Source organism: Leucoraja erinacea, chromosome 2 (assembly GCF_028641065.1).
Source record: "Leucoraja erinacea ecotype New England chromosome 2, Leri_hhj_1, whole genome shotgun sequence".
NCBI classification, from domain to species: domain Eukaryota; kingdom Metazoa; phylum Chordata; class Chondrichthyes; order Rajiformes; family Rajidae; genus Leucoraja; species Leucoraja erinaceus.
The window spans coordinates 46,284,086-46,397,328 of NC_073378.1; the positions used below are offsets into that span (position 1 = coordinate 46,284,086).

At 42.2% G+C, this 113,243-nt stretch overlaps 2 pseudogenes; one reads left to right on the plus strand and one right to left on the minus strand.

Moving 5' to 3' along the window:
- Nucleotides 1-33,364: 33,364 nt before the first annotated feature.
- On the minus strand, nt 33,365-104,221 carry LOC129705795 (V-type proton ATPase 116 kDa subunit a 4-like; annotated as a pseudogene).
- On the plus strand, nt 91,382-91,487 carry LOC129693403 (U2 spliceosomal RNA; annotated as a pseudogene).
- Nucleotides 104,222-113,243: the final 9,022 nt, after the last annotated feature.

The following is a 113,243-nucleotide window of genomic DNA, read 5'->3' on the forward strand; positions in this document are numbered from 1 at the left end:
CCCGACCGGCCTACACAGCCATGGTTCCCAGTTCATCACGACACGGTGGGCGAGTCACCTATGGATTTCCCTAGTGGACCATGGTTGCTGACTCAACCCAGTATCAGGCACAAGCCACCCATGCCAGAAAAACATCAAACTCCTGGGTGCAGGTTTTGAATAGACCTTACCAGGGACTGGGATTATCCAAAGGAACCATTACCACCATGTCGGCATCCCTGCGAACAGTCACCAAAAGCTAACATGGGTAAAATACTGCCACGACGCAGGGACAACATACCAAACTATTCAACCACTGACGTATTGGAGTTCCTGGAACATCTACACCATAACTAAAAGGTGAGTTACAGTGCCGTAAATACAGCATGGAGCGCCTTATCTGCTTATCTAAAACAGCATGACAGCAGAGCATGGGATCCCATCCACTGAAGGTAAACTTATGAAGGGCAACTATAATAATAAGCCCCAAAAACCCAGGTATACCCATGTATGGGATATTGGTGTGATATTGACATATCTCAGAGAATGGCACCAGCCAGATCCCTCAGCTTGCTCAATCTATGTTAAAAACGCTCATGCTTATGGCTCTCGTACACGCTCACAGAGTCCAGTCACTCCATAAAACTAGACTGGATAACATGGTGATTACCCCAGACGCATCACGTTCATATTCTAGGTCTGGTAAAAATCTAACTCGCCGGTATATGGGACTAGGCGAGATTATGAGTTCGGCACGGACTAGTAGGGTCGAGATCGCCTGTGTTTTCCGTGCTGTAATCGTTATATGGCTATATGGACCAGGAACGCCCAATTCACTGGTGGGATTCCGGGCCTACCCACCAGAGTCCAGGTTGAGTGTGGTGACCCATCTACTACAATATATAGACACAACCCACAATCTTAGAGGGAGAGGAAAGCCTATGGGTCAACCACAGAAACCCCAAGACGGGGTACGAGCCAAACCACTCCAAGGTGGCTCAAACAGGTACTGAAAGCTGCCGGAATAGATAATAATACATTTTAATCCCATTCCACTAGGGCAGCATTGATATCAGCGGCTGAACGAATGGACATCCCGGTTGACCACATTCTCAATACGGCAGAACGGTCAAGGGAACGACGTTCAGAACATTTTTTATTGTAAACCGTTGATAAACCTGATTTAATTGCAGAAAGAATATTACAAACTGCAATATTAATTTAAGCTCAGGGGAGCTCTTTATGTTGTTATTGTTAACAAATACCTTTCTGTTTCTTGTGAAAGCAGATCCACTGGTTGATTACGATAACACTTCCTCCCTCAAAAACTTCGGCAGTGAGTGAAATAAAAACTGTTACACGGTTTGAAATCACAGACCTTTGAAGTCTTCACGGAATCACTCACGTGACTCCGAAGTAAAATAGTAAGATTAAACGAGTACTTACCAGTATGAAGTTTGATCTGTATTTTATGAGGAGTTACGGTGAGGTATTACGTGCCCTCCGCTCCCACCCTCAATATATAGATCAAACTAATAAACTGATGTCTCATGATCTTTACTATCTTACTTCAAATATTGTGTCTATCCTGTGATTTCACACCGCTGCTTCGAAGTATGCCGCACCTGCGCACTGGGCTGGGATCTTCACGTAATACCTCACCGTAACGCCTCATAAAATACAGATCAAACTTCATACTGGTAAGTACTCGTTTAATCTTACTATTAAATGTAGTTCTGGTTGTGGCATTACAAGAATGATGTGGAGACTTTGGAAAGGATGTAGATGAAGTTAGACTTAGGTTAGAATTAGCTCTATGGGCTAAAGTAATCAAAGGACATGAGAAAAAAGCTGGTATGGGGTACTGATTTTACATGATCAGCCATGACCATATTGAATGGCAGTGCTGGCTCGAAGGGTCGAATGGCCTACCCCTGCACTTATTTTTCAATGTTTCTATGTTTCTGATTGTGGACAAGCTTTTCCCTTTGAGAATAGGGAAGATTCAATCAAGAGGACATGACTTCAGAATTAAGGGACAGAAGTTTAGGGGTAACATGAGCGGAAACTTCTTTACTCAGAGAGTGGTAGCGGTGTGGAATGAGCTTCCAGTGGAAGTGGTGGAGGCAGGTTCGTTGGTATCATTTAAAAATAAATTGGATAGGCATATGGCTGAGAAGGGAATGGAGGGTTATGGTATGAGTGCAGGCAGGTGGGACTAAGGGAAAAAACGTTGTGTCGGCACGGACTTGTAGGGCCGAGATGGCCTGTTTCCCTGCTGTAATTGTTAATTGGTTATATGGTTATATGAATGGTGGCGTAGATTTGATGGGCTGAATGGCCTAATTCTGGTCCTATCACTTATGATCTAAACTGGGCCACCTGAAGGAAACCCCCATGGTCACACAGAGAATGTGCAAACTCCATACCAGCGAGGACAAGAATGAATCCTGTGCTCTGGCACTGTGCGGCAGCAGCTCTACCACGTGTGCCATTGTGTTGCCTGGTTCAATTTGTGTTTTACTGTCAATAGACAATAGTCAATAGACAATTGACAATAGGTGCAGGAGTAGGCCATTCGGACCTTCGAGCCAGCACCGCCATTCAATGTGATCATGGCTGATCATCCCAAATAAGTACCCCGTTCCTGCCTTCTCCCCATATCCCCATACTCTGCTATTTTTAAGAGTCCTATCTAGCTCTCTCTTGAAAGCATCCAGAGAACCTGCCTCTACTGCCCTCTGAGGCAGAGAATTCCACACTCATCACTCTCTGTGAGAATAAGTGTTTCCTCATCTCTGTTCTAAATGGCTTACTCCTTATTCTTAAACATCGGGAACATGTTTCCTGCCTCTAGCATGTCCAAGCCCCTAACACTCTTGTCCAAGCCTTTAACAATCCCTAAAAAAGCCCTTAACTGTCATTAAGAATGTACCTACATTGAGTGCCCAACCCAAAGAACGATCATTTATCACAGCTGATTTACATGAGTGTCTTCACTCATTCTTCTACATATAAGCCTACAAGAATAATCTTCTCATCTTTTCTGGTTAATATGTTTATTTAATTTCCCCTTAAATCATCCATTCTTAAACCTCAACAAATCTCGGTGGTGGCGAGCTCCACATTTTCAGCATTTTAAGTACCGACACGATTTGTTTGTTTTGATCTCCTCCCTCAAACACTTTCCTTGCAATAGCTTTCGCACAATCTTAAATGACTCTCTCAGATCCCTCCTTGACATTGTTTCATTTAACTTTTTCCAGCATTTCAGCAAATAAATGACGAGAGTTTCAGAAGAATAATCTGATCCCAGGCTTCTATAAAAGAAGACACTGCGGGGGGATTGGGTGCAGTTGTAGGCTCAACATGTTGATGTTCCATTACAGATTGTGGGTATGAATGTAGACAGATCAAAAGGGAGAGAGATACCTCTCAGTAGGGATAAACCCCAATTGTTTAGTCTTCATTCTGTTTCATATCGACATGGACAGACATTAGAATGACTACCATCCGTATAACCCAACAGTATGAACATTGAATTCTACAATTTAATGTAACTACAAAACCCTTCCCCTCTCCCTTCCCCAGAGGACCAGGCCAGAGGATCTGGGGTGACAGAGGAACTGAAGGAAATCCACATTAGGCAGGAAATGGATAGACTGATGGGACTGAAGGTTGATAAATCCCCAGGGCCTGATGGTCTGCATCCCAGGATACTTAAGGAAGTGGCTCTAGAAACTGCGGATGCATTTGTGATAATTTTCCAATGTTCTATAGACTCAGGATCAGTTCCTGTGGATTGGAGGGTAGCTAATGTTATCCCACTTTTTATGAAAGGCGGGAGAGAGAAAACGGAGAATTATGGACCAGTTAGCCTGACATCGGGGGTGGGGAAGATGCTGGTCAATTATAAAAGATGAAATAGCGGCACATTTGGATAGCAGTAACAGGATCGGTCCAAGTCAGCACGGATTTCCAAAGGGGAAATCATGCTTGACTAATCTTCTGGAATTTTTTGAAGATGTAACTCGGAAAATGGACAAGGGAGAGCCAGTGGATGTAGTGTACCTGGACTTTCAGAAAGCATTTGATAAGGTCCCACATAGGAGATTAGTGGGCAAAATTAGGGCACATAGTGTTGGGGGTAGAGTGCTGACATGGATAGAGAAGTGGTTGGCAGCCAGGAAACAAAGAGTAGGGATTAACGGGTCCCTTTCAGGATGGCAGGCAGTGACTAGTGGGGTACCGCAAGGCTCGGTGCTGGGACCGCAGCTGTTTACAATATACATCAATGATTTGGATGAATGGATTCAAAGTAACATTAGCAAATTTGCAGATGACACAAAGCTGGGTGGCAGTGTGAACTGAGAGGAGGATGCTATGAGAATGCAGGGTGACTTGGACTGGTTGGGGGAGTGGGCAGATGCATGGCAGATGAAGTTTAATGCGGATAAATGTGAGGTTATCCACTTTGATGGCAAAAGCAGGATGGCAGATTACTATCTAAATGGCGTCAAGTTGGGAAAAGGAGAAGTACAACGGGATCTGGTTATGAAAGTAAGCATGCAGGTACAGCACGCAGTGAAGAAAGCGAATGGCATGTTGACCTTTATAACAAGAGGAACTGAATATAGGAGCAAAGAGGTCCTTCTGCAGTTGTACAGAGCCCTAGTGAGACCACACCTGGTGTATTGTGTGCAGTTTTGGTCCCCTAATTTGAGGAAGGACATTCTTGCTATTGAGGGAGTGCAGTGCAGGTTTACAAGGTTAATTTTCGGGATGGTGGAACTGTCATATGCTGAGAGAATGGAGCAGCTGGGCTTCTACACTCTGGAGTTTAGAAGGATGAGAGGGTATCTTATTGAAACATATAAGATTGTTAAGGGCTTGAACACGCTAGAGGCAGGAAACATGTTCCCGATGTTGGGGGAGTCCAGAACCAGGGGTCGCAGTTTAAGAATAAGGAGTAAGCCATTTAGAACGGAGACAGGGAAACACTTTTTTTCACAGAGAGTGGTAAGTCTGTGGAATTCTCTGCATCAGAGGGCGGTGGAGGCAGGTTCTCTGGATGCTTTCAAGAGAGAGCTAGATAGGGCTCTTAAAAATAGCAGAGTCAGGGGATATGGGGAGAAGGCAGGAACGGGGTACTGATTGGGGATGATCAGCCATGATCACATTGAATGGCGGTGCTGGCTCGAAGGGCCAAATGGCCTACTCCTGCACCTATTGTCTATTGTCTATTGATTAAAAGTAACATTTTCTATTGTCTCTCCCATTCCTCCCCCACCACTAACCCCCGACTTCCCTGTGCCCCACGTGGACTTAAGATGTTTATTATTATTATTATTATTATTATTATTATTATTATTATTATTATTATTATTATTATTATTATTATTAAACTTTATTTCTGACAAGGGACAACATTACATAAAATACATTGCATATAAAAACACAATAAATACATATAAAATCTTAGTATATCACTTGTAAAAGCATCATCAATTATATACAAAACACAATACATGATTTAAAATCTAGAATAAAAAAGAAAGATCAGTGTCCTACAACAAAACAGCGATACCAGTGTCTCCACAACTGGGATTCGTAGCGTGTAGTGCTAAACCTTATGTTTGACAAGGCCACGATAATCACATTTTTAGAGTCATTTATCCTGCTAATGAATTTATATATATATGATTTCTTAGGATAGCTTCTAAAGTACTGACTCCTGCAGCTGATAATTGCTCATTTCTAAGCTTCACCCCAATCTAGTTTCAGTAAAAACACTGAATCAAATACTTGAAATAACTAAATGTTGTTTATAACTAAAAGCAGGTCACAAATCAAACACTGTACCAATCCCACCGCAGGTTCGATCCTCGCGTCTGCCTGTTCAAGCCCTCTAGGCCCAGCTCAGACAGAGGCACTCCAGACGTTCACGCAGTCCCATGCGCTCTTCCGGAAAATCGACGCTGAGCCTCGTGATCACGGACTTTTATATGTCCCGGTGACAGTTAGGAATGACACATAAAACATTAATAATAACAGTTTAAACATGTGAATTAAATAAAATACCAGAGCAAAAGGAGGCTACAGAATTTTGGTTATTGAGTAGAGCTACTACCCTTGGTAAAAAGCTGTTTTTATGTGGCAGCTTTGACAATCCGGAGTCGCCTTCCAGAGGGAAGTGATTCAAAGAGTTTGTGGCCAGGGTGAGAGGGGTCAGAGATGATCTTACTCGCACGCTTCCTGGCCCTTGCAGTGTACAGTTCATCAATGGAGGGAAGGTTGCAGCCAATAACCTTCTCAGCTGATTGGACGAATTGCTGCAGCCTCCGGATGTCGTGCTTGGTGGCTGAACCAAACCAGACCATGATGGAGAAGGTGAGAACAGACTCTACGATGACCGTGTAGAATTGGACCATCATTGCCTGTGGCAGATTGTGCTTCCTCAACTGCCGCAGGAAGTACATCCTTGTTGTGCCTTTTTGACTGTGGAGTTGATGGTAGCCCCACTTTAAGGAGATGATGGTTCCCAGGAACTTAAAAGACTCCACATATGTGACTGTGGTGTTGTTGATGGTGGGTGGGGGGAGGGGAGGGGGAGCTCTCCTAAAGTCTACAATCAATTCCAATGTCTTAAGAGCATTGAACTCCAGGTTGTTGCGATGGCACTAGGATGCCTGCTGTGTCACTTCCTGTCTGTAGGCAGATTCCTCCCATTCCTGGATCAGTCCAATCAGAGTTGTATCATCCACAAACTTGGGAAGGTTGACAGAGGAGTCAGTGGAGGTGCAGTCATTGGTATAGAGAGAGTACAGGGAATAGTACGCAGTTTTGTCGAGAGAACATTGGAAAATAATCACAAATGCATCCACGATTTCTAGGGCCTCCTCCTTGGGTACTCTGGGATGTCAGGCCCTGGGGATTTATCTGCCTTTAGTCCCAACAGTTTACCAAACACTATTTCCTGACTATTGTGGAATCCCTTCAGTTCCTCCCTCCCACTAGATCCTTGGTCCCCAAGTATTTCTGGGAGTTTGTTTGTGTCTTCCTTAGTGAAGACAGAACCAAAGTACTCGTTTAACTGTTCTGCCATTTCTTTGTTTCCCATTATAATTTCGGAGTCCGGAGTGAACAGAGATCATGATAGGATAGAGATTTACATAAGAGAAGTTGAATCTGAAATTATGTTATTAGATCTTGCATAAAGAAAACTATAAAACGTGCATCCTGAATTATTTAAAGAATTAATATTTTGTTTGTAAATATTGTATATACTTTGACGGCAAATTGAAATAGGCGGCGCGACTCTCGTCAGCAGCGGCCTCTGCAGCCCGTCCGCGTTTTTATTATTTTTTATTATTTTTTGTCTATGTTTCTGTGTAGTTTTTGTTATTTTTTGTTGGGGTGTGTGTGTGGGGGAGTGGGGGTGGGGTGGGAGGGAGGGGGTAACTTTTAAATCTCTCCCTGCACGGGAGACCCGACCTTTTCTTGTCGGGTCTCCATTGTCGTTGGGGCTGCAACGAGGAGCGGCCTCCAACAGGAGAAGACTGGGGACTCTGGTGCCGACGACTCACCTCACCGTCGCGGAGCTGGCCGAGTCCAGAGCGGGTGGAGCGGTGGTGGAGCGCTGCTGTTGCTGCGACCCGACCTCCGGAGATTCGGAGGCTGCAACTGCGGGTCTGACGGACGGCGGCACCGGGAGCCCGCGGGTCCCTGGAGGGAGACCGCTTTTCAGGGCTCTCGCAACGGCGACTTCTCCCGCCCGAGTTGCGGGGTCGAAGAGCTCCTGGAACGGTGCCTCACAGCACCGCCCCGCGAGGCTTGGAATGGCCGCGGGACTCTGCGAGCGCACGCCGGGGGCTCTAACACCAAGACCCAGTGTGCGACCTTGCACCACCCGGCGTGGCTTTAATGGCCGCAGGACAATCGCCATCGCCAGCCGGGGGCTTTGACTTTGACTCTGACATCGGGGGGGGGGGGGGGGGGGGGGAGTGCAGTGGAGAGATACGTTTTTTTTGGCCTTCCATCACAGCGATGTGATGAATGTTTATGTAAATTATGTTGTGTCTTGGGTCTATTTGTTTGTAATGTATGGCTGCAGAAACGGCATTTCGTTTGGACCTCAAGGGGTCCAAATGACAATTAAATTGAATCTTGAATCTTGAATCTTGAATCTTGAAATACAATAGGAATACTGATCCCACTGTGGCTATCAACAGAAGTTAAAATAAATTATTAGACTAATTGAAAAGGAGTAAAATGTTGCCAAAAAGGCATTAAGCCGGAGTACTGGGAATATCTCAGAAATTTACATACAGTAAATAAGGAAAGTGAAAATAGAATGTTAGAATGAGTTAATTTGAAACATGAAAACAGAATGCGAGATGTAAGATTGAATCAGGATAAATTATACTTGAGAATAACAAAATGACAGAGAAATTTTAAACAAATACCTGTGTCTGACCTTCATGATGTGGCCTTTTATGAATCATTTCATGAGGTAAAAGATCTGCCATGATTTTATATACAGTTACCAGTAGAAACTGCATGTCTTTTTAATTCCTTTAAGAGTAACTTTGACAAAATGTTTTTTGAGGTTGTAATTAGTAGACTAATTAAGGACAAACCATAAGAATGAGAAGCAGGCATATTGACTTTTAGGAGGCTTTCAATAAGGTTCCCCACACAAAAGATTATTAATTAAAATTGGTGCATTGATTGACATCTAGATTGATTGATTGACATCTAGAACAGAAAGTGGGAATAAATCGAACAATTTTAGTTTGGGATGTGAATAGTGTAGTGCCCGAGATCTGTGCTGGGCACCAGTTTTTCACCATCAATATCAATGAGTTGGATAAAGGAATCAAATCTAATATGTCCATGATTACTGATAAAGTAAAGCTAGATGGCAGTGTGAGCTGACAGAACGATGCAAAGAGGCTGCAAGGGGATTTAAGTGTTAAATGATTGGGCCAGGAATTGGCAGATGGAATATAAAACTGTCCCCTTTGTTCGAAAAAAATAGAATGGTTGGAGATTGAAAGATGCAACTGACTTTTATTGTGAGACGATATATCTTGCTCCAATGTTATTTTGTTCTGAAGAAATGTATCTAGAATTTTGTGCCAGATTAAATCTGTACTTGAGAACCCAATCGAAATTCATTAGATTGATTCCTGGGATGATAGGTTTATTGTACAAAGAGAAATTAAGCAAAATGGACATACTCATTAGATGTTTGAAAATAAGACATCATTGGAATATTAAACATACTTCGAGCTTGACAGGGCTAAGAATCTGGTTTGTTGTATAGAATCAGGCGATCGTTATCTCAAAACAAGGAGCAGCCTTTCAGAACAGGAAAGAACAGAAATTTTCCATCCATTAATGGCTGAAACTTTGAAATCTTCTGGCCATGAGGGGTGTTGAGGGCCAATGACTGATTATATTTAAGACCAAGATGGATAAACATAGAACATAGAACTGGTCCCTCGGCCCACAATGTCTGTGCGGAACTTGATGCTGTTATAAGCTATCTCATATGCCTGTACATGATTCATATCTCTCCATTTCCTGTCTATCCATGTTCCTATCTGAAAGCCTCTTAAGCCCAGGTCACTAACCAGGGACCGCGAGCACCACTAAGTTAACTCCGCTGGCTCTCGTGGTTGGAGCTCCGAGGTCCCGGCAAGAGGCCGCCAGCTCCACCATGTTAGGCCGCAGTGCGGACGGAGATACGACATGGAAAAAATCGCATTTCCGTCAAGGAAAGAGATAAAAAAAGTTGTGTCCCTCCCCCCCCCCCCCCATGAGACAGACGATTGGCGAGGCAGCCATCGTTCGGCTCCCCCTGGAGATATAAATCAAGGAGTATGGAATTGGTGTAGGAAACTAGCATTGAGGAAATAAATCAACCATGATCTTATTGAACTGGAGAGTAAGGATGAAGAGCAAAATGCCCTATTCCTGCTTCTATTTCTGATGTCCTTACACAGCATGCTGAAATTTAGTTTTAGTTTAGTTTAGAGATACAGCGTGGAAACAGGCCCTACAGCCCACTGACCAGCGATCACCCGTACACTAGTTCTATCCTACACACTAGGGACAATTTTACAGAAGCTAATTAACCTACAAACCTGCACATCTTTGGAATGTGGGAGGAAACCAGAGCCAAAACCCATGCTGTCACAGGGAGAACTTATAAACTCCATATAGACAGCACCCATAGTCAGGATCGAACCCGGGTCTCTGAAGCTGTAAGGCAGCAAATCGTCCGCTGCGTCACTGTACTGCCCAAATGACCCCATGATCATCAGCTATCTGAGAGCTTAACTTGGTCTGAGGAATGACAAACAGGGATGGGACATGTTGGATTAAGAAAATATGCAACACTTGTGCAGGTATACCTCAAATTACCTGTTACACTTTTTTGGATATTCTGAGCAAAAATGTCCTAATATCCGATGTAGTGGAAGCTGAATCCACAAAATATATTTCAATATAGAAGTAGATAACCACTGACACCATAAATTTCAAGGATGTTGAGAATAGCAAGAAAATGGGCTGAAACAAATAGGTAATTGTGGATCAAGCAGAGAAAAGAAGAATTTAATGACCTCCCATGTTATAAAAATCTATAATTCTACATAAATCAATTTGTTATATGTGTGGAGCATTATATGTCTAAGTTGTCATTGTGATTATTAAAGACCTGCTTCAGAGTAGCTGCTGTGACTGTCATATATATTCTGAAGAACAGAAAATAGTTCTCAAGAAGTCATAGAAACTTAGAAAATAGGTGCAGGAGGAGGCCATTCACCCCTTCGAGCCAGCACCACCATTCATTGTGATCATGGCTGATTGTCCCCAATCAATAACCCGTGCCTGCCTTCTCCCCATATCCCTTGATTCCAATAAGCATTTTCACAGAGGTACATTATCAGCAAATTTGACATTACACCGTTTTCTCAGAACTATTAGCATCAAATATTTTTGGGAATATGTATACTAGGGATGATACATCTTTAGACTTAAGGCATCAAGCATTTGGAAAATGGGTGGGAAAATGACCTGAAGTGTCAGATCAACTATGATCTTGCAGAATGCAGAGCAGATCTGAGTTGCAATATGGCTTACACTTGCATCAATTACTTGTCATATTCTGTATAGAAACATAGAAACAGGTGCAGGAGAAGGCCATTCAGCCCTTCGAGCCAGCACCGCCATTCATTGTGATCATGGCTGATCGTCCCCTATCAATAACCCTTGCTTGCCTTCTCCCCATATCCCTTGACTTCACTAGCCCCTAGAGCTCTATCTAACTCTCTTATATCCATCCAGTGACTTGGCCTCTATTGCCCTCCGTGGCAGGGAATTCCATAAGTTCACAACTCTCTGGGTGAATAATTTTTTTCTCAACTCAGTCTTAAATGACCTCCCCTTTATTCTAAGACTGTGGCCCCTGGTTCTGGACTCGCCCAACATTGGGAAAATTTTTCTTGCATCTAGCTTGTCCAGTCATTTAATAATTTAATATGTTTCTATAAGATCCCCCTCATCATTCTAAACTCCAGTGAATACAAGCCTAGTCTTTTCAATCTTTCCTCATATGACAGTCCCACCATCCCAGGGATCAATCTCGTGAACCTACGCTGCACTGCCTCAATCACAAGGATGTCCTTCCTCAAATTAGACCAAAACTGTACACAATACTCCAGATGTGGTCTCACCAGAGCCCTATACAACTGCAGAAGAACCTCTTTACTCCTATACTGAAATCCTCTTGTTATGAATGGTATGTCAGTGCTAAATATGTTGCTCGTTAAATTTCTGAATACCAGGCAAAGAAAATAAATAAATTATAGCATTTCAATGATGATACATTGAAGGAAATACTTGTCAAACAATGTTGCCCTTAATTGCTAATTTATCTTTCACTTACCTGTATGTCTGTAAATGAGAACGGAATAAATGTATAACCTGTTCCTTTATAACATTTGTTTTGAAATTCCACCCTGCAAGAAAAAAACTTGTTATAAGTCCAGCAAAGGGAACAACAACATAAAATATTTTCCACAGAATTGAATATTGACCAATAGTAGGATCTTCTCTGTAAACTGAAAATGTTTTCATGTGGCTGTTATTCTGTTATCAATATTTCGTACTATCTTATTTCTGATACTTTGCATATTGAGGTTGAAGGAGACGAAAATGTGAGGTGGAAATGTTTGCTCACATGTGAATGATTTAGATAAAAGTTTGAAAGAGCTATCTTCATTTTAGTGCTATATTTTTATTTTGCTCCTGTTGAGATCTGCCGCTCAATACACATTGTTGTGATGCCATGTGTATAAGGCCAGCATGTCTTGGTGCTGGAGCTGCTTCATATTTATCTGTGTCAATGGTTCACATATGTATACTGCGAACTCAGAGATGCAATGACCAAAATTATATTCACCTGGATACCATTATAGAAAACTTTTTCTTTCACAATGTTTTGACAATGCTGACTTAATGTGGGTTGAGGCAAGGGAATTTTGTAATTATTGCAGGGTTTCACAATTGAAATTTCAATCTATCTCCACAATGAAGCATGAATCCATGTGATTTGATTGTGCCTTTCTGCTTTTTTGATAATAATAATGCAGTATGAGAAAAAGAGACAAATCCAGCACGGTTGTAACACTCTTGCTGAAGGCAAGTCACATCTTTAGCGATTTGGGTAAATGGAGGCATTGCACTATTTTTAAAGATAGGGCATCTGTCATCTCCTCAGTACTATTATAAATTGTCAATTTTGTGCAATGCTGCCATATTCCCTTTGGAGTTCCTGAAAGAGCCTGTGGCAGAAATTAATTGAGACTGTCACCTTCACTATAACAAGTTATACTGCTGCAATTGAAGATAAAATTCCAAGTGATTAGGCAGAATCACTATACACATTGCTGTTTCTTGAAAGCTGAGAGATTTATCCTTGGCATGAAGCCAAGAGTTAACTCTTTTCCCTTGTAATCTCCCTCCACATTTGGTTCAACTGTGAGTTGCAGCTTCAGAGTGGAGACTTATTGATTTATCGTATTTTTGAGCTCACATAATATTGAAAGGGGGTGATATTTCCACTGGGTTTAGCTTCTGCTGCCAATATCCAAGGACAGTATAATTGCAGATACTATAGAATCACTGGAAAAAATTCAATACTATTCCAATTTGCTGATGGATATAAAATAGGTCTATAGTTATATCTATAAAGACATTTTGCTTGCTGCAGAAGGCTTATTCTTTCAGCGGATAATCCACTTCTCTGCTGGGAATGCTTTTCATACAACAGCAGTGGCTGTCTCTAAAGTGTCTTTAATGAAAGAAAATGTTCTGCTGCTTATATAAACTTCAGGTAAATAGTACAACAACTGAGCTAGAGAAGGGCTTGTTCGACGAACTGGCCAAATAGATTATTAAAATACTTAGTTGTTAAATATCTTAAAGATAAGGATAATATGGGGAAGCTGAAGATAGCTGAAGACAGCCCCCAAAATTGGATTAAAGGGGGGGTAAAACAGCACATGAGGCACAAGTTAGATACATGGGTAATTTGAGAAGGTCAAAGTGCTGGACTAAAGGTGCCAAAACAAGGAAAGATAAAACCATGAAAAGATATTTACAGGCGTAAAAGGCCACTGAGATGTTTTTAAGGGTCACGGTAAAATACACTGAATAGCAAAGTTTTGCATGCGACAGGACTTAGGGTGGATGGAAGATGGAAGCTCACAGGAAAAGTATGGGAATTGTTGTCCAGAGATAAAAGAGGCATGGCTGAGGATTTCAATGGCAGTTGCTGAGGAAGATAGAAAACTGTGCTAAGTGCATAGACAAAAATAAAATGTCTTTGTGATCAAGAGAATGTGAGATTAAAATCTCACATCATAGAGGGAAAACCAGTTTAGTTTGCATTTGACTTCAACATTTGACAAAAGCCTGAGAGGAGATGTATTTTTTGACAAGCTTTAGAGCTTAGATGAATGTAACTGCAGCTCATCTAAGTTTGTGCCATAGGAGTACCCTGACTAAAATATTACAACTCAGAAATTGAAGGAGGGGAAGTACTGAATGTGCAATGTATGTGAAAATTGACCCTTGGTGGAATTGAGAAACAACGTTGTGAGGTTTGGGAGAAAATAAACTGTCTGTTGGACTATTGAATAAATTCAAATAAGACCAATTCTGCCAAACAGGACAACAGAGATTTTGGAGAAGGATAACTGCCATAGGATGAAGAAAGAAAATAGTAAATTGTGCTCTAAGTTCCATAAAATGCCTTTCATAACTTTTTTCAGGGCTGTCTCTGAACTGTTAAAAGGATGTAAACTTGTTTGGAGAGAATCATATACTGTATGCACCTGGATTAATGAGGGCTAATTCAGAAGACAATTGGAACACATTCAAGAAAAGGAAGGGAGATTGGAACTGATGAAATAGTTTGCTGGGATGAAGAGGATTTGAGATTTTTGTGGAACAATAGATAGATAATGCCTTTGAAAAATGCTTGGAAAAATCTCTGAGTGGAGGAAACAATTGCAAGATAATTGAATCTATTGTGGGACATATGAAGACATGGCTTCTTGGAGTGTATAGGGCTGAGTCACTAGTGCTTATTAAAGTTAACTAAACTGCTCTAAACTGTTCCTCGGATCCTTTCCCTGTTCAAACATATGGGACAGTGAATAATAATACCATGATTGCAATAGTGCAGTGACTTCCTAAACAAGTTAGCATAAATTAGTAGACCACTTGAGCACTTAATAAGATTAATGGGCTTGTCCCAGAGAGGACATGGCTGTGCAGCTCGGCGGACATTTAACATTACCGGTTGGTTATCCTTGGTTCTGAAAACTACTGCTTACCTTTTCTTTTTCCAAATGAACCAAAGAAATTCACCGGTCAGCACTGGCTACAACCTACGAGAACCTCAGAGAACCTCCTGGCAACCCACCTAAGGGTCGAGAATTCTCGCTACTCCCCATGGCGGCTTCATTCCAGTCGCCGCTAATTTTTCAACATGTTGAAAAATTCACGGCGACCATAATGAGGCCGCGACTAGTTCCCAGAATGCAGGAACTACTCACGACCATGAAGGCAACTCCCCGGCAACCACCCGCGAACATGTGGCAGCCGTGTGGCGACTGCATAGTCTCCTGCAGTCATCTAAAAAGTCGCCTAAGTGGCACAGGCCCATAAAGGGTCGTGTTGACTAGCCGAAGTAAAAGACCTCCTACAACTATGTCTACGACTTCCTACGACGATGTCTACGACCTCCTACAACCCCCCTCGACCTCAGTCTTCCACACCTAAGACCAACTACGACTAGCTACGAGTGGAAATGATCATATTGTAGCGGCACCAAACGTGGTGAATAAGGCCAGACGTCAGGCAGGTTCAAACAGTCGTTTTATTCAGGTGTTACATGTTAAGTTGGTCCGCTAACGTAATTGTCATTGGTGCTGTAGCTGAGCGAGGTTGTTCTCTTGGGCTCAGCTACCTGTTGACTCTCTAGGTCTTTAGGTTAGATAAGCTTATGTAGCAGGACACCCCCCTAGGCCTTGATGTCATGTGCCAGCCCTTGCAGCTACTGACGAGGGTTCGACCATAAGTGGTCTGTGTATCAGCTGACGCCACAACATGATAAAATGATGTCATGTTTAAATCTTTTTTCTCGGGCCAGTTACCGACCTACGACAACCTACAACTATCTATGACCACCATCATGACCTACTGACCCACATACGAGTAAAAAGTCTCGATTTTTTCCAGGCCGACCTTTTTTTTACGCGGACATTTTCTATCAGGCTGGAAAAAACGCCGCGACCTACTTGAGGCCACGAGTATGCGAAGACCACTCACGAGCATGAGGAAGAGTTACGCAGACCTCCTACGACCTTGTGACGACCATGCTGTGAGTATGAATCAAGGGCAAACTCAGCAGAGGTCGCCAATTAGGTCGTGAAAGTGGGACAGGGGCTTAAGGCTAATCTGATTTTAATCTCAGATCAACATTCACATCTACTTACATTAATCTTTCACTGCCTCACATCAAGTATCTATCGTCCTTTGCTGTAATGATATACTCACAGCCATTCAGGAAAACAGTTCCAAAAATTATGATCTGCTGAGGGAAACAAAATTGCCTCTTCTCTGTCCTAAACTGATAATTCATTCTTTTTAAATAGTGATTCCTAATTCTAGATTCTTATAGAAATGGAAATATGACTTCTACATCCATTATGTCAAGACTCTTCCGTCTTCCCACCCTGCCCCCTGTAAAGACTCGATCCCCTGCTCCCAATTCCTCCGCCTACGCCGCATCTGTTCCCAGGATGAGACGTTCCACACCAGGGCATCGGAAATGTCCTCGCTCTTCAGGGAATGGGGATTCCCCTCCTCCACCATAGATGAGGCTCGCACCAGGGTCTCTTGCATACCCCGCAGCACTGCTCTCTCTCCCCATCCCCGCACTCGCAACAAGGGCAGAGTCCCATTAGTCCTCACCTTTCACCCCATCAGCCGGCAAATACAACAATTAATCCTCCGCCATTTCCGCCACCTCCAACGTGACCCCACCACTCGCCACATCTTCCCATCTCCCCCCATGTCTGCCTTCCGCAAAGACCGCTCCCTCCGCAACTCCCTTGTCAATTCTTCCCTTCCCTCCCGTACCACCCCCACCCCAGGCACTTTCCCTTGCAACCACAAGAAATGCAACACCTGTCCCTTCACCTCCCCCCTTGACTCCATTCAAGGACCCAAGCAGTCGTTCCAGGTGCGACAAAGGTTCACCTGTATCTCCTCCAACCTCATTTACTGCATCCGCTGCTCTAGGTGTCAGCTGATTTACATCGGTGAGACTAAGCGGAGGTTGGCCGATCGTTTCGCCGAACACCTCCGCTCAGTCCGCAATAACCTACCTGAACTCCCGGTGGCTCAGCACTTCAACTCCCCCTCCCATTCCCAATCCAACCTCTCTGTCCTGGCTCTCCTCCATTGCCAGAGTGAGCAACACCGGAAATTGGAGGAACAGCACCTCATATTCCGCCTGGGCAGCTTGCGTCCTGATGGCATGAACGTTGAATTCTCCCAATTTTGCTAGCCCTTGCTGTCTCCTCCCCTTCCTTAACCCTCGAGCTGTCTCCTCCCATCCCCCCGCCCTCGGGCTCCTCCTCCTCCCTTTTTCCTTCCTTCTCCCCCCCCCCATCAGTCTGAAGAAGGGTTTTCGGCCCAAAACGTCGCCTATTTCCTTCGCTCCATAGATGCTGCTGCACCCGCTGAGTTTCTCCAGAAATTTTGTGTACCTTCGATCTTCCAGCATCTGCAGTTCCTTCTTGAACAACATGTTCCCGATGTTGGGGAAGTCCAGAACCAGGGGCCACAGTTTAAGAATAAGGGGTAAGCCATTTAGAACGGAGATGAGGAAAAACGTTTTCACACAGAGAGATGTGTCTGTGGAATTCTCTGCCTCAGAGGGCGGTGGAGGCTGGTTCTCTGGATGCATTCAAGGGAGCTAGACAGAGCTCTTAAAGATAGCAGATATGGGGAGAAGGCAGGAACGGGGTACATTGTGGATGATCAGCCATGATCACATTGAATGACGGTGCTGGCTCAAAGGGCCAAATAGCTTACTCCTGCACCTATTGTCTATTGAAACATATCAGCATGGATAGAAGACATCTGGCTACCAGAATAAAATAGGCAGAAAAAATTGTTTTTGACAAAATGTAATGAATGATATGTCACAAGGGTTGGTACTGGGGCTCAACCTGTTACAATTTATATCAATGACTTTCACAAAGGCACCAAAGGTTTGGTTGCTAAATTTGCTGATGACACAAAGATGAGCAAGACAGTAAGCTCTGAAAAACACATAATGAGGTTACAAAGCATAGGGTTCAATTAAATGAGTGGACGAACATCTGGGAAATGGAAAGTAATGGGTGAGAATGTAATATTTGGCAGGAAAGATAGACAAGCATATTGTATAAACATTGAGATTTTGCAGAGCATTGAGATGCAAAGGGATCAAGTTGTCATATACCACAATTTGCAAAAGCCTATAATACAATTCCAGTAACTTATCAGAAAAGTTCACAGAATGTTGTGGTTTCTTGATGTGGAATTGAATGCAAAGGAAGGACATGATGCATTCAAAGCAGTACAGACAGTTTGTTAGAATAATATCAAACATGGGCTGATTGACTAATGAAGGGAGACTGAGCAGGTTGGACATATCAATTTCATTTTGAAGAATGAGATGGATGATTGCAACAGACATGTTTTGGAAGAGGGTACACAAAAATGCTGGAGAAACTCAGCGGGTGCAGCAGCATCTATGGAGCGAAGAAATAGGCGACGTTTCGGGCTGAAACCCTTCTTCAGACTGATGGGGGGGGGGGGGAGAAGGAAGGAAAAAAAAAGGGGAGAGGAGGAGCCCGAGGGCGGGGGGGGTGGGAGGAGACAGCTCGAGGGTTAAAGAAGGGGAGGAGACAGCAAGGGCTAGCAAAATTGGGAGAATTCAACATTCATGCCATCAGGACGCAAGCTGCCCAGGCGGAATATGAGGTGCTGTTCCTCCAATTTCCGGTGTTGCTCACTCTGGCAATGGAGGAGACCCAGGACAGAGAGGTCGGATTAAGAATGGGAGGGGGAGTTGAAGTGCTGAGCCACCGGGAGTTCAGGTAGGTTATTGCGGACTGAGCGGGGGTGTTACAAAGTCGGGGGGGGGGGGGGGGGGGGGGGGGGGTGTTATGAAGCCGCTGGTTTTATTGCCAGTGGCTCAGTTGCGACTTACCGCCATCCGCTCCTCGCATCCCCGGTCTACGGAGCGGGTTGTCCAGGTGCCTCCGGCTCCAATATAAAGCCGCTGGTTCCACTGCCAGCGGCTCAAAGGTAAATGCACCGCCACTCGCTACCCGCATTCCGCGGTCTTCCGAGCGCCTAGGTCTGTGGGTGGGATACCCCGTGACCGGGGTTCCCTGAAGTTCAAGACTGGGCTCTCCCCTCCGTGTGGACTTTGCCCCGGACTTTTAGGAGGACCTCCAAGTAGGGGTTCCTGCAAGAAGATTTAACCTGAAAAGTTAAAAAAAAACTTACCTCAGGTCTGTTGCTGGCAGGAGAATCACGTCCAACCTGCCAGTCGTCACACAATGCGATAGACGATATGACACGCATGCGTCCTGGCGGGTTCTTCACGTAGTCACTCACATGACTCTGAAGTAAAATTACATTCAATATTTGAATTGCTTTAAACACTATTGAATCAATATTGTGGCGAAATCCTTTCCAATTCTTTTCCACGTTTTACAATTACTTTTATATACCCACCAGTGTAGGCATATGGCATGCAGAAATGCAGAAAGACCCTCCATGACCAGTAGAATAGCCCCAGTGAGAGCGGCAAACAAACCAAAGGCGATTGCAAGCTCGATTGCGATTGAGCCTTTATTTGTATAGAATCCATTGTGTAGAACAGTGTGCCACAACACTTCAGAAAGTTCTGGAATAAGTAGATTGTAAAGGCCAGGTACCAGGTGTCAGCTTAGATTCAAAGATAGGAATGACATTATGAAGGTAAGACCACTGTAATGATGCCTGTTGAGGTTTGATGACACGAGGATAAAGTTGCATTGGTAGTTCTTCATAATTGTCCAGTGTACCACAACAGATATTTTGGTATTCAATGCATTTCTGCACCAGTGTGGACTGCATTAAGTGTGTAACAGACCACATTAGGACAGGGTGTAACATTTCAAGTCCATGAGTTGACAAAAAAATTTGCCTCTGTAATTTCAGTTACAGGCAATCATATAGCACTAGAGTTGAGTCTACATTTGGAATGAATACGTAACTTATCTCTTCACTGGAATATCAATGATTCCTTGCTGTTTCCATAGTAATTTACAGTGAGTGGGCATATCTTTGACAGCACTAGCATTTGATTTATGACAATGATTCACTATGTGGGTTGTATTTGCTAATGGCATTGAATAATGTCTATTTAATTGTCGTTCTTCTTTTTGTAACTGCATCTCTTAGATAATGGAGGCTATATTTGTGATTTTCCAATTAACACAAATTGTTATTGAATTTAGAAATTTTATACAAATGTAGATTAAATCTTCACTGGTTTAGGCCCCATTTGTTTTGAGAACTATTGGTGAAAGATTTCTCGACCATATGCTAACATTCATGAGCACAAAATCTCCAGCCATCATATTTATTATCATTTCTAGATAGATAGATCCTTTATTGTCATTCAGACCTTACGGTCTGAATGAAACTATGTTGCCTGCAGTCATACACAGAATCAATAATAACAAAACATACAATAAACACTAATTAAACATCCACCACAGTGAGTTCACCAAGCACATCCTCACTGTGATGGAGGCAAAGTCTTAGTTTCCATCTCTTCCCTCCTTGTTCTCCCTCTGCGCTGAAGTGTTACTCGTGATGTTTTGGCATTTGACTGCCCCTTTCTACTTGCAAACCATTGGACAAAGACATTTGAGTTTTCTTTAACATATGAAATTAAAAAAGAAAAATTATAATATTGATTGAAGAATTATAATATTGATTGAAGATTGATCTTCCAGTTCCTGTAGAAGATACAAGGCCCACACAATCTGGCACAGGAAGAACTTCTTTCCTATGTTATCAGGCTTCTGAGCAGACCTTCCATAAGCTATTCACCTCTACCTCATTGTGAATATTGGACTTCATTCCTGGAACTGTTGTGCTACAATGTTGAGAACTATATTCTGCAGCCTGTATCTTTTGCTTCATTCTACCTATTGCACTTGACTTTGGCTTGATTGTATTTATGTATAGTATTATCTGATTTCATTGGATAGCATGCAGAACAAAGCTTTTCATTGTACCTCCATACACATGACAAAAATAAACATACACCTAAATGTGAGAGTTTGAACAGTGAAATATTACATCTGTATTCAAATTCCACCGTATCTGAAAATATAATGACTCTGGTAATCTCACCATACATATCCATGAATTTATCAAAATGTCCACAAACGGATGTGGCTGAACTGGGACCAATATTTCCAGGATCGCTTCTCAGTAATGGAGCATTCAAGGGCCTCACATAGCTACAAATGTAAGTCTCGAGATGAGTCCATGTATGAGATGTCTCTACATTGTTATCTACACCTTCCATGCCCTCACATAGAATTCATGGGACATCTCGCATAAGTCTTGGGAGAAGATATAGGAGATGTTTTGGTTGAACTTTGGATTGGATCCAGCGGAATTAATGAAAGGCTCCATCTACTTTTTGGCAGTATGTCTAAAATGGCCTCCTTTTTAATGAAGCTATTCATTGAAGACATTGGGAGGAATACCTCAAGGCTAGGCCACCAGCAAAGGAATTTCCAAGACTTTTGGCTGAACCAGGAACAACATAAGGGCCATTTCTATCCCACTGTTGTTTTGATCACTACAACTTCAGCAGGGTAAATGAGAGTAGCTATTTGTAGCGCACTTACATCAAAATGTGTCTTTTGAGCGTGATCCTGACAATTTGTATGCATGAAACTAGTTTATTCTATTTGTAATAAAAACAAAAAATGCTGGAGATATCTTGTAGGTCAGGTAGAGGGAGACAGAGTCAATGTTTCGGGTTGCTGACATGTTATCAGAACCGGAAAATTGTGAAAGCAACTTTATTTTAAGTTGCAGAGAAATGTGTGTATGTGTGTGTGTGAGGGAGGGGATGGAGCATTTTGTTTGAGAGGGCAGAGACCAAGACAGTTCATGCCATCTAAGAAAGAGTGTTGAGTACATAGATACTGCCTTGTTCTCTCCATCCTGTGTCTCCCTTACAAATGAAAACATGTCCAATTCCTCACTTTTCCAGCTAATAATAGGTAATCAACCTGAAATTGTGTTTCTCTGTGCAAAGATATTGTCCGAGTATCTCTGGTAACTTCTTATTTATCGATCGAATTTCCAGCATCTGCTATTTTTTACTTCTTCAAAATTTTAAAATATCTTTCTTATTTGTGCAAATTCATAAGAAAGGTTGAAATAATTGATAGATAGTTCTTCTCTGCGGAGAAGAGCTGCCTTTCAAAGCTAGAATAGCAAGCAAGTTCACACTGCTCACACATGACTGTGCTGCCAGATTCAGGGACAACAGGATTATTAAATTCGCAGATGACACCACAGTGGTGGGATGAAACAATGTACAGGGAGGAAGTGAAACAACTAGTGGACTGGTGCGGCAGCAACAACTTGGAATTAAACGTCGATAAAACAAAGGAGATGATTGTCGACTTCAGGAGGTCGCAGCCCAAACACACACCCCGCAACATCAGTGGCACCACAGTGGAGAGAGTGGAGAACATAAAGTTCCTCGGAGTGCAGATCACAGACAGTCTCACCTGGTTCAGGAACAACACTGGGATTGTCAAACGACTGCACTACCCGAGGAAACTCAAACAGGCCTCACTCCCCACCAACATCCTCAGGACCTTTTTACAGGGGCACAGTGGAGTCTGTACTCACGCACTGCATGAACACGTGGTACTCCGACTGTAACTGCTCATACAGGAAGTCTCTGCAGAAGGTAGTGAGGGGAACAGAGAGGATCATTGGTGTATCCCTATCCTCGGTACAAGAACTGTTCCAGAACTGAAAAAAGCACTGAGCATAGCAAAGGACAAACTGCACCCCCTCCACACACATCTGGATCTCCTGTCATCAGGCAAGAGATACCGTAGCATCAAAGCCCGGACAACCAGACTGCTAAACAGCTTCCTGCCACAGGCTGTGAGGCTGCTAAACAGTCACTCCACCTGATTCTGCTGCTTTTTGCACCGACAATTTAATAACTCTGGTACTGGCCACTTAAATCAGCTACCCTGGACAATTTATGACTGTTTTTACTTGTATTTTAATGTTGCTGTTTTTACCTGCACTTTTTAACTATTTGTGCTGTTTCATCAGGGACTGGATTGTTTTTATTTATGTGTGAAATGTTTACGTTTCATGTGCGATACTCCGTTATTCTCTGGGAAACGTCTTCTCATTTTGCACTGTACAACTGTTGCTTTGCAAGATGACAATAAAGGTTGATTGATTGATTGAGTACTGGGCAACATTTCTTTTCATGATAGTATCCTACATCATTAGTGAATTCATGGTATTTGCACATACATCCCTTTGCTATATCTCATCCATAAGGTCAATAAGGGTTAAACATTACAAAAATAAAAACAAGTCCTTTTTATGCAAAACTTCAGCAACAATACTTTTGGAATAACTTCATGTTTTCTTGCCCCTCAATCAGTGGCAGTTTGCGAGGAAGAGCTTTCTGGTATTTTTTCCAAATATGACATACCAGGTGCTTGCAATGAATCTACAAGATAAAATTTCCTTTTTTATCCAGCATCCTTCATGAGTACCAAATTGCTTGCGTTCTCAGAGGTTGCCAGTAAGGTTAATATCAGTGATGCTACTTGGTAATGGAAGGTTCATGCTATCAATACTCACCGGTATGAGTCAAACTCAAGACCCATAAACATAGGTAAGAGGCAGCGTTTGACAAAACCTAGGCAGAACAACCTGGTTGTACAAAGGTATCACCAAAGCTAAATTATTAAATTAAATATAACAGAATGAATCTTATAGTCATGTGAGATTTGCAGGTCATTAATAAATATGGAAGCCATGCACATTTTTGATTCACCTATCTGGAAGGTAATTATGCAGTTAACTAATTAAAAAATTATGCTTTTAAAGATGAAGTACTTATGGCGTAGCAAACTTACTCCAGTCTCGATAGGGAAGGGTTTAGTTAGAAAGTGAATTTATAGTGGTAGAAGTGGAAATAAATAATCTCATAGGTTAAGAAATCAAGAACTACATAGAAACATAGAAACATAGAAATGAGGTGCAGGAGTAGGCCATTCGGCCCTTCAAGCCTGCACCGCCATTCAATATGATCATGGCTGATCATCCAACTCAGTATCCTGTACCTGCCTTCTCTCCATACCCCCTGATCCCTTTAGCCACAAGGGCCACATCTAGCTCCCTCTTAAATATAGCCAATGAACTGGCCTCAACTACCTTCTGCGGCAGAGAATTCCAGAGATTCACCACTCTCAGTGTGAAAATTGTTTTCCTCATCTTGGTCCTAAAAGATTTCCCCCTTATCCTTAAACTGTGACCCCTTGTTCTGGACTTCCCCAACATCGGGAACAATCTTCCTGCATCTAGCCTGTCCAACCCCTTAAGAATTTTGTGAGTTTCTATAAGATCCCCCCTCAATCTTCAAAATTCTAGCGAGTACAAGCCAAGTCTATCCAGTCTTTCTTCATATGAGTCCTGACATCCCAGGAATCAGTCTGGTGAATCTTCTCTGTACTCCCTCTATGGCAAGAACATCCTTCCTCAGATTAGGAGACCAAAACTGTACGCAATACTCCAGGTGTGGTCTCACCAAGACCCTGTACAACTGCAGTAGAACCTCCCTGCTCCTATACTCAAATCCTTTTGCTATGAATGCTAACATACCATTTGCATTCTTCACTGCCTGCTGCACCTGCATGCCTACTTTTAATGTCTGTTGTACCATGACACCCAGGTCTCATTGCATCTCCCCTTTCCTAATCGGCCACCATTCAGATAATAGTCTACTTTCCTGTTTTTGCCACCAAAGTGGATAACCTCACATTTATCCACATTATACTGCATCTGCCATGCATTTTCCCACTCACCAAGCCTATCCAAGTCACCTTGCAGCCTCCGAGCATGCTCCTCACAGCTAACACTGCCCCCCCAGCTTTGTGTAATCCGCAAACTTGGAGATGTTGCATTCAATTCCCTCGTCCACATCATTAATATATATCGTAAATAGCTCGGGTCCCAGCACTGAGCCTTACGGTACCCCACTAGTCACTGCCTGCCATTGTGAAAAGGACCCGTTTACTCCTACTCTTTGCTTCCTGTCTGCCAGCCAGTTCTCTATCCACATCAATACTGAACCCCCAATACCGTGTGTTTTAAGTTTGTATACTAATCTCTTATGTGGGACCTTGTCGAAAGCCTTCTGAAAGTCCAGATATAACACATCCACTGTTTCTCCCTTATCCACTCTACTAGTTACATCCTCGAAAAATTCTATAAGATTCGTCAGACATGATTTACCTTTCGTAAATCCATGCTGACTTTGTCCAATGATTTCACCACTTTCCAAATGTGCTGCTATCCCATCTTTAATAACTGATTCTAGCAGTTTCCCCACTACCGACATTAGACTAACTGGTCTGTAATTCCCCGTTTTCTCTCTCCCTCCCTTTTTAAAAAGTGGGGTTACATTAGTTACCCTCCAATCCTCAGGAACTACTTCAGAATCTAAAGAGTTTTGAAAAATTATCACTAATGCATCCACTATTTCTTGGGCTTCTTCCATAAGTACTCTGGGATGCAGCCTATCTGGCCCTGGGGATTTATCGGCATTTAATCCATTCAATTTACCTAACACCACTTCCCGGCTAACCTGGATTTCACTCAGTTCCTCCATCTCATTTGACCCCCGGTCCCCTGCTATTTCCGGCAGATTATTTATGTCTTCCTTAGTGAAGACAGAACCAAAGTAGTTATTCAATTGGTCTGCCATGTCCTTGTTCCCCATGATCAATTCACCTGTTTCTGACTGCAAGGGACCTACATTTGTTTTAACTAATCTTTTTCTCTTCACATATCTATAAAAGCTTTTGCAGTCAGTTTTTATGTTCCCTGCCAGTTTTCTTTCATAATCTATTTTCCCTTTCCTAATTAAGCCCTTTGTCCTCCTCTGCTGGACTCTGAATTTCTCCCAGTCCTCTGGTAGGCTGCTTTTTCTGGCTAATTTGTATGCTTCATCTTTTGTTTTGATACTATCCCTGATTTCCCTTGTTATCCACGGATGCACTACCTTCCCTGATTTATTTTTTTGCCAAACTGGGATGAACAATTGTTGTAGTTCATCCATGCAGTCTTTAAATGCCTTCCATTGCATATCCGCCATCAACCCATTAAGAATCAATTGTCAGTCTATCTTGGCCAATTCACATCATACCCTCAAAGTTACCTTTCTTTAGGTTCAGGACCCTTGTTTCTGAATTAACTACAGGGTAGAGGTTTAAAGTTACAGGGGAAAGATTTATAGGGAACCTGATGGGGCATGTTTTGCACACACAGAGTCAGTACATATGTGGAATGAGCTGCTGGAGGAGGTGATTGGGCAGATACAATAACATCATTTAAGGGACAATCGGACAGGTTTGTGGATAGGAAAGGTTTAACGGGTTATGGGTCAAAGCGGTATTGGGTCAAATATCGGTGGGCACTTTGATTGGCATGGGCGGGTTGGGCCAAAGGGCCTGTTTCCATGCTGTAGGTTCTTCTTCTTGGTTCTTGGTTCTTGGTTCTTGGTTTCTTGGTCTTCCAAAATATTCCAAATGGAATTTAAACTGGAGGTGGTGATGGGAGGGCTTAAGCCAGAAAGGGTTATTGGGAAGAAAGAGCTACTTTAAATTTAGTTGCATCTGGTTGGGTAACTATAGTTGGATGGAGATTATTCCATGCTATAATTGTGCGGGGGAAGAACGAATTGCTGTACACATCTGTCTTTGTAGCTGGGTCCACAAATTGGATCGAATGCCCTCGTCTGCTCCTAATTGGTTTGGGTTTGGTGTATGTCTTGTAATCTATGTCGATCTGACCATTTAACATTTTGTAAAAACAGGTCAAACGGTGAGCTTCACGTCTGACATGGAGAGGGTTCCACCCCAGAGAATTCAGAAGTTTGGTGACACTCGCTTCTCTCTCATAGGTGTTAGTAACAAATCGAGCTGCCTGTCTTTGGACACGTTCGATGGAAGAAATGTTTTTATTTGTGTATGGGTCCCATGCTGCAACTGCGTAGTCCAAATGAGGTCTAACGAGGGTGAAGTATAGCTTCTCCTTGACAGAAGTTGAACAATGATGAAAGTTGCACCTCAGAAAGTTTAGGACACCTGTTGCTTTCACCGTTGCATGATGAGTCTGACCATTCCAACGCAGATCATTCTGCAATTTGATGCCAAGATACTTGGTTTGTTTGGATTCTTCAAGGGTGACACCAAGTATATTGTAAGATGTTTCGCCTGGATTCCTCTTTCTGGTGACACGCATGGTTTCACATTTGGAAGGGTTGAACTGCATGCCCCATTGTTGTGACCACTCAACCATAGTATCGAGATCCTTTTGGAGAGCATCTTCATCATCAGCTGACTTAATTGGACGGTACAGCACACAATCATCAGCGAAAAGTCTGGTTGTACTTGCGACTTTTTCATGGATGTCATTTATGTAGAGCAAAAATAGGTGTTGGCCAAATACTGTGCTCTGAGGTGTACCACTCAACACTGGATGCCAATTGGAGCTCTTTCCGTTCACACACACACGCTGAAGACGTTTTGTCAGGAAACTGGAAATCCATAGTTTCGTGTTGGAATGAATACCTTAGAAGTCAAGCTTCCGAAGCAGTCTCTGGTGTGGGATGACATCAAATGCTTTAGAAAAGTCCAGCACAACTAAATCCGTGATGACGTTACTATCAAGATGCTTGGCCAGGTCATTTGTCGTCAGGATAAGCTGAGACTCGCATGATCTATGCCTCCTAAATGCATATTGGTTGTCAGCAAGAATGTTATGTTTGCTCACGTGTCGCATCAGATTACTATCAATTAAATGCTCCAGCAATTTGCAGCAAGGACTTGTTAATGAAACAGGACGATGATTCGCTGGGTTGGTGGTTGAACCCTTCTTAAAGAGAGGAGTGATGTTAGCCTTCCTCCAATCCAGCGGAACATCACTTGAGTCAAGAGATTGTTGGAAAATGAACTACAAAACTGGAGCCCGTTCTTCGGCTGCGATCTTGAGGGCTTGATTCTGTATCTGATCTGGTACAATTGCTTTTGTGGTATTGATGTTGTGCAATAACTTCTTGACACCTTCAATCTCAATTTTAATAGCAGGCATATCAGCATACGGGCTGAGCGGTAGGATTGGAAATGATGAAAGCTCCACATCTTCCTGGGTGAAAACATGTTGAAATTGGTTTGCAAGAGCTTCTGCTTTCGCCTGGTCCTCAGTGATCAGACAGTTATTCACTTTAAGCATCTGGACACCAGTGTTGTCTGTCCGTCTGGATTTCACATATCTCCAAAAAGCCTTGGGTTTCTTTCACCGAAGAATAGAAGAACCATGTTGTCATTGAGCACTCCTAATTGGATCGACTTGCTTTCGCACTCTAGTAAAATTGTCCCAGTCCAGTTTTGTCCCCCTTTTGATGGCACGGATATAAAACTTCTCTTTCTTACTGCAGAGACGTTTCAGTTTTGCCGAAAACCAAGGAGGCCGCATACGGCCCTTAATGAGTTTTTGAGGAACATGCTTTGTAACAATATTATTTAAGGAGTTTCTCAGCCACGCCCAGTTGTCTTTTACAGATCTTTTATCTGGTTGCAGGTTGAAGAAATCTTTTCCCAGTTTTTTTGCTAAGACTTTAAATTCCTCGCTGTTCACTTTTTTCCAGTACGGACTCAATAACTCTGTGAACTCCATAACTCTTCACACATTGACCCACAATCCATTTACACCCAGTAAACACCAAAAAGCCTACTTTTGATATGTTTCACCATCTTTTCATGCTAATTTAACTTTTCCTCCTCCCAATGTTTCTTGTTTTGTCCCCCATTTAATGTTTCTTCCCCATTAATTTCTGGTCCACTGCACTCAGTCTGAAGGATGAAAACCTTTAACATGTCACACTCAAACATTTAAAGTTTTAAAGTTAACTAAACCCAACTTTCAAAATGTGGATTTCAAATATGTCGGAAACGGCATATCTTGAAGAAATGCGACTCCTAGCAGGTAAAGCAGACCATTTCTTACTGATTTGGTTTTCTTTTATCGACTTCTTACAAGCATATGGTGCAACACAAACATAGAAATAAAATGTTTCAGAATCAGGTGACGGGTGGCCAGGATTACCTACATTATACCTACATTAAATAGGTATATCGCTTTTAATCGTTCTTCTTTTTTTCTCTATTTCGTTTCTTTCTCTTTCTTTTTCTACTTCTTCTTTCTTCTTTCTTTTTTCATGCTATCTATCTATATCACGCACCACTCTATGTCAAGCTCTCCTTCTCTATTCTTTTCTTCCTTATTACTGTTTTATTATTAAATTAAAAATAAAAAGTTATATATGAAATGTAATATGTCAACAAGTATTAGGTACTGTGGTACCACATATTGTACTTACTTCTGACAAAACCCCCCCAAAAAAACTAGACCAATTGCAGACCCATTGGGTCTGCTCCACCAACGCAAGATTCCACCTCTCACCCATTCCCCCAACGCAATATTACGCCACTCATGCATAGCCCCCATCTGCACAGGCGTGGCTCATTTCTCCTCATCCCCCAGCATGCCCTCCTCTTCCTCTTCACCCTCCCTCTTCAATCCCTAGAGAGGGAGGGGGGTAGAGAGGGAGGGGGGTAGAGAGGGTGGGGGGGGTAGAGAGAGAGGGTGGGGGTAGAGAGGGGTAGGGGGGGCGAGAGGGAGGGGGAGGGGAAGGTTGGGGGAGAGGAGAGGGGGGGGTAGAGAGGGAGGGGGGTAGAGAGGGAGGGGGAGGTAGAGGGGATAGAGAGGGAGAGAGGGAGAGGAGTAGAGAGGGAGGGTAGAGGGAAGGTTGGGGGGTAGAGAGGGAGAGGGGCAGAGAGGGAGGGGGTAGAGAGAAAGAGGGAGGGGGTAGAGGGAGAGAGAGTGGGAGGGAGGGAGTGTAGAGAGGGAGAGGGAGGTGGGTAGAGAGGGAGGAGGTAGAGAGGAAGGGAGTGAGGGTAGATAGGGAGGGGGCATATCCCTTCTCCACCCGTCCCCATCTCCCTTATCCACACACACCCCCCCATCCCCCTCTACTACCCCACTCCCCACCCCATCTCCCTCCTCATTTCCCTCACCCTCCTCCCATTCCCTGTCCCAGGACCTACCCAGGTCGTAGAGCAGTCCCAAGGCTTGGAACTCAGCCCGGTTCTCGTAATTGGCTCATCCCTGGCTGTAGACTCCAGCCATCAGCTCGGCCACCGCCTGGGCTGCAGTGCAGGCCCCGACTTCATCACCAGGCTTGCCCCTGACCCCGTCCTTGGTTCCAGCGGTGGCTTCTTTTTCGGCCCCGATCACGGCCCCATTCCAAGCACCGGGCGCAGCCCTCACTCCAGCTCCAGCACCACCCTAACCACCGGGCATAGGACTTCGGGCATAGGGCGCCGGCAGCCACCACCATGCGAATGCTGGAGTGCCCTCTCCCTCCCGGAGTGTCCTGTCCTGCCTTGCAAGTGCATTGTAACGCCACTCAGGTTTTTTTTTCAGAAATGGGTGAGTTTTCGGTCTGTTTTTAAAACTTTAAACGATTAATAAGTTCAGTAATATAGGTGGGAATGCGACGGGAAGATGTTTATCACATCGACGGGAATGTGAGTAGGATGTGTGAAAATGGGAAGGCCTAGCGTTTGGAAGAAAATAGGAAAATAGGAAAATTAACTAGATTCACACACACACACACACGCACACGCACACGCACGCGCGCGCACACACACACACACACACACACACACACACACACACACACACACACACACACACACACACACACACACACACACACACACACACACACACACACACACACACACACACAGCCACAAACAAGATAGTGTTTTAGTATTATATAGATTAATAAAATGAATCTCTACTTATAAAGCAAAAATTAAACAAAGTAACATAATACCGCCGATGCGTCAAAGTTAATCAGTAAAATAATATTGCATCAATGTGGTTTTAGCAGGAATTATTCTGAGGGACCAATTAAATGTAGAAGTTGTAGACTGATTATCATAATCAAATCTATGGTTATTAGCGATAGATAAAATGAATGGGGAGTGCTGTGGGATGTAACAATGATGCTTGGCTGAGGAGCTGTGTTCATATTACCCCAGCAATGCTTAAGAAAGAACTGCAGATGCTGGAAAAATCGAAAGTAGACAATAAAGCTGGAGAAAGTCAGCGGTTGAGGCAGTTTACAACCCAGTGGTATGAAAATTGGCTTCTCCAATTTCAGGCAGTCCTTGCTTTCCCCCTCCTTCCCCTCTTCTTCCCAGCTCTCCCACAGCCTACTGTCTCTGCCTCATCCTTTCTTTTTCCCGCCCCCTCCGACATCAGTCTGAAGAAGGGTCTCGACCCGAAACGTGGCCTGTTCCCTCTCTCCTCAGATGCTGCCTCACCCTCTGAGTTTCTCCAGCACTTTTGTCTACCAGCAATGCTTAAGGGCGCCACAGAGGCGCAGCGGTAGAGTTGATTCCTTGCAGTGCAAGAGGCCCAGGTTTGATCTTGACTACAGATGCTGTCTGCATGGAGTTTGCATGTTCTCCCCGTGACTGCATGAGTTTTCCCTGAGTGCTCCGGTTTCCTCCCACGCTCCAAAGGCGTAAGGGTTTGTAGGCTAATTGGTTTGGTAAAATAGTAAATTTCCCTAGTGTGTGTGTTAATAAAACCATATAACCATATAGCAATTACAGCACGGAAACAGGCCATCTCGACCCTTCTAGTCCGTGCCGAACACGTATTCTCCCCTAGTCCCATACACCTGCATTCAGACCATAACCCTCCATACCTTTCCCATCCATATAACTATCCAATTTATTTTTAAATGATAAAAACAAACCTGCCTCCACCACCTTCACTGGAAGCTCATTCCACACAGCCACCACTCTCTGAGTAAAGAAGTTCCCCCTCATGTTACCCCTAAACTTCTGTCCCTTAATTCTCAAGTCATGTCCCCTTGTTTGAATCTTCCCTACTCTCAGTGGGAAAAGCTTATCCACGTCAACTCTGTCTATCCCTCTCATCATTTTAAAGACCTCTATCAAGTCCCCCCTTAACCTTCTGCGCTCCAAAGAATAAAGCCCTAACTTGTTCAACCTTTCTCTGTAACTTAGTTGCTGAAACCCAGGCAACATTCTAGTAAATCTCCTCTGTACTCTCTCTATTTTGTTGACATCCTTCTTATAACTAGGCGACCAAAATTGTACACCATACTCCAGATTTGGCCTCACCAATGCCTTGTACAATTTTAACATTACATCCCAACTGTGTTAATGTGTGGTGCTCGCTGGTCGGCGTACACCCGTTGGGCTGAATGGCTGTTTTTGCATTGTATCTCTAAACTAAACTAAGCTTCAAGTATCAGCTCCAAAATATTAAATGCAGCTTAATGAGTGAGAATGAATGACAACAATATATCAGATCATGCATGATGGAGATTTGTGCAAGTTGAGTGATTGCTTCAGTGCTAAATGTGGGTGGAGGGTGAATTACCGGCGGGAGAGGATTGGCGGCAGGGTGGGTTCCCCGGTTGTTCTGTTCATTATAGGTGTGGTTATCATAAGTCTGCAGTGTGATGATAGCATTTCTGTTATGTGCGGCACAGTTGACTCTCGCTTCAGTCTCAAGAGAAGCAGGATCAAGTAATACAGTTTCTAGCTATTTGAGGTTGAAATTATGGTAGCATGAGGAGTATGTCAGAATTGGTGAACTTTTCTCATAAACCACAATTAAATGCTTGATGGATCCAAGTTTTAGGCAGAAGTTTGCTCTTTGCCACCAGTTCACACCTGACCTTTTTTTGACATTAGTCACCTGAATAGTAGTGACGAAAGAGTAAGGCAACAGTTAATTCTCAACTTTTAAGTATTTTCCTGTTAAGTATTTTTCGACTGGGAGAATTTTTAAAATGAAAAGATACCTCAGTCAGTGGGCTTTCGCTGATAATGTTATTGTATGGATGCAGAACAAACGGAGTGTGTTCTAACTGATAAGATTTCAGCAGAAGCCTAAACAGACTTCTTTTGTTGGATGTGATGGCCTTATCATCTTAAGCAAGTTATGCTGCAGTGAGATAACAGGTTAATTAATGGTCTCATTCATATGAGCATAGATAATTCCTCTGAGCAGAGTTTTCAGGAGTTTGATTGAGAAAATAACAGAAGTGTTGATTCTCTATAATTCTACAACTACTCAACTGAATGGAAATTCAAGCAATGACGGTTTGGAGAGTATACTCTTTTTAGATCCAAAGACCATCTAATTTGGGTGATGCACGGCTCTCACAAAGCCAGGGTGAACTAAAGGTTTCAGAATAGGTTATTCAGAATTTACAAAACTTGGCCAGCCTTTCAATGTTTCAGATTGAAACGCATGAAATTATGAATTCTGCAATACAAGATCACATAGATGTGTCTTTAATTTTATGTGTAATTATTATTTTAAAAATATTATTGTATATGTGTAATAATTAATTACAAACATGTGATTCTTGAAAATCATTACACTGTTTTTTATTAACTTTTCTAAGAAAGTTAATAAATATCTTTGACTCCTATTATCTATAGGAATAAAATAAATGATTCTTGTACTGACTCTGGTTATTTTACCCGGGGACCTGATTATTTACAGTGCTTTGCTTGTGGCCGTTAAAGAAACAGGTTAATTCAACGCAATTCCACTTAAAACTGAATAACACAGTATGTTTTATGTGTTATTATGTCCAATTAACTTAATAGGATCTTTGCCTTGTCATTAATAATGGCATTGTCGATAAGCTTATCTTAAAAATGCAGACGGGGAAGATGACATAATTATTAAGCATTCATTGGCTAATGTTACCGAGAGTAATTTCTAGGTTTAAAAGGGTGAAAAGATCAAATATCTGACCATGTGCATTTACCTTTGAAGGTCAATGTATAGTAGATAGGGCTTTCGGAGGATCATCCATGGAATCATCAGCAGAGCCAAGAGCACCAGGAACATTTGGACATTCTGTGGAAATGTATGTGTTGAAATATCTCTGAACTATACAGGTAAAACAAGATTTAATAAAACATTATGGACTATGGTGATATCAGTTTAGTTTAGTTTAGACATTCAGAGTGGAAACAGGACCTTCGACCCGCTGAGTCCGCGCCGACCAACAATCCCCGCGCACTTACACTATCCTACACATACTGGGGACAATTTACAATTATACCAAGCCAATTAGCCAACAAATATGCACATCTTTGGTGTGTGGGAGGGAATTGGAGCACCCAGAAAATACCCCCGCAATTCTCGGGGAGAATGTACAAACTCCCTACAGACAGCACCCATAGTCAGGATCGAACCTGGGTCATAAGGTCATAAGTGATAGGAACAGAATTAGGCCATTTGGCCCATCATGTCTACTCCGCCATTCAATCGTGGCTGATCTATCTCTCCTAACTCCATTCTCCTGCCTATCTCCATAACCCCTGACACCCTCACTAATCAAGAATCTATCTATCTCTGCCTTAAAAATATAAATTGACTTGGCCTGCACAGCCTTCTGTGGCAAATAATTCCACAGATTCACCAACATGGCACCCTGGTCACTGGCATCATAAGGTAACAACTCTACCCCTGTGCCACTGTGCCACCCATCGTACCATGAAGCACTTCAGCCTCATTTCCAATTTTGCTGATCAACGGTCAGAATTTCATGGTAACCTTTATAACCATATAACCATATAACAATTACAGCACGGAAACAGGCCATCTCGACCCTTCTAGTCCATGCCGAACACGTATTCTCCCCTAGTCCCATACACCTGCATTCAGACCATAACCCTCCATACCTTTCCTGTCCATATAACTATCCAATTTATTTTTAAATTATAAAAACCTGCCTCCACCACCTTCACTGGAAGCTCATTCCACACAGCCACCATGAGTAAAGAAGTTCCCCCTCATGTTACCCCTAAACTTCTGTCCCTTAATTCTCAGTCATGTCCCCTTGTTTGAATCTTCCCTACTCTCAGTGGAAAAAGCTTATCCACGTCAACTCTGTCTATCCCTCTCATCATTTTAAAGACCTCTATCAAGTCCCCCCTTAACCTTCTGCGCTCCAAAGAATAAAGCCCTAACTTGTTCAACCTTTCTCTGTAACTTAGTTGCTGAAACCCAGGCAACATTCTAGTAAATCTCCTCTGTACTCTCTCTATTTTGTTGACATCCTTCCTATAATTAGAGTTCATTTTTTTTAAACTCGCTTCCAAGGAGTAGGTCCTATTTATTATCTGTATCCTTGAATTCCTGTTGGAGCTGTTTGGATTAATAGTGTTGTATACATTAGTCTTTTTATTAATTAAGTCTAAGTGTTCAATTTAATTATTCATCACAATGTTAAGTAGGAATAGATCACATGCACCCAGAGATGGCATTGCATCGCCATTAGTGATATGTTCCCTTCCTCCTTTATATCCTCCTCAAGGCTTTATTTACTTAATCTCTCTAATACCTTTTGAAGCACATAGATTCTTGTAAATGGTTTGCTTTTTTTCATTGTGTAAATGATTGCCTTACACATATTACTTTACAATTTCCTCTGCCTTCTGACAAGAACTCAATCTTGCTCAATTTATACAAGTCATTTTCCCTTTTAAACCCAACTTCTCACTGAGATAAAGGTTGGGATTTTCTAAAACATTTTGTGTAATGTGGGAGTTACTGTCCAGGGCAATACGTATTGCCTGCCCTTAAATGGAATTGAGAAAGTGGTGGTAAGCCACTATCTTTAACCATAGCAGTTTGTATGGAGCACATAGAGTGCTCACATGTAAGGATTCCCTGGATTTCAACCCAAAGGTGATATGTTTACAGGTTAGGATGGTGTTTAAAAGTGGGGCTATTCCAAGGCATGTTCATAAGATCATGGGATAGGATCAGAAGTAGGCCATTTGGCCCATCAAGTCTAATCTGCCATTCAATCATGGCTGATCTATCTCTCCCTCCTAACCCCATTCTCCTGCCTTCTCCCCATAACCTCTGTCACCCATACTAATCAAGAATCTATCTATCTCTGCATTAAATATATCCACTGTTATATTTCCAGTGGTGTTCTTCTCCTTCTAGATGGTAGAGGTTAAGGGGTTTGGAGATTGAACCATGGCAAGTTACTGAGGTGCATTCTACAGTTTTGATTGTGGATCTGACTGAAAATAAAAAAAATATATATATTGGTTGCCACTCAAGTGTGTTGTTGATGGTAATGTCACTGAAAGTCTAAGGAAGGTCGGTATCCTTTCATTTCCTGTGATGGTAATTTGCTGCAAATTATCCACTTCCACAAGTATTCCCTAATATTATTTTTCTCCTCAGCAATCATTGTGCTATTTCAGACTCAAGGAACTACAAATGCTGGTTTACAAAAAAGGACATAATGTGTTGGAGTAACTTAGTGGGTCCAGCAACAAAACTGAGGCACTGTTTTGGGATTTAATATGGCTAAAATAAATAAGAGTCTTGCTATTTTTTGGCGAGTAACTTACAACCCGAATTTCAAAACCTTTACAATCAAGGCATATTTCAAGGGTGTCATGGAACACTCCATAAGCTCTTAAGAGACTCAACTCTATTCACGTAAAGTAACCTATTTAAATGACAATCTGTCCACCATTTTACCAGGACACTGTGATGCAATGTGTACTATCTACAGGTAGCAGTCAGGTGTTAAGGCTTCGTTAGTACCTTTAAGGTTGTAATTGCTATAATTTTAAATGAAAAGCACAACAAGTGCATGAGAACCTGTAAGTTCCCATCCATGCCACACGTCTTCCTGATTTGGGCATTTATCATAATTCCTTCTTGATATCTGGGTCAAAATCAATTCCCGACAGCATAATTTTAAGAAAATAGCTCACAATTACAGTACCATGTCAAGTTCAATTTGGAATGGAGCCAAATACAGCCAGCACCATGAAGCAATACAATAAACTTCATAAGTAATGAGTCAGAATGCTGCAATTTATCACTTGCAGAGCATCACCACTATAGGAAGTGTAGAAGGTCGAAAGGAAATCTCCAACCTTCGTCTCAGGACAGGGTGTAAGTGTTTTCCTGTTGTTGCATTTGTAACTTGTGATTAATATTTAAAAAATCACTCGCAAAGGTTCAAATCTCTACAACTGCAGGATCATCCTGGAGGACAATGATAACACATGGGTTCACTCTTTCATGGCCGAATCATTTCCTTAAAATGAAGAATTGGAGAAATGGTTTTCTGTTTGTTCATGCATTATCTCAAATGGAATAACACTTTGCTTTACATTTTGCCTCCTCCTGCTTTACAAGATCAAGTGTATATGTTATCAATTTTTAACTGTTACAGCTCCTTAAATACTTATCTATACGAAGTTCAGGAGCTCAGCAGTCCGTATAGATTAACCAATGATGCTGAAACTCAGGGAATATCCAATACAGACCAAAACTGTAATACACTGAATTAATTAACAATAACTAAATACTCCATTGGATGAGAAGTTGTAATCTACCATTTCCACAGGCACAAACTTTTAAAATTTATTGCTTGCAATTTATTAGCTCTTCCTAACACACGAGATATGAAAATGCTTTATCTGTTATAACCAATTTATGCATGAAGAGCTTTTGCTAAAATCAGGAGCTTTATTTTTTAGCATAATAAACCCAATAATCCTGTTTTCCACATCCATTGTACAGTCACTGAAGGGCAATAATAATAATTTGCAGTTATATTTGAGTGTGAGATTTCAGTATTTAGATTTAAGGTTCTGCAGTAATAAAGTTATTTTAGCTGGTTGTGGTGTGATCATTTTGCTGTATTTTTCACTACATTTTGGTACTATACTGACCCTTCAATTGTATAATTGATGATAATGATTGCTGACATGAGAATATCTGAGATTACTGTATAACATGTCAGAAGCCCTGGATTACAGAAGGTAATACAAATGCTCAAAAATGTGCACCACTTTCAGGAACAGCTTCTACCGTTCTGTTATTAGGCATCTGAATGATTCTTCCCTAAGCTGGTGTACTGCCCGATGTACCTCTACCTCATTGCGGACCAGGGACATGCGGTCAGGGGAGGCAGGGGAGGCTGGGCATTGGCTGTCATACTCCAATGAAAATAGCTGTTACGAAAAGTAAAAAATAATAATAAAATAAGATAAATATGAAGATTTTTCCACCGATCCGAGTTATAAATGTAATTTCTGTATGATTCCAATCATTTTTTATAGTCAAAATCACCAAATTTGCAGAGCTCCGCTGTAAATACAGGGAGAGACGAGAGGTGAGGCAGCGATGAACTGAGCCTCCGCTCTGATTGTGCAACCCCTCAGAAACGGGATGGAGCACAGGCAATAAGCGTGTGCCTGTTACTATCTATCTGTATGTCACCAATGTAATGTTTGTAGACCCCTTCATTACAGGTAGCTTATTTCACGTATAAAGATATTTAGGCTCGCTGGTTTCGTCATATAACTGCAATGAAAAAGCACCATGGGAGGCAGCTATCACATCTGCCTCACTGAGGGGGGCGTGTCTTGAGCCCAGTGGAGGGAGAGCAAGCATCAATTACGTAGGTTTAGCCTACGTCATTGACACTCGCTCTCCCTCCGCATTAGTTAGCTCCAGCAAAAAATTTCCAGCGGCTGCAAAAAAAGAAAATGTTACATCTAACCTTAAAGATTTCTCAAAATTGGACTTTCAATCAAAACAGGGAGTGATAAACATTGGAAGACCAATGCCTGAGCTTAAGGATCTAATTCAAACGAAGGGACAGAAAAATACACGGTTGTTTCAAATGGAGTGGTACCAACGAAAAGACCGGCTGTGTGGCTGCTTTCCCTGCCTTCTGTTCTCCAATATTTATTTTCATTTGTGTTGAATGAGTATGAATAGTGGAACTGCATTTGCCTATAAAATGTGAATCAAATACGTAACTTACCTGTATGCGTGTGTTGTAAAGAATGCTGATATGAAATATGAAACATACAGTCGCCTAACCAATAGTCATTGTGCAATCTGCCAATTGAATGGTGAATTTAAGCAACCTCTATCGGGGTTCATATGTGTGTAAATCTGGCTCTGATACTAGCCAGTGCCTCCCCAGCTATTGACCTCACTGCACTTCACTGTTGTGGACATTGAGCTTTGTCTGTGGAACTGATGCATTACAATGGTGATAACTATAGTCTGCAGTCTGTATCTTTCCCTTTGCTCTATTTATTGTACTTGAGTTTGATTTTATTGTATTTACATATAGTATTATCTGATCTGTTTGGATAACACGCAAAACAAGCTTGGTATACATGATGACAACAAACCCTTTTGAAACAGTGTTACACCTTTTATTAAAGTGTTTAAATCAACTTTAATATGTTCAGCACTAACATTTTGACAAATAAATTAGAAAGACAATTCTCAAATGCCTACCTGCCTACAGTAGAATGATCTAATTGTTGGATCACTATAGTTAAACATTAACATGTTGATGAAGTGGACGAGGATGCTGGGAGCTATCTCAGACACAACCGCGGTAAATTGGCACCACTTCAAGATAATCAAGAAAACCAAGTAACCAAACAGAGTAGTCATGAAAATAACCTCTGGAATAAACTGAAAGAAAATGTTGTTAAGCTCCTTAAAATAACTGAAAGGAAATACAAAAGATACTTTAGTTTGAATTATTTCACGGAAATACTATTATAGCCCTGTCTCATGGTGCGAGTCCACCCACGAGTGATCCCGAGTGAAAGAAAAAATAGTAAGATTAAACGAGAACTTACCAGTTTGAAGTTTGATCTGTATTTTATGAGGAGTTACGATGAGGGATTACGTGAAGAGCCCGCTCAGCACGCATACACGGCATACTTCAAAGCAGCGGTGTGGAATCACAAATAGACACAGTTATTGAAGTAAATATAGTAAAGACAAGGAGACATCAGTTTATCAGTTTGACCCATATTATTGAGGATGGGAGCAGAGGGCACGTAATCCCTCATCGTAACTCCTCATAAAATACAGATCAAACTTCAAACTGGTAAGTTCTCGTTTAATCTTACTATTTTACTTCGGAGTCACGTGAGTGATTCCGTGAAGACTTCAAAGCTCTGTGATTTCAAACCGTGTAACAGGTGTTATTTCACGCACTGCCGAAGTCCTTGAGGGAGGAAGTGTGTTATCGTAACCAATTAATTTGTTTGTAGAAAAACACAATGGTATTTTTTAACAATAACAATAAATAAATTAAATTGCTCCCCTGGGCTTAAATTAAATATTTGCAGTCTGTAAAATCTTTTCTGCAAATAAAACAGGTTTTGCCAACGGCTTATTATAGAATTTCTGAACGGTCTTTCCACCCCACCATCCTGCTGTAGCCAGGATGTGGTCTATAAGCACATCCATTCTTTTAGCCGTCAACGTGGATGCTGCCCTGGTGGAATAAAATTTGTACATGTTAGTGTTTATCCCAGCAGTTTTTAGCACCTGCTTGAGCCATCTCGCAATGGTTCGGCTCGTCACCCGACCATAAGGTTTTTTATGACTGACCCACAAGGCTTTTCCTCTCCCTCGAATATTTTAGTTGTGTCTATGTAGGATAGTAGGTGGGTCATGGCACATAACCGTGGTTCTGGCAAGTAGGCCCGGAATTCCACGACTGGATTAGGTGTTCCTGGTCTGCTCGGTTTGATCAGTCTCTGGATAACGACAGAGATCTGGTCTGGATCTGTGAGCATGCTGTCCAGTCGCAATAGGTGTAGTGACTGGACCCTCTGTGCAGATACAAGTGCCATCAACATGAGTGTTTTTGAGCATAGATTGTTCCAGGTTGAGGGATCTGGCTGGTGGCCATCCCCTGAGGTATGTCAGGACCACACTGACATCCCATGTATGGGTGTACCTTGGTCTAGGGTTTAGAGTTGTAAATACCCTTCATTAGTTTGACCACCAGCGGTTGCGACCCCATGGCCTGTTGTCCTGGAGCTTGTTTTAAACAGACAGGCAGGGCACTTCTAGCTGTGTTGATGGCTCTGTAGCTGCGTCCTTCATCGTGGTGAAGGTTTGCCAGGAATTCCAGTACATGGGTAACTGTAGCGGTTGAGTATGTGGTCCCTGTATCCAAGTAGTACTTCTCCCATTTTTTGATGCTGGACAAGTGCTGTTTTTTAATGGATGTTTGGAGGGGTGCTGACATGGTGTTGACGGTTTGTTATGATAATCCCAGTCCCAGAAGTGGTTTGTGCAGAATCTGCAACCCAGGAGCTTAATTTTTTCATGGCACGGGTGGCTTGCGCCCGACACTGGGTGTTAAAAACTCTGGGTCACTGGGAAATACCATCGGAGCTTCAACAACCATGTCATGGAGTATTGGGAACCATGGCTGTGTAGGCCAGTCGGGTACTATCAAAATACCTGAAGCAGAGTCCATTTGTATTGTGCGTAGTCCCCGACTGATGAGGCAGAAGGGAGGAAATACATAGAGGAAGAATTTCCCAAATCTAGCGAGAACGCATCTACCGCTGCTGCCTCAGGGTCTGGTTCCCAAGGGACATACATAGGTACCTGGTGATTTAGCCTTGATGCAAATAAATCGATATCTGACGTGCCATATTGCTTGATAACTTTTGCGAAATTTTTTTTTTTGGGTTTTAACATCCATTCGATGGATTGGGGAAATTCAAGGGTTTTGAAAACTACTGCTTATGTTTTTTTTTCAATGAGTAAATGAAATTCATCGGTCAGCACTGGCTACAACCTACGAGAATTTACGAGAACCTTCGACCTCTTGGCGACCCACTAGGACCTCCTGGCGACCCACCTATGGTACGAGAAATTCTCGCTACTCTCCATGGCGGCTTCATTCTGGTCGCCACTAATTTTTCCAACATGTTCCCTAGTTCCCAGAATGTGAGAACTCCTCATGACCATGAAGGCGACTCCCCGGCAACTACCTGTGAACATGCGGCCACCATATGGCGACTGCATAGTCTCCTGCAGTCGCCTAAAAAGTTGCCTAAGTCGTCCATTAATGTCCAGATAGAGGGTCTGATTTTCATCTATACCAACTGAGTGTCGGGCTTGAATGAACTGAGTGCAGAGAAAACATATGATGAGATGTAGTGCATATTTCTGCCATCCAGAAATTTCAAAGAAAGAAATGCTCCTTTCCATTTAGAGTCATAGAGTCATACAGCACAGAAACAGGCCAGTTGGCCCAATTTCCCCATGCCGACCAAGATGTCCCAACTAAACTGGTCCTACCTGTCCATGTTTGGCCCCTATCCCTCTCAATCTTTTCTACCCATACACCTGACCAAATGTATTTTAAATCTTGTTATAGTACCTGCCTCAACTACTTCCTCTGGCAGCTCATTGTGGAAAAAGTTGCCCCTCGGTTTCCTCTTATAGGTATATTCTCCCTCTCACTTTAAACTTACTGTATGTCCTCTGATTCTTAATTTCCTACTCTGGGTAAAAGACCCTGTGCATTCACACTTTCTATTCCCCTCATGATCTTATAGATCTCTACATGATCCCCCATAATGCTCTTGTGCTCTGAGGAATAAAGCCCTAGCCTGACTATCTTCTCCCTCCAGCTCTTGTACAATTGTAACATAACATCCCAACTTTTATATCAATACCCGAACTGATGAAGACCTATTTCCCATTATATTTTCCATTTTGTGATCATAGAAACATCGAAAATAGGTGCAGGAGGAGGCCATTTGGCCCTTCGAGCCAGTACCGCCATTCATTGTGATCATGGCTGGTAATCCACAATCAGTAACCCATGCCTGCCTTCTCCCCAAATCCCTTGATTCTGCTAGCCCCTAGAGCTCTATCTAACTCTTTTAAATTTATCCTGTAAATTGGCCTCCACTGCCTTCTGTGGCAGAGAATTCCACAAATTCACAACTCTCTGGGTGAAAAAGTTTTTTCTCATCTCAGTTTTAAATGGCCTCCCCTTTACTCTGAATATGGACTTTCACACAATTTTGTTCCAACCAGGTATTATTTCCAGCCAGATACTAAAGCCGAAGACTTTATCTTTACATCTGAACAAAGACTCAGAATAATTACCAGACTGACTAAACACATTATATATAACAGTTCTGTAAATATCATTTGATATATCAGTTCCGTAAATATCTGAAGATAACTGAAATGCATTCTGCTGCGAAATAATGCTACGATGTTTATTCTCATTGTTTATGTTAAAAAGCAATTGACAATCATGTTAAGTGTTGTTAAATTAGGAATTACAAAGTGATTTCCATTTTAGACAGTTCACGTATTAGCCTTAAGATTTGATAAACACCACTGGTATGAACCTTTAAAGTTTATCTATCTAATATATAAAAAAACAAATGTTCAGTATCTGTCTTAGCAGAAGAATCAATAGTATATTTTCTTTGTATATATACAAAGATGTATGGTTATGTAAACTAGATCTTGAAGCAACACAAGTAAAACAAATTTTCCTCTTGTGTACAGCTGTTAAAGTAAACAATGCCGAAGGATGGTTTTAGTTGGAAATTAGTTTTTGTCCAACTTATCCTTAAGAGAGGTAATCGGTTTTGCACAGCTGCCACTTCACTGACGTTCTGAACTTGTGTATCTAGGCTCCATTGGTGGGGTCAAAGGTTAGCATATGCAACACAAGGAATGATTTGAATGAGGGTCCTCAGGAAGCACAACCTGGACTCTAACCTGCTGCTGACCTTCTACCGCTCGTCCATCGAGAGCCTGCTGACATACTGCATTACAGCATGGTATGGCAGCTGCATCATGGCAGACAGGGAGAGACTTCAGAGGGTAACTAGGACAGCACAGACGATCATTGGCTGCCCTCTCCCCTCCCTGATGGATATTTACACCTCCCGTTGCCTTAGCAGGGCAAAGAATATCATCAAGGACAGCTCCCATCCTGCGTTTGGACTGTTCGATCTGCTGCCCTCTGGAAGGTGCTATAGGTGCATCAAATCCAGATCAAATAGACTCAGGAATAGTTGTTTTCCGAAAATTATAACTACTCTTAATTCACACATGCACTGACTTCACAGCCCAACACCCGGACTTCCATCTGTATATATGTATATAGCGCCGCAGAATTGTGCACCTATCCCCCCCCCCCCCCTTCTCCCTTCTGTTTTTGTTTTCTGTTTCTTGTTTTTTGTACTAAATTATATGTATGCACTGAGTACGAGCAGCTTTTAATTTCATTGTACATGTATAATGAAAATAAATGGCATAATCTATATATATATCTAAATGTTCTACCAGATGAGCTCCCTTGCACAGTTTCCCTCCCTTATGAGTTGGTGAAAATAAATGTATCCGAGCTTGGGACAGGCAGGCAGCAGAGCTGTAGTTATGATGTAACTCATCTTCTGTCTGCCTCATGCTAATTAGACAACCTTCCATTGACCTGGAAACTCCAACAGGGTCAATTCAGGAGGCGGATATTACCCAAATGTATCTGCCAGGATCACATTCTGAGGAATTCAGTTCTTGCATTCTGCTTTCCTTCACAAATGACTCTTCAGGGTAACATTTTCTAGGTCAGCCCATAACTCATAAATAACAGGACAGATCTCTGAATAACTATTCCGCAGGTAATAATGGCTGATTATTTTGTGCACCTCTGCAATGTGTCAATGAACATGTCTGTGCATCATTTTTCTCCTTGTATGCAAGGAGGCACTTTGAAAGAAAAGTTATTTTGTGTTGCTGCCTGCATAAACTAGTTGACAGAGATTATAAACAGAGTTATAAACAGAATATCCTTTATGGAAGGTAGTAACTCTTGTGTAAACAACAGTGTCAGGGTATGATAATGTATTATGAATCATACAAGGTGATGCAAATTGGTTCTAAAGATAACCCCTAGTGAAATTACCCCACCAAAACTATCATTACATTTCAAAATTGATATTCTGGTTTCTAATCAATTCGTGCTTTTCACTTATGTTTCAGAATCAGTGATACAAATATCCAAATCTATCTATTTTTTCCTAATTGCTCCATTCTATATTTACGTTTGGTACAATGTTCACATCACCACCAGTCTTCAATGTAAAATGGCTGTATCTTCACCTCTAAACGTCCTCCATATTCTCCAGTGAAGAAAAGAAAATTGTGTGAAAATTCACATTCCGTTTATACCTCTTAAGCATGCTACATGGTTGTTGTTGCACATTCTATTCATCTTCCTAGATATAATTCCATTGGGAACTTCAGAAGTGGAAAAGATAGTCCATTTAGCACTATGGGAGAGGGATGCATTTCAGAAATATTTTTTAAAAATTCGTCGAAGATTGAGTCTTCTAGTTTCACAATGCTTACTATATTTTACTTTTGATCATATTAGTAAAACATATTGGATTTATTGATATTCTTGCTTTGCTAATCCTTTCAGTGTGCAATGCACAGCGTGTAAATTAGAAGAATTTTAATACAACCCTGATTAAACAGAATACATGTATGTCAGTGACCTTCTTCTCCGAGAAGAGCAGGTCAACGAAAGGATTAAAAAAGAAATCTGCTGTTTCAACACTAGGTGGAAACCATCCGCCATATGTATAAAAACTAGTTTTAATTCTGCAATAATTTCATGGATAATTTTATTGTTCAGTGTAAAGGAATTCAGTACTTGAGAATGATTTCCCCCTATTTTAGAGTTAGATAGTTCATGAAATAAGTATAAGCCAGATCCCTAATGCTTTATCCCAGCGTAATGTCCTTAACACTGAGCATATCAGACTTTTCCGCAGTATCATTGAAATCCTTGAGACCTTTCCAAGTTAGACTAATTTCTGAGTTAGACTAACATTTTGATATTGCAATCCGCAGCATTTTAAAGTAGTATTTGTATAACTATAAATCAAAGGAGTTTCTAGGTCTTAGAGGGTAGAAACGTTTGCTTACTTAGTTTGACAGGTTACGATCGTACAACATAAAACACGGAACAATACAGCAAAGGAGTAGGCCCGTCGGTCCATGATGTTTGTGCCAACCATGAAGCTAACTTTACTCTAATCCAATCTGCCGGTGCATGGTCTGCATCCCTCTATTTCCTGCCTGTTCATGTTCCTGTTTAAACACCTCTTAAACATTGCTTATCATATCTACACCTAACACCTCTCCTGGCAGTGCTTTCCAAACATCTCCCACTCTTTATGCAAAAATGTGTCTTGCACATCTCCTTTAAACTTTCCTCCTCTTGCCTAAAACTGATGCTCTCTATGTTTGATATTTCCACCCAGGGATAAAGACTGACTATTCACCCTATTCATTCCTCTCTAAGAGAAAGAACGAGAGTCATACAGCATGGAAACTGGCCCTTTGGGCCAAATTGCCTGTGCCACACTAGCCCCACACTTCTGCTTTTTGGCCCATGTCCCTCTAAACCGTTTCTATTCATTTAACAGTCCAAATGTCTTTTAAAAGACATTTGTGAGTGATAGCGAGAGAGATAAACAGACATATTAATTGTAGAGGCTGTTCTGATATTCAGTGGAAAATGAACATCATCCCTGGAGAATGAGCAATTTATGATTGTTTAGTTTGGACCGTCACCAAAGTTTAAATGAATAATTGGGACCCATGTGATCGTACGTCTGTGCCTTCAAAATATTCACACCTCAATTTTTTTCTAATGTCTGGGAGAACAGAATAACCTTCAGAGAAGCTCAATAATCTTTGTGGAGATGTTCACATCGTGCCATGATGATTTGGATTTGAAAATATAGATTGAGTCACCAGACTGAACCAGAATAAACAATTTCCTTACACTCTGAGTTCAGAAACACAAAACTTAAAACAATTACTATTGAAAGGATTATTGAATCAACAGAAGAATTGGACTGAGGCAATGTCCATTTTAAACAAACCCCTCATTTTCTTTGTGCTTTTATATATTGTAGCCAGGGTTCTATACCCACATTTGGTTCAATAAACTTAACATAACTCCAAAGAGCATGACAATAATCCTTAGGACATCTTCATCTTATAAGAGTTTGGAAATGTTAGCTTATTTACAGCAACGTGAGAGAAAAAGAAAATAGACATGCCCCTGCTTACAGCAATATTAGATTTTTAAATAAAAAATATTGGGAAAATTAATGTACGAAAGTTAACATAGAAACATAGAAACATAGAAACTAGGTGCAGGAGTAGGCCATTCGGCCCTTCGAGTCTGCACTGCCATTCAATATGATCACGGCTGATCATCCAACTCAGTATCCTGTACCAGCCTTCTCTCCATACCCACTGATCCCTTTAGCCACAATTGCCACATCTAACTCCCTCTTAAATATAGCCAATGAACTGGCCTCAACTACCTTCTGTGGCAGAGAATTCCAGAGATTCACCACTCTCTGTGTAAAAAATGTTTTCCTCATCTCGGCCCTAAAAGATTTCCCCCTTATCCTTAAACTGTGACCCCTTGTTCTGGACTTCCCCAACATCAGGAATAATCTTCCTGCATCTAGCCTGTCCAACCCCGTAAGAATTTTGGAAGTTTCTATAAGATCCCCCCAATCTTCTAAATTCTAGCGAGTACAAACCAAGTCTATCCAGTCTTTCTTCATATGAAAGTCCTGACATCCCAGGAATCAGTCTGGTGAACCACCTCTGTACTCCCTCTATGGCAAGAATGTCTTTCCTCAGATTAGGAGACCAAAACTGTACGCAATACTCCAGGTGTGGTCTCACCAATACCCTGTACAACTGCAGTAGAACCTCCCTGCTCCTATACTCAAATCCTTTTGCTATGACTGCTAACATACCATTCGCCTTCTTCACTGCCTGCTGCACCTGCATGCCTACTTTTAATGACTGGTGTACCATGACACCCAGGTCTCGTTGCATCTCCCCCTTTCCTAATTGGCCACCATTCAGATAATAGTCTACTTTCCTGTTTTTGCCACTAAAGTGTATAACCTCACATTTATCCACATTATACTGCATCTGCCATGCATTTGCCCACTCACCCAACCTATCCAAGTCACCTTGCAGCCTTCTAGCATCCTCCACACATCTAACACTGCCCCCCAGCTTTGTGTCATCCGCAAACTTGGAGATGTTGCATTCAATTCCCTCGCCCAAATCATTAATATATATTGTAAATAGCTGGGGTCCCAGCACTGAGCCTTGCGGTACCCCACTAGTCACTGCCTGCCATTGTGAAAAGGACCTGTTTACTCCTACTCTTTGCTTCCTGTCTGCCGGCCAGTTCTCTATCCACATCAATACTGAACCCCCAATACCGTGTGCTTTAAGTTTGTATACTAATCTCAACACAGGGAGAAGTAGTTTTGAAAGGTCAGGCATAAATTTCACAAAACGACATTTTGGAAAATTGTGAAGGAGAACAGGGGTGCCAAAGAATACAGTTTATACAATGACAAAGTTGCTTTTTAAACAAATGAAAATTAGAATTGAAATTAAAATGTAAGATCCCAGAAACAATTGGAAGGCTATTAAAAGGTATGGTTAACACTGGGGCAAGTTCTGATGATGCAATATTTACCCCAATAAAGGACCACCCCTCTACCACATCTTAGTTTCATCCCTCCACAGATGCTGCCTGACTTGTTGGGTCCTGAGAGATTTTCTTTTTTATTTCAGGATGTGCAACAAATTTGTTTATCAAGTTTGAGCAGAGGTGAGTAGGTCAATCTTGATTTCAAGATGGCAATGGTATTGGGAAGAGTAATGGAAATGAAATGTGTAGAAACAAAGCAAGAGAGAGAGCGATTCAGAGATCAAAATACTAATGTTACAATGGGATGATACAAGAGGATGGTTGGAACCAATTAGAGGTTAATGCAACTTACTGGGTCAATGGCAAAAGGATAGTTTTTTTCCTGAAAACAAACCCAGCGTAGCAGGATTCAACTGAAATACGGCTGATTTCTGTAATATTTCATTACTGGAAAAAAACCAGGGACATTAACATAATCAAAATCAATATCTTACCTATAAATGACAAAAGTACATTAACAAATCCATTCTGATGTCATATACAGTCTGTTACTTCTACAATATAGTGTTTTCACACTTGAATTTTACAAAGGTTTATAATATCTATCTGTTAAAGTATTCTAATATATTATAGCCCTTTCTAAATGGGGAGAGGATTCAGAAATCAAAGGGAATTGGGGAGCTGGTGCAGGATTCCCAAAAGGTTGAGTCAGTGATAAGGAAGACAAATGCAATGCTAGCATTTATTTTGAGGGGACTAGAATATGAAAGGAGGGATGTAATGATGAGGCTTTATAAGGCACTGATGAAGCTACATTGGGAATAATGAGTGCAGTTTTGGGCCTTGTATCTGAGGAAGGATGTGCTGGCATTGGAGAGGGTCCAGAGGTTTACGAGAATGATCCCAGGGATGATTTGGTTAATGTATGAGAAATGCTTGATGGGTCTAGGTCACTACTCACTGGAGTTTAGAAGGATGGGGGGAGATATAGAAATGTACCAAATCATGAAAGGCTTAGAGAGAGTGGGCATGGAAAGGATGTTTCCAGTAATGGGAGAGAACAGAACCAGAGCACACAGCCTCAGAATAAAAGGACATAACTTCAGAAAGGAGATGAGGAGGAATTTCCTTAGCCTGAGGGAGGTGAATCTGTGAAATTTATTGCCATGGACAGCTATATTGCCAAGATGTTGGGTAATTTTAAAGTGAAGATTGATAGGTTCTTGATTAGTGAGCATGCCAAAGGTTTTGTGAAGAAGGCAGGCGAATGGGGTTGAGAGGGAAAAATAGACCAGCCATGATTGAATGGCGGAGTAGACTCCATGGGCCAAATGCTTTAAAGCATCTGGAGTTCCTTGTGTCTCCATACATTTTAAAAATACAGGTGTATTACATAATCCAGGTGAAAAAAAATCACAGTGCTGGAGTAACTGAGGGGTCAGACAGCATCTCTCACAGACAGGGATAAGTGAAATTTCGGGTTGGGACCCTTGTTCATAGTTCTGTTCTCTTGTGGGTTTTTGGGTGCGTTTTTCTGTTTTATTCTTGTAAAGGTCCCAACCCGAAACATCACTATCTTCCAGACATGCTGAGTTACTCCAGCACTTTGTGTGCTTTTTTGTAAAACAGGATCTGCAGTTCCTTTTGTCTATATAACCCAATTCAAGTTCAAGTGAGTTTATTGTCATGCGTCCCTGATAGGACAATGAAATTCTTGCTTTGCTTCAGCACACAGAACATAGTAGGCATTTACTACAAAACAGATCAATGTGTCCATATACTATAATATAAATATATACACACATGAATAAATAAACTGATAAAGTTCAAATAACAGATAATTGGTTATTAATAATCAAAGTTTTGTTCGAGCCAGGTTTAATAGCCTGATGACTTTGGGGAAGTAGCTATTCCTGAACCTGGTTGTTGCAGTATTCAGGCTCCTGTACCTTCTACCTGAAGGTAGCAGGGAGATGAGTGTGTGGCCAGGATGGTGTGGGTCTTTGATGATACTGCCAGCCTTTTTGAGGCAGCGACTGCGATAAATCCCCTTGATGGAAGGAAAGTCAGAGCCGATGATGGACTGGGCAGTGTTTACCACTTTTTGTAGTCTTTTCCTCTCCAGGGCGCTCAAGTTGCCGAACCAAGCCATGATGCAACCGGTCAGCATGCTCTCTACTGTGCACCTGTAGAAGTTAGAGAGAGTCTTCCTTGACAAACCGACACTCCGTAATCTTCTCAGGAAGTAGAGGCGCTGATGAGCTTCCCAATTGACTGTGCTTGAGCATATATTTATACAGCAATGTAACATCTTGCTTTACAAATGTAATATAGAATTTCACTTATTATAAATTTTCCATAGTGTTAATTTGACATTATATTAACCAGTTGAATTTAACAGAAATTAAACCAGATTTGATGCTATAGAGGTCTGATGTAGTACTTGGCTATCTCAAAATGGTTGTTACATCCAAGTAAAACCAGCATCAAAGCCACTGTTTATCTACATTTCTACAGTCTGGTAGTGTGTAATATTGCAAACAATCAATAAATCACTTAAAATTAAGACAGGTCTGTGTCTTTATGTCTGATATTCTATCTATTTGCTTTTCTTTGTCCTCCCCCCCCCCCCCTCTCTCTCTCTCTCTCTCTCTCTCGCTCCCACCCTTTTTCTCCCTCCCTCTCTCTCCCTCTCTCCCTCGCCTTCTTTAGCTCACCCTCTCTCCCTATATCCTGCCCCCTCCCTCTCCTTCTCGCCCTTTCTCTCCCCCTTTCTCTCTCTCTCTCTCTATTCTCTCTCTCTCCCCCTTTGTGTTTTATAAAGTGGGATTAGCAGCAGACTGAATTGCACTCTAATTTGATTGTGGAAAAGATTAGATTGAACCTCACCTTACACCCACGTTGTGAATTAAGTTTACTTTCTGTTGTAAGCATTTCTAACTATGAATATTGTAATCTACTCATTAGCTTGCTTGAGGAAAATAAACCTTTGTAGTGTGAAAATTATACCTTAATAACCAACCTAAATGAGGTGCCTAATATGATTAAATGATTTAATGCAATAGATGAGAAACATTAAGTCTAGAACAAAGTGTTACGGCTTTAAAATTAATGTTGGATTGTTCAGGGTTGATGACAGGAAGCACTTTTTGACACATAAGTTAATGGGAATCTGGAACTCTTCCTAAAAGGCCATAAAGATTAGATCAATTGAACATTTCAGTGCTGAGTTTGATTATCTTTTGTCAGATTTAATAATGGAACCAAGGTGCCAGATGTACAGTTGTACAGCTACTGTATTATCTACAGTATTTTGTGGAATACATGGAGCTAGATATAATTACTCTCTAACAGACTCAAGGGGCTCTTGCCTAATTCTGCTCCAATGCCTCTCTTCTTAATAGAACAGAGTTCTGCGTATGTTTCCTGATGAGAAAATGAATCATGTAACGGCAACTGTAATATTTCAATATTTGATCTACGGAACAAAAATTCCCTTTGATCTGTTAGATATTTGATCATAAAGATGCAGGAAATGTAATGGAAATAATTGGTGATGCATATGAAATCCATATGTAATATCATAATAAGTTTCAAATGACTATACAAGAATCCTTATACCTTCCGTGGGAATTCTCATTTGGCATACTCACTTCCAATATCCATTTGGTTGGACCATAGGTCTGACACTCCAAGCCGATCTAAAGATGTTGAAAGCTTTGGAGAAGCAGTCATTATATATGAGACCAAAGTGTGGATGGAAAAGAGTTCCATCATCAGAAGAATATATTGTCAGTGACATAGAATGCTTAAAATCTAAATAAAACAAGCTACTTTAGTCTCATTATTACAATACAAATAAAGTGATTTTACTCATCACTATAACTAGATTAATTACACAATTTTTAAATGTTGCTCATTCCTATTACCAAATGTATCCCAGATCACCTTAATATTGAATTACTGTTCTTCAATAAATAATTGAAAAGGGGAAAATTAAAATGAACTATATTTATAAGATTGCGATATTGATTTCCTATGGTAGTAGAATCAGGTTGATGTTGGTTCTCTGGTTGTACATTTAATCATTGGTTAGGTTGATTGTTTAAGGAAGAAAACCACCTCATTATTCATTTTTTTGCTTCTATTGTGCTTTTCGTACAGGATCATCCCTAGAGCTGTTACTGGCATGATCAGTCCATGCCCACAGTCACCAAAACATGACGGCAAAAACAAAAGGGAATGTGATGTAAGGAGCTTTATGGATACAAAAGAGCAAATTCAGGACATGAATATTTAATGACCAGCATGGGAAGAGTAATCAGGTGCCTTAAACTCATTCATATAAGATTTGTTCCATTGTCTTGTTGCTATGAATTATTTTTGAAGTGTAATTACCTGTTTAGTTGGGAAAATTACAGTTAATTTTCAGAAAGCAATGATCTCAACCATCAGATCATATAGAACAAACAACATAAGACAGTACTGAAGATAGACACAACAAACTGGTCAGGCAGCATCTCTGGAGAAAAGGAATAGGTGGTGTTTCGAGTTCTTCAGACCCAAAATGTCCCCTATTCCTTTTCTCCAGAGATGCAGCCTTTTGTGTCTATCTTTGGTTTAAACCAACATCTGCAGATTCTTCCTACACAAAGGACAGTCCAGCACAGGAACATACTCTCCAGCCCACCATGTCCATGCTGAAAATCATTTCAACTAATGACCATCAGCGACATTCATAAGTTCATAAGGTCATAAGTTATAGGAGCGGAATTCAATCATGGCTGATCTATCTTTCCCTCCTGACCCCATTCTCCTGCATTCTCCCCATATCCCCTGATACCCGTACTAATCACAAATCTATCTTGCATAGGCATTGACTTGGCCTCCACAGCCTTCTGCGGCTGGGACCTCTGGTCCTAGACTGTTAGGTAATGCATTCAGTTTCTTCTGTTGGGCTGAAACCAATGACCCTCTTTCTCGTATACAAAATAGTCAGGTTAGATTTGCCAAACATATCATTTTTGATGGTTTCACTAAAGCTATCATTGTAATTAAGTCTGCAAAACTATGAATTACAGTTGGTGGATGAACAGATTCACATGATCTTACAATTTAATAGTGACACTCTAATTTGCTTATTTTAAATGATTTATTCTATCTTCTAACAGTAGAAAAAGGGTGTATTATAGTAGCTTATGAAACATTTGTTAACTTTTATCAGCAACAGTAATTTCTAACCTGCAGCAGGTAACCATGAATTATTTGTGTCTATAATAGAGAAATGGCTACAAAGAAAAACAAACAAGTTGTATTATAAGGATATTTTGCAGGTGGGGAGGAGTGGTAGTCACAAAACAGATAACAACCTAATAGCGGAAATGTGTAAGCCTTGTGGAAAAACTAAGTGTTGAACAGAGAATAGATAGGGGCAGGGTTGAAGAGGATTAGGAAAGAAAATTGTACAAAGAACGGCCCAGAGCCATAAGCCTGCAAGCCTGCAAGGGAACTCATGAAATGAGTAAAGATGCAGTACCCCTCTTGAACAATGTAAGACCCTGATTTCCCTTGTGGTTGGTTACAACAGGTAATGAAGAGTTTAGAGTATTGTCAATAGCGTATGATATGAGCACTGTGTTAATTGTGTACTGTGTTAATTGTGTTAATGCTGTTGTAGGTACTAGCACATATGCAAGTTCTTCCTTTCTTATGGACCTTTCCAATAAAAAAATATCAGTGGTGAATGGAAGCACCACCTGTCTTATTTCATCCATTTTCATGTAAACATAGAAACATAGAAAATAGGTGCAGGAGGAGGCCATTCGGCCCTTTGAACCAGCACCGCCATTCATTATGATTATGGCTGATCGTCCCCAATCAATAACCCGTGCCTGCTTTCTCCCCATATCCCTTGATTCCACTAGCCCCTAGAGTTCTATCTAAAAGCCCTGTCCCACTGTACGAGTTCATTCGAGTGCTCTCCCGAGTTTAAAAAAAAAAATCAAACTCATGGAAAGCACATAGAATTAATGTAGCGGGTACATCAGAGCTCGGGGACGTCTCTCGTAACGTTAACGGCAGGTACTCAGGAAGACTCGCTAATGGCAGGTAAGCTCAGGAAGACTCATGAAGATTTTTCAACGTTGAAAACATGTTGAAAGCATGTTCAAAAATGTCCACGAGAGCCCCGAGTACCTGTTAGCGGCCATTACCGTAAATCTCCGAGTTCGAATCAGGGCAAACTCGGGAGAACTCTTTGAATTAACTTGTACAGTGGGACAGGGTTATTACTCACTCTTAATTCCATCCAGTGATTTGGCCTCCACTGCCCTCTGTGGCAGGGAATTCCACAAATTCACAACTCTCTGGGTGAAAAAGTATTTTCTCACCTCAGTCTTAAATGGCCTCCCCTTTATTCTAAGACTGTGACCCCCTGGTTCTGGACTCGCCCAACATTGGGAACATTGTTCCTGCATCTAGCTTGTCCAGTCCTTTTATAATTTTATATGTTTTTGTAAGATTCCCCTTCATCCTTTAGAACATTCAAATGGAATATTATTTATTTTCTTATAAATTTTGCTTATAAAATACAAACCATTTGCCAAATATAAACCAATATCAACTAAACAAACACCAAAACCATTAGTTTTTAAAAGAAACACTGAAGACTTGTACCAAATGGTACATTAATTTTAATCAACTTGCAGATCTCCTGTCCAAACCTTTCTATTTAATTTTAGATCCTTCTTGTGTCCACAACTCCTTCCCCTTCACTTTTGATCTTTCACTGACTGTTCCAATCTCTTCCATGATCCACCTGAGTATCACTGATTCTTTCATTCACCCTGATCCATTTGTTCTAATGTTAACCTTTCTGGTCTCACTCAGCACCTAATCTCCTTACAGACCTACCGATCGGACCTACAAACTCACTTGCTCACTATCGGAACTCTTCTAGCCTCTCTTTCCCAACACTTACAATCTCCGCCGCTACTCCTTTATTTGGCATGCAAATATCCTCATTGGGCCACCAGGTGTACATTGATATTCAAGCACCTATTTGGACCTACCCATACTATTCGCCCCACATCCCCAGCAATGTCCTCTGAATTTTACCTCACACCTACACACAATTTTCACTGACCTACAAATTCCAATTTGTTTTAGCCTACCATCATGGCATGTAGCAGGAAACCAGAGGGAATGTGCAATCTGCATAAAGGATAGCACTGCATGTCAGGATTGAACCCAGGTTGTCCGAGCTGTAGGGCTGCAGCACTAGTCGCTGCAACATTATTCTGCCCATTGTTTCCACCATGTTCATATCTTACAAAGTTGTTTTCCTAGGTCTAAATACTCATTATCCCAATCATTTGGGAATACTAAATACTAATGTGTTCAGAGAAAGAAGACGAGATTTCCCACTTGAGTTGCATTTCTGGAAACTTCTTTATCTGTTCACTGCTCTCTTGAATAAATCTTGGAATTTTTCACTAACTGAAAGACAGTGTATGCAATATACTGTACTTCCTCTGACATCTTGTTCCATATATCCACCACCACCTGTGTAGAAATGTGGCCCACCAGATTCCTTTGAAATAATTCCCCTCTCACTTTAGATCTACAGTATGTCCTCTAGTTCTTGATTCCCCTACGCAAGGAAAAATACTGTGGATTCACCCCATCTATACTCTGAGTAATAAACTCTTAGTCTACCCAATATCTTCCTTTTGACAAGCTTTTGAGTCCTGACAACAACTTCGTAAATATTTTTCTGCATCCTTTCCGGCCTAATGGCACATTTTCTATAGCAAGGACATCAAAACACAATACAAAGCACAAGTGCGGGCATCCTCACCAATGTCTATAACATAACAATGGAATATAACATAACACCCCAACCTCCCCACTCAATTTCCTGACTGATGAATGTCAGTGGGCCAGAAGCTTTCTTCAATATCTGATCTACCTATGATGCCACTTTCAGGGAACCATGTACCTGTACTCTGCGATCCTGCTGCTTTACAACATCCCCAAGGTCCCACAATTGGCTAAGAATGTCCTACCCTGGTTTGACTTTCCAAAATGCTATAATGACAGCTGTTCACGATTCCATGGTAATTCTTGTTAACCACCTTCAGTGCCTATGATGCCTATTGAGTGCCTATTTTTCTGCAAAATACTAATCATGCCTTGTACATTCTCATCCAAAGCAATGATATAACTGACACACAAGCAATGGGCCCAGCACCGATCCATGAGGCATACCACCAGTCATAGGCCTCTAGTCCATAAAAACAATCTTCCCATCACCTACCATGAAGCCAATTCTGTATACAGTTAGCTAGCTCTCCCTGAATCCCATGTGAGCTAACTTCCTGGTATCATAAAGTATGATCCCAAGGTTTACTGAAGATTAATGGCAGACCGCCAATGTATTTGAAGCAACTTTCTGCCTGATGCCATTGATCTCCATGTTCAAGGTTGGAAGTTACAGATGAACTGTGTGCTTAGGCTTCACCAATTCCTGGAAGGATCTTCTGGCTTGGATCTCCACCCAGCGTGAAGCAGGCCATTTCAGCACCATTGCTTCATTCTTCAGCAGCCTGCTGCTGTTCCTCTTTCACGTTTATCATCCACTAAGTTTACCTAACGTTTGTGATCTTGCCGTCAGCTTTTGAAATGGTGGAGCAAGGTCCCAAAATGAGGCAGCAAAAGAGGGAATCATTGATTTGATATTCCAAAAGTTTAAAAGCAACCAAAACTCCGTGGATGATACATTAGGACTGCATCAATGAGCCAGGCTGGCTGGCTGGCGGTGTTGATCAGTCACTGAGGATTGATGATCACCAGACATCTCCTGCATTATGGATTATTTTGTTTGACTTCTATTTGTGTTAATTTTCTTTGTTCTGCTTCTGCAGATCACATCTGGTGGCATGTTCATCAACCTATGTCTGGAACTAAATAGGTGGTACAAATGTAAATGTCAGTGAGGGAAGCTATTAGGTTGCTACCAGCAACATTTTGGCAGGAGGTGCACTTTTTCAATGGCACAGACGCATTGTTTACCCTACAGCATTGTCTCTGATGGTGCTCTTGCCATCTGTGGCAATCTTGAAATGCATAGGGCTGTGACCCAGCCTCTGAAACTGACAGATGTACTGGTGATGACACCGGGCCCTGACACTGCCCTTGACACGAACACTGCTCCAGCTGCTTCATTAGTGACTAGTATGGCCACATTGTGCCTGCTGGCTTAATGCTTCCACATTTTCTACAGCCATTAATTATTTCTTCATTGAAGTGTTCGAAGTTGATATATTTCATTAGCTGTTTGCAAGACTAAATCTACCATGATGAGAGAATAACCCAAAAGCCTTGAAAGAGAATGATAGTAATGAATACATTTGAATATCATAAAAAACAACCATTTCCTGAACTAAAACCTGTGAACGCCTTATTTACTGAAGCTATTAATTCAAACCTGTTTCAGTAAGTTACTTAATTAGAAATCTAGCAATTGATTGATTCTGTTCAGTCACATACAATTTGGCTAATGTGTGGTTTATGACTGGAGGCAGACAGAGAAGCTAGTTAAAATTGAATGTATTTTTACGCGATTTATAACAAATGAAACTTTGCTTTAAGGGGCTGTCCCACTTGGGCGACCTAATTGGCGAGTTCAGAAGAGTTTAAAAAAATGACATGTTGAAGACCTCCTTCGACTATGTAGAAGACCTCCTTCGACCTCCTTCAACAATGTTGAAGACTAGCTGCGACTAGCTATGACTAACTTTGGGGAAATTGGACACCGAATAGTGGAGAGTGAAGATGACCTCCTTCGATCTTCTTCGACCTCCCTTCGACCTCCCTTCGACTATGACGAAGACTACCTTCAACTACCTTTGACTACCTTCGACTACCCTCGATTACCTATGACTAACATGCCGACCTACTCCAACCTACTACGATTAAACCTACAAGTGAAAAAGTATCGACTTTTTTTCCATGGCGACCTTTTTTTACTTGCGGGCATTTTTTAACATATTGAAAAAAATGCTGCGACCTAGCAGAGGCCTCGAGTATGCGGAGACCACTCTCGAGCATGAAGGAGAGTTACGACGACCTCCTACGACCTCGTGTCGACCATGTTGCGAGTATGAGTCAAGGGCAAACTTGCCAGTACTCGCAGATTAGGTCGCCCATGTGGGACAGGCCCTTTACAACTTGCAAACTAATCTCTCTGCATAACAACCAAATATAAGTAAAATGACAGGTTCCCATTCACTATTTTGCACAAACCATAAGTTATTCTTTATTCAATTTGTGATTAATTGTTCAGGTTATTGAGATTTTGATTACAATAGATAAATATTACAAGGCGCTGCAACTATCTAATTCCTGATCTCTATCATGCTACTGACTTTTAAGGTTCCCATAATATTCTCTTTGATTCCATAGTCAGAAATGTAACAATGTCCAATTACATTTTTAATCTACGCCCTTTTCTCTTTGGGTGCTTGTCACATGGAAAATGTTGACATATAAAGAGCTGTAAGTGGCCACTCCTTTAACAACCGTGTGTTGTTATCGTTCTTATTTCGGAGTAGATTACAGTAATGATAACTAAATATCTCCTGAAGCCTCTAGTGGGTCGCACGATCCTTTGGGTGGAGTGGATTTTGGCAGTCACGGTGGCGCAGCAGTAGAGTCACTGCCTTACAGCGAATGCAGTGCAGGAGACCCAGGTTCGATCCCGATTACGGGTGCTGTCTGTATGGAGTTTGCACGTTCTCCCCATGACCTGCATGGGTTTTCTCCGAGATCTTTGGTTACCTCCCACATTCCAAAGACGTACAAAGAGGTATTGGTAAATGTAAAAATTGTAGGATAGTGTTAATGTGCGGGGATCGCTGGTCGGCGCAGACCCGGTGGGCCGAAGGGCCTGTTTCCACGCTGTATCTCTAAAACTAAAAACTAAAAACCAAGCAGCATGGGGAACTCAACTTGGGAAAGCGAAGGTGGATGATTTTTGCTGCATCTGCATAATCCAATATTTCAGGAAAATCTCTTATCTGTTCACAATGTGTTACTGTACAATAACAGCATAATTTTGTTGCATATAACTCTTCCCTTTTAGTGGCCATTTATGTCCCTTCCCTAGAAGGAAAGAGGCAGTGGTGGCACATCTGTATGTACTGTATGTTACTACTTTGCTGCTCCGTTCTTAAAGCCAGGGGATAAGGTGGGGTGGGTTTGAGGGTGTGGGGGGGGGGGGGGGGGGGGGGGGGGGGGGGGGGGAGGTGGTTGGGGGGAGTGAGGGACATGCGACATGGATGAGCAGACTAGGGAGTCACAGAGAGACTGGTCCCAGTCTAAAGCAGACTGGGATGGGAAGGGTAAGAATTGGGATCCCGTTGCATCTGATAGAAATGGCGAAGGGTGATGTGCTGGTGGATTGGTGGAGGTTGGTGGATTGAAAGGCGAGGAGTAAGGGAACTGTCCATTTTCTGTCTACAGGGAGGGAAGGATGTGAGCAGATGTCCAGGAGATGGGGGGAAATGGGAGTGAGGGCTTCAATCACCATAGACGATACGAAGCTATGTTTCCTGAAAAAGGAGATTTCAGATATCCTGCAACAGACGGTCTAACCTTGAGAATAGATGCAGCAGAAAGTGAGAAAAGCATGGTGTCCTTACATGGTACCAGGTGGGTGGAAGTATAGTTATGGTAGCTGTGGTATTTATAGTAAACATCAGAAGATAGTTTGTCTCTTGAGATAGTGGGGAGGGGGGTAGAGGGACAGTGGGTGGGAGAGCCTCAGAATGCGTTTGTGTTGGAGGCGGTGCCAATGCAGTTGTTGTTATAGCTGTCTATCCGAATAAATTGTTGAGAAAAAAGCACCCATATTACGTATGCACTCTGCTGAGACCTTGCCTCCAGCATTGCTGAGGGCAGTGATATGGCCAACATCCCTACCCCTGGTCTGTGTTACCACGAATCTCTCCTTCATCTGCGCAAGAGTGTGGATGGTAAAAATTGCTAACTTCCTACCCCTATGTTTCTGGTTCTCTCCTCTTGTTGTGGGCAGTGAAAGAGGGAGTATTGGTACGTTTCTTCTGCAAAGGGTTTTATGGACATGTCAAAGATAGTCATAGAATTATATACAGTGTGGAAACAGGCCCTTTGGCCCAACTCACGATAGTCCCTGCCTCAACTACCTCCTCTGGCAGTTCGTTCCATACACCCACCACCATTTGCGTGAAAGAGTTACCCCTCAGGTTGCTATAAAATCTTTCCTCCTTCACCTTAAACCTACGCCCTCTGGCTCTCGACTCCCCCACTCTGTGCAAGAGATTCTCTGCGTCCACTCGATCTATTCCTCTCATCATTTCATACATCTCTATAAGATCACCCCTCATTCTCCTGCGCTCCAGGGGATAGTCCCAGGCTGCTTAACCTCTCCTTATACTGTAGCTCAGATCTTCGAGTCCTGGCAACACCCTTGTAAATCTTCTCTGCACTCTTCCCAATTTAACAACATCTTTCCTATAACATAGTGTCCAGAACTGAACACAATAAATCTTCTCTGCATCCTTTCCAACTTAACATTTCCTAAGCATGGCGTCCAGAACTGAACACAATACTCTAAATGTGGCCTCATATAACTGCAACATGACCTCCCAACTTCAAAACTCAATACTCTGATTGATGAAGGCCAAAAGCCTTTTTGACCACCTTATCTACCTTCAGGGAACTATGTACCTCCACTCCCAAATCCCTCTGCTCTATAACACTTCCCAGAGCTGTACCATTCACTGTGTTTTGTCACTTCCTATATATTATTGCATGCCGAGGAGAAGCAACGAGTTGTGAGTAGGAAGGGAAGATGTTTGTGTGGAAGGAAGAGGGTCTTCTGTGAAGAGCAACATTAGTCAGTTGAGTAGCCAAACATATTCCAACTGGGAAAAGTGAAAAATAAAACCATGAAGATGCTGTAAAATTGAAATAAAAACAGAGATACTGGAAACACCAGCAGGTTATGACATCCCCCCAGGGCTGTGTCCTCAGCCCTCTATTGTACTCCCTGTACACACATGCCTGTGTGGCCAGGTTCAGCTCCAACTCTATAATCAAGTTTGCTGACGACACTGTGGTGGTGGGCCTGATCTCCGATAATAATGAGAAGGCTTACCGGAAAGAGGTGGCTAATCTGGCACTGATGTCAGGACAACAGCCAAAAAACTAAGGAGCTGATCGTAGGCTTTAGGAAGGCACAACATCCGAGGATGCATACTCCACTGAAGATAAATGGGGATACTGTGGACAGAGTGAGCTGCTTTAAATACATGGGAGTCCACATCACAGAGGATCTGACATGGATATCACACGCTGCTGCACTGGTGCGTAAGGCAAGGCAGCGCCTTTACCACCTCAGGCAGCTGAGGAAATTCAGAGTCTCTCTGAGGATCCTTCAGTGCTTCTACTCAGCGGCTGTAGAAAGCATCTTGTCCGGGAACATCACAATCTGGTTTGGGAACTGCTCTGCCCAGGACAAGAAGGTTTTGCAGAGAATAGTGCGTTCAGCCGAACGCACTATAGGACTACACTTGACCCCCTGCCGGTCCTATACATCAGAAGGTGCAGATCTAGAGCCAGCAACATTATGGGGGACCCCAACCACCCCAGCAGCGGTCTGATCCAGCTGCTACGGTCAGGCAAACGCCTCCGCTGTCATGCTGTGAAAACAGAGAGGATGAGACGGAGTTTCTTCCCACAGGCCATTAGGACTGTAAACTCTTATCTCACCAGCGGCTAATTTACTGTACCAATTTACTGTTATGTTGTGTCTTTTTAAAATTGCTATTTTTTTCTAATATGTAAATACTGATTCTGTTCTATTCTGTTCTGTAGTTTTTTGCACAATCCGCAGGCATTGCCACTTTTATTTCACTGCACATCTTGTATGTGTATGTGACAAATAAACCCGACTTGACATGTTATGCAGCATCTGTGGAAAGAGAAAACCATTAAGGTCAATACCCTTCGTTAGAACTGGAGCAGAGAAAAAAATACATGTTAATTTTGTCTTGCGGACAAACTGTGGGAGGGGATAAGTGGAACATTGGGAATATCTAATATAGTGAGATCATAATGTTGCAAATAGGGAATCTGAAGAAGGGTCCAGACCAGAAACTTCAGTGACTGGTGTGCAAGGAAAACCAGGTTCCATGGAACTTAAGCATTTCTAATCTTTCATCTTTGCCCTTCTGTACTTTTCTACTGAAATGGAAACGTTAAGAACATGAAAAAGGTACAGTACAGGAACAGACAATAGACAATAGACAATAGGTGCAGGAGTAGGCGATTCGGCCCTTCGAACTAGCACCACCATTCAATGTGATCATGGCTGATCATCCACAATCAGTACCCCTTCTCCCCATATCTCCTGACTCTGCTATCTTTAAGAGCCCTATCTAGCTCGTTCTTGAAAGTATCCAGAGAATCGGCTTCCATCCTTTGGCCTGCAATGTCCGTGCCGAATATGATGCCAACTAAACTAATCACCTTTGCCTGCACATGATCCATATCTCTTCAATCCAATACACATCCATGTGGCCATCTAAAAACCTCTTAAATGCCACAATATGTCTCCATCACCACCCTTGGCAGTGCAGTCCAGGTATCCACCACCTCTCTGTGCAAAAAGACACCTATACTATTATTAAAACTCTCATCTCTTCCACTTCTGGTCTAATGTTGTAAATAAATGTTAGCAAAAATGCTACCTTATATCGCTATGATTTTTTCGCCATCTTAGTCACTGTTCTACTACGCTCCAAGCACCACAAGGTTTTTTCCAATCGGTGAAATAATAGAAAAGTTATGAATGTTTAAAAAATCGTGAGATCAGCAGCTTGGTCTTCTCTCCTGTCCGTCAACATGATGAAGGTAACGCCCTTCCGGGGGCCAGGAGAATAAAGCCCCGGAGGCCGGTCATGAGTCAGTCAGCCTGGAAGACCGTGAGTGAGAGTTGAGACCAGAGGTCCCGATTATTCCAGAAGTCTCGCTCACTCTGGAAGTACCGCACACTCCAGAAGTCCCGCGCAGTCAAGTGGTCGCGCTCATTCCGGAAGTCCCGCTTACTCCGGAAGTCCCGCTCAGTCCAGAAGCTGCGTGAGTAGATTCAAGTGAGTTTTATTGTCAAATATATGTCATGAGTGAGTGTGTGTGAGTGTGTGTGAGAGTGTGTGTGTGTGTGTGTGTGTGTGTGTGTGTGAGTGTGTGAGTGTGTGAGTGATGGAGGGTGTGAGTGATGGACGGTGTGAGTGTGTGTGAGAGATGGAGGGTGTGTGTGTGTGATATGGAGGGTGTGTGGATGTGTGTGTGAGATGGTGTGTGTGTTTATGTGAGTGTGTGAGACTGAGAGATGGAGGATGTGTGTGGGTGTGACTGTGTGATGGAGGGTGTGTGTGTGTGTGAGATGGAGGGTGTGAGTGTGTGAGAGATGGAGGTGTGTGTGTGTGTGTGTGTGTGTGTGTGTGTGTGTGTGTGTGTGTGTGTGTGTGTGTGTGTGTGTGTGTGTGTGTGTGTTCGGCCCACAACACCCATACTAGCGCTGCAGACCCCCCCCCCCCCCACTGGCTACCAATATTGGAATTGGTGGAGAGGTGGAATATTGCGTTGGGGGACCAGCCCTCACATGTGAACATAGGACCCAACGGGTCCCACTTAGTCTAGTCTGCTTTAAACTTTGCCCCTCTTACAATAAAGCTATGCCCTCTAGTCTTTGACCTTTCCGCTTTGGGAAAAAGCTTCTGACTGTTTACGTCTATGCCTTTCATAATTTTACATATTTTTATTAGATCTCCCCTCAACCTCTGACACTCCAGAGAAAACAATCCAAGTTTGTCCAACCTTTTCTTATTTCTTCTTCTTCTTCTTGCATATTCGTAATAAGGTGGATGAGTTGAATGTGCAGATAGCTATTAATGACTATGATATAGTTGGGATCACGGAGACATGGCTCCAGGGTGACCAAGGCTGGGAGCTGAACATCCAGGGATATTCAATATTCAGGAGGGATAGACAGAAAGGAAAAGGAGGTGGGGTAGCGTTACTGATTAGAGAGGGGATTAATGCAATGGAAAGGAAGGACATTAGTTTGGAGGATGTGGAATCGGTATGGGTAGAGCTGCGAAACAATAAGGGGCAGAAAACGTTGGTGGAAGTTGTGTACAGGCCACCTAACAGTAGTAGTGAAGTTGGAGATGGTATCAAACAGGAAATTAGAAATGCGTGCGACAAAGGCAAAACAGTTATAATGGGTGACTTCAATCTACATATAGATTGGGTGAATCAAATTGGCAGGGGTGCTGAGGAAGAGGATTTCTTGGAATCTATGCGGGATAGTTATCTAAATCAACATGTAGAGGAACCAACGAGAGAGCAGGCTATTTTAGACTGGGTTTTGAGTAATGAGGAAGGGTTAGTTACCAATCTTGTTGTACGTGCTCCCTTGGGCAAGAGTGACCATAATATGGTTGAGTTCTTCATTAGGATGGAGAGTGACATTGTTAATTCAGAAACAATGGTTCTGAACTTAAAGAAAGGTAACTTTGAGGGTATGGGACGTGAATTGGCCAAGATTGACTGGCAATTAATTCTAAAAGGGTTGACAGTGGATATGCAATGGAAGACATTTAAAGACTGCATGGATGAACTACAAAAATTGTTCATACCAGTTTGGCAAAAGAATAAATCAGGGAAGGTAGTACATTCATGGATAACAAGGGAAATCAGGGATAGTATCAAAGCGAAGGATGATGCGTACAAATTAGCCAGAAAAAGCAGCATACCGGAGGACTGGGAGAAATTCAAAGACCAGCAGAGGAGGATGAAGGGCTTAATTAGGAAAGGGAAAATAGATTATGAAAGAAAACTGGCAGGGAACATAAAAACTGACTGCAAAAGTTTTTATAGATATGTGAAAAGAAGGAGATTAGTTAAAACAAATGTAGGTCCCTTGCAGTCAGAAACAGGTGAGTTGATCATGGGGAACAAGGATATGGCGGACCAATTGAATAACTACTTTGGTTCCGTCTTCACTAAGGAAGACATAAATAATTTGCCGGAAATAGCAGGGGACCGCGGGTCAAAGGAGTTGGAGGAATTGAGTGAAATCCAGGTTAGCCGGGAAGTGGTGTTGGGTAAATTGAATGGATTAAAGGCCGATAAATCCCCAGGGCCAGATAGGCTGCATCCCAGAGTACTTAAGGAAGTAGCTCCAGAAATAGTGGATGCATTAGTAATAATCTTTCAAAACTCTTTAGATTCTGGAGTAGTTCCTGAAGATTGGCGGGTAGCAAACGTAACCGCACTTTTTAGAAGGGAGGGAGAGAGAAAATGGGGAATTACAGACCAGTTAGTCTAACATCGGTAGTGGGGAAACTGCTAGAGTCAGTTATTAAAGATGGGATAGCAGCACATTTGGAAAGTGGTGAAATCATTGGACAAAGTCAGCATGGATTTACGAAAGGTAAATCATGTCTGACGAATCTTATAGAATTTTTCGAGGATGTAACTAGTAGCGTGGATAGGGGAGAACCAGTGGATGTGCTGTATCTGGACTTCCAGAAGGCTTTCGACAAGGTCCCACATAAGAGATTAGTATACAAACTTAAAGCACAAGGCATTGGGGGTTCAGTATTGATGTGGATAGAGAACTGGCTGGCAAACAGGAAGCAAAGAGTAGGAGTAAATGGGTCCTTTTCACAATGGCAGGCAGTGACTAGTGGGGTACCCCAAGGCTCAGTACTGGGACCCCAGCTATTTACAATATATATTAATGATCTCGATGAGGGAATAGAAGGCAATATCTCCAAGTTTGCGGATGACACTAAGCTGGGGGGCAGTGTTAGCTGTGAGGAGGATGCTAGGAGACTGCAGGGTGACTTGGATAGGCTGGGTGAGTGGGCAAATGTTTGGCAGATGCAGTATAATGTGGATAAATGTGAGGTTATCCATTTTGGTGGCAAAAACGGGAAAGCAGACTATTATCTAAATGGTGGCCGATTGGGAAAGGGGGAGATGCAGCGAGACCTGGGTGTCATGGTACACCAGTCATTGAAGGTAGGCATGCAGGTCCAGCAGGCAGTAAAGAAAGCAAATGGTATGTTAGCTAGCATTAACTAGTAGCGTGGATAGGGGAGAATCAGGGGATGTGGTGTATCTGGACTTCCAGAAGGCTTTCGACAAGGTCCCACATAAGAGATTAGTATACAAATTTAAAGCACACGGCATTGGGGGTTCAGTATTGATGTGGATAGAGAACTAGCTGGCAAACAGGAGAACAAAGAGGGAAGAGCCAGAGACTTTAAGATTTTGCCTTCCACCACAGTGAGGAGGTGTTAGGTGAACTCACTGTGGTGGATGTTAAATTTGTGTTGACTATGTGTTTTGTCATTTTTTAAAATTATATGTATGACTGCAGGGAAACAGAATTTCGTTCAAACCGAAAGGTCTGAATGACAATAAACGAATCTAATCTAATCTAATCTAATCTAATCTAATCTAATCTAATCTTTCATTGCAAAAGGATTTGAGTATAGGAGCAGGGAGGTTCTACTGCAGTTTTACAGGGTCTTGGTGAGACCACACCTGGAGTATTGCGTACAGTTTTGGTCTCCAAATCTGAGGAAGGACATTATTGCCATAGAGGGAGTGCAGAGACGGTTCACCAGACTGATTCCTGGGATGCCAGGACTGTCTTATGAAGAAAGACTGGATAGACTTGGTTTATACTCTCTAGAATTTAGGAGATTGAGAGGGGATCTTATAGAAACTTACAAAATTCTTAAGGGGTTGGACAGGCTAGATGCAGGAAGATTGTTCCCGATGTTAGGGAAGTCCAGGACAAGGGGTCACATCTTAAGGAGAAGGGGGAAATCCTTTAAAACCGAGATGAGAAGAACTTTTTTCACACAGAGAGTGGTGAATCTCTGGAACTCTCTGCCACAGAGGGTAGTTGAGGCCAGTTCATTGGCTATATTTAAGAGGGAGTTAGATGTGGCCCTTGTGGCTAAGGGGATCAGGGGGTATGGAGAGAAGGCAGGCACGGGATACTGAGTTGGATGATCAGCCATGATCATATTGAATGGCGGTGCAGGCTCGAAGGGCCGAATGGCCTACTCCTGCACCTAATTTATATGTTTCTATGTTTCTATATGGCGGGCACAGCCTAAAGTTGTAGGTCAACTTGTTCTATTTGATATTGTTTGTGCACGTCGGTTTGATTGCATTAGTTGAAACAGGGTTGTCCACATGAAGGTTGCAATCTCCCACCCCTCCTTATAAGTAATACCCACTAATCCATGCAGCATTCCGATAAACCTCTCTAATGTCTCCACTTTTGTAATGTGGCTACCAGAACTGCATGTAATTCTCCAAATATGGGTGAACCAAGATACTTTTATATTCATCCTCATTGCCTGTGCATCTGCCACATACTCAATCTATCTAAATCACCTTGAAGCCTCTTTACATCTTTCTATTGAGAAAGCCCATTACATCCCCTCTCTATATATTGTGAATCATTGGGTCCAAGGTCTTGAGCCCCCTATCCCAATCCATGCTGGGCTCCATGATCTGCTTGCCCTCCTCCCACTACGCAATCATCCGTGTAATGGTGTCAAGAGCCCAACATACTGCAGGACCTCAGGTTTTGCACTGCTAACAGTACAGTGCAGGATACAGGGCCATCCAGAAATGGTCCTCACAAATGTTTACACTGTTATGTTGTAATATTAAAAAAGAGTTACGCTTAATACCAAAAATCTAGATTAAAAATAGCAAACTGCTGGAAATACAGGATGATGTTTCAGTTTAAAGAAATCTTTGTTAGTTCATTTTGTGCAACCATATATAAGGGCAGCTTATTGTATGTAATTCACTTCAGGAACTGCATGCAATACCGGAATCTCTCTCTTTTTTTTCCTCAGACACTGATAGGTTTATAGCTTATTTCCAGGATTTACTGTTTTCCATTTTTGACTTGTATCACATTATTTTAACCAGCAAATAAATTAAAAGCTGTTGCCACACAATGAACAATGTACTTATCCTGTTCTCACTACAGCACCATAATGCAGTTGGGAATTTCAGCAATATAACATGAGTTCAGTCATCTGTAGTGCGGCATGCCAGTTCACTAGTTCATTCTGTCATTGGGGATTCTCCAACATAGCATTCAAATTCTCCTTTCAACTGAATTAATGGGGCCCATGATGAAAGGACATAGCAGACTGCTTGGAAATTCTTTAAGCTCTTTGTTCAGACCTAATGTGGAGTGAAATCTGAAGCACCCAGCAATACCAGCAATCTTTGGATCATGGAGTGGTTACTATTTTACTTCGGAGTCACGTGAGTGACTACGTGAAGAAGGGCCGTCCGTCTGCGTGCGCGTCATTACGTCTGAACGCAACGCGCACGATGGACTGGCAGGCACTGTGTCCTCCCAGCCGTCGGGATGGGCAGGTAAGGAAAGTTGAATTACTTACCTGCGTTCTTTCGGGCTTGAAGCTTTTTTGTAGTTTCAGAGCCCAGATATCGAGGAGACGGCCCGCGGGGATGTCGGCTGCCGAAGACCGCAGCATTCCAAGTAGCGGGCGACGGTCTTGTTCCCGACATTAGCGCCGACAGCAGAATCGGCAGGAGACTTTGTGCGGGAGGAGGAGCTCCATGGTTGTCCTGCGGGACATAATACCACCCGCAAGTCTAACAAACCCGTTGACTCAGATGAGTCCGGGGAAGAGGGATACCCTCCCTCAACGGAGAGCGTCTGAGGACGACTCTCCCACATGGAGCAACTTATGGTGAAGTTGCTCCAACAATGATCTGCTCCGAAGGAGGGAGCAGTATCAGCACGGCCTACAGCAGTGTCGGTGCCGGGAGCCTCGCACATGGGGCAGCCCAATGTCTTCCCCATTGGAGGGGGAAGTACATATGGAAGAAACCACTCTGAATCAGAGTACAAAAGAAGAGGTGGGGGGGAAACCTTCACAGGGACAAGCAGAAGAAAGGAAGTAAGTAAGTAAGTTTTACTTATATTGCGCTGTTCAAGTCAACTCGCATCAACACCAAAGTGCTTTACATAAAAGGAATAATAAGCTTCCATACAATCAATAGAAAATAAGTGCTTCTACAATCATCCAGGTTCCACTGGGTGCTTCCCTGGATGGAGATCTAGCTAATTGACAGCCCGGGTATTATGGAGAACCCGCAGGCAGCAGCACCTGTTTCAGGGCTGCACAAATGTCTCCTGCTCTGAGGAGAGGAGCATTCATGGTCCGTTTCAGTCTGACCCAAAGCTAGAACCTCATTTAGGTCCACTGGAAGGGCCATGTCAGCACAGGTATCCTCAGGGGCCTGCGGCAGCACCTGTTTTCAGGGCTGCCTACGAATCTCACTCTCAGTGGAGGGGAGTGTGAGTGATCAGTAGGTAACTGATCTTGAATTTAACGTATGAACATACTGAAGCACATGCATATGGCCTCAAGAGCCAGCAGTTGGCAGAATATCTGCACGCTACAATGCCGGCAAGGGAGCGCTATCAGCCGCCGAATCCTCTCTTCAGGTAAGACCAGAAGAAGGAAGCAAAAGCTGTCGGAGCAATCAAGGTACCAACGACAAGCAAAACTTCATCAGTAGGCGACAACACACCCCACACCTCCATAGGGGGTAAGCGGTTCACTGAATTCGGTGATAGCTTGAAAGCTGGGCACGGAAATATGGTCAGAGTCGTCTTTCAAGGCAGACTCAAAATAATGGCCAGAATTGTCCTACAAGGCAGGCTCAGTATGATGAGGTTTTCAGACCAGACCCAAGCAGAGGTCAGGAGAAGGGGCCTTTGGGCTTACCACAAGACCACCGGTAGCCATGGAGGTAGGTGGGTCTGGGTTTACTGAAACAAGGGATTGTGGACCAGTTACATGTTGGTAATTGTACTCTTGAGTTTTTGTTCAAAATGACAATAACATGAATTTTCAGATCTGGTTTTAAAATACAGATAATACCATTTTGTAGCAATATGCAACCAGTGCTTGTTCAAATTCAGATTGATAACACCACTGCGGTGGCACATATCCATTAACAAGGGTGGTGTTAAATCTGTATCTTACGACAGATTGTCGAACCTCATTTGGCACTGGTGTATCAAGAGGAATATTTGGGAAATCTACGAGGTAGATATAACACGGTGATAGATGCTGGATCACGAATGTTTAATAACAACACAGAATGGCTGTTGAATCAGGCAGTATTTAACGAAATAACTACACGATTTGGCATACCAGATATTGATCTGTTTGCATCTAGACTAAACCATCAATTACCCAGATATGTGTCCTGCAAGCTGGATCCAGGAGCAAAGGCAGTGGATGCTTTCTCCCTCAATTGGGGAGGATTGTTTATATATGCTTTCCGCAAATTTGTCGCACAAACCGATGCTTGACCAAAATCAAGCAAGACTAAGCCACAGGCATATTGGTAGTGCCAGATTGGCCTACTCAAGCCTGGTTCCCAAACTTTTTGGGAACTATAGTCCAGCCAGTTATGGCTGTACCCAAGAGCAGGGACCTCCTAGTGAACCCAGTTACAGGGAGTAATCATCCACTACACGAACGTATTAAGTTGTTGGTCTGCAGATTCTGAGGAGGCCTTTTCAAGGCACAGGACTGTCCGAACAAATACAACACAGTTTGGATAACAGATGTCTTGGAGTTCCTATCAACTCTGTACTATAACTATAAACAAAGTTGTAGTGCAATCTATAGTGCCAGAAGCGCACTCTCCTCCTATCTGATGCTGGAAGCAGGGCACGAGTCGATAGGAACGCACCCCTTTACAACAAAATTCATGATGGCAATTTACAATTTAATACCTCTAAGGCCAAGGTACATGGACACATGGGATGTGAGCGTGATACTAACCCTACTTTGACAGTGGGGACCGCCTATAACTAACCCTGAAGGTGGTATGCTGACAAAGAGTCCAGACACTGCAAAAGCTACGGTTGGACCACATCACCACCAATATGAACAACATAACATTCGTAATCAGGAATCTGATAAAACATAGCAGGCCAGGAATGCCAGGGATGGAGATCCAGTTCTTGGCATATCCAGAGGACCTACGGTTGTGTGTGTGGTAACATACTAACACCACTATCTGAGAGTTACGGAGAACCTCAGAGGCTCAGAACAATCGGTCCTCATCAGCCATACAAAAATTAAAATTTAAAAAAAACCACACCAGAAGGTGTTAACTCAAACCATCTCCAGATGGTCAAAGGGGGTAATGGCGATAACAGAGTGAACATTTATATGGTTAAATCTCACTCCACCAGGGCTGCATCTACGTTGGCAGCAAGAGCTATGGATGTGCCTCTTGACGACATCCTAGTGGCTGCAGGATGGACGAATGAAATAACGGTCCACCGGTTTTATAACAAACCTATAACCGGACTGGGGGTGTTTGCACGTACCATTTTAAGTTCTGTCCCTTAGTTTACCCCCAAGGTTGGGAGGGGTAACTAATTTTTTAAAAACTCTTCTTTCATTTAAAGCATCAGTGTCTTTACTTAACTACGTAATGTCTGAATGCTTTAATGATTACACGCATCCATGGTCAATCCATTCAGTGTGTGACGCCTGGATTCGTAACCGGCGTAAAATCACAGAGCTTTGAAATCTTCACGTAGTCACTCACGTGACTCCGAAGTAAAATAGTAAGATTAAACGAGAACTTACCAGTTTGAAGTTTGATCTTGATTTTATGAGGAGTTATGATGAGCGATTACGTGCCCACCGCTCCCACCCTCATACTATCAAGGTCACATGGAAGTTCTAGTTTCTTCACAATCTTACTATTCTCAGGTCTTCTTTTTATCTGTGATTTAACACCGCTGCTTTGAAGATTGACGCGCACGCAGACGGATGGCACTTCTTCACGTAATCGCTCATCGTAACTCCTCATAAATTCAAGATCAAACTTCAAACTGGCAAGTTCTCGTTTAATCTTCCTATTTTACTGCACTCTTAAAATAAATGTTATTCTGTGGTAAATTACAACAAAATATGTTTTCATTTTTGTAATGTATACTATATCAATACAGTTTTCAAAATGGTGGATCTTTTATGGGGCATTGTCATAAATGTTTTTGACCAAGTCTGGCAGGTCTCCGCTTAGTTTTAGTTGGCAATCCAACCAAAGAGTGACCTAAAAGTATGGCTGTGTTTCTGTAGGGTTTGAAGGATAGGGAGTATTCATGAAGTGTGCAAGCACAACCTGGGTCCTGGCCATGCTACCTCCCATCCATGAAAACTACCCGCTCTCTGTCTCTGGCCTTTGGTTTTACAAGCTGCGTTGAGCTTGGGGTTACATTCCTGGCACTCAACTTAGCAGTGGTCATCTTAAACCCATCTGATGCACATATAGCAGACCAAGGACTCAAAATGAGACGAGTTGCGCTGGTCAATATTGAGTAATAAGTGGAATGCCTCTGCCTGTGACTGCCTGAGAGACATGAGGCCAGTTTAATGCATAAGCTGATGCAATGCTTCAATGGACTGTCGATGCAGTGTTGTGTAGCGAGATCTTTGATAAGAGCTTGTTCAGTAGATGTACAATAATCATAATTTATATTCCCACAATCTGCTTACATATTGCATGATTGTGATAGGGGTGACGTGTACCTTTCTTCGCTTCTAAACTGCAAGTGGTGGATGTGCAGGAGGCCACTAGAACCTCGGTTGATTGAATTCCAGACTCCAAAGAGGTGGTAGCATCTGTGCTTGGACAATGAAAGTGTCCATAGTTAGGCCAGCCACAATCCTGCTGAATAGTGGGGTTTATTTGAATGCTCTAGAGCTTAGTCCTGCTTCTTATTAATTGTATTTTTGTTTCTTGTGCTATTCAATACAGACAAAACCATATTTCAGTTTTCAGCCCCTCTGCATATCTGGAAGTAAATGTTGCACTGGTTGCATTTGATTGCGATCAGCAAGCTGCTGGTGCTCGATGAGTTCTGGCAGGCACTTCTCAAATGTGGGTAGTGGGAAGTCTGGGAGTCCCACTGCTACTGGGGCTTCAGGGGCTGTGGTACTTGGGCAGAGGAGGATGGAACTGTGATGTGATGCTGAGCCATGACCAGCAGGGTTCATGCACCTCCTGGATCCAAGTAAATCTCTGGTACTGCCGTCTTGTTACATTTCACTGTGGTTTGCAGTACTCCTGGTTCGGCTGCATTATGCTCATTTCCATCAGGCAAATTGGGTTTATATGGAGCATAAATTCCAAGGAGGATTTGATCAATGTGTAGGAAGGAACTACAGATGCTGGTTTAAATCAGATAGACACAAAATGCTGGAGTAACTCAGCAGGACAGGTAGCATCTCTGGAGAGAAGGAATGGATGACGTTTTGGGTCGAGATCCTTCTTTAGACTTGAAATTACTTCAGCTGAGTTACTCCAGCAGTTTGTGTCTCTCTAGGATTTGATCAATGTTCTAATAAACATCAGCGATTTAGTTTCAAAGCATTTACAAGATTTAAATTGGAGGTAGACAAAAATGCTGGAAGGAACTGCACATGCTGGAAAATCAAAGGTAGATAATGCTGGAAGAAACTGCAGATGCTGGAAAATCGATGGTAGACAAAAATGCTGGAAGGAACTGTGGGTGTCTACTTTCTCCAGCTTGAAAGCTTGCTTGAAAGTTGGGTTAGCTGCATTCAATTCAATTCAATTCAATTCAACTTTAATGTCATCGCACAAATACAAGTATCAGTACAACAAAATGCAGTTTTGCGTCAGTCCGTAGTAGTTGTACATAAAGAAAAACAAAAAAAATAGAAAGAGGGAAGATACAGAATAATCAGGAAATACAGAATGATTAAACAAAGGGGACGGAGGGACCAGAGAAATCTATCGTCGGGACTCCGAGTTCAGCAATGTGATTGTGTTGTTATAGAAGCTTTTCCTCATCCTACTAGTACGTGACCTGAGGCTCCTGTACCGCCTCCCTGATGGGAGGAGGGCAAACAGTCCATGGTTGGGGTGTGAGGGGTCTTTGATGATCTTCCCAGCCCGTCTCAGACACCGTTTTCGGTGGAGGGCATCCATGGCAGGGAGCGGGGCACCGATGATGTGCTGCGCGGTTTTCACCACCCTTTGTAGTGCCTTCCTGTCCGCAGCAGTGCAGCTGCTGTACCATACCATGAAGCAGGTGGTCAGGATACTCTCTATGGTACAGCGGTAAAAGTTGGTCAGGATCTGGGGGGACAGGTGGGCTTTCTTGAGCCTCCTAAGGAAGTAAAGGCGCTGCTGTGCCTTTTTGATCAGCTTGGAGGTGTTGAGGGACCAGGACAAGTCCTCCGAGATATGTACTCCGAGGAATTTATAGCTGGAGACGCGCTCCACCTCAGTCCCGTTTATATGATGACTGCCTCCTCTGGTCTGCCTGAAGTCAACAATAATCTCCTTCGTCTTTTTGGAGTTGAGGACGAGGTTATTGTTGGCACACGAGGTGGTCAGGTGCTGGATCTCATCCCTGTAGGATGTGAGGATGTGGGGATGTGGGGAATAGTGTTTCAGTTTGAAGAGAACAATACCCTCCTTGCAAGATTAGGCATCAGTTGGTGAAACAAGAGGAGATATACGCGACTTGTGAAGAAGATGTTCGGGGCAATGTTTTTATGCAGAGGGTGGTGGGTACCTGGAACGTGCTGCCAAAGGTGATAACGAAGGAAGATGCAATACTGGTATTTAAGAGGTTTAGATAGGTACTTGGAATTGCATGGATATGAATCTTCTGCAGGCAGGTGAGATTAGTTTATTTTTTACATTGTTCAGTACAGAAATTGTGGGCCCAAGAACAATTCCTGTACCGTATAATTTTATGTTTCATGTTAAGAGGGCTCACAAGGCAGCGTCTTAAGCTGTGGGAGAGCCTGCGAGAACAATCTTCATGCTGACAAGATCAACTGGGAAAGAACTTCATAGAAGGCTGAGTGCATCAGTTCTAAAGACTGAAGATGCTGGTTTGAGCAGAGTACTGTCAGCTGTGGTACTCGTATTGTATTTCACTTGAAGCCTTCACAGTTTTAATGAAATTCATTTGATTCTTGACCTAAGGTGCATTTCTCAAAATCTCATGATTTGATGCTCATAGCCACTTAAACTATTCCCAATAGTTGTAATTAAGGTGGTTTTACTTTGTTATAGCCTGTAGTCTAACCACAATGTGAGTTTATGGCAACGTGTAGATTGATGACCTTGGTGTTTGGGAACTGAGGCTATTGTGCTCCGAGTTCTCACCCCCGACAATAAAATGTGATGAAGTTAGCAATAAATCTGCTGGTACCGTACCTCTCCAAATTGCATGCATTGACACCAAGGCAGAAACCTATTGTTAATCCCCCACAATATTATCTCATAGAGAGGAGTGTTTACTTGGAAGTCAGGCTAGAAAATTTGCAGAAACCAAAAATGTCATCTAATTACACAACCCAGCAATATCTGGCGCACTGTCATGCTCTTCCTTAGTTTAACCTATAAGCAGCGTTATTCATCAGACATCCATTTATTATCTGCCTGCATTCTGTTTAATGGAACGACAACTGGAGCTTTAATATTTCAGATGAGGGTGTGGATAATTTTCAATCCATATAATGGCTATCTAGGAACACTTAACCTAAGCTTAAATAAAAGGAGCCTCAAATGTTACAGTAATGTTCCCCCCTACAAATCCTTCTTGACTTGCTGGGTTTTTGCAGTATTTTCTGTTTTATGCCAGCATCAGCAATCTTTGGATTTTTATATTAAATGACCCATAACATCCTGGTAAGTAATGGAAATGTTTTGTGTTGATTAAATAAGAAATTGAAAGCATTGTCCCTCTTTTTTTTCATACAATGTTCTATATTGTCAGCTTTTAGGACAATTTTTATGTTTCTTCACAATACATATAACATGGTGTCTGAGATGTCTGAGGTTATCGTAGCTTGTCGCAGACATTGTCATAGTGGGGAGTCCAGTTGCCGCTTTTTCGGTGACCTGCTACGACTGTGATAGTCGCCGGCAGTCGCCAAAAAAATCGCCTAAGTGGGCCAAGCCCTTAAACGTTTATCAGAACTTTTATCAAACCCCTCCCTATCTTCGGACTTTCTCCATCACTATAACCTCCACAATCTATGCACTCTTTTCCTTTCAACCTCTCGATCCCTCCTGATTTGGAACATAGAGTGTGGAAAAGTACTGCACTGTTCCTGAGGCAGATACGATAGAACTCTCTAGAATTTAGAAGATTGAGAGGGGATCTTGAAACTTACAAAATTCTTAAGGGGTTGGACAGGCTAGATGCAGGAAGATTTTTCCCGATGTTAGGGAAGTCCAGGACAAGGGGTCACAGCTTAAGGATAAAGGGGAAATCCTTTAAAACCGAGATGAGAAGAACTTTTTTCACGCAGAGAGTGGTGAATCTCTGGAACTCTCTGCCACAGAGGGTAGTTGAGGCCAGTTCATTGGCTATATTTAAGAGGGAGTTAGATGTGGCCCTTGTGGCTAAGGGGATCAGGGGGTATGGAGAGAAGGTAGGTACGGGATACTGAGTTGGATGATCAGCCATGATCATGTTGAATGGTGGTGCAGGCTCGAAGGGCCGAATGACCTACTCCTGCACCTAATTTCTATGTTTCTATGTTTCTATGATGACACTTTTAGGTAGGCATACGGACATGCAAGGAATGGAGGGATATGGATTATGTACAGGTTGATGAGAGTTGATCTTGCATCATGTTTGGCAAGACACTGTTATTAAACTGTATTATATGTTCCATGTTCTAAGAAATGTCCTGATGAGGCGAGGGCTGATATGTCAGGGTGGCCACTTGCCAAGGATGCATTAGAGATGTCTGAGGATTATCTCACCTGATTCCTCTTGTCATATTACATCTCCCCCTCACCTTGCATCATTTTCTGCCATGTAACATGTTCAAGTTAAACCATGCCCCCCTCCACCTTTTCCTATCCCCCCTATCATCGATGGTCACCCTATTATTTTTTAATGTATTTATTATTCCACATACCCAAAATGTATCTTGTTTGGCATCTCCAAATTGTACAATTCCTTGCATGAAGTTTGTGTGCAGAAATCAAGCACTTTAGTCACTGGGTCAAGCTGGCATTCTCCCAAGCAGCTTCCATCGAATGAGCTAAATAATGTTTAGCATTTTGAGGTGATTTGTTGGCACTTAAGGTACTTCAGTTTAACCAGTATCTGACAAACAATACAAAGAGAAATGAAGCATCAAAGAACCAATGATAGCACATGACATTCTAGTGAATTCTGGTAGAGAGCCGGAACTGGTGCATTGTGAATCTAAACCAAATCAATATTTAATCACTGCTCTTCAAATTTTTTGAACTTACTACATTAACCGACACAGAAGCTTCAAATGCAATAGACATTGCAAACAGCAGCTTGTTGGATTAAATAACCGAGAACAAATAGTTTCAGGTGATGGATTTATATTGCAGAAATAAGCCCGTCTTCCTTGAAACAGAATGGCAAGTTCTTGAAATACATTACTATTAATATGTAATTCAGCTGCAAGTCAGGATCACGAAGAAATACGGTCTAAACTGCAAATGTCTATCACTTGATTTGCTACACACCAGCTGTCGACCTCAATATATTTTCTGTTTAAAAGCAGTTTAAATGGATTTAAGTTGGTTAAAATAGTAATTGAAGTATGTTAGTAGGTTTATTAAAAATGAATACATTTCTGTAAATTAATTAGAAATTAATAAATGTAATGTGGTTTCTCTGGTTTGTAAAATTTGAGAATCCATTATAAAAAGTAGGATTTCGGGGTACTTGGAAGAACATGACAAAATAGGCCAGTCAGCATGATTTTGTTAAGGGGATATCTTGCCTCAGTAGATTTGAATTGTTTGGAGTTTTTTGAGAGGGTAACAAGCAGCATAGACAATCAGTGGATGTTGTTTACTTGTGAGAAGGCCTTTGATAAGGTGCCACACATGAGGCTGCTAAACAAGATGGGAGCCTATAGTATTAGAGGCAAGCCACTAGCATGGATAGAAGATTGGCTGACTGGCAGAAAGCAAAGAGTAGGAATAGAGGGGGTCTTTTCTAATCACCGGTGACTAGTGTTCTGTAGCAGATGCGGAAATTGAAGCACTTGAATTTTAAATGGCATTTCAAATTGTCTCTGGGACTGTTGCTCACATTGGAGCTCGAACTGGCCCCGTAGCCAAATAAAAGTTGTGCCTGCAACTGAGGATGGGTGTTTACACACGCACCACTACCACCAGATACAATAGGAGTGCAGAGACACATGAAACATCAAAAAACTAAGAAGCATTTGATTAAAAAAAACTGATTAGGTGTTTAGTTTGGAGACACAGCATGGAAAGCGGCCCTTTCGTCCACTGAGTCCACATTGATCATCCGTTCACACTACTTCAATGTTATCCCACTTGTGCATCCAGTTTCTACACGTATGGGGCAATTTTACAAAGGCCAACTAACTTACAAGCACACCTCTTTGGGATGTGGGAGGAAACCAGAGCATTTGGGGGAGGTTGGGGGAAACCAGAGCTGTCGGGGAAAATTTAAACTAATGTGGCAGGGGGATGGGTACAAGAGCAGAGAGACAGAAAGGAGTAAAATGAGGAATGAAGCAATAGGTAGCAAGGTGAAAAGTAAAAGTGGCAGGCAGACAAATCCAGGGCAAAAATTAAAAAGGGCCACTTTTCAACATAATTGTATAAGGGGTAGGAGCGTTGTAAAAACAAGCTAGTATGGATTTATGAAAGGTAAATTATGTCTGACGAATCTTATAGAATTTTTCGAGGATGTAACTAGTAGAGTGGATAAGGGAGAACCAGTGGATGTGTTATATCTGCACTTTCTGAAGGCTTTCGACAAGGTCCCACATAAGAGATTAGTATACAAACTTAAAGCACACGGTATTGGGGATTCAGTGTTGATGTGGATAGCGAACTGGCTGGCAGACAGGAAGCAAAGTGTAGGAGCAAACGGGTCCTTTTCTGAATGGCAAGCAGAGACTAGTGGGGTACCGCAAGGCTCAGTGCTGGGACCCCAGCTATTTGCAATATATATTGATGATTTGGACGAGGGAATTGAATGCAACATCTCCAAGTTTGCGGATGACACAAAGCTACGGGGCAGTGTTAGCTGTGAGGAGGATGCTAGGAGGCTGCAAGGTGACTTGGATAGGTTGGGCGAGTGGGCAAATGCATGGCAGATGCAGTATAATGTGGATAAATGTGAGGTTATCCACTTTGGTGGCAAAAACAGGAAAGTAGACTATTATCTGAATGGTGGCCGATTAGGAAAATGGGAGATGCAACGAGACCTGGGTGTCATGGTACACCAGTCATTAAAAGTAGGCATGCAGGTGCAGCAGGCAGTGAAGAAAGCGAATGGTATGTTAGCATTCATAGCAAAAGGATTTGAGTATAGGAGCAGGGAGGTTCTACTGCAGTTGTACAGGGTCTTGGTGAGACCACAGCTGGATTATTGCGTACAATTTTGGTCTCCTAATCTGAGGAAATACATTCTTGCCATAGAGGGAGTACAGAGAAGGTTCACCAGACTGATTCCTGGGATGTCAGGACTTTCATATGAAGAAAGACTGGATAGACTCGGTTTGTACTCGCTAGAATTTAGAAGATTGAGTGGGGATCTTATAGAAACTTACAAAATTCTTAAGGGGTTGAACAGGATAGATGCAGGAAGATTGTTCCTGATGTTGGGGAAGTCCAGAACAAGGGGTCACAGTTTAAGGATAAGGGGGAAATCTTTTAGGACCGAGATGAGGAAAACATTTTTCACACAGAGAGTGGTGGATCTCTGGAATTCTCTGCCACAGAAGGTAGTTGAGGCCAGTTCATTGGCTATATTTAAGAGGGAGTTAGATGTGGCGCTTGTGGCTAAAGGGATCAGGGGGTATGGAGAGAAGGCAGGTACAGGATACTGAGTTGAATGATCAGCCATGATCATATTGAATGGCGCTGCAGGCTCGAAGGGCCAAATAACCTACTCCTGCACCTAATTTCTATGTTTCTATGTTTCTATGTTGGAGATAACCCATGAAATCACACGGAGAACGTGAAAAATTCAGAGAGCACCCAAGGTCAGGATTGAACCTGCGTCTCTGGCACTGTCAAGCTGCACCACTTCTGTTATGTGTTTAATGAGAGGCTAAATTGTAATAGAAAAGACCTTATCGAAATATCTGCAAATTTGACCTGATGAGAAAGGAGTTGATTAAAGAAACTAAAGTACTGAAGTATGAAACTAAATCTGAGATGGAGAATAATGAACTGGAATGAAGGTATTCAAGCAGTAAACAAAAGCAGTCATATAGTTTAGAATAATACCACACCAGGGCATCTGAAATGTCCTCGTTCTTCAGGGAATGGGGGTTCCCCTCCCCCACCATAGATGAGGCTCGCACCAGGGTCTCTTCCATACCCCATAACACTGCTCTCTCTCTCCCATCCCCCCACTAGCAACAAGGGCAGAGTCCCCCTAGTCCTCACCTTTCACCCCACTAGCCGTCACATACAACAAGTAATCCTCCGTCAGTTTCGTCACCTCCAACGTGACCCCACCACTCGCCACATCTTCCCATCTCCCCCAATGTCGACTTTCCGCAAAGACCGCTCCCTCCGTAACTCCCTTGTCAATTCTTCTCTTCCCTCCCGTACCATCCCCTCCCCGGGCACTCTCCCTTGCAACCGCAAGAGATGCTACACTTGTCGCTTTACCTCCCTCCTCGACTCCATTCAAGGACCCAAGCAGTCATTCCGGGTGCGACAGAGGTTCACCTGCATCTCCTCCAACCTCATCTATTGCATCCGCTGCTCTAGATGTCAGCTGATCTACATCGGTGAGACCAAGCGTAGGCTTGGCGATCGTTTCGCCGAACACCTCCGCTCGGTCCGCATTAACCAACCTGACCTCCCGGTGGCTCAGAACTTCAACTCCCCCTCCCATTCCGTGTCCGACCTCTCTGTCCTGGGTCTCCTCCATGGCTAGAGCGAGCACCACTGGAAATTGGAGGAACAGCACCTCATATTCCGCTTGGGGAGTCTGCATCCTGGGGGCATGAACATTGATTTCTCCCAATTTTTTAGTTAGCCCTTGCTGTCTCCTCCCCTTCCTATCTCTCCCTCAGCCCTTGGGCTCCTCCTCCTCCTTTTTCCTTTCTTCACCCCCTTCCCACCTCCCCCCCCACCCTCCCCATCCCCCATCACTGAAGAAGGGCTTTGGTCCGAAACATTGCCTATTTCCTTCGCTCCATAGATGCTGCTGCACCCACTGAGTTTCTCCAGCATTTTTGTGTACCTTCGATTTTCCAGCATCTGCAGTTCCTTCTTAAACAAATAGTTTAGAATAATACATATTAATACTATAAAATATATTGTTATTGCTATTTGAAGGATCTGTGAATGATGTGAGAACGGGACAGCGGACACACAAGAACACCTATTTCCTCCACAAATCACACACTCAGAAATTAATAGCAATTTCATTATCGTCGCCATGTATAAATACTGGAATCTTGAACCCAACACAATTGTAGAGGTTCATTTACTAGGATAACAGCAGTGGTTTAAGAGGTGGGCCATCATCACTTTCTAGTGGGGTGGAGGCAGATAAGATAGTGGCATTTAAAAGGCTTTTAGAAAGGACATGGATTTGCAGGGAACGGAGGTATATGGATCATTGGCAGGCAAAGGAGAGTAGAATACTTGGCATCATGTTCGGCACGAACTTTGGGGGAGCCAAAGGGATGTTCCCATTCTGTATTCTATGTTTTTTCACAAGAGCAGTTATGGATCAACTCACATCACAAAAAATAAATTAATAACAGATGATATTATGGAATCTATTATTATTATACAATCAGTTTATTTGCTTCTGAATGCATTAGGCTAGATTATCTTACTACCGGTGCCTTGTAACATGGGCAGTAAACAAGTCCATTATATTGGGTACTGTGTTCCACGATTTGCAGGGGTGGTGAAAGTATTGTGGTATATTTCCAAGTGTGTGACTTGGAGATGACCCTGGTGCCCCTGTGTGACTGTCGCTCTTTTTTCTTCCACATCACTGGTTTCAGAGGTGACGTAGGAGTAGCCTTGAAAGTAACTACAATACATTTTGTACATTCTAAGGACCACTGCAACAGTGTGTCTGTGGTGGAGTGCATCAATATTTTTTGTTTGTAATGGAGTGCCAATCAAGAGGGCTACTGTGTCATTGATAGTAATGGAATAATCTCCAGGCAAATGCATGCCACTCCTGATTTGTGCCTTGTTTATGGTGGAAAGGCTTTGGGTTGGTATGGGATGAGTCACTTACTGCAACCTCTGACCTGCTGTTGTGACATCCCCTGCTTTTTATTTCTATTTAGAAGATGCTCGGGGATCTTATAGAAATGAAAAATTCTTAAGGGGTTGGACAGGCCAGGGATTGTTTCTTTTAGGGATTTCCAGGAAAGGGGTCAAAAGGATAAAGGGGAAATCCTTTAAAACCGAGATGAGAAGAACTTGGAGATGGTAAAATGAATTATCTGCCACATTGACTGTCACCTATGTGGCCCTTTGGCTAAGGGGATCACGGAGAGAAGCAGGTACGGGATACCAATAAATGGCGGTGCAGGCTCGAAGGGCCGAATGGCCCTGCACCTAATTCTATTTTCTATGTTTCATAGATAACCCCAATGTTTCTTTGCATTTTAAAGCAAAACAGAAAATAAGTTGATGGAGATCAAAAATGCGTTATCATTGACTGTCACCTACTTTTCACGAGTGCACTGCCAATAACAAGCATTGGCCCTCCAGTCTTTATTTCATAGATAATAATGTCATTGCAACTAAAATAAGCAGACCGCGTGCATTATGAACAGACAATGTTGATACCCAAAGGAAACATTTTGTTGGGATGGTGACTATAACTTTGCATCAATATCATTGGTGATTAGATCAATTTCCAAATGCGGGCTTTAGCTGGACAGGAGAGTAAGCTCATAATTAACTTGCTTTGAAGCATATGACAGCTTTATATCACATGCATTAAGTGATTTACAATAGTACGACAGCTAATGGCCAGTCAAAACATTAAACTGGATTATATATGTAAAGACCAGCAGGTTCAACTGAATGTAAACATACTTCTGTTGAAGTTTGAACTGCTATTTCCAATCAGAGTTTGAATAATGGACTAAACAGCTGAATAGTAAGCACTTCACCTGGATTGACTTCTCGATAGCTTCCAACCCCATATGCATCGACAAGATTTTGAAAGCCCTCAGTAAATGTATTTGTTTTGTTATATGTTGGAGGAGTTTGCTTTGCTTCGATTCTATTCAAAATAGGGGGCATGGTGGAACCATACCGGACCTAGATCAACAAAAATATCAACATGAATGTAGCATGCAAATAAATCAGGCGTTTACGTCTTACAATATGAATTCTCCTTTGTTAATAGGTTTTAGAGAGCTTCTGCTCTATCTCTGAAGCATGAGCACTGGCTGACAATGATGTGGTCGGGGAAGAGAGCTCATCAAACATGTAATGTTTCTGCATGTTTACTCTCAAACCAGGACTGAATTTTGTATGCGCAATTTAGAGCTAACTTTCAGTGCTGGAATAGCGCTGGACATGCATTTGCTGGAAATGAAATGAGTTGTCCACAGGGGGCCAGACTGCAACACTGTGCATCAGAGTGGAGGGGGGAGGTCATGTTGAAATCTGTGACTTGCTTGCCCATCCTCCCAGCTTGGTGGAGCAGGGAACAAAGAGGAGAGGCAAGGGAAAATCGAATCAAATAAAAAGAAAACCTGACTGGGGAGTTGTTTAACTGATCAGACGAGGGGCATAGTAATCGATACAGAGATAAATAATACCAAGCAAGAGCACCCAGAAGGAAAATGTTAAACAATAGGAAAGACCCATCGATTATGTTACTTATGCACACAGCATTGCCAGCATGAACTGTCAAAGATCAATAACGTCAAAGTAAAAAGGCCGAATTTGCCTTTTTCTTTTAACTATATTGGCTATCCATTTTTCATGAGCTGCTGTTCACATATGTGACTGGAATAAACATTGCCAGTGCACTGACTGAATAATATTAAATCTACATGTCAGGCTGAGAATTTTGTGCTGCACATCAGACAGTTCAAAACAGAATGTAGCATCACCTATACTTTCTAATTTAAGCACTTATATATTTTTCTGAACATTTAAACTCAATTCACACCCAGACGGTTCAGATGAGAGTGCCCATAAAGACTGACTACATCACTACACCGCTGTGAAGTGATCAATACTTATCCAGCTCTTATTCACTGCAGAATGATGGTCGATCACGATCCATGTCTCACACAGTGCAGAGTTACTGTAGATCAGCATTCCAGTTCTCGTGCCCTGTGTATTGAATATAACTACTTCATATGCATGTACAGCAGCATGTTTTGTCAGTGATTACAGGACCACTGCCCGACAGTGCTGAATAACCCAAACCTCAGACATTATAATGTGATTATCAACCTTCATACACTACTGAATGACTGTCGTCTTTCATATCTAAACTGATGAAAAGTCAATGAACTCTAATTTTAACTCTGTTTTGCTTGCTTTGTGTGGATGCAGTTTGACCTGCTGTTTTCAGTACTTTTTGACATGGTCTTTGTTCTCACTCGAGAAGACATAATATATTATTTCACCATGAATTCATAAGTGCCTTTCTCCATAGTCATGTAGATAGTGTGGCCAAGTGCCACCCATCCCAAGATGGTCAATTTAGAAAAGAGTTACTCAAGGATCACCTGCAAGGGTAAGCATTGTCATTGCATTAAAGTGATTAAGAGACCACAGAAACATAACAAGGTGTCATTTGCATGGAAGAATTAGTGTGACTGGTGAGCAATGGTCAGCATGGACTTGATGGGCTGAAGGCCCTGTTTCCATGCTGTAATTTTCAACAACATGTCAACACCTTACTATAGTTCAGACCCTCAATTCCTGGGAACATCCTCATAAATCTTTTCAGCTCTCTTTCCAGCTTAATAACATCTTTCTTATAGAAGGGTGACCAAAACTGAAAACAATACTCCAAATACGACCTCACTAATGTCTTGTAACAAAACATCCCACCTTCTATACTCAGTACCCTGATCAATGAAGGCCAATGTACCGAATGCCTTCTTTATATGGAATTATATATTTCCTTATATGGAATTCAAGAGCCATCAGACTTTAAATTATCTATTTTATCTTTTTATCCATTTTATCCTTTTGTTGTTTTATGTTGCACGGTGAGCCAGATGCAACAACATTTTGTTCAGACTTGCATTTGTTGGTGTATTTTTGAATGACAATAAAGTTTTGGATTGATTGATTGATTGATTGACCGCCCTATGATGCCACTTTCAGGAAACGATGTACCTGCACTACTGGATCCCTCTGCTTTACAACACTCCCCAGAGCTCTGCCATTCACTGTGTAGGTCCTGGCCCTGCTTGACTTCCCAAAATGCAACATCTCGCACTTAAGTGCATTCAACTCCATTAATGGGGCTGTCCCACTGTACGAGCTAATTCAAGAATTCTCCCGAGTTTCCCCTGATTCAAACTCGTAGAATTACGGTAATAGTCGCTCGTAGGTATTCGGGGCTCTCGTGGACATTTTTCAACGTTGATAAATCTTCACGAGTCTTCCCGAGCTTACCACATTTCCCGATTACCTGCCGTTAGCGTTACGAGCCGCTAAGAGACGTCCCGAGCTCCGACGTACCCGCTACGTACATTCTACGTGCTTACCACGAGTTTGATTTTTTTAAAACTCGGGAGAACTCTTGAATTAGCTCGTACAGTGTGACAGCCCCTTAAATATTCCTCGTCTCACTCGGCCAACTGATCAAGGTCTTGCTGTAATTTTAAATAACTATAATTGCTATCCATGATACCACCCACTTTCATGTCAACTGTAAACTAACTAATAATACCTTCTACATTCTCATCCAAATCATTGATATAACTCACAAACAGTGATGAGTCCAGCAATGAGGCACATCACTAGTCACAGTCCTGCAGACCGAAAACAACCTTAAGGGCCTGTCCCACTGTATGAGGTAATTCAAGAGCTCACCCGAGTTTTAAAAAAAATCAACTCGCGGTAAGCACGTAGAATGTACATAGTGGGTACGTTGGAGCTCGGGACATCTCTTAGTGGCTCGTAACGCTAACGGCAGGTACTCGGGAAACGCGGTAAGCTCCTGAAGACTCGTGAAGATTTTTCAACACGTTGAAAAATGTCCACGAGAGCCCCGAATACCTACGAGCGGCTATTACCGTAATTCTCCGAGTTCGAATCAGGAAACTCAGGAGAACGCTTGAATTAGCACGTACAGAGGGACAGCCCCATTAAACTGTGGGACAGCCCCATCACAATCTGCTTCCTCCCATGAAGCCAATTCTCTATTTAGTCAGCTATCTCTCCTTGGATCCTATGCAATCTAATGCAATCCAGAGCAGCCTTGCATGTCAAATACCTTGCTGAAGTCAATATGAACAATGTCTATAGCTTTGCCCATATCAACCTTTTTGGTTACTTCTTCAAAAAACAAAATCAAATTCTTAAGACACAATATCCCACGCACAAAAACCATAGTGACTATCCCGAATCAGCCCCTGCATATCCAAGGAAATATATATCTTATCCCTCAGAATATTATCCACTAACTTGCGTACCAATTGTCTGCTTATTTGTCCTTCTACCACTGCCCCGCAGTTGCTCACTGAATAGTTGGAGGCAACAGCTGTGCCTTCACAATGACTAAGTACATCAAGCAACAGACCACCAAGAGTTTTGAAAGCCCAATGTTGAGAATGGCAGGGTTTCTAAAAATGGTTCCAGAGCTGCTGCCCAGCTGTTGGTAAAATGCTGCTACACTCTGGCTCCTATTGAACTCTTTGCCAAACTCAGGGAACTGGGGCTCTGTTCATCCCGATGCAACTGTATTCCCAATTTCTTCATTTACACACCTCAATCAATATGGATTGGCAACAATACCTCCTCCTCACTGACCATCAAGATGGGGGCAGGTCCAAGCTATATGTTCAGTCCCCTGCTCCATTCTTGCAATACCCATAATTATGTAGCCGGTCACAGCGCTAACGACATTTTTTAATTCACCAATGATACTGCCATTTTTTATTGACTCACAGGTCACTATTGCAGGAAGAATGTTCCCGATGTTAGGGAAGTCCAGGACAAGGGGTCACAGCTTAAGGATAAGGGAGAAATCCTTTAAAACCGAGATGAGAAGAACTTTTTTCACACAGAGAGTGGTGAATCTCTGGAACTCTGCCACAGAGGGTAGTTGAGGCCAGTTCATTGGCTATATTTAAGAAGGAGTTAGATGTGGCCCTTGTGGCTAAGGGGATCAGGGGGTATGGAGAGAAGGCAGGTACGGGATACTGAGTTGGATGATCAGCCATGATCATATTGAATGACGGTGCAGGCTCGAAGGGCCGAATGGCCTACTCCTGCACCTAATTTCTATGTTTCTATGTTTCTATGTCACAAAGAGTCAGAGTACTGGAGGTAAATCAGTAATCTGGTGGAGTGGTGCCAATACAAGAATCTTGCTCTCAGCGTTAGTAAGATCAACACTTATTGATGATTTTAGGAAGGGAAATCTTAGAGACCATGCACGTATTCATCAGCAGGATGGCAATGGAGCGAGCCACCGATTTCAAGGTCCATGGTGTGCACATCTCTGATAATCTGTCCGATTTATACCACCCTGGCCACCCTCTCTTCTCACTGCTACTATTGGAAAGAAGGTGTAGGAATTTGAAAACGGTCACCTCAAGGTTCAAGAACAAAGTTACTGCATATTTATTGTAGCTATTGTTGCTCTTAATGTGCTTAAAAATGCACTGTAAGGCTTTGTTCCCATTCATATCCCATGCAGATAAGATCTCTCTCTCCCACTCTCTCACACACTGTCTTTTTCCCTCCAATCTTCCCCATAGAGAAGTGGAAGCATCTTTTTCAACATGCCACTGGTTTACTTGATCGTTTTTTCATGTGATGGGATCAATCTTTCTTCATTTTGGCAGTTCATTACCTCTCTGTATCTTTGGGTCAGAGTCAACCTTTGTCTTCAAACATTTTGCAAACTGAAACCATACGGTCACTAAAACCTACTTCAACAAGTCTATGTAGAATTACTACCCTTCATTTCATCACCAATTCTTGCTGCTACTCTTTCATCCACCAGTTCTTTGGATTCCTGAACTCCATTTGAAACTCCTCCTACTCACAGGAGGAGGAGCCATCTTGGGGAGCGGCTACTAACCAGCAGCCGTCCGTTTACTTTGCTTTTTTAAAAAGTTTTTAGTGAGTCCTGTGTTTCGTCCTTTGGAGAAATGGACTTTTTAATGTAGGGGGTCAGGGGCAATTTTACTTCTAAGTCCCTACCTGGTCGGTGAGGCAGCTTTTTCTCCGGGCTGCCCGTCGACCCGTCCTCATGGCCTACCAGCGGGCTTGGAGCGCCGTTTCCTGGCGGGGACCGTCCAGCACCTCGGCCTCGGCGGCGGCGCAACGCTGGGGCGCTGTTGCGGAGCGGAGCGGGCGATGCCTTGCCTGGGTCACCGCGTTGGATCGATGCACTGGAGCTCCGGTGAGCTGGACCGCCGAGAGCAACACCTCTGGGCTGCGGGTCTGCGGAGCGGAGTGGGCGGCACCGATTTCAACATCGGGAGCCTGGGAGCTCCATGTCGGCTTCGGAAGCTGCGGTCTCCATCTAGGAAGCGGCCGTTCCAGGAGGACTCTCCCGATGTTGGGGCAAGGTCACCCGGTGAGAACGGCCAGGAACATCGGGCCTCCGTAGAGGCAACAGTGGTGGCCTCAATAGGCCTGACTTTGGGTGAACTTGGGATTGGGGACTGGACATTGTGCCTTCCCCCACAGTGGTAATCATTGTGGGGGGATGATTTTTTTGTCTGTAAGTAATCCTGTTAGTCTGTGTCCAACATGGCTATCGGCAGGGAGAGTGGACGCTGGCGCGCTTTAGTTGCCGCTGCTCTCTTTTCACATTGTGTTTTTTATTTTTTGTTTTTGGACTGAATTCTGTTTTTAATTTGTGTTTCTGTGATGTCTTTATTATTTATTTTATTCTGATTATATGTTTTTTATTCCTGTTAATCTCTGTAAGGTGTCCTTGAGATTCCTGAAAGGCGCCCAAAAATAAAATTTATTATTATTATTATTACTTGTTCCAGGATAACATGTTTCCTATTAATAATCTCTCTCCAACACAAATTCTTTTCCTCCATTCCATTCTACTCATGGTCCACAAATCCTACTTTGCTCTGCAATTTCAGATAGTTTGAATGTGAGGAATTGTCATTAACGGCAGTATGACAATATGTTATAATATCAACGCTTATATGTTTCAGAATAGTTAATGACCATCATTTAAACCTTTAAACACTGAAAACTCAAAGCTGATTGTTGGCATGAATAAAAACAAACACAGAATAATGATAGCCTAAATATAATGATAATTTTACAACAATACTTGTAGGCCAACTGAAAACGCTCAAGGCAGTTTTAGAGCCGCAAGTAAATTTAGGTCCCTTATTTGTTTGACACTTTTGTGATATTTATCACCTCTTTTGTTAATGTGCAGTGAACTTTCTTAAGGTCTGTAGCAGGACACCAGATTTTACTTCGGAGTCACGTGAGTGACTACGTGAAGAAGCCCGCTTCCACGCATGCGTGTCATATCGCTACACGCATTGCAACGAGTCACACAGGGGGGAACGGCGTTCCCCAAGCGGGAGATTTGAAAGTCGGGAACAGCAGGTAAGAGACTCTGCGTTCCTTTTTACTACTTACTTTTAGGAGGCTGCGGAAAGCTTGCGGGGAGACCCGTGGAGGGCGAGCAGCCGGCAGCAGCAACAGCACGAGTTTCCCTGGAGGGGAACAACCTGAGCCCGACTTTGCTCCCGCACCGGCAAAATTCACCTCTCGGCCGGGCGGGAAGCAAAGTAAAAAAGGTCCCTATGCCAGTCTCAAACGAGACTGGCTTGGGACCAGTCGCTAGCAGCCAGCACAGAGGCTGCGGGACAGACAGCACGGACCAGCGGTACCGGGGCTCGAAACGCTCAGCGAGTGCAGCGGCACTTATGGAGTCGGAACGGGACGTTCGGGCTGAAAACCTTGTTCACAAGGTAAGCACCAGGGTCCAGGGGATCTATAGGAACAGCCGGGGTTACCGGCTGCGGAACTGCCGCGAAGGACCAGGCCCGTGAACACCGGGGTCGGTCCAAGCGGCTCGAACCCGACACAGGGAACGACGGTCACCGGCGGGAGAAGGAAAGTCGGGAACAGCAGGTAAGAGACCCTGCGTTTCCTTCAACTTACCTTTCTAGGTGCAGACATGGACCAGGTCCATGTAAGGTGCAGAAGGCCGGCGGGAGAACCGCGGAGGAGCGGCAGTAGCAGCAGCAGCGCGGCAGCAGCAGTGGCAGCCGGCAGTTGCAGTAGCACAGACAGCAGCAGTGGCAGCTGGCACTTCGTGAGGAGCTGGCAACGGCAGGAGCAGCATGGGCACATCGATTCCCGGAGGGGGAAAAACACCTGTGCCCAACTTCGCTCCAGCATGGTGAGAAAGTTCATTTCTCGGCAGCAAAGGACTTTGCAGTTGACTGGCTGCAATCTACTACAAGGGACCAGTATGTGAGTACCAGGATCGGTCCCAGCGGGGTTTTAGTTACAATAATCGCTTCTCGGCTTTTTGGCTAAGATCAAGTGTAGTATCTGTTCTTATCAGTTTAATATCTGATACACCCCCTATCTAGGGACTATATATTATATAAAAACTATAGTAGCTGTTATCATCAGTTTTAATGTCTTATATGTCCCTTATCTAAGGACCATATAAGTAGGAGTGCCCAGAATTGAGGGCATTAGAGTGGGGTTGACCGGCTGCAACGACCATAAGGGACCAGTACCGTCAGTACGGGGGTGGGTCCCAGGGGTCTAAGATAAAGGAGCAGCCAGGAGTGCTGAGAGCGTTGAAGTCAGGTTAAAGGAATAGATGGAAGCAGCTGTGCCAGTTATCCTCCACACCGGCCATATCCACTTCACGGAAGGAAGGACAAAACTGGAGAAGGAGGACCATGGAACAGCGGGCAGCCAGCAGCAGCCAGCGGCACTTGGATCAACCGTAGTGGGATCAGCTGTGCCCGATGTCGGCCCCGCACCGGCCAGATCCATGTGACCGAGCGGTAGGCTAGACACAAATCAAACAAGGTAGTGGACTCGGAAGGGTCCGACTTTGCATAAAAACCGCCGGCAACCAGTGCCCGAGAGGGCTGGAGCGGGAAGAAGCGGTGTATGGAGCCTTGCTCCAACGTGATAAAACCACAGCAGTACCTCTTTGAGGGCTGCACAATGCTTTTACCCCATCAGAGGGGAGCACTGTGGGTCAGTTCTGGGCTGACCTGCAAGAGGGGTCCGCAGAACAAAAGACAAGTGGGCAGCAGTTTAGCCCCACATGGGTACCCCGTGTGGGACCCTAGAGATCTCTAACTCTATAAAAAAGAGTAGGCAGGACCCTGATGGGCCAGAGCCTGGTAATACAGCGTCCCATGATCCTAACACAGCAGGGACTCTGCTGGACATGGTGGCCGATTACTTTAGCCAAGTCAAACATGGGTAGACTTGGATCCAGGATGGCAATAGTATTACTATATGTCTGGCCACAAAACGCCAACAAGAAAAATTTACAAACACTGGCCAGACATCTGCCACCTGGCAACGGTGAGGCATTACAGGTGCCCAGTGTAAACCAATGCATTTGGCAGCATATGGACGAACATCAGGAACCAGGACCTCAAGATCCAGAGAACCTTCAAGGGATTGACGGAAGGCATCATAGCACACACCAGCACCCTGGACTAAACGTAGGTAACCAAAGACCATCAAGACGCACTAGATCTGTTTAATAATATGCAATATAACCTGAACTACACGTGGAAGGCGGCCATTCAGCCAGCACTAGGACCCCAAAAATGCTACCATTTGCAAATAAAAACCGTGTGTGGACTAAGCCAAGACACTGGGGCTCATCAAGGCCAGCGCAAGGGCCTATTTTGGAGCATGATACCAGCCACAGGCAAGGCCATAAAAAATGTGGCTCATACCAGTAGCAGGGTCAGAAATCAATATAACCTGCAGGATCCGTTTTAGGGTATGGCCAGGGCGGCCACCCTGGAAGATGCGGAAGCCTCAACCTCCCACACAACCCCGAACAAGAAATATTAAACCAGAACCTTGTTTTCTTCTGTTAAAATAGGGACCTACGAGGGTAGGGGAGGTTGCAACACTACAGTTATGTATGGTATATAATCACTACAGATTCATATAATCTCAGCAGTATTCAGGGTTATCTGATAGAGTTTTTCTCATCCCATTAACCACAGTACATCATACACCAGAAGGGCATTTTGTCCTTACATAAACCAAACAATCTAAAACCCACATGGTGCTACAAGAATTGTACACAAAAGATGGGATTGAACATATTTATTAAATATAAGATAGAGTAGGGTTGCAGGATTATCATTGATTTTAACCCTAAACACATTTGTTTTAGATATTCATTTTAAGATGGATGCTCTTATTATTGATATAGACTTGGTGTCAGTTGTGGGTTTCTATATGGCAGGCATTGACTCAATAGAGGAACTTTGGCAATATAGAGCTTACATAAGGGGCAATCATTAGCCCCATTATTATGTACTAAAATTCGTAAACCAGCTTGGCATTGTTATGTAAATAAGCCATAGGGTGAGGTTTTCCCCCGTTCGGACCCATCATTGGGGTACTAGGGATAATTCAACCACACTCGGCATCTGGAATTTTCAGAGTACCCGACTGACCTTCTCAATCATGGTATTTCAGTCTTACAGGGGATGGTGTTAGAACCATGTTCCCTATGAACATTGCCAAAAAATTATTGATTTATCCAGTGACTGGAGGCAGTCATCCATGCCATAACACTATGGATTTATTGATTTGTAGAGTCTAACAGACCCACTACACTGTCAGACAGGACGATGAATCTCATCTCATCTGCACTAAGACTGTCAACACGGAAGCAGTACCTTGGACACATCAAGAAATGGGGCATATACTGCTTGGACAACAATCTCGACCAAAAGGCCAAGAACATTCTGGCCGTATTGGAATTTTTACAAGCCTCCATTAGGATAATCGATGGAGCTACAGTACCTTCAATAGTGCCACAAGTGCACTCTCCAATTACCTATCACAAGGAACGGAGCGGCACGCGGTGGAAACGCACCCCTGGTAAGAAAACCAGGTACTCCGAAATCTGGGACGTGGGTGTCGTTTCTCAACATGCTGAGGAGTCTGTAGCTCATAACAGCGTTGTCACTTCAGTAACAGTCCAGGAAGATGGTTATGCTCATGGTGTTATTTACCGCACAACAAGTCCAGCCATTAAGCAAACTGAGCCTGGACTCCCTGATCATCTCACCGAGAAACTGGTGTTGTCATACAGGATTTAATAAAAGAAAACAGATCGGGTTCCTCGGGTCAAGTGTTTGAATTTATGGTACACCCATATGGCAAACGACTGTATAGCAAGACACATCTAACAATACATAGAATATACTAAGAACATTCGAGGTCAGAGAATGGAGTTGTTTATCTCTTACAAGAAACCGCATGAAAGGGTCATGACTCAAACTATATCAAGGTGGCTCAAATAGGTCCTAAAAATGGCAGAAATAGACACTAATGTTTTAACTCTCATTCCACCAGGGCTGCAGCAACATCCGCAGCAAAAATTGTACAGGTACCCACAGACCAAATCCTCAGAATGGCAGGATGGTCATTAAAAAAGGGTTTTCCACAGGTTTTATAATAAACCAGTTATTTTTTGGAGCCATCATTGTATTAAGAAAACATTTTATGTTCAACAAAATAATTTGCCCGAAAGGTTACAGGGCTATGATTCTCAAATTTTTAAAAAATGTTATATAATTTTTCGTTATACCACACAACTCTTTGTATAATTGTGTTTAAAATTACTAATGATGCTCTCTCCCAATACCCAAGGCAGTTTGTGAAGCATGGACTCGTTCCACGGCATGAGGTCACAGAGCTTTGAAATCTTCACGTAGTCACTCACGTGACTCCGAAGTAAAATAGTAAGATTAAACGAGAACTTACCAGTTTGAGGTTTGATCTGTATTTTATGAGGAGTTACGATGAGGGATTACGTGCCCTCCGCTCCCACCCTCTTATGATCATATCAAAAACTGGTATCTCTTTGGTAATCTTACTATGTTAGATCATTATAGGTTCCTGTGACCTCACACCGCTGCTTTGAAGTATGACACGCATGCGTGGAAGCGGGCTTCTTCACGTAATCCCTCATCGTAACTCCTCATAAAATACAGATCAAACCTCAAACTGGTAAGTTCTCGTTTAATCTTACTATTTCAGCTATCAAACACTTCTGGGTGATATCGATGTTACAGAGATTTAGTGTGTAATAAATTGCCTTCCTCTTCTTTACTTTAACATTGCACTTGTGGACATCTTTGGCAGCAGAGAGCAGCAAATTCTTCTTGTGTTTCTCTGGCTGGACAAGTATCTGTAAGAAATATGGGAAAAAAAACTCTTTTAAGTTGAGGCATTTTTGCTCGACCCAATCTCATCAAAGGAAATAAAATGGGGTGCACCATTATGTTCTGAACTGGTCCACAGATAGATTGCTCAAATATATAGTTAATGCTCAGATTAATCATTCAAGGATTTATAAGGTACAGCGATGGATATATAGGTTTTGGCCAAAGTTCAATGGACACATGATCTCTTAGAAAAATATGTATGAGTGACACATTTCTTTAAAAAGAATTAAAGGAAAAATACCAACCCAAAACAGAAACAAAAGAAACTATAGATGTTGGAAATTTGAAATAAAAACAGAAAATGCTGGGAAAACAGGTACTGTGAGGCAGCACTGTTGGGGAGAATAACATCTCAGGTCAGACTAAATCTTATTGAGCAGTTACTTCATCTGTCAGAATTTGGAAAGTAAAAATAAAACTCTGTTAGCGAGGCTGCAATAAAACCTTGAAGGATCTTATGGAAAACACAAAGTGATCTTTTTCTCAGAGACGGTTTTTCATCTCCTGTGCATTCAGAATTTTTTCTTTCATTCCGTAACATCAACAGACGTTTTTATATTCTGGTGGCTAATTTTCTGCTTTTTATTTACGATCTGGTATATTAATTCAGCTCAAAAAGCCGTAAGATTGAATAGTTTAATTCTTCGCAATATATTGAGCTGCTCGTGCAAATAATTGATGCTGCTTCAATATGTCATCATTTTAAATTGCTTCTAGGATGAAATAATATTTTCTTTGTTAAATATGTTGGACAATGCCACGTCAACTGAATTAATCCAGGAGATACTACAGGTCAGCTCTTAAACCAAAAGAAATGTCAAGGCTACAAGTTTCAGCAAATAAGCATTTATTGGTTTCTATATTAGAACTATTCAGGTCCTTGATTAAATATATTTAAGTAAAGTAATTATTTGGGCCTCAAGGACTTTAAGGGAGTGCAGTGCTACAGGAGGAAATTCATTGTTGGAGCAAAATTATATATTTAAAATGTATGCATTTAAAAATCTGACCATTAACAAGATTATTTTTGTTCCTTTTATTTCTGAAGGTTGTTATCACAGGTTCTCACTTGGTAGATATTTAGAATGAGCTGAGACTGCGATTGACTGTTTCAATCCAAGAGCTCACTGATTTTATTATTTCACTACACACCAACCTTATTAATGTATGGAACAATAAGAAGCCATTTCAGTCCATCATGGCAGAACTGCCTCCAAAATAACTAGAGCAATTGAAAACTAATCCAAACCACCACTCTCTTTCTCTCTTGAGTATTGAATAGTAATTGCTCAATGGAATAACAACTATTTATCAATCCTTTCTCAGTGAATCCACAGGTTTCCAAAATCTGCATAGCACACCATTTTACAGCTAAAGTTCCATGCACATTATACTTCTTGACCTAGGTGATATCTTGCACAGTGTGTTCTAATATCTCACCACGATTTCTCTACAGTATATATTAACATATCTATGTCGAACCTCTCTTTGCACGCAACTCTTGAAAGTAGAGTGTCAATAGCAAACAAAGCCAGAATAAGTGCTTCACATAATTTGTGTTTCATGTATTTCATATCACTGCATCTAAATAAATAATAGTATAATTGGTAGAACAATAGAATTCCCTAGAAATCGGAACTGGATATCAGGCATTTCACATATATGCTTCATATATGCTTCCATTGTATTTTACTGGTTGGTTTGGTTGGTTCTTGGTTCTTGGGTCCTCCAAAATACTCCAACTGGAATTTAAACTGGAGGTGGTGAAGGGAGGGCCAGAAAGGGTATAAAGAACACACACTATAGAATTTGACATAAAACATCCCCACACAGCAGAATCAAAGTTTCCCACTGTGTGGGAAGGCACCAAAGTCAGTCTCTTCCTCCATTGTTCCTCGTGGTCAGGGCCTCCCCAAGCCCTCCGCAGTTGCAGCTACGGGCGGCCCGATGTCCAGGACCGCTCGCCAGGGTGATACAAGTCCGACGTCGGGGCTGCGGAACGTCCTCAGCGGCGTGGACACCAGAGTCGGCCCCCTCCTACCGGAGTTGGCAGCTTCCAAAGTCCGCTGGCCGCGCCGGGTGGAGACTGCTGCTGCAGACCCTCTGCAAGGCGCCCCAGGACTCCGCGATGTTGTTCAGCGCCGCCCGCATTGGAAGCTCTCTCCGCACCAGAGCCCCACGATGTTGGAGCAGCGGCCCAACGCTCCGAAGCTCCAAACGGCGACCCAGGTAGGCATCGCCCGCTCCGCGGTGACTCCAGCGTGCGCCGCCGCTGTAGCAGCCCTGGTCCGGTTCCCGGTCCCCGGCAGGAAAGGCCGCTTCGATCCAGCTGGTAGGCCGCGAGGTGGGGGGCGAGGACGCGACTCGGAGAAATAGTCGCGTTCCCGCCATCAAGACACTGGGAGACGGTCTCCCCCTTACCCTGCCCCCCTCCCCCACATAGAAAAGTTAAAGTTTCCCCCTACACAAAACTTTAGACTAACTAAAAATTTAAAAAAAGATTGAAATAACAGACAGGCTGTAGGTAGAGGCTGCTGCAGTTCAGCGCCCCCTCCGTCCCGTTTGCAAGGAGCACTGGAAGGAGAAGGACAGATGTGTGTGGCTCAGTTGATTTACTTTACAGAGAAGAAGGGAACAAAATGCATTGGTGTCTCATAAAGTAAATCACATTTCCAAGATAAAGGAAAATGATAATGAACCATCTGCTCGGTGGAATTGTCGGCTTTTAGCATTATCACTCCAAGTAATTTCTAGAAACATAGAAACATAGAAAATAGGTGCAGCATTAAGCCATTTGGCCCTGCGAGCCTGCACCACCATTCATTGTGATCATGGCTGATCATCCACAATCAGTAACCGGTGCCTGTCTTCTCCCCATATCCCTAGCCCCCAAAGCTCTATCTAACTCTCTTTTAAATTCGTCCAGTGAATTGGCCTCTACTGCCTTCTGTGGCAGAGAATTCCACAAATACATAACTCTCTGGGTGGAAACTTTTTTTTCTCATCTCAGTTTTAAATTGCCTCCCCATTATTCTTAAACTGTGGCTCCTGGTTCTGGATTCCCCCATCATTGGGAACATTTTTCCTGCATATAGCGTGTCCAGTTCTTTTATAATTGTATTTGTTTCTATTAGATTCCCTCTCATCCTTCTTAATTCTAATGTGAGAATTGCACCTCCAACTCCTTGCATGCTCCCAAGGTCTGAAGAAGGGTCTCGACCCGAAACGTCACCCATTCCTTCTGTCCATAGATGCTGCCTGTCTCGCTGAGTTACTCCAGTATTTTATGTCTATGCTCCCAAGGTGCCTCGTTTACACATTTATTTTATTGATTTATTTTTTTAAAATCCTTTTATTAGAAGCAATTGTACAAAGAGGCAATAATCGACATTACAGTTATACAATTTTCATACTGCTTCAGTTTTAACATTTTATAAACTAATAACTAGATCGGAAAAAAAGAAAAAGGAATAAAGAGAAAGAAAGAAGAAAAGAAAAAGAAAAGAAAGAATTTCAAGAAAAACACGAAAAAGAAAAAAGTAAAACTCCAGAACTAACGAAGGAGTGAAAGAAGCGGAGATATATCCCACTGCCCTTCCATACGCCCGCTCACCTCACCCTAGCTTCGGTTTTGAGTTTGTGTTCAACCATTATGTTGTTAAAGAAATTCAATAAAAGGAGACGAATTGTTTGAAAATTGATCTGGTTTGTCAGTCAAGACAAGCCTTATTTTTTCTAGATGTAGTGCCTCGGTCATTTCTGTGATCCACATCTTCACTGTGGGGACTGTTATCTTTTTCCAGAATTTAAGTATACGTTTTTTCGCAGTTATTAAACCATAGTCAAGGAAGCATCTTTGAAATATCGTTAGATTAGGGCAGCCCTCTGACATTCCTAATATTATCAGTTTTGAATCTGGCTCCAATTGAGTTTTAAGTGTTTTAGAAATAATATTGAATATTTCCGTCCAGAAGTTTTGTATTTTTATACAGGATACAAACGAATGAGTTAGGGTGGCATCTTGAAAGTGACATTTATCACAAGGGGGAGAGACAGTTGGGAAGATCTTGTTCAATTTGGTCTTTGAGTGGTATAACCTATGCAATACTTTAAATTGTATCAGGCATTTAAAGAACAGTAATGTATGTATTGTAGGTTTTCCTGCCATATATCTTTCAAAATGGGTAAAACCAGCTGTCCTCCCATGCTCGCCTATAAATCTCAGAAGGTGGGATGTCAATATTTAGAAGGGTGTTGTAAATGTAAGATATCAACTTACTTGTATCGGCATGTCTATTCAAACAATTGTCTAATATATCTGGACCCATAAGAGGACAGTCTTGTGTATATTTTTTCACGTAATCTCGGATTTGAAAATATCTAAAAAAATTATTGGCATTCAAGTCATATTTCTTGAAAAGAGGAGAGAGTTCCCTTCTTATAGAGGTCTCCCACAGTATTGATTCCCAGGTTCTTCCATTGAACAAACACCACATCTAAAATTGACAGTTTAAACGAGGGATTATTTGCAATAGGAAGAAGGAGAGACATATTTCTCAATTTAAGACTGAATTTCAGCTGTTTCCAGTTACGGATAGTACTATGTACTTTCGGATTATGCTCATACGTTGACTTATCCAGATATATTGGAGATAGGAGGATCAAAACTATACAAAAAGGCAAACAATCTTCCTTCTCCATTTTTAACCAATTTACACGTTGACATGTATCGTCCAACCAGAAAGTTATATTTTTAATATTAGTTGCCCAGTAGTAAAAAAGAAAATTAGGTAGAGCTACTCCTCCATTTTCTTTGGGTTTGCACAAATGTCTTTTATGTATTCGGTGGGTTTTGTAGTCCCAAATAAAGTTAGTGACAATAGAGTCAATTTCTTTTTAAAAGCTTTTAGGGAGGTATATCGGTATTGATTGGAATAAGTATAAAAGTTGCGGAAGGAAGATCATCTTTATGGCATTTAATCTACCAATAAGGGAGATAGGAAGTGTTTTCCATAATTGGATGTAGGCATACAATTTAGTGATAAATGGTGGGAAGTTTATTTTAAACAAAGAGGAATACTTTCTAATCACGAAAAATCCAAGATATCTAAACTTTTCAGTAACGATTCTGAAAGGAAATTGTTGGTGTTGAGAAGGGTCATGTTCTTTTATTGGCATGGTTTCACTTTTGTTCCAATTTATTCTGTATCCAGAAAAATAACCAAATTGTTCTATAATGTTTAAAACATTTGGAATATTAACTTGGGGATTGGTAATGTATAAAAGTATATCATCTGCATATAACAAAATTTTATTGGAGGTATATTTGGTATTATATCCATAAATGCTTGTATGGGACCTGATACTTTCGGCAAGGGGTTCTATGGCTAAAGCAAATAACATTGGGGAAAGAGCACATCCTTGTCTGTTACCCCTAGAAATTTTTTTTTAGGTGAAAGCATTTGATTTGTCAATATTCTAGCTGACGGATTAGTGTATAAAAGCTTCACCCATAAAGTAAAGTAAAGGTTTCTCCCAATTGGAATTTTTCCAACACTGTAAAAAGATAAGACCATTCCACATTGTCGAAAGCTTTTTCTGCATCTAAAGAAATAATCGTTAGGTCTTCGTTTGTCATTCTCTGTGAATATATTATGTTAAACAAACGTCTCAAATTATAAAACGAATGTTGTTTAGGTATAAACCCAGTTTGATCCGGATGTATTAATTTACCGATAACTAGGCTTAATCTACGAGCCAAAGTCTTAGCTGGTATCATCTGATCCGTATTTAAAAGGGCTATTGCCCTATAGGATCCAGGCTCCTCGAGATTTTTACCTTTTTTTGGAATTAATGTTATATTTGATTCAGCAAGTTTGTGGTAAAGTCTGTTCTTTAAATGCTTGAATGTAAAGGGCTTGTAAGCGTGGAGAGATTAAATCACTACATTTTTTATAAAATTCGTTATTCCGTCCGGGCCAGGAGTTTTTCCACTTTTCAATGATTTAATAGTCTCTACAATATCTTTTGTTGTTATCTCTGCGCCTAATTCATCCCGTTCCCCCTCATTAAGAGATGGGAGATTGCAATTCTCAAGAAAGCTTTTCAACTTTGCAGAATCGACTGTTGTTTTTGATGAATATAGTGTTTGGTAGAATTGTAAGAATCTTTCATTGATATCTTTAGGCAGTGTAAGCAAATCTCCTTTTCCTGATCTAATTTTGTGTATAGTACGGTCATTCTCTAATATGCAAAGTTGGCGTGTTAGCAGTTTGTGTGGTTTATCACCAAATTCAAAAAAATTTTGTTTAGTATATTGAAATACCCTAATAATTTTTGCTGAGAGTCTGGTTTAATTTGAATTTAAGTGCAGGTATCTTATTATGTTTTACAATGGTTGAATCAGCCACATTTTCTAGGTTTAACTGTTTTATCTGTTTTTCTAATTCCAATTGTTCAGTCTTATTTTTCTTGTTTTGAAAAGCTTGGTATGTGATAATACAGCCTCTAACATAGGCTTTAAAAGTTTCCCATAGCAAGGATGGAGAAATACCGGAGGTGTCGTTTGTCTCAAAAAATGTTTTCATCTGTAGCTTCAAATAGTCAAAACAGCTTGCCTGAGCTAGTATTTGTGGATTAAATCTCCAAAACGACTGTTTTTAATTCATTCCTTCCAATTTTACTGAAAAAGTAAGGGGATAGTGATCCGAAATAATAATGTTGTGATATTTTGGATTGTAGGTATAAGGGATAAGTTTGGCGTCAACCAAGAAATAGTCAGCTTTTTGTCTAAACTTTATGAACACCTGAATAGAAAGAGTATTCTCTTCCAGAAGGATTGGCAGTCCTCCATACATCTCTTATGTTTGTGTTGTTTATACAGGTGTTTAAAAGGTCACTCGATTTTGATGTACTTTTCCTTTGAAGTGAAGATTTATCCAAGCATTGATCTTGGATAAATTCCCCAATTATCAGATTATGCTGGCCAGAATCTGGAATTGTATTAAATATTTTATTAAATAACTGGGGATTATCTAAATTAGGAGCATAAATATTCACCATGGTCAATGTAGTTGAATACAATTCATGTGATATTATAATGTACCTGCCTTCCTTATCAGCTATAGTGGATTTATGTTTGAATGGTATACCTTTACGAATTAGAATTGCTGTTCCTCTTGCTTTGGAAGAAAACGTAGAGTGATATAATTGTCCAATCTACCTACCCTTCAGCCTGTTGTGAGCTCCATTTTTGAGTTGCGTCTCCTGAAGAAATATTATATCAGTATTAATAGATTTTAAATCGGCTAATAATTTATCCCTTTTAATTGGCTCATTAACGCCCCTAATGTTCCAACTACAAAATGTAATTCCTTTCCCCATTATTTTCCTAGCTATATCATCTTGCATTTTAAAGCTTACATGGTCTCTTTTGATTTAAATGGTCCAACACATTATTTGAAATATTTCCTTTAAATGCTGGGTGGGTGAGCCCTATCCCCATTTCCCCTATCCCCCAGAGATATCTCCAAGAAAAATGTACATTGGTAAAGATAGATGAGATATTTTGTAAAGAGTTTAGAAGGGAAAAAGAAAAGCAACAAAAATTACAGCATATAAGAATGCTGCTAGTGGAAGTTAGTGAAAACATCCGTAAGATAGATAATATTGGATAACTCCACACTTTAAGGAGTTAATAAAAACTAAACAGAACAAACCATAAAAATATTTAAATCCATCAGGGAATCAACATTCCCGAGAAGTTAAGTATCCTAGTGGGATCTAACTAAGTAGTTGAATATTGAAAAATGTAACTAACATACGGCACTTATAACCTTATAACAGTTACAGCACGGAAACAGGCCATCTCGGCCCTTCTAGTCCATGCACTTATTACTTAACTTTCTATTAATACTATTTTGACATATTAACAGAATCTAAGTGTTGGTTTATAACAACTTATTGGTTATAAACACAGTATAAACTTATTGATTATCATCACAGTATAAACTCAGTAAAGTATTACTTATCGCTTGACAGATCTCACAGTGTCCTGGGCAAAATTGAATGCTTTTTTAGGATCAGTAAAGAAGGATTCAACCCCTTTATAAGTAACTCGCAATTTGGCAGGATATAATAAGCCAAATCGGAGATCTGGTATATCCCTCAGAATAGCTCTTGACTTGGAGAAGAGTGCTCTTTTCTTAACGACTTCGGCAGGAAAGTCTCTGAAGATCCATATGTTTTCACCTTGAAAAGTTAGGTTTTTGTTGCTGGCAACTTTCTGCAGAATATCATCTGGAACACGGCAGTGGTGCACCCTCAGGATCAAATGTCTTGGTGGGGCTGTGGTGTCTGACCGGGCTCTCAGAGCTCTGTGAGCCTGGTCAGGATTTTTACCATGTTCTTTGCCTTCTTTCACTCCAACTTAGGTTCTGACGTTTAGAGCACCCTTCCAAATCTAGACATTTTTCTGTTACTTTAGTTAGTAACCCGGAGATATGCTCCACCTCAGCCATCAGTCTGTGTGTTGTCTCGACATTTAAAGCCACAGCAGTTTCCAATTCCCGAATAGCCTCGCTTTGCTTTTGTGAGTAACAAGAATAGGTTCCAACTTACGGCTGATGTTGGTTTCAAGCCTGTCGATTACCCCTTTCAAGTCGGAATTCACTTCCTCTATACGGGCATCAATCTTGTCAATCTTGCCACAGATTTCTGCCTTCACAGCCGAAAGTTCTTGACACAGTAGTGAACGGATGTCTTCCAAATCCGGAGGCTGCCTTGCTGCTTCCTCTCGGGGTTGTGCCATAATCGAGGTGGAGGCTTCTTCATGGCCTTCAATAACTTCTGGTTGATGTTTCCGCGGCTGTTTAGGCAAGCGCCTACCGGGCATTTTAAAAGTATCGGGGTCGCGTTCTGATGATGTCACTTACGTCTTCCGGTGAGTATTTTTAGATCTGTCCGGATTAAATTTTCAATAGGTTTTTAGCGTTAGACGGTGCGGAGGTGATTAGCGCGTGCCCTAAGCCGTCATAGTGCCACCAAAAGTCCCCATTTATGTTTATGGCTTGCAGTGCGCAGAGCAGCTTACATCTTTCATCCTTTTCCTAGTCTATGATTTGCAATCATGTTATGAACTGTACACCTGATGGAACAGATATGCAAAATACGGAGTTGGTTTCCTCACTTCAACATACAAAGTTATAGCAGCTAAATACTTGATCCAGATCACTTTATGGTCAATAATCGTCAATAGTGATCCCCATAATGCCATTCATAGGGGAATGGAAAATAAAATGCAACTGAATGTCAAGGATAAATTATGAGATTACAACTTGATACAGGTGGTCCTTGCCACAGTTTATTGTAACTCAATGGTAAGTTGTCATTTAGCATTCCAAATCAGCCAGCTTGTAGCTTTTCTTCCAACTGTGAAATATGTGGGAAGATTTGACCACACAAAACAAAAGCATCATGGCAGCTGCCTCAGAATCTGGACAGAACAGCATAAAAATCTTTAGTAATAATAATATAATATTATATCTTTATTGTCATTGTACAAGAACAATGAGATTAACATTGCAACCTCCGTATCGATGCTATAAAATAATTAAATAAGGTAAAAGTACAAATAGGTCCATGTGTACAGAGGTCACAAAATTAAAGCAGCCACAGCTGCCGAACATCTGTCTCATCCTCCAGCTTGGAGTAGAAGTACCTTTTAGCCTTTTTGATGGCCTTACCAAGGTCGTATCTGGACTTCTTGGGGACCACTATATCATCAGACATGAATCTGGTCTTTAGCAGAGTGCGGCTCTCAAAGTTCATCCAAGGTTTCTGATTGGGAAACACTCGGAAGATTTTGGTGGGGATGCAGTCCTCCATACATTTCTTAATGAAGTCTGTAACAACTGTGGCATATATTCGTTCAAGTAGTTGCGAGTCCTTGAATATTGCCAAGTCTACAGACTCCAAACAGTTCTGTAGTTGTTCCTCTGCCCCCTCCCTCCGACCAGCTCTGAGCTTGAGGCTCAGTTAGCGGTCGGTAGATATGACATTGTGAGGCCGAGACGTGGCTGCAGGAGGATCGGGCCTGGGAACTTAATATTCATGGTTTTATATCTGATAGAAAGCACAGGCAGATGGGCAGAGGAGGGGGGGGGGGTCAGTTCTACTATTGAGGGATGAAATTCAGTCCCTTGCGAGGGAAGATATAGGGACTGACAAAGTAGAGTCACTGTGGATTGAGTTGAGGAATTGCAAAGGCCTCCGAGATGGATTCTTAGAGCATCTTGTAATGGAGCCGACCAGAGAAAAGGCAATTCTGGATTTAGTGTTGTCCAATGAACCAGATTTGATAAGAGAACTCGAGGTAAAGGAACTGCTTGGTGGTAGTGATCATAATATGATCTGTTTTAATCTGCAATTTGAGAAGGAGAAGGTTAAATCGGAAGTGTCAGTGATGCAGTTAAACAAAGGGGACCATGAAGGCATGAGAGGGGAGCTGGCCTAGGTAGACTGGAAAGGGATCCTAGCAGGAATGACAGTGGAACAGCAATGGCAGGAATTTCTGGACATAATCCGGAAGACGCAGGATCATTTCATTACAAAAAGGAAGAAAGATTCTAAGGGGAGTAGGAGGCAATCGTGGCTGACAAGAGAATTTAGGGATAGAATAAAACTAAAAGAAAAGATGTATAACACAGCCAAGTGTAGCCGGAAGCCAGAGGATTGGGAAACTTTCATAGGATAACAGAAGGAAACAAAACGGGCAATATGGGCTGAAAAGATGAAGTATGAAGGGAAGCTGGCCAGGAATGTAAAGAAGATCAGTAAAAGCTTCTTTAGATATGTTCAGGGAAAAATAATGGCAAAATTAAATGTGGGTCCTTTGAAGGCAGACACGATCAGTTCCTGTGGATTGCAGGATAGTTAATGTTATCCCACTTTTCAAGAAAGGAGCACGAGAGAAAACGAGAAATTACAGACCAGTTATCCTGAGTTCGTTGGTATGAAAGATGCTGGAGTCAATTATTAAAGAGGTAATAATGGGGCATTTGGATAGCAGTAAAAGGATTAGTCCAAGTCAGCATGGATTTATGAAAGGAAAATCATGCTTGACTAATCTTCTGGAATTTTTTGGGGATGTGACAAGTAAAATGGATGAAGGGGAGCCAGTGGATGTAGTGTATCTAGACTTTCAGAAAGCCTTTAATAAGGTCCCGCACGGGAGACTGGTGACTAAAATTAGAGCTCATGGTATTGGGGATAGGGTGTTGACATGGATAGAAAATTGGTTGGCAGACAGGAAGCAAAGAGTAGTAGTGAACGGGTCCTTTTCAGACTGGCAGGCAGTGGCGAGTGGAGTGCCGCAAGGCTCGGTGTTGGGACAGCAAATGTTTACCATATATATTAATGATTTGGAAGAGGGAATTAGGAGCAACACTAGCAAGTTTGCAAATTACACAAAGCTGGGTGGCAGTGTGAACTGTGAAGAGGATGTTACGAGGTTGCAGGGTGACCTGGACAGGTTGAGTGTGGGCAGATGCGTGGCAGATGCAGTATAATATAGATAAATGTGAGGTTATCCACTTTGGTGGCAAAAACAAGGGGGCAGATTACTATCTCAATGGGGTTAGGTTAGGTAAGGGGGAGATACAGCGAGATCTGGTACTTGTACACCGGAAGTTGGCGTGCAGGTACAGCAGGCAGTGAAGAAAGCTAATGGAATGTTGGCCATCATAACAAGAGGATTTCAGTATAGGAGTAGAGAGGTTCTTCTGCAGTTGTATAGGCTCTGGTAAGATCACATCTGGAGTATTGTGTACAGTTTTGTTCTCCTCCTAATTTGAGGAAGGACATCCTTGTGATTGAGGCAGTGCAGTGTAGGTTCACGAGATTAATCCCTGGGATGGCGGGACTGTCATATGAAGAAAGATTGAAAAGACTAGGCTTGTATTCACTGGAGTTTAGAAGGATGAGGGGGATCTTATAGAAACATATAAAATCATAAAAGGACTGGACAAACTAGATGCAGGAAAAATGTTCCCAATGTTGGGTGAGTCATGAACCAGTGGCCACAGTCTGGTTGTGAATTTGTGGAATTCCCTGCCACAGAGGGCAGTGGAAGCCAAATCACTGGATGGATATAGGAGAGAGTTAGATAGAGCTCTAGGGGTTAGTGCAATCAAGGGATATGGGAAGAAGGCAGGCACGGGTTATTGATTGAGGACGATCAGCCATGATCACAATGAATGGCGGTGCTGGTTCGAAGGGCCGAATGGCAGTCTCCTGCACCTATTTTCTATGTTTCTAGAGCATAAGGATAATAGGGAATGAGGAAGTTCAAATGACAAAGCTCCCTTCAGGAAGCTGATGCTAACCACTGAGGAAAAAGTGTTGCAGTGGGTTAGAAGAAGTACCAGGTGAGTGTGTACTTGTTGTCAGAGTCGATGTATTTGACCGGTGGATCGACATTTGTCGGACCCTTAATAATTAAGTGGCTACTATTATCAAGTAAAGAAAATTGTCCCTAGATTCGGCATCCGTATTTGGCTTGATTTAAATAATGGTCCACAACATATTGAAATAAATTGATCAAAATTATGTAAACAGCTGGGAATTCCACAGCAATTTAAGTGAACTGTGCTTATCGACCACAAGCTGTGGATTAAAAATGGGTAAGAGAGACCCTGAAACTCAAATTAGTTCAATTAAAGGCTGAGACTGAATTTGGATGGATTGAAGTATTCCCCATGGTTATTTTAAACAAGAGCCATGCCTGTAGGGAAATCTGGACTGCAGAGATGATGGACTACATTCTATCTTCGATCATAGTGTGGGAAGGATTGATCATACAGTAGGAGCAGTGAACAGGGAGAGGCCTTCTGTTGAAAGTGGATGAAATGAATGCATGGGTACCTCTCCACCACTGTAAGAGTATCAGTGGAAGTATGTACTACTAACTTACTTTAACCCAGGTTCTTCTAGGAACTTCATACTCTACTATGGATCAAGCACAGATGAATTGACAACATGGATGGAGGGGATTTGCGCCCATGAAAACTCAGGAGGTGAAGACTCATCAGACGGGAGTCATGAAGCTATGCCCATGAAAACTCGGGAAGCTTGATGAGATTCTGGGAAGATACATCAGCATCGTGTTGTTAACATGTTTGTTAGGATGGAACAGTCACCATTGTATTTGGGGTTGTCATTGATGATAGGTTATCGTATGATAAAAGGGGGGAATGTAAATCGTGGCTAAAATGAAGCCAAAAGAAGGCCAAAATAAAGTACAGAAACCATGCATTCACAAGGCCTGATGGTTAATTCTGCAGAAGAGGCACAAGCTGCTGGCTGGTGCCAGGAAGTCTAGATCAACTCTTCAGATAAGAAAAGTAAGTATCTTTATGTATGAGAATCTTGCAGAAGGAACACCAATGTATTGTGAATGCTTGATTGGATTGCTGCAAAAGAATTGTAAATAATGTAAATATGTGCAAGTGACGAATAAAACCTGATTGATTGATTGATTGAAATAATGTTGCAAAACAGTTATACTCTTGTTTGTTGATTGGCCGAAGTGTTAAGCCCTGGCAGGATTGTTTTGAGTTCCAGGGTAAATGTTGCATTATTCAGTTACTCAGCTACCTTCCAGAAGCTTTTGCAAGAACATTGTATGGAAGACTCTGAAATTGGTTTGTGGAACTGTCAATAATGTATTGATGTAATTAATATGTTTGATTGGACTGTAAAGAGGTCACCCCTATGTAGTTCAACCCCTCAAGGTTCGTGGACCAATAAAAGGTGGCTCCATCTTAGATCGGTGACGATCTTCTGGAGGAACGCTTGGGACTGCGTGACCTTTTGGAGTGTGTCTGCTTGCATGAGGTTGAAGGGCTTGGCCAGGCAGAGACAAGGATCGAACCCTCGGAGGTTTATGCGTCGTATAGGGGAATTTGCTGTTCAATCTAAAAAAAAGTTTAGTTGGTCCATGCTTGACTCAGTGTTTTTTACTGAACTATGCTGGGGGGGGGTAAGCTTTATAAGAGCGTATTTACACTGTAACCTTCTAAAGTTGACGATCAGCTACTTGGTCTTAGCTATATTTAGGGACGGGTTGTTCTCTGAGCACCAGCTCGCTCGGTTCTGCACCTCCGCTCAGTCGGCTGATTCATCACCATTGGAGATCAACCCAATCACTGTAGTGTCATCCGCAAATTTAACGAGTGTTATCTCCCTGTTCACTTAGGAAACCTGAACGGAAACCTCTGGTGACCTTGCCCTTGACCCAAGGTTTCCATGAGGTCTCCGGAGGTTTTGGTCACTCTCCCTAATGGTCGAAAGTGGTTTCCACGTGGTCGAGGCTTCATCTAGGTTGCTTTGATTGTTTCAACAAAATCAAAACCCGGCCTCAACTAAAAATAGGTTGCCGTTTGGTCGAAGCCAGTGGAGTGGGGTCGCTATTTACTTACAGGCAGTCGAAGGCCATCGCCTTCGCTGACCGGCCATTTTGATTGGCCCAATGGAGTTTTCAGGACCTAGAAGACCTGCTGGTAGGTAAAATGCCCGCTAACTTTATTAAACTTCTTAAAAACTGTCTCCACTCCTTCTCTCCCCTTCTCCTCCCCTTCTCCCCTCTTTCTCTCCCCTCTTTCTCTCCCCTTCTCTCTCCCCTTCTCTCTCTCTGTGTCTCTCTCCCTTCTCTCTCTGCCCTCACTCTCTAAGCCCCCGTCCCTAGATGTGACTGCAAGTTGGGGCTATGCGTCAGGGTGGTTATGGGGTAAAAGGAGCAAATTAATAATATTAATATAATATCAAGGGGGGTAATTAGCGTGAGTGCGGGGGGGGGGGGGGATAGTTAGTGTGTGTGACACTGCATGCCGCCTCCCCCCCTACAACCGCACGTTGGGGGAACAGACCCAACGGGTCTGCACTTGGTCTAGTTATCAATTATATTTCTGTAACAAGCTAACAGTTCCTATTCTGTGCATGGAATGTTATTTGTTATAGTAAAGGAACTGATCTAGAGGGTGAAAAGCTGTTCAGTGTGGCAAATGAATAATTATTAAATAAAACAGGATTATAATTAATAATTTTTTTATCTACAGAGAGTTCAAAACGTTTTATTTTTCTCATTTTAATGACTATTTATTTTATGTTGAACAAAGGGAAGATAGTTACTTGATTAACACGTTGGCCAGGATGATGTGGTAAACAACGAGTACTGACTTCTGAAATAACCTAAGAAATACCTTCAGCACTCCGTCCAATGGAGTCTATTGGGATTCATTGGGAGAATTCTATAATGATGATTTCTGAACAGTGAAAAGGTATTCTGTGCCACAATGGGAACATATGTTGTGCTCTCAAAATACTGACCTTACCAGAATTGACAGATTATCACATACTTAACACTCTGAAGATATTAGAACGTTTTTTGAACATTGAGAAACATTTTAACATTCTTTCCCTCTTAACCCCATTCTCTTGCATTCTACCCATATTAATATATAATATATCAAGGGGGGTAATTAGGGGGTAATAACAAGGGGGGTAATACAAACATACTAATCAAAAATCTACCAATCTCTGCCTTAAAAATATCCATTGTCTTGGCCTCCACAGCCTTCTGGAAATAATGTTGCTCTTATTTATTCGGGGTAACGTTGTCATGTTGGTGAGGCAGCACTTGTCCTTCTGCATCTTTTATATCGTTCTTTTTACATCTTTCATTCACACAAACTAAAGATTGAAACTGTTGTTCCAGGTGAAGCAGTGGTTCACTTATAGGTAATCCCTTGTTATTACAGATCTCTTTATCATGGATTTTGGTTATAGTGGACTGCCTCTTTAAGAACACAGGCAACTAATTATACTGCGGAGGCTATTGACGTTGACATGGCATTGAAAATGAGAAGCAATTAATTCAATCAACACTTGACTCTATTAAACATTTTAACACACAGCCTTTAGTATTTTTAGCTTGCATCAATTTTAGCTTCAATTGATCATTGAAATGTTGTGCTGACTGCAGAACATCAGGAAGGAGCTGAATCTGATATAGGATGGGATGGAGGATTGCATTAAATAAAAGTGAAATGGATTTGCAGTTAATGGTTTTAAACACCTGAAGAAGTCCAAGAGGAATTATAAGGGTTTTCCCCTATTGAGCCTGTTTATTTATGTTTATTCTGTGTCAATTATCAGATTACATAACTGCAGGGTTGGTCGACATGATGCTACAAGCACCACAGGGGTAGGCATGCTTGATGGACCAGCCAATCATTTCCAATGCTTAATTTGAATATATTTGCACATACATAGCCACAGCATAGCAACATTTTGTGCTGTTCATTTTTATGCACAATGGAAATGCTACATATTTGTTTTAAAATAAAAGGTCACACATCGAAATTAGGTGATTTTTTTCCTTTCAGTGGGTGATGAGCTTTTGGAACTTTCTTCATGTGGGAAGCCAAGTCTTTGAAGATTTGTAAACCAGAGATGGATAGATGTTTGACAAGCAAGGGGTGAATGATCACTGTGGTAAAGGGAATGCGGAGTTGAGGATATAATTGAATCTGACAAGATCTTATTAGATTTGTAGAGTAGGCTCTAGAGGTTGAATGGCTATCTCTGCTCCCAATTCATGTGATCATATGCTTGAGTGGTCTTGCCAATTGACCAGGTTAAATGGTGTTATACGCTAAGTAGACCAGGGGTAATTCCTTGCCATGATTTATACACTGACAACATATTCAAGGTTTTTTGGTCATTGATATTTGCAACTAGATTTCCAATTTTTTCCAATATGTTTGGCAGTTTGTCCTACCCCAAGGAGTGAACTAGAGGTAAGTGTGAAATGTCTATTGGTGAGTAATGAAAAATACCATCAAAAGGGTGTACGATACGTTAATGATGACCCAATGGCATGTCAGTGAATAGAATTATGCATGGATGTGGTGAGCCAAATAGCTCCTATTTGTGCTGTTCAACCCTGCGAATCTATAACTTTATAAGACTCATGTATCAAATCAAATCGCATATGTTTTCTACATCTGCATTAATCGCATTTGGCTGCATTCGCTTGTATCCTTTGCCTATTTACGCACCTGTCTGAATGTCTCTTATACATGGCGATAGTATCTGGTTATACCATCTCCTTAGGCAACGAGAGCCAGAAATATAATTAATCATCTGTGGAAAATTCTATCCCCTCAAGTTCCCTTTAAAACTCCTTCTTCTCACCTGAATGAATGAATGATTGATTGAATGTATGAAAGAATGAATTAATGAATGAAAACGTTATTGTCATTCAGATATACACCTAGACACAGTGCACCTTGAATGAAATTTAATTGCATTTGACTCTCCAAAATCAGGTAATAGTAAAAAGTGCTAGGTGCGTCCATAAAAATGCCTCATGCGCATGGTTCTGTAAAATAAATATATATAAAAAGTTATTAAAAAGTGTCGATATTTAAAAAGTTCTAGCCTCGGTTTTGTTGATTGTTCAGTAATCTTATGGCCTGGGGGATGAAGCTGTTGCCTTAAACCTATGTTCTCTTGTTTTTGATACCCCTACCAGGCAAAATTGTTCCTGACTATCTACCGTTTCTATGTCTCTTATGATTTGATATACCTCTATTATGTAACCCTTCAACCTACTTCACTCCAGCAAAAACAAGCCCAGTCTGTCCAATCACTCCATCAGTATAATTTAGATCACAGGAAATGGTTGGTGGAAGTGGAAATTAACAATTCTACCTTTTCGTGTGGGAGGGAACCAGAGATCCCGGGGAAAACCCTTGCAGGTCACGGGGAGAACGTAAAACTCCATACAGACACCACCCATACTCAGGATTGAGCCCAAGCGCAGTAAGGCATTAACTCTATTGCTGCGCCACCAT